This window comes from Bufo bufo, chromosome 3 (genome assembly GCF_905171765.1).
Source record: "Bufo bufo chromosome 3, aBufBuf1.1, whole genome shotgun sequence".
In the NCBI taxonomy this organism is placed as follows: domain Eukaryota; kingdom Metazoa; phylum Chordata; class Amphibia; order Anura; family Bufonidae; genus Bufo; species Bufo bufo.
Genome location: NC_053391.1, coordinates 109,252,058 through 109,383,945, shown reverse-complemented (window position 1 = coordinate 109,383,945; position 131,888 = coordinate 109,252,058). Strand labels below are relative to the sequence as shown.

Below are 131,888 nucleotides of genomic sequence, written 5' to 3'. Positions count from 1 at the left end.
CAGGTTATTAGTCACTTCAGAGGAGACATTTCATATAGAATAACCCCATACATGTACATAACGAGCTGTATCCGGGCTATCAGTCCATGCCGTGGACTTTGGGAAGTCTAGCCCATGCAAAAAAATATATAATGTTTTTTAAACAGGAAACCTGCAATAAAATAAGGGGGTCAGTCAGCACATCCCAATGCACAGGTGCACGCTGCCATGGCTAGAAACATAGAGAAAAAAGACAATGCAACAGCAATCTGCAAACCAAATAAAGTAGAATAATGCCATAGTTATAAAAATAGGTAGTATTTAGTGTTAGGTTCCCGTCTTACAGAGATCGCCTTGACGTTTGGCAGACGGGCCCAAATGGTTTTGTACAAAATGCATTTGCCAAGCATCTCACTTTATAAAATAAATGTAGCATTAGCACCTGAATATTTTTTTTATAACTATGGCATTATTGTACTTTATTTGGTTTGCAGAGTGTTGTTGCATTGTCTTTCTTCTCTATTTTAAACAGGAAAGGCAGAAAGCAAAATCTCTTTCTGCATATTAAGGGCTCATTTAGATGGCCGTATGCTGTCTGCAAAAATGCAGATAATGTTTTTTGCGGATTAGATGCCAAACCTATTCACTTCTATGGGACTCTCTATGTTATCTACAAGGTAATCTTCATTATATAATATAATCTTCATATACTATAATAGTAGGTGTAGAATTGGGATAACAAACAGTATGTCAGCTGTATTGTTCTCTTGATAGGCTTAGAAAAAGAGGCCTCCAGAAGAGCCTTTCACTTATCGGTGTAATGGCTGATTAGGTTACACGCTTTCACCCCACTCTGATCACTGCGATGGCCTGACTGAGGGAAGAATGTTTACCGTTCTAAAACATCAAACAAAGAGGAAGTTAAAGAGCCAGGACAGGACGTAGAAAACATGGATTGAGAGCAAAAAATTATATATAAAAAACAATCCACCCTTTTTTTATTAAAAAACAAACAAACAAACCCTAGACCCAATTGATTGGGTCTTGAATTTAATTTAAAAGGACACTTCTATGAAAATTATTTATTGCATTAACAATCTATATGTTAATATAGATTGTTAATGCAATAAATAATTTTCATAGAAGTGTCCTTTTAAATTAAATTCAAGACCCAATCAATTTGACAGCCCACACATGAGGTATAACATAAAAAGCTGCTGTACACTTACAGTGTAGGGATGAGGATTTGTCTATTAATCACCAGCCTGTGTGTCTGGTCACATAGTACAAGATGTCTCTAATTGTTGTGGGGATTCGCTCTGGTAGACAGGACAAGCGGACGCAGTATAGAGGCAAAGACAAGTTTGTAACTCAAAATCTTCAGTGTTTTTATTCACACTTATGGCAACAAAACAGTACGACAGTCCATTTGCATTTTTGGTGTTCGTTCACACCTAGACAGTTCATTCAGCAAAACAGTCACCTGTTATCCTAGGTGTTAGTTCACACCTGATCAGCATTGCTCAGGACATAGCAGACCTCCCAAACTCAGTCTTCCAGCCTAGCACACGGCTCAGATCCCAGTCCAGCGATTTCCAGAGCTCCTCTGTCAGAAAGAGAGGTAATCAATTCATCACCAACAGCTGATACTGCTGGCTGGGTTTTATCTAGGCCAGTCAAGACCTGGCCTGGAATGTGAGGAGTAGTCACCCACCCAGCACTTTGACTACTCCCAGTAAGAGCCGTCCCGGATCAGCTATTACAGCTATACTAAATAGCAAGGTGTCAAACAGCAATAGCTGCTGCTGACACATCAACTACCGGCTCTTACTTCACCGAGGCCAGAAACCTCGGTGACACATACCTTCCGTCAATGACGGTCCTTTGCGCCTTCCTACACTGTGTATGATGTGACGATGTATTAATTCTGGTGTAATGTACAAACAGTACCTCCGTCTCTCCGCCAGTGCAGCACATTCATCACCCTGGCCACGCTTCACCTTCTTCCCACAGATTCTACAAATGGCAATGTTCACCTCCTCCGACAGCTTAACAAAAAAACTGCCACACCGCCGAGTAAATGATTTTAACCCCAACACTCCGCACTGACTGACTGCTACCTCCGCTGCTTCTGTGAACCCCTACACCACTACTTTCCGTGCAGGTAGACTCCTGCGAAGCGGGTGGTCTACCCCGGGCATGTTTGGCTCCCGATCTCCCACTGCTGCCACCCTGCTGACTCCCGGCTACGCTAGAAACTTGCTGGCTCCGCTGCTGCCTCACGGGCAAGCTACCACCCTCTTCTCCCGATGATGATGAAGCCCCTAATTCACCCCAGCTCCCAAGTATGATCAGCTACATCATCATCATCAAGTACTGTCTGCACGTCACTGATGTGCTCCTCAACAGTCTCTGGTCTCTGACCGCTCGCAACACCAGCTCCCACGCCACTCTCCTCATCACTACTTGCCTGCCTACCGAAGGAAGCGGCAGATGTCTCTTCCACATCTTGGCTGGCAAGTAGCTGCTGACTGTCCTCTAGTAGCTTGTCCTCGCTGTATAGTGGAGCTGAGCCCACAGGGAGGAATCGAGCAACTATAGACCAGTGAGTCTGACATCAATAGTAGGCAAATTAATGGAAACCCTATTAAAGGATAGGATTGTGGAACATCTAAAATCCCATGGATTGCAAGATGAAAAACAACATGGGTTTACTTCAGGGAGATCATGTCAAACAAATCTTTTAGATTTTTTTGACTGGGTGAATAAAATAATAGACGGTGGAGGTGCAGTAGACATCGCATATCTAGATTTTAGTAAGGCTTTTGACACTGTCCCTCATAGAAGACTTATCAATAAACTGCAGTCATTGAGCATGGACTCCCATATTGTTGAGTGGATTAGGCAGTGGCTGAGTGACAGACAACAGAGGGTTGTAGTCAATGGAGAACATTCAAAACAAGGTCATGTTACCAGTGGGGTTCCACAGGGATCTGTACTGGGACCGATTTTGTTTAATATCTTCATAAGTGATATTGCAAAAGGCCTCGCTGGTAAGGTTTGTCTTTTTGCTGATGACACAAAGATAGGTAACAGGGTTGATGTTCCTGGAGGGAAACGCCAAATGGAAAAGGATTTAGGAAAACTAGAAGAATGGTCAGAACTCTGGCAACTGAAATTTAATGTGGATAAGTGCAAGATAATGCACCTGGGGCATAAAAACCCAAGGGCAGAATATAGAATATTTGACACAGTCCTGACCTCAGTATCTGAGGAAAGGGATTTAGGAGTAATTATTTCAGAAGACTTAAAGGTGGGAAGACAATGTAATAGAGCAGCACGAAATGCCAGCAGAATGCTTGGATGTATAGGGAGAGGTATAAGCAGTAGAAAGAGTGAAGTGCTTATGCCGCTGTACAGAACACTGGTGAGACCTCACTTGGAGTATTGTGCGCAGTACTGGAGGCCATATCTCCAGAAGGATATAGATACTCTAGAGAGAGTTCAGAGAAGAGCTACTAAACTAGTACATGGATTGCAGGATAAAACTTACCAGGAAAGGTTAAAGGACCTTAATATGTATAGCTTGGAAGAAAGAAGAGACAGAGGGGATATGATAGAAACTTTTAAATACATAAAGGGAATCAACTCGGTAAAGGAAGAGAGCATATTTAAAAGAAGAAAAACTACCACAAGAGGACACAGTTTTAAATTAGAGGGGCAAAGGTTTAAAAGTAATATAAGGAAGTATTACTTTACTGAGAGAGTAGTGGATGCATGGAATAGCCTTCCTGCAGAAGTGGTAGCTGCAAATACAGTGAAGAGGTTTAAGCATGCATGGGATAGGCATAAGGCCATCTTTCATATAAGATAGGGCCGGGGGCTATCCATAGTATTCAGTATATTGGGCAGACTAGATGGGCCAAATGGTTCTTATCTGCCGACACATTCTATGTTTCTATGTTTCTATTTAATACTTGTCTAGCTGAGAGAACAGAAAAGGACAGAGGCAGGTTGAGGACAGGTGAGGGCACAGGGCCTGCTCCCGGTCCATGCCAACTAAGGGTTGTGTCTGACAAACCCACCAACTCTTGGCTGGGGGTGTCTGATGTCAGTTGGGATGAAGTGGATGACCGAGGCAACCATTCAAGAACCGCTGGTTTGCTGGTCAAGACACGACCGCTAGATGACACCGGGAGCTCAGGCCACTCTCTGCGGCTCCTGCTGCCACGCCCCCTTACTCTGCTGCAACCTCTGCTTGCGCCAGAAACATTTAGGCCTCTGCCATTTCCCTGTGCAGGGCCTGGCTCTTCTCAGTCTGACATACTGTTAGATCAAATAAATAAATAAATAAATAAAAAACACCTGAAAAAAGTCAGTAATTTTCTAATAAGCCCTTTTCCCCCCACTAATACACGCAAAAGAAGTCTTCAGAACATATAACTGCACTGCTGAGCGGCAAATAGGCCCTTACTTTTTCCCTACTTATACACGCCGCAAAAGGCTTTAGAACATATAACTTCACCACTGAAAGGCAAATGATATATATTTTTTTGCCACTAATTCACGCAAAAAAGGGCTGAAATTTTCTCACTTTACCACACAACGGCAAATACATTTTTTTTTGTGCCACTAATACACACCCGAACTTTGACTAGACGTTCCCTCAAACCTGGAGAACCTGCACTTCCATGGGTTCGCTCATCCCTAGCAGCAAGCAGTGGCGTAACTACCGGGGAAGATTTCGACAAAGTTGAAATCCAATTATCGGAGTGTTGGGGTCTCGTAGATATTCATCAGCTGATGTCCGAGGTTTACAGTAACCAAACGCGTTTCGGGGTCCTTTCCTGGCCCCTTCCTCAGTGGTGATCTGTAATGGGGTTTTATCCCCTTTTTATACCCAACATCCTTTAGGATAAGGTGGAGTGAAAGTATGGTTTTGGATCCAGTCACATGTAAACTCTGGTATGGAGCAATCTAGATGATTATTCTTGTTGTGAAAAAAGTGCTTTCAAAGATTATACTGATTTAATCGATTTTGACGATAATATTATCTAGCGTCTCTCATTTGAATCCCATTCTCGTTATACAACAAATTTCATGTGCGTTATTGATGCACAGAGTTTACATGTGACTGGATCCAAACCATACTTTCACTCCACCTTATCCTAAAGGATGTTGGGTATAAAAAGGGGATAAAACCCCATTACAGATCACCACTGAGGAAGGGGCCAGGAAAGGACCCCGAAACGCGTTTGGTTACTGTAAACCTCGGACATCAGCTGATGAATATCTACGAGACCCCAACACTCCGATAATTGGATTTCAACTTTGTCGAAATTACGACTTTGCCAATGTGGAGGGAACACCTTATTAACTGCATACCAGGTCCAGACTTGTAACATTGGTGAATATCATCAGGAGACCGCTTACATTGGGGGCCACACGATTGCCCGAACCACTCCAAACAAGCGACTGGAACCAGGTACCGCCAGTTCTGATATTCTGAGCCACGTGGGACGCCACGGTGTACTCACATCAGACAGCAAATTAACAGGTGTAATACACTAACTGACTTTATGCCGATCCGGTCTATATGATCGAACTGAACTTTGATCAATTGAACTGATTCTATCAAATACGAACATAAATTATCTGCTTAACCCTTTCATGACCAAGGGTCATTGATGCCCCAGTGTCCAGGTCAAAATTAACAAATCTGACATGTGTCACTTTATGTGGTAATAGCTTTGGAACACTTTTACTTATCCACGCCATTCTGAGATTGTTTTCTCGTGACACATTGTACTTCATGATAGTCATATATTTGAGTCAATATATTTCACCTTTATTTATGAAAAAATCCCAAATTTACCCAAAATTTTGAAAAATTCACAATTTTCCAAATTTCAATTTCTCAGCTTCTAAAACAGAAAGTGATACCTAATAAAAAATTTATTAGTTAACATTCCCTATATGTCTACTTTATGTTGGCATCATTTTGGAAATGTCATTTTATTTTTTTAGGACGTTAGAAGGCTTAGAAGTTTAGAAGCAATTCTTACAATTTTTAAGAAAATTTCCAAAACCCGCTTTTTAAGGACCAGTTCAGGTCTGAAGTCCCTTTGTGGGGCTTACATAGTGGAAACCCCCATAAATGACCCCATTATAGAAACTACACCCCTCAAGTTACTCAAAACTGATTTTACTAACTTTGTTAACCCTTTAGGCGTTCCACAAGAATTAAAGGAAAATGGAGATGAAATTAAAAAATTTCACTTTTTTGGCAGATTTTCCATTTTATATATATTTTTTCTTTAACACATTGAGGGTTAACAGCCAAACAAAACTCAATATTTATTACCCTGATTCCGCGGTTTACAGAAACGCCCCACATGTGGTCGTAAACTGCTGTACGGGCACACGGCAGGGCGCAAAAGGAAAGGAATGCCGTACGGTTTTTGGAAGGTAGATTGTGCTGGATTGGTTTTCTGAACGCCATTTGTTTTTTATTTTTGTGCCGATCGTCTTGTGCAGGGGCTCGTTTTTTGCAGAAAGTGTTGAGGTTTTTATTGGTACCATTTTTGGGTACATAGGATTTTTTGATCATTCATTATTACACTTTATGGGGCAAGGTGACCCAAAAATTGGCTGTTTTGGAACAGTTTTCATTTATTTATTTTTACAGCGTTCATCTGAGGAGTTAGGTCATGTGATAGTTTTATAGAGAAGATCGTTACGGATGTGGCAATACCTAATATGTATACTTTTTCTTATTTATTTAAGTTTTACACAATAATGGCATTTCTGAAACCCAAAAAATGATGTTTTAGTGTCTCTATAGTCTGAGAGCCATAGCTTTTTTATTTTTTGGGCGATTGTCTTAAATAGGGTCTCATTTTTTGCGGGACGAGGTGACGGTTTGATTGGTACTATTTTAGGGGTCATAAGCCTTTTTGATCGCTTGCTGTTGCATTTTTTGTGATGTAAGGTGACAAAAATAGCTTTTTTGGCACTGTTTTTTATTTTTTATTTTTATGGTGTTTATCGGACGGGGTCCATCATGTGATATATTTATAGAGACGGTCGTTACGGACGCGGTGACACCTAATATGTGTATTTTATTTTATTTTTTTATTTTTTTATAGGAAAAGGCAATGTCTTTTTTTATTTACATTTTTATTTATTTATTTATTTATTTTTACTTTTATTATTTTCACTTATTTATCAGTTCCCTCTTGGATCTTGAAGATCCAGTGGGGTTGATAGTTGTAGTATACTTTGCAATGCTCTTGCATTGCAAAGTATAATACTTCCAGATTGCCTGTAGGTGGCAGCACTGGACGCCTTTGCCATGGCAACCGGACGCTTTTGCAAAGCGTCCGGTTGCCATGGCAACCATCGGGTGCTGCAATCACAGCGCTGCAGCCCCGATGGTGGAGAGAGGGAGCTCCCTCCCTCTGTTAACCCCATGGATGCCGCAACCGCAGCATCTATAGGGTTACAGGAGAGTGTCAGCATAGAGCTGACACTCTCTGCTGATGGCGGCGGCTCAGGAATGGAGCCGCCGCCATCACACACAGAATGGGGAATCGGGGGCAGCGCTGGAAGGGATGGGGGGGTCGGGGGGTACAGACTACAATGGGGCAGCCGCAGGAGGGGCGGCTAGAAAATCCTTCCAGGGGGCGGATCGCATGCCAGGAAGGAGATAGAGGAGCAGGAAGGAGCAGGAAGGAGATCGGCACAGATCGGCGGGGCACAGATCGGGGGGGGGGGGGCGCACACAGAGGGGCACCATGTACTTAGAGCGGCACAGATGGGGGGGGGCATGAGGAACACTATCGACTTTCAGGCTCTGATCTGCAGAGCGCAGATCAGAGCCTGAAACGGGCATTTTAACACTGCCGCGATCCGATTGTTTAGTCTGCACAGACTAACTAATCGGATCGATTGCCGGCAAGGGGCCACTCTGATTGGCCCCTTGCTGGCATTACTAGACTGTATGCTGTCTGTGACAGCAGCAGGACAGGGGCAGAAGCTTTAATCCAAGCGTTTTGCAGCGCTTGGATTAAAGAGCTGGCTTGACATCTATACACGTGATAGCTGCACGGGGTATGTGCAGCTATCACGTATATATACAGATTGCAGTCGTGAAAGGGTTAAATTATTGAATATTTTTTCTGGTGAATTTCTCATTGAATCTATTACCGATCTATTTATAGACTACTTTTATTAATTTTTATCTTTTATGACCGATAATATTTGTCCTTGCAACATTTAGGTTTTTACTACTATTTATATATTAGACGTATTGATATATTTTGTGTCCTTTTATATTTCAACATACATGATTGTCTCATTATTTATTTAGTTATTTTATTATATTGTTTTATTATAGATTTTAACTTGTTTAGATAAAATATAGGGCTATTAAATAATATTATTGCTATATATCATCTGTTTCCAGTCTCTATTTGGTCCAGCTGGTGAGTGCTCAGTCTTCCTATATTTTCCATATTTGTTTCTATTTATGACTGGGTGAGTCATTTTAGGCTTAGCAGCACCCATTCCACAACTATACACAGAGTGAGCCACCATACCTCTACTTAAAAAACCATGACAGACAGTGTGTGTATATGTGTATATATATATATATATATATATATATATATATATATATATATATATATATTATATAGGAAAAGGATGGCGTGGCAGCCTGGTCTGGTCTAGATCGTGACTAGCCAAGGGAGTGGGGTTTACACAGGAGTAGGGAGTTGCGAACCACGGGGGAAAGGGAGCCCATACAAAAGTTTGCTGTGGGGCCCAGTCACTTCTAGCTACGCCCCTGGCAGCAAGGTTTTAATCACCTTGACAATCCAACACCTTCACCTCAATTTACCCATCAATGAAGTAACCAAAAGTAAAAGAAAAAACTGATAATGTTGATAATAACAATGTATCTCAACAGGAAGTGTAGGTGGTATCGCACAGGGAAAAGATAACATTGTAGCATTTAAGGGTAAGTAAATATATCCACCTGTACCCTCCTGTGAACTGTAATATCAGTATAATATTAGTAAAAGAAATCTGAGTAGAGATAAATGATTCACTTGTTATCTTGCATCTTCTTGTTCAACCAACTAGTATATAGGTATTATTTGTAATTTATTAGTGATTGATCACTATTAGAGATGAGCGAACTTCTCAAAAATTAGATTCGGTCGGTTCGCCGAATTTTCCGAAAAGATTTGATTTGATCCGAATTTATTTGTTGCGAATCGAGTTAAAAAACAGCTATTTCCTGGCTGCAGAAAGCCTGTATAGTGGTGTAGAACACTGTGCCTTGCAGTAACACGCATAGGGAGTCTGCTGTGGTAGTGAAACAATACTGAGTCAGTATGACACGCAGATGACAGGCGTCACTATAAGGCCCCTTACACATGAGCGTGACGGATTGGCTCCGGATGCGTTCAGGGTGCGTTCAGTGAAGCGTGCACCATTTTGCAAGCAAGTTCAGTTAGTTTTGTCTGCGATTGCGTTCAGATGTTCAGTTTTTTTCGCGCGGGTGCAATGCGTTTTGATGCGTTTTTCATGCGCGTGATAAAAAACTGAAGGTTTACAAACAACATCTCTTAGCAATCATCAGTGAAAAATGCATTGCATCCGCACCTGCTTGCTGATGCAATCCGTTTTTTATTGACAACCCATTCACTTCTATGGGGTCAGGGCTGTGTGAAAAACACAGAATATAGAACATGCTGCGTTTTTCACTCAATGCAGAACTGATGCGTGAAAAAAAAAACGCTCATGTACACAAACCCATTGAAATGAATGGGTCAGGATTCAGTGCGGATGCTATGTGTTCATGTCACGCATTGCACCCGCGCTGAAAACTCGCTCATGTGAAAGGGGCCTAAGAATCACTGAACACTTCACTTATTTGGGCAGTTATGGGGCCAAAACTGACCCAATAACTAAAGTGTGAACTCAGCCTTAGGCCCCTTTCACACGAGCGAGTATTCCGCGCGGATGCGATGCGGGAGGTGAACGCATTGCACCCGCACTGAATACCGACCCATTCATTTCTATGGGGCTGTTCACATGAGCGGAGATTTTCACGCATCACTTGTGCGTTGAGTGAAAATCGCAGCATGCTCCTCTTTGTGCGTTTTTCACGTAACGCAGGCCCCATAGAAATGAATGGGGTTGCGTGAAAATCGCAAGCATCCGCAAGCAAGTGCGGATGCGGTGCGAATTTCACACACGGTTGCTAGGAGACGATCGGGATGGAGTCCCGATCATTATTATTTTCCCTTATAACATGGTTATAAGGGAAAATAATAGCATTCTGAATACAGAATGCATAGTAAAACAGTGCTGGAGGGGTTAAAAAGAAATAAAAAATAATTTAACTCACCTTAGTCCACTTGATCGCGGCCCGGCATCTCTGTCTGTCTCCTTTGCTGAACAGGACCTGTGGTGAGCATTTTACAGGTAAAGGACCTTTGGTGACATCACTCCGATCATCACATGATCCATCACATGATCTTTTACCATGGTGATAGATCATGTGATGACCGGAATGACGTCACCAAAGGTCCTGTTGCTGCACAGAGATCAGATGAAGACAGAAGGAGATGCCGGGCTACGCGATCAAGTGGACTAAGGTGAGTTAAATTATTATTTATTTATTTTTAACCCCTCCAGCGATGTTTTACTATGCATTCTGTATTCAGAATGCTATTATTTTCCCTTATAACCATGTTATAAGGGAAAATAATACAAACTACAGAACACCGATCCCAAGGGTACCAAACACGCGCCATTTTTTACTCACGTGAGTGCAAAACGTGCACATTTTCCCGCAACGCCCGTGTGAAAGAGGCCCTACAGGTCAATGTTAGCGCCAGCTATATAGAACCGTGCAGAGGCCCAGGATCCTACTATAGCGTGAAAGAGCACACTCCTTTTACACTGTCGCCAGCTGATTTCACATAGATTTCTACAGAACCTGTTTTATTTAACGCTTATACATGGTGAGCCCCCCTGACAGAGTGGAGAGGGTGTCAGCAGTAAGTTTGTGTTGACGTCACTGATTATTTTGCCCTTCCTCTGATCCGTCAGAACAATGACCCTCAAAAAACGGATCCTGTCTGTTAGGCATTCGTCTTCACTCGGTCAGCATTTGGTCAGTAATCCATCAGTATTGCTAAAGACAAAAAAGAGATGACACGTGAATAGAATATTTGCATGTCTTCTGTGTTTTGTACCCACTCCTGCTTTTGGCTACATAGACAGGATCCATTGTGCGTCTCATTCTTCTGACAGATCAGAAGAAGGGTCAAATAAATGATGATGTCAACCAGGCCAAAAAGGCAAAATAGTGGCTCAGTCATGGAGTGGGGAGGGTGGGAACAGAATGAGAAGTCCACAGAGTGGCCCAGTGACAGAGTGGGGAGGTGGCAGTAGCATGAGGAGACCACAGAGTGGCACGGTGACATAGTGGTGAAATGGCAGCGGCATAAGGAAACCACAGAAAGGCACAGTCACAGTGGTGTGGTGGCAGCAGCATGACGAGACCACAGAGTGGCCCAGTGACAGAGTGGTGAGCTGGATGCAGCATGAGGAGGCCACAGAGTGGCTCAGTGACATATTGGAGAGGTGGCAGCAACATGAGGAGACAACAGAGTGGCTCAGTGACATAGTGGAGAGGTGGCAGCAGAATGAGGAGACCACAGAGTGGCCCACTGACAGAGTGGTGATGTGGCAGCAGCATGATGAGACCGCAGAGTGGTGATGTGGCCGCAGCATGAGGAAACCACAGAGTGGTGATCAGTGTTCCCTCTAAGCTGCACGGGAGTGCGGCCGCGCAGCAATTATGGTGCCCCCGCTCACAAGTTTTTAATGTCCGCTCACAGGCTGCTGGCAAAATGTCTACAATTATTTGAATTTCTCCTACCTCCTACAGGATGTTCTGTGTGCTGCTCAGAGGGGCGCCGCCTACCCCATACTGCCGCGCTGCTGCTGCACCCTCCTCCTTTTTCCGACCAGAAGAGGAGGACTGAGCAGAGCACGCAGCAGCAGTGCGAGGTAACATGGAAAAGGCGGTGCCGCCATCTTAGAGGCTAGAGTGAGTCTCTAATGACTTGTGGTGTTTTTTTTCTCCCTTCAGCTCAGGGTAAATGCATGAGGAAATGTCAGCCAGGCTGACGCAGTGCCGACACCATATTCTTCCCGTTGTCGGTCACCATGTTTCCGATTTTAAGTTGTCGAGGAGAAAGCCAGGATTCGATTTCTTGATGAAGGATGAGGAGCAGTTCCTCCCCTGTGTGACTCCGTTCGCCCAGGCAAACTAAGTGCAGAAAAGTGTGACACCGCCGTGCACATGTGGTATGCTGTAGGAGCACTGTAAATTGTCCCTGCAGTGGACACGGTGGAGGATGAGGAGGCAGAGGCGGACATTGTCGCAGGACGAATGTTGTGAGAACGTGGAGGCGGAAGCGGTGTCACGTGGCCAAGTTGCTGCTGTGGCTAGGCAGGAACCACAGTCACCCAGTGGGCCGTAAAGGACATACACTCACCTAAAGAATTATTAGGAACACCATACTAATACAGTGTTGGACCCCTTTTGCCTTCAGAACTGCCTTAATTCTACGTGGCATTGATTCAACAAGGTGCTGATAGCATTCTTTAGAAATGTTGGCCCATATTGATAGGATAGCATCTTGCAGTTGATGGAGATTTGAGGGATGCACATCCAGGGCACGAAGCTCCTGTTCCACCACATCCCAAAGATGCTCTATTGGGTTGAGATCTGGTGACTGTGGGGGCCATTTTAGTACAGTGAACTCATTGTCATGTTCAAGAAACCATTTTTCCAGTCTTCAACAGTCCAATTTTGGTGAGCTCGTGCAAATTGTAGCCTCTTTTTCCTATTTGTAGTGGAGATGAGTGGTACCCGGTGGGGTCTTCTGCTGTTGTAGCCCATCCGCCTCAAGGTTGTGCGTGTTGTGGCTTCACAAATGCTTTGCTGCATACCTCGGTTGTAACGAGTGGTTATTTCAGTCACCGTTGCTCTTCTATCAGCTTGAATCAGTCGGCCCATTCTCCTCTGACCTCTAGCACCAACAAGGCATTTTCGCCCACAGGACTGCCGCATACTGGATGTTTTTCCCTTTTCACACCATTCTTTGTAAACCCTAGAAATGGTTGTGCGTGAAAATCCCAGTAACTGAGCAGATTGTGAAATACTCAGACCGGCCCGTCTGGCACCAACAACCATGCCACGCTCAAAATTGCTTAAATCCCCTTTCTTTCCCATTCTGACATTCAGTTTGGAGTTCAGGAGATTGTCTTGACCAGGACCATAACCCTACATGCATTCAAGCAACTGCCATGTGATTGGTTGACTAGATAATCGCATTAATGAGAAATAGAACAGGTGTTCCTAATAATTCTTTAGGTGAGTGTATATTGTCCTTGACCATAGTTACAGCTCCACGCGTCGGCGCTGCCGTGCACTTTGGCAGGCACCAGCAGGCTCAAGGACTGGCCCACCTTCTGTTCTACATATGTGTGCAGGGGTGGTACTGCATTTTTCACAAAGAAATGACAGCTTGGGACTTTCCAGCTCGGCTTGGCACAAGCCATCAGTTCTCTGAAAGGTGCAAAGTGCACCACTTGGAAAGGGAGGGACTGCAGCACCAGCAACTTGGCCAGGAGCACTTTTAGCTTCGGTGATCGATTGCTGATGGAATGACTGACGAGGAGTAGGAGGAGGAGGAGCAGGAGTATCAGGACCAGCAGATGATGGGAAGGACAGACAGCTCCCTTCGGTTGAAGTGGTGGAGCTTTGACTGCATGAAATTGGGTGCATACCACTGGGTGATGCAGAGGTTGCTGCGGCAGGCTGGACCACCACATTGGAGCCACGGTTCTCCCAGGCCACTTGATAGTGACGCTGCATGTGTTGACGTAGGGCAGGGGTGGCAACATTGGCACCCTGGCCACACTTCATCTTCTGCCCCTAAATTTGGCAAATAGCCATGTTCACCTCCTTCGGCAGCCTATCATAAAATTGTCACACCACTGAGTATGGCATTTTCCCCCCAATACTCCGCGCTGACTGCCTGCTGCCGCTGCCTCTGTGAACCCCTGGACCGCTACTTTCCAGGCAGGTAGGCTCCTGAGATGCGGATGTTCTACCCCGGGCCCGTTTGGCTCCTGACCTCCCACTGCTGCCACCCTGCTGACTCACGGCCACGCTACCACTCTGTTGGCTCAGCTTCTGCCTCAAGCTGCCATCCTCTTCTCCTGATGATGATAAAGCCTCTTCTTCACCCAGCTCCCAAGTGCGATTGGCTACATCATCATCATCATCCGCTACTGTCTGCACGTCACTGATGTCCCCCTCAACGGTCTCAGGGCCAGGAGTCTGAACGCTCGCAACACCTGCTCCCACGTGACTCTCATCATCACTACTTGCCAGCCTACCAGAGGAAGCGGCGGATGTCTCCTCCAGATCTTGGCAGTTGCTGCTGACTGTCCTCTAGTAGCTTGTCCTTGCTGAAAAGTGGAGCTGAGCCTACGGCATATAATACTTCTCACGCTGTGGGAACAGAAAATGACAGATGCAGGTTGAGGACAGTTGGGGGCACATGGCCTACTCCCGGGCCATGCCAACAGAGGAACCCACTGACTCTTGGCTGGGGGTGTCTGATGTCACTTGCGAGGAAGTCGAAGACAGAGTTAACCATTCAAGCACTGTTGGGTTGCTGGTCATGAGATGACCTCTCGGTGCGACTCCTGTTGCCATCCCCTTCTTCTGCTGCCTGCGACAGAAACATTTTGCCCACTGCCCGTTCCCTTTTGTCATCTGTCTGTCTGACATACTATATAATAAAATAATTAAATAAAAATTTAAATAATACACCAGAAAAAAGGCTGTAGTGCAATGTAACTGCACCGCAGAATGGCAATTAAGACATATATTTTTTTCCGATTAATAAACCTCCCCCCAAAAAATAACAATCACAATTCACCGCACAAAATGGCTAATAGGACGTTTGTTTATTTCCTTTCAATACACCCCATAAATGGCTGTAGTACAATGTAACTTTACCGCAGAACGACAATTAAGATATATATCTTTTCCGATTAATAAACCCCCCCAAAAGAAATAACAATCAAAATTCACCGCAGAACAGCTAATAGGACGTACCGTATGTTTATTTAATTTCAATACACCCCAAAATATTATTTTTCCTTTTAATACACCCCACAAAAAGAAATATAACAATCACAATTCACAGCAGCTACTAGGACGGAGGTATATTTCCTATTAATACACCCCATAAATAACTGTAGTACAATGTAACTTCACAGCAGAACGGCAATTAAGATGTATTCTTTTTACTATTAATACAGTAAACCCCCCCAAAAAAGTATAACAATCAAAATTCACCGCAGAACGGCTAATAGTACACACCAAATAATAAATATGGGCATTCATGTGTACATAAAGAAAAGGAGATAATTGTCTCAAGTATACCCCACCAAAAAGTGTAATTAAATCTCCAACTGTTATATTTAATAAAGTACAATTTTTCTATAATGCACATACCGTGTTTCCCCGAAAATAAGACATCCCCCGAAAATAAGACCTACCTCTAGTTTTGCCTATCGCTGTAATATAAGGCATCCCCCTGAAAATAAGGCCTCCCTGATAATAAAGCATCCCCCGAAAATAAGGCCTCCCCGATTATAAAGCATCGGCCAAACATACCGTAATGCCTCCCCGATTATAAAGCATCCGCCGAACATAATGACTCCCCGATTCTAAAGCATCTGCCGGACATAATGCCTCCCCGATTATAAAGCAAGCCACCCCAGAATGTAAGGAGCTCACTGATTGGCCGCAGCCGCCGCCAGGACAAGCTGCCGCCTTCTTCCGCCCGCTGCTCGCTCTGCCCTGATGGAGTCTCACAACTTGGCTGGCACGGACACACAGGGGACGGGGTGACAGGTAGGGGGGGGGAATATCTGATGGAAGGTGGGGGATGTCTGGTGAAGATGGGGGAGGGAGACTAAAAACGGTAATTAAAATGACACAGGGTGATCAGAGGGGGGAATCAAAATGACACAGGGTGATCAGGGTGGGGAAGGGGATCATTTAAAATGACACAGGGTGTTCAGAGGGGGGAATCAAAATGACACAGGGTGATCAGAGAAGGGAATCAAAATGACACAGGGGTATCAGGGTGGGGAGGGGGATCATTTAAAATGACAAAGGGGGATCAGAGGGGGGAATCAAAATGACACGGGAGGATCAGAAGGGGGTACTAAAATGCTATAGTAATCCCCCCCCCTCTGATTCTCCTGTACCATTTTGATTCCCCCTTCTGATCCCCCTGTGTCATTTTAAGTGATCCCCCTCCCCACCCTGATACCCCTGTGTCATTTTGATTCCCTTCTCTGATCACCCTGTGCCATTTTAAGTGATCCCCCTCCCCACCCTGATTTCCTTTTTTTTTGTTCAACAATAAATGTGTACCGTATTTTTCTTCATGGAAAAATAAGACATCCCCTGAAAATAAGACCTAGCGAATCTTTGGGAGCAAATATTAATATAAGACACTGTCTTATTTTCGGGGAAACAGTGTAGACATAAAAGCACATATATAAGAAAGCAGCAGATTCTGGCCCTGAAGGGAGGACAAGGAGGGGGTGGCAGAGTCTATCAGCCACAGTGTATAGTCAGAAATCACTGTTATACTGTGCCCAGTCAATATAAACAATGATGCTCCAGGCACTAAGGCTACAACCGGAGCATATCAGTTATACAATATAGCATACAAGAGCACATAGGAAAAGAGAGCGGTTAATAGAACATACATATATTTCCTATTAATATACCCTGGAAATGGCTGTAGTATAGTGTAACTTTACCGCTAAACGGCAATTATGACATATATTTTTTCCTTTTTTTAACCCTGTTAATACACCCCCAAATTTTTTTAAAACAATGTAAAATCAGCGCAGAACGGCTTATAGGACGTACGTATATTTCCTATTAATACACCCTGTAAATGGCTGTATCACACAGAACTTACACCCCAATAACAAGCAAGGTTTGCTGGAATTACTGATGTATAGGGCAAACAACCTAAAAGCAGCAGTATAACTGCAATTTGGATCCTCAATTAGTGCAGCAAGGTGTAATAGAATTGCTCCTGTTACCCAGGCAGGAAGGTGTCAACTCCCTGTTCCACCATTCACCCTGCCTAGCTGCCTGACAGACCGGATCACTGAGAGATCTGCTTTGTTTGTTGTGGGAATATGGGCTAGGTAAGTATTCATTTTGGAGACACTAAAGGGGCACCAAACTGTGTTAGCAGTATATAAGGGGGTAACATATTGTGCTAGTGGCACATAAGGGGGCATCGTATTGTGCTGGGAGCATATAAGGGGGGACCATATTGTGTTGGGTGCACATAAGAGGCCACCCTTTTGATTTAGTAGCACATATAGTGTTGGGGACACATAAGGGCATATCAAACAGTTTTTCGCGCATAAAAGAGGATAGCATTCTGTGTTGAGGGCACATAAGGGGGCAACATATTGTGTTGGAGGCACAAATGAAGAGGAAGAGGAAAAGAAAAAAAAAATGTCTACAACAATGGTCACAGATGACCATAAAACTATTACCCATATTTGCCTATGCAACATTCTTCCTAGATGAGCACTCACAGTACAAGGCTTTTACAGTAAGGTCATTGAGTCATGCTAACTAAACAAATATATCATTCGTTGTTAGTTCATACGTTACATCTCAGGTTTTTCTAAACCTTATTTCCTGGTTAACCATATAATTAAATGAAAATAATAATATTACAGCATTTAAACTTGTGAAGACAGTGATGTCATTAGTTCTCTAAAATACATTAAAAAAATATATATCAATCTTGAACCAAGTGGAGTAGGAGGTTGAGATGGCTGTGGACATTGTGGTGTAGATGGAAGAGACGAAGGAGGTGGCGGAAGAAGCAAACACTCTTTCTGCTTTTTTTTATCTTTAAATGTGTCTGTCAATTCTGTGTGTGACCTTTAGCAATTTTTGGGGGTTTGACCGCTATATTTCTCTATTCTGCCAATATAACACATAATAATCTTGAGCCAGGAGGTGGAGGTCCGAGTGGAGGAGGTGGACATGAGGCAGCGAAGGGCGGGGGAGGAAGCCAACACTGTTTCTTTTTGGGGTTTTTTCATGTGTCCGTCAATTCTGTGTCAGGTTGCTAAGGGCCACGGTGTGACAGTTTGGTGCTTGAATGTCCTGGGTTAAAACTGGGTAAAAAAAATGTATCTCAGTTTAAGATCTCATACGATCCCTATCTGGGGAATATATATTAAAATAATTTTTCTCCTACTACAGTAAGACGGATGCCAAAGGGGTGTTCTAAATTTTTAAAAATTGCCAGTGTCACAGAAACACTCCGCAGAAAAATTTCCTCTACCACAATAGTTAGACGGATGAAGGGGTGTTCCTAATTATTTTTTTTTTTATTCATGACTTTCACAGACACACTCCACAGAAGAAATTCCACTCCTACAACAGTTAGATGGATGAAGGGGGTGTTCCTAATTTATTTATTTTTTATTCATGACATTCACAGACACACTCCACAGAAGAATTTCCTCTCCTACATTAGTTGGATGGATGCAAAATGGGTAATCTTATTAGGATTCTTAATTATTATATATATTTTTTTTTTTTGGGGGGGAGCAGGTTGTCAACTGTCTACCACCAAACATTGAGAGATGGCAAAGAGAACGCATAAAGTGTGCTGCAGTATAACAATGGCTGAATGTGGCCAGTATACTTCTCTAATCTGCCAATATAGATATAATAATCTTGAGCCTAGAGAGGGAGGTCCCAGTGGAGGAGGAGGCGGATGTGGTGGTGCAGGCGGAGGAGGTTACCACCTTTTTTTTTCTTATTCTTTGTTTTTTGGAGGCCCCAAAACAAAGAGAATGCACAACAATGGAGTACTGGAGTACAACAATGGCTGGGTGCACCCGGTATACTTCTCTACTCTGCCAATATAAGACATAATAATTATTATAAAAAAATTTCAAGAGCTGCAAGAGCTGTTTTGGTTATTCCACGTAATCTTTATGTTTTTTGGTGCGCTGAATACGAAAATTACCTCCATTTTGTCATAGGACATCACATTTCCTGACAATTTAGGTAACTATGTTAAATAAGGCAATACCTCAAAATAAATGGAAATAGACTTATACAATGAAAGTTTTATTACAATTTTTTTATGAAAATCCGTTTTTGAACTGAAATGAGCTCACCTACACACACTAAACTCGATTCTTCTTCCCTGTGAGGCTCCTCTTGGTGCATTTGCGCTTGTGAGTAGCATCTGGAATGTCTCTCTGAAGCATCCAACAGTAGTCTGCCATCATTGTAATGCTCCATTTTCCCTGGTATCTCCTTTCCATATCTTGAGAAGTTGCCCTGTAATGAACAGGGACTAATGATAAACAATGATAGTGACGACCTGCCTGCCAGTGGGTAGGGGCTGCATGACTTAGCGCCTAAGTCATGCAGCCCCTACCCACTGGCAGGCAGGTCGTCACTATCATTGTTTATCATTTAGTCCCTGTTCATTACAGGGCAACTCCTTTGGGGGTCTTGTTGCGTCTTTTGTGATTCCACTGAATCATGGGATGAGTCTAGTATAATTACCCCCTTAGTTCTGTTTTTTTATTTCTTTGTTTTCCCTACTTTTGGGCCCTCTTGTTTATGTTTGATGTACTCAGTATAACCTATGTACTCAGCATACTTTTGTATTCAGCATAACTGATCTACTCAGAAGATTTTTGTACTCAGCAGTATTTTGTACTCAGTATCTTGTTGTACCCAGTAATTTTGCCTACCCAACGTTCTTTTTCGTGTATTTAGCTTACCATATACTCAGCATACCCTTAGATTGCCTGTTTCCCCTGATGAGTTATTCCAACGAAACGTGGCACGTCGGGAACATCTTTCTAGGGTACATTAGGGATTCTGCCCGGGTCTAGGGACAGGTATCCGGACGGGGTTGCCCCTTTCGGGGCAGGTGCTCTGTATAGATAGGTAAGGCATTTCTAGCCCCCTCTCCATCTTTACAGGGTAATATAGGGCCAGTTGTTCCTGCTACTGCTTTGTTGCAAGTCACCAGGAATCACCCGTCTATCTACCTGTGTTACAATGAAGAACCTCTAATTCGCCCAGCTGTATACAGACTACGTATCCAAGAGAGCACACCGGGGTACCAGATTCCGTTTGGGGTCAGTGAACGATCCACATCCTTCCAACTATCCATCACGTCTGGATTGGTGAGATTGTTCCTTTCCTTTTTTCCCCTTACATTGTTTTCTTTGGTCTCATTCACTTTGGGTAGTGTGCTACACGTTGTCTCAGCCAGGCGTACATTAAATTGTTTGTGTATTGTATGTCTTTTTGGTGTGAAGATAGTTTTATGAGATTAATAGTAAAGTTTTAATTCCCTATACCCCGTTCCTGAGATCTGGTGACTGTGGGGGCCATTTTAGTACAGTGAACTCATTGTCATGTTAAAGAAACCAATTTGAAATAATTCGAGCTTTGTGACATGGTGCATTATCCTGCTGGAAGTAGCCATCAGAGGATGGGTACATGGTGGTCATGAAGGGATGGACATGGTCAGAAACAATGCTCAGGTAGCCCGTGGCATTTTAACGATGCCCAATTGGCACTAAGGGGCCTAAAGTGTGCCCAGAAAACATCCCCCACACCATTACACCACCACCAGCCTGCACAGTGGTAACAAGGCATGATGGATACATGTTCTCATTCTGTTTACGCCAAATTCGGACTCTACCATTTGAATGTCTCAACAGAAATCGAGACTCATCAGACCAGGCAACATTTTTCCAGTCTTCAACAGTCCAATTTTGGTGAGCTTGTGCAAATTGTAGCCTCTTTTTCCTATTTGTAGTGGAGATGAGTGGTACCCGGTGGGGTCTTCTGCTGTTGTAGCCCATCCGCCTCAAGGTTGTGCGTGTTGTGGCTTCACAAATGCTTTGCTGCATACCTCGGTTGTAACGAGTGGTTATTTCAGTCAACGTTGCTCTTCTATCAGCTTGAATCAGTCGGCCCATTCTCCTCTGACCTCTAGCATCCACAAGGCATTTTTGCGCACAGGACTGCCGCATACTGGATGTTTTTCCCTTTTCACACCATTCTTTGTATACCCTAGAAATGGTTGTACGTGAAAATCCCAGTAACTGAGCAGATTGTGAAATACTCAGACCGGTCCGTCTGGCACCAACAACCATGCCACGCTCAAAATTGCTTAAATCACCTTTCTTTCCCATTCTGACATTCAGTTTGGAGTTCAGGAGATTGTCTTGACCAGGACCACCCCCCTAAATGCATTGAAGCAACTGCCATGTGATTGGTTGACTAGATAATTGCATTAATGAGAAATAGAACAGGTGTTCCTAATAATTCTTTAGGTGAGTGTATGTTATACAGTATAATCTTGTAGCTAGGGATGAGCGAATCGACTTCGGATGAAACATCTAAAGTCGATTCGCATAAAACTTCAGTCCAATACTGTACGGAGCGAGCACTCCATACAGTATTAGAATGTATTGGCTCAGATGAGCAGAAGTTATTACTTCGCGAAGTCTCGCGTGACGGCTAATAACTTCATAGATTAATTTTTACTGTAAAAAAACATTTCCCGAACTCGGGTTCGGTCCCAAGGTACCACTTAATTTATGAAGTTATTACGCGAAGTCAAGTGAGACTTCGTGAAGTAATAACTTCGGCTGATCTGAGCCAATACATTCTAATAGAGCGCTCTGTACATTATTGGACCGAAGTTTTATGCGAATCGACTTCGGATGTTTCAACCGAAGTCGATTCGCTCATCCCTAATTGTAGCATTCATGAAACAGCTGTCATGTTAAGAACATGTCCTATTATTGTCCGCATTATGGACAAGGATAGAACTTTTCTATTAGGGGACGGCCATTCTGTTCCGCAAAATGCAGAATGCATGTGGTTGTTATATGTGTTTTGTGAGTCTGCAAATTGCGGACCGCAAAACATCCATTGGTCGTGTGAATGAGTGCTAACACTGGTAGCATTTATCAAAGGTGTAACAAGCTTTGTGTTTTAATAAGTAAGTATACCAGCCCTGATTGACATCTTAAATTTCAAGTATGGAAATGTAAAAATCAAAGTGAAATGTTGTAGAGGGGACATCATTACAGCTGCAGAATCAACAACAGTAAAATAATCTATATTTGTACAGAAGATCAGCAAAGGGACTTCAATTTTGCATCTTGGAGGTTTCCATGGGATTATTGTATCTGTAATGAAGACAAATACAGATAAATATGAAATACAGTTATAGAAACTGATTGTGATTAAAGATGAGTAAATCAATTCTATCGAATCAAATTTCAATCCAAATTTTTTAGAATCTTAGCCGACTGGATTTGGGAGCATTTTTGGAGAGAAACGGAGAGAAACATTACAACTGAAGCACTTTCAATACTGGTCGCATTGATTCTGGTCCAAATTGAAAGCCCAATTTGGTTGAATTGGACAGAAATTGCTGTAAGTTTGCTCATCACTTATTATGATACATATACAGTGAAATATACCAGCTCTCCAAGAACGGCAAATCATTGCAGATTTTTTTTTCCCCCTCTGTGATCTACAGTATCCTGAATAAAGCAATTAAATGTATCTTTCTGGCCACTGTAAGGCCTCTTTCACACGGGCGTTCTGGATTTGCTCCGGATGCGTCGCGTGTGCATTGCGGGAAACCCGTGCGAGTAGGCACGCAATTGCAGTCAGTTTTGACTGCGATTGCGTTCCGATGTTCAGTTTTTTTCCACGCAAGTGCAATGCGTTTTGCACGTGCGTGAGAAAAAACTGAATGTGGTACCCAAACCCGAACCCAGACTTCTTCACTGAAGTTCGGGTTTGGGTTAGGTGTTCTATTCATTTAATTATTTTCCCTGCTGTCTAATACAAACAGTTTTGGGGCGTTTTTATTTTCTATATCAGTGCATCCATTCCTCCTTGATTTGCGGTGTATTTAGTCGATATAGTTTTGGCCCTGTAACTGTCCAAATAGGTAAAGTGTGAAGTGAGCCCTAGCACAGTGGACTCCCTATGCATGTTTCTGCAACGCACAGGGTTCTTCACTACTATGCAGGCTCTCAGCAGCCAGAAAATAGCTGTTTTTTAACATGATTCTTCACAAATAAATTTTAATCAAATAAAATCTTTTTGGTAAATTCAGTGAACTGTCCGAATTGAATTTTTTTAAAATTTGCTCATCTCTATCCATAACATTATATCATTCTTAACATGTACTATGTACTATTCTGACATGATTTGGACCCACACCTATTGAATCAGCACAGTATCTGTATCTATAATCTATACGTTGGATCATTAATAGAATCAATTAGGAGTCATCCTAAATAAATGGCCGTCTCCTGCTCATATAATTTATTTTATTATTATTTTTTTAGTTTTATTGTTGTATTAGCGTGTACTTACCATCAGTGATCTAAGCTTTCCAAGGACTCAGGTCCATTGCTGGGAATTTGGAACAGTCAATGAAATCTGCTGGGAACTCATTGGCCAAAAAGACATTTTGAGGAACTTGTTTAATTTTGGTATTAGCACATATGATATGTGCCAGTGTCACTTCCGATATTGATTTTCTTTGTTTCAGGCTGAATACCGAAGGATTTTCATAAAAAAAACTAGAAAGGTATAGAAAGATTCAGTGGCTGAGATATTTGACCAAGAGCTAAAGTCTCCATTATTGTTTGCATGGCTTAGTTTACAGGCACACAGTGGATACAATCATTCATGTCAATGGGATGAAGTCGCAATATCCTTGCAGGGTGGCAGACCCATGTAAACAATTAACAGCTTGTGGCACAATCACTGCAGCCCCTTTATACTGCTGACTAGTGGGGGTGCAGAGAGTCAAAGAAATCACTGAATAGCAAAGTAATGTGTTGGTAATGTATCTAAAATATTATCAAACTTCACTGCCTGTATAGATACTAAAAATGAAAATAAGGGTACTTTCACACTTGCGGCAGGACGGATCTGACAGGCTGTTCACCCTGTCGGATCCGTCCTTCCGCTATTTCGCCGTGCCGCCGGACCGCCGCTCCGTCCCCATTGACTATAATGGGGACGGGGGCGGAGCTCCGGCGCAGCACGGCAGTGCACGGCGAGAGCCGCCGGACATGCAGGACTTTTAGTCCGGCGGCCTTTCGCCGTGCACTGCCGTGCTGCGCCGGAGCTCCGCCCCGTCCCCATTATAGTCAATGGGGACGGAGCGGCGGCACGGCGAAATAGCGGAAGGACGGATCCAACAGGGTGAACAGCCTGTCGGATCCGTCCTGCCGCAAGTGTGAAAGTAGCCTAATAAATCTTTATTCTAAATCACTGATTAAAATCTTTAAATGGGCAGCTGCCCTTGTATCACAGGCTCTAACCTCAGACTATAAAGTCCCTCTGTGTCTATAAAGGGGACTATAAGCTAGTACAACAAAAAAATTTCTGCGTTTGTTGTAAATGTGGAGGTATAGAACGAAAAGTGACCAGGGCTGAGTATAAATTCTGATGTAATGTACTGTGTATGCACCAGAATGCATGGGATGATCAGTCCCCATTGATGATTGAAACTTATGCCCCCGGAATCCATATGACCAGGCTCCATATATAGATCTGTTCTATATATGTGTGATAACTGCCTGAGAAAACCCAGGCTACCACAGTGTCAATCTGATGCAATTATTTGTTTGGATGCATCACCCAAAGCAGTATGTATCGTGAAGGTCGCTTAAATATTAATAACTAACGCGCGTTTCAAGGTCTGATCCCTGCTTCAATCCTTTTTTCAATACATTACATACATTAGTATTGTACTGCATCGACTATCAGTGTATTACACAGTGTAAGGCCTCATGCACACGACCGTTGTTGTGCTCCGTTCCGCAAAATGGGGTTCTGTTGTTCCGTTTTTGTTTCCGTGTGTCTTCCTTTATTTTTGGAGGATCACCAGACATGAAGAAAAGTAAAAAAAAATCCAAGACAGGTTTGCCATGCAAATGATAGGAAAAAAACGGACGCGGATGACAATCTTGTGTGCCTCCGTGTTTTTTAGCGGTCTCATTGACTTGAATGGGTCCGTGAACCATTTTCCGCGAAAATAATAGGACAGGTTATATTTTTTTGACGGACTGGAACCACTGATCACGGACGCGGATGACAAACGGTGCATTAGCCGAGTTTTCAACGGACCCATTGAAAGTCAATGGGTCCGCAGAAAATCACGAAAAACGGCACAACGGACACGGAATAAAACAACGGTCGTGTGCCTGAGGCCTAATACAATGATAGTTTGCCTATGAGACCTAGCCTGGGGGCTGGGCCTCAGAGGCCTCTGTAGCTGCCGGGCCCCAAGGCCTTTGAAAGGCGTGGGGCTGCCATGGCAACCATCAGGTCCCTGTCACCACAGCACGGGGACCTGATGGTTCAGGAGCGCCATCCTCCCATATGCCACGGTCAGCGCTGACCGAGGCATTTGAGGGGTTAATCCACTGGCATCAGTGTTATCACTAGTGATGGCCAGTTCGCCAAGTCCGGCGATGCACAGGTAAGTCCTTACCTGTGCCTGCGCCGCGAGCCGGTCTGAAACAAATGCGGTCACCGGGAGCAGGCAGTTCCGAGAACAGCCCGATGAGAGCCCCCGGCGGCTGTTCTTGGAATTGCATGCTCCCGGTGACCGCATTTGTTTTAGACCGACTCGCGGCACAGGTAAGGACTTACCTGTGCATCGCCGGACTTGTGATTTTAAGATGGCAGCCCGCATGTGTTCGCAGGAGAACACGGCGAACTGGCCATCACTGGTTATCACCAATGCTGGTAGATGCAGCCTGGGTCTGGCAGTCAGTAACAGCCGGGCCCCTGCCGCTGATCAAGGGGAAGGACCACAGGACAAGAATACTCATCCTGGGGCACAAAGTACCAGCAATTTAGGACGAGCATTCTCATCCTGGGTCCTTAAAGGGAGTCTGTCATCAGCATTTCACTTTTTTAACCCTTCCCACAGCTCCCTAGCATGCTTACAGTTAATAAAAACTTTACCTCTGGCATCAATCCTGGACTTACAGAACCCTCAAAAACGATCTTTATAAGATATGCAAATGAGGGCTCGCAAGTGCCCAGGGGCAGGGTTACTCTCTTAGGTGCCCTGCTTGCTCATCCTTCTCATTGCGTCCCCCCGCCCCTTTCTACCCTCTGCCCGCCCATCCTTTCCCTCTGACCGCCTTTCTACTAACTTGTTATTCTGCCGATATCCCACGCCTGCGCACTCATTCCTTTGGCCGGCGCATGCGCACTGCGATGCCCATTCCTTGTACGGCATCACAGTAACTATTGCGCATGCTCCGGCTAACGACGCCGATGGACCGCCTCCTTTGTTGTGTTTTTGCGTCGTTAGCTGGCGCATGCGCAATAGTTACTGTGATGCCGTACAAGGAATGGGCATCGCAGTGCGCATGCGCCGGCCAAAGGAATGAGTGCGCAGGCGCGGGATATCGGCAGAATAACAAGTTAGTACAAAGGCGGTCAGAGGGAAAGGATGGGCGGGCAGAGGGTAGGAAGGGGCGGGGGGACGCAATGAGAAGGCTGAGCAAGCAGGGCACCTAAGAGAGTAACGCCGCCCCTGGGCACTTGCGAGCCCTCATTTGCATATCTTTTAAAGATCGTTTTTGAGGGTTCTGTAAGTCCAGGATTGATGCCAGAGGTAATGTTTTTATTAACTGTAAGCATGCTAGGGAGCTGTGGGAGGGGTTAAAAAAGTGAAATGCTGGTGACAGACTCCCTTTAAGGTGTTAAAAGCTATCCAAACAACAGAAACGTATAATATATATTTTCATGTTGCATTGATAATTGGCACATACCTATCTCCATTTCTACCCCTACGAAACTGGTTTCCAATCAAACAAGATAGCAACTGCCCAGTTCTTCCATTGGGAACTAATGGCTCAGAGACTCCACCAACCCAGAAGTCAATATTTTCCGGAGTTCCATACAAATCAATGAGCTTTTTGGCAACTTCCTGATTATTCAGCACAGCAGCTAATTCATCGACATCACGTGGTGCAGAAAGATTACAGAACCTTCTCCAAGCATTGTATCCTAGGAGGTAAAGAAATGTAGAATTACTTCACTACCATCAGAGAAATATTATGGGATTGTGTGTCCAGTTTATTTATTGACCGTTTTTAAATAGTAATTGAAAAATATCAATTTAATCAAAAAGACTGCATTTTTTCTCTGTGTGAACATATGGGGTGAGGGGATATCATGCTATAAGTTGTATTTAAGCTGTTTGATATATATGGGGGGAAAAAGAAGAGAAAAAAAACTATGGGGGTCACTTACTAATCTGAAATACACCTAAATTAGGCATATTTCCGGCGCAGATGACAGCGCAACGGTTAGTTGCACCGCTATCTGCAATTTTTCCCCACTCACGCTAGGTCTAAAATAGTAGGAGTGGCCTGGGCAGGGAAGGGGACAGGCCCGTCTCATTTATCATTTTCTATGCCTGTTTTAGGCGTGGAAAATTGTCTAAATGTAAGACAGCTCGGGAGCTGGGTGCGCCGAAGCTATGCAGAGGCCGCCACCTCTTCATAACTTTGGCCGATGCACCGACAGCAATGGGCCCTTATTAAGACCGGCGTCTAAAATGCCGGTCTTAATAAAGGTGCCCCTATATGCTTTTCATATTTTTTACTGCTTTGATACAAATTGTACATATACAGCCTGTAAATATCATCGGTTGTTTGTCATAATCGCATTTGGATTCTGGGACTGGTTTTATATACTTTATATACTTCCTGATTTTGGCTGGTTATCTCTCTCTGCTCATTCAACCGCCAGTTATCATTCCCGATCCTCTCATACACATGCATGGTAAGCTCAACCGAGCCACTCACTAAAATTCCCTCACCGTGGCCCCTAAACTAAACCCACCTCCACTTCCTCTATGGTCATCGAATCATCCTATGCATGTTCTGTGACCCACGAGAGAGCCAGGCATGAATGCATGGTGCACTGACTGCCCTCTTCCCCTCCCCCGCCACTGTAAGGAACACGGTTTATATTAAACTATGTGCTGCTTTCTATACCACTATCATTTTCTGCATAGCTTAATGATCATATAATAATTTAAAATTATAAATTATTTAAAGCATCCATTTATTACCAATATTGCAAATGTGTTCCCACCTACCTGGTAAGCCATGGTCTCTACCCCGTTGTATGTTAAAAGATGCTAGATCACGGCCAAAGTGATCAACCACTGGAAAAAGACGTTCCCTCAATTCATCAACCATTATCTGGTCTTGGTGGTTCAGTTTCGCTTTATTGACCATCGTACCCCTGAGTAAAGGATCAATTCCATCTGCGGGCGTAATATAGGGTTATCAGAAAAGTAAGGCACACTAACGTTTGTTTTTTTCCGTTTACGTTCCATTTTCTGTGTTCCGTATACGTATACCTTCCGTTTTACTTGCGGACCCATTGAAATGTATGGTTCCGTATACGGAACGCAAAAAACGGAACGGAAACGGAAGAAAAAATGTTCGTGCGCAAGAGGCCTAAAAGGATTAGGCCTTATGCACACGAACGTATTTTCATTCCGTGTCCGTTCATTTTTTTTTGCGCTGTATAGGGAACCATACATTTCAATGGGTCCGCAAATAAAACGGAAGGTACTCCGTGTGCATTCTGTTTCCTTATTTCCGTTCCGCAAAAAAATAGAACATATCCTATAATTATCCGCATTACGGACAAGGATAGGACTGTTCTATTAGGGGCCAGCTGTTCCGTTCCGCAAAATACAGAATGAACACGGATGTCATCCGTATTTTTTGCGGATCCGTTTTTTGCAGACCGCAAAATGCATACGGTCGTGTGCATGAGGTCTTACTAAAAGGATCTATTGAACTATGCTGCACTATACTAATACTATAAATTCTACATAGTATGCAAAATGACAGAAATAGGTTATGATAGAAAAATAATTAATAGAGAAGTAGAAGTTACCGTTTCTCACTATTCTCCACGAAGCGAAAAATGTTTCATGAAGTGGGACAACTGGCTCGGGGCTGTATGGAGAGAAATCATTTGCCAATCTGTAAATGAATGGCTGTATCATTGTGTAACCCATTCTGAAGGCAATAGTGAAGACATTTGATACTGTTGGGTCCTCATCTTCGTCATAGGATGTATAAGGAGGTAGAGCCTTCGACATCTCATTGCCCAATAGTAGAGGAAGCCAGTCTTTATATGTTTTTTTCTTTTAACAAAAAATAAAAATAAAACATGCTTTAGTAAAAGCAAAATTCTCTGGCAATGTACAATTATGGTATAATACTCAAAAATGATACTGCACCTGCAGCATTGCTCCTATTATCTTGCGGGTTTCTTGGTATAGCGTCTCTCCTGACCACTGTGGGTTTAACTTACTCAACTGAGTAGCAATGCGGTTGTGCTCTCTCAAGAAAAGTGTATGGAATGTCGTCAGCATGGGTTGCTCGTTAGAACGGCTATCCCCTGAAAAGGGAAGATGAAGATGAAGAAATGTCACCAGATATATGGGGAGGACATTGATGACCTGTTCTCAGGATAGTGGGAGTCTGACTCTTAGGACTATTGCTTCAGACACAGTGGCACATCTGTACACATGGTGTGGCTCTGGTACTGCAGCTTATCCTGAGCTCATCTCTATTCACTTTAATGTTCAGGGGCAGAGCCGGGCACAGTCACTAGTTGTAGAACTGCAGCGATGGGACCACAATGTTCCAACAGGACCAAACCCTCAAAACAACAACCTAACACCCATAAATAGAAAATTAACAGAATAAAATGGAGACAGGGCGGAATGAAGAGGAGAATTGTGCTGCAGCATCTCTCTCTCTTTGTGGTGTGAGACTGCATACTGTGAGAGGAGAGGGGGCACTGAAGTGAGCGACATCTTACTGACTCAGAGTTTGCATATTTACAAGTATCTCACAAAAGTGAGTACACCCCTCCCATTTTTGTAAGTATTTTATTCTATCTTTTCATGGGACAACAGTGACAAAAAGGTCTAAACCGCTGGCAACAAAAGTGAGTATAACCCTAAGTAAAAACGGTCATATTGTACCCAAAGTGTCAATATTTTGTCTGGCCACCATTATTTTCCAGCACTGCCTTAACTCTCTTGGGCATAGAGTTCACTAGAGATTCGCAGGTTTCCATTGGAATCCTCTTCTACTCCTCCGTGATGACATCATGGAGCTGGTGGATGTTGGAGACCTTGCGTTCCTCCACCTTCCATTTGAGGACAGATGTTCAATAGGGCTTAAGTCTGGAGACATGCTTGGCCAGTTCAGCACCTTAACCGTCAGTTTCTTTAGCAAGGCAGTGGTAGTCTTGGAGGTGTGTTTGGGGTCTTTATCATGTTGGAATACTGCCCTGCGGCCCAGTTTCTAAAAGGAGGGGGATCATGCTCTGCTTCAGTATGTCACAGTGCATGTTGGCATTCATGGTTCCCTCAATGAACTTGTCACGGATCAGCGGATATGAACCCACTGTGCTACTGACTGGCTGTATCCTGGAGGGGCGTGACTAAGCAACTACTTGGTCTTTGCTAGTGCCTCTGATGGTGAGGATAGGCTTGGGCCATTAGGGTAGTTGCCAGGTACCACTCCAGGACAGTCCCAGAGTCAGTAGCAGCTGGTCCAGGCACACCAGGAGGTACCTGCTAAGGTACCGACAGTACAGGTGTAGTTAGACAGGCAGGGTAGTTACCAGGAGCAACAAGACAGGAACCAGAGGATGAGGCAGAGCCGTAGTCAGGACAAGCAAAGGGTCAAGGCAGGCGGCACAGGAACAAGGTCAGACAATCCGGATCGGCAACAGGAGAGGCGATGCAAGCAGGCTGGGATTAGACGATAAACGAAGTCCAGGAACGAAGCACGAAGTCAGAAACACGAGTGGTAAGCAAGCTCTTTAGAACAAGACTAGGACCTTGACTCTAAGGCGTCTCGGTAGAGGGCTGAGCTACTTAACCTCTTACGGACACAGGGCGTACAGGTATGCCCTGATGTCCGAGTCCTTAAGGACATGTACGCCGTGTGTATTTCCGATCACCGCTGCGCGGCGGGCGGTGATCGGAACAGAGTGCCTGCTGAAATCATTCAGCAGGCACTCTGTGACAATGCCGAGGGGGGTCCTGTGACCCCCCCACCTTTGGCGGTCAATTCAGAACTGCGGTTTGCTGCGTTTCCGGGTAATTCGGGTCTCCGGTGACCTAATAACCGGAATAGGATGGTGATCGGTGGTGTGATAATACAACACCAATCACCATCCTTAGATTCTGAGAGGTGGCGGTGACATCACCTCTCAGGTTAGCATCCTATTGGCTGGACAGGCGGGCGGGGGTTAACTAATCCCAGCTCTGCTCTCCTTCTCCACACTGCTTCCGTGGAGCCAGGAGAGAGAAGCCCGTCCGTCCACCTCTGAGCACAGCACCCCCACGTGAGCCATCATAGTGCCATCTGGGACATCAGGGACAGGTTTAGGTTTAGGATTAAGCAGGGAGACTGAGGGATAGTTTATGGAAAAAAAGTTGTTGTTTTTTGTGCTTCACCCTGATCGGGTGAACCCTAAACCCTCCAGGGGTGCTGCAGCTTGCCCCACTGCCCCCTCACACACACACACATTTTATTTTTTTTTTGTGTGCGTGCACTGACTGTGGCCCCAGCACTTTTAGCGTCCAGCCACTGTTAGCGCATCGCCCACCCCACCGCTGATCAGCTTCGGACCGCTGATCAGCGAGTTTGAATAGTTTTTTTTTTTTTTTTTTGGTGATTTTTATTTATTTAGTTTTATTTATTTTTTCAGTTAGGGTTAGGGTGGTGTATAAGTGAACGTGAACATCTGTCCCCCCACACACACGCACACTAAATAAAGTTTTACACACACGCACACACACACTCCCCTATGGCCCACCGGACGTTCTCGGCCGAGGAGGCATACGTCCTGCTTGTCTCCGACTCCGAGAGCCCCAGTGAGGATGAGGATGACCCCACTTTCCTCTTGTCATCCGCGTCCTCCTCATCATCTAGTGATGATGATGAGCCCCCAAGGCGGCGGAGATGCCGCAAGGCGGAGCCAGGGGACCCCCATCCTGCGGCCCACACTAGTATGAGCAGCCCTAGGGCTCGTACTAGTTTTCCGGCCCACCAGATAAGTCCACCTGAGCCCCCTACCGGTGAACTTGTCTGGTGTACTCCAGAGGATTTTGAGCCCATGATTCCTGACTTTGTTGCCCAACCAGGAATCCAGATTCCCACAGTGGGCTTCACTGAATATGACTTTTTTAGTTTTTTTCTCAGTGACCACTTTGTGAATCTGATGGTGGAGTCCGGTGGCTTGACTCCGGTCAGTGCATCCCACAAAAAATTAGCCCCTACCTAAGACAATCGGCTAAAAACTAAAAATAAACTGACTCTCAGACTATGGAGATACTAAAATGTTTTTTGTTGTTTTTAAAAAAAAGGATATTATAGTGTAAAACCTATTTATTTATTTTTTAAAGTAGACATATTAGGTATTGCCGCGTCCATAAGAATCTATGCTATAAAAATAACACATGACCTAACCTCAAAAAAATTAAATTGAACGGTGTAAAAATAGGCATTTTTTGCCAAATTTTTCATTTTAATCAATTTTTTCCGTTAACAAAGCAAGGGTTACAATCAAACAAAACTCTAGATTTATTGCCCTGATTCTGTAGTTTACAGAAACACCCCATATGTGGTCATAAAATGCTGTATGGCCAAATGGCAGGGCGAACAAGGAAAGGAGAGCCATATGCTTTTTGGAAGGCAGATTTTGCTGGACTGTTTTTTTGACACCATGTCCCATTTGAAGCCCCCCTGATGCACCCCTAGAGTATAAACTCCATAAAAGTGACCCCATCTAAGAAATAGTGATGAGCGGCCGGTGCCATATTTGATTTCGACGAAATTCGCGAATATTCGATAGAATATTCGTTTCATATTCGTCGAAATCGAATATTCGTCATTATTCTAGTTATCGCGATTAATATGCGATTTAAATAATCGCGTATTTCGATTTTAACTTAAGGCTACTTTACTAATGGTTTGATATCTAGAATTAGCGAAGATGACGAATATGACGAATGTATTCGTCATATTCCTCAAAACGAAGATAACGAAGTATTCTCCATCTTAGTTTTTAGCTACCTATTCGTCAACTTCGCTAATTCTAGCAATCAAATAGGAAAGTTGACTATAGAGACAGCTAAGTTTAATTCGCTATGCGATTATATTACTTAGCTTATTCTTTTTTTTTTTATTGAATAGTTAAATACTTGATTATTATAATGATTCTATTTATAAAAAAAAAAAAAGCAAAGTAATATATTCGCATAGCGAATTAAACACAGCTGTCTCTATAGTCAACCTTCCTATTTGATTGCTAGAATTAGCGAAGTTGACGAATAGGTAGCTAAAACGAAGATGAAGAATACTTCGTTATCTTCGTTTGGAGGAATAGGACGAATGCATTCGTCATATTCGCTAATTCTACCAAGCCAACCATAGTAAACCAGGTCCAAGTTGAAATAGCAATGCGATTAATTCAAGTTATAATAATCGAATTTCGATTTCAACTTAGCACTGCTATATTCCATATTCGTTAATTCTAGCCTAATATGGAATATAGTAGCGCTAAGTTGAAATCGAAATTCGATTATTATAACTTGAATTAATCAAATGGCTATTTCAACTTGGACCTGGTTTACTATGGTTGGCTTGGTAGAATTAGCGAATATGACGAATGTATTCGTCATATTCCTCAAAACGAAGATAACGGAGTATTCTCCATCTTCGTTTTAGCTACCTATTCGTCAACTTCGCTAATTCTAGCAATCAAATAGGAAGGATGACTTAAGAGACAGCTGTGTTTAATTCGCTATGCGATTATATTACTTATATTACTTTCCATATTCGTTAATTCTAGCCTAATATGGAATATAGCAGTGCTAAATTGAAATCGCAATTCGATTATTATAACATGAATTAATCGAATTGCGATTTCAACATAATTCTCAAATCCGACAGTACATTCTAGTATGGAGACGTTCCCATGGTGATGGGACGCTACATGAGCACGGAAGTCGTCAGAAGTGGCAACGGGCACTGACTGGAGCAGCCAAGGAATCCAGGAATCCTAAGGACAGGTAAGAACTACTTTTGGGAAGTGGGAAAGAAGAAAATATAAAAATAAAAAAATAAAAATAAAAAAAAGAATATTCGAAATATCGAATTTATAGCACTATATTCGAAATATTCGCGAATTAGCGAAGTGCCGATATTCGCTAAAAAAATTTGATATTCGAATATTCGCGCTCAACACTACTAAGAAACTACACCCCTCAAGGTATTCAAAACTGATTTTACAAACTTTGTTAACCCTTTAGGTGTTCCATGAGCGTTATTGGCAAATGGAGATGAATTTTCAGAATTTCAATTTTTTTGCAAATGATCCATTTTAATCCATTTTTTCCAGTAACAAAGCAAGGGTTAACAGCCAAACAAAACTCAATATTTATTGCCCTGATTCTGTAGTTTATATAAACACCCCATATGTGGTTGTAAACTACTGTACGGGCACACGACAGGGCGCAGAAGGAAAGGAACACCATATGGTTTCTGGAAGGAAGATTTTGCTGGACTGGTTTATTTACACCATGTCCCATTTGAAGCCCCCCTGATGCACCTCTAGAGTAGAAACTCCATAAAAGTGACCCCATTTTGGAAACTACGGCCCTCGAGGTATTCAAAACTGATTTTACAAACTTTGTTAACGCTTTAGGTGTTCCACAACAGTTATTGGCAAATGGAGATGAAATTTCAGAATTAAATTTTTTTGTAACCTTGCCTCACAAAAATGTAATATAGAGCAACTAAAAATTATATGTACCCTAAAAATAGTCCCAACAAAACTGCCACCTTATCCCGTAGTTTCCAAAATGGCTGAATGTGCCTGAATGCTCCTAAACAAGTTTTAACGTTGGGATGCACCCTAAGTATAGCGCAATACTATTTGTAATCCAAAGAAGGTGAAGTCTGTATCCTGCAGCTTTCATATACTGTATGTCCAAAAGTGTCAACTGGAACAGTGCAATGTGATGTGATGTGATGTGATGCGGCACTTACAGTTCCTTGGATACTTAGGCGGACTCTTGGCGTTCTCCCCCTGATACACTGGTCCACTCCCGAACTGAACCATACAGTCATGTGATTCCCGAAATCTTCGCTGCAAATATTCCTTAGGCGCTGTAGCCAGACTCCACTGTGAGCCGTAAATCCTCTTCCAGGCTCCAGAGAAGTTCTCTCCTGACGTCCTCAGCATTCACCAAGCAGCCGCCGCCTGGTCACTTTCTGCTCTGCCAGTAAACTCCTCCCCTTCCCAGGGAGACTGTGATGCAGCAAGTGATATTCTAAGTGCAGCCTCAAACCTGCATTTACAGTTCACTATCATCCTTCTGAGGGTCGTACTAAGCCCCTAAATTAGCATTACTTGAACTTTGAAAGGTAAAACATATATAAACTTTTCTATACTGAACAACTCCATTGTAACTTTATATGTACTTTGCAGACATTGCAGGCATAATATACTTTACATTCAAAGGCATTTGTGATTCATGATTACACCCTTACATGCCACCCCACTAAAATATTGGCGTTCCGACAGCCCTACCAAATAAATTCATCTGCGGCATAGTGCTGAGGGGGAATACTTGCCGTGGAGCGCTCCGACCTGCGAAGGCCTGAGTTTTCTGTAGTTGGTATAGTAACATGACCGACCCCTCCCGGGGTGGTAGCGCATCTTCAGGAACAGTGTCTGGTACTGTACAATTGGGTGCGGACGACGCAGTCTGTAAAGGCAGCGTAGGGGTCAGCCACTACTCTACGTCTCTTGGATTCCCAGGCTTCGATTTTGTCTTCTGAGCATCTCCAGAATTATCTGTCGTGGGGCAACTCTCTGAGAGACAAGGTCTGAGCATGTTACGGTGTAATCTTCGGGTTGTCCTATCAGAGTTTTCCCTTTGGACATCGTAGACTGGGCCTTTCGGAAAGACCTGCTGTTCACAATATATGGCTGTGGTTCCCAGCGATCATCTAGTTTACCTGCGGGGAACTTAGCACGCACCAACACTCTGTCACCCGGCAACAAGGGTGTAACCTGCACCGGTTGGTGATCCCTAGGGATTTGCTGTTGCAACTTCTCGTTGACCAGCCGATGAACAGTCCTCAGTTTGTCTTGGTGCTCCTGCACCCATGAGTCAGCTGTCCTGGGGAACTCTTCTTAAAGAGGTCCAAGGTTCATTTTGGCAACTTCTTGCCCTGGACGACTGAACAGCAGCATGTTTTGAGTATAGCCGGTAGTGTTATGAACACTATTATTATATGCCCAGAGAAGTTCAGGCAAATATTCGGACCAGCACAGCTTACGTTCTTTCTCCAGAGTATGGAGCATCTGTAAAAGCATCCTGTTGAATCTTTCACAGGCCCCATTGACCTGTGGGTGGTACGATGTCGTCCTTGACTTCTCAATCCCATACAACCGACACAGCTCTCCCATCAACTTTCCTTGGAAGCAAGCTCCTTGATTGGAATGAATCCGCTTTGGGCATCCTTACACCTGGATGAAGTGTTGGAACACTGCACGGGCAGCTGACTCCGCCATCTGGCCACGGGTAGGTACTGCCACAGAGAACTTTGTAAAGTGATCAGTCATCACAAGGCAATATTGGTGGCCACTCACTGACTGGCCGATCAAGATGTAATCGATCATTAGGATTTCCAGTGGCGCAGATGTTTTAATCACTTGAATTGGAGCTCTCTGTTCAGGAGGCTTTGCCAGCTCACATGCTCGACATTTCTGGCACACTTCATGGACAATCTGCTCCAACTGCGGACAGTATACAAATCTCTCTATCCACTTGTATGTCTTCTCTGCTCCAAAGTGGGCACCCTTTTCATGTCCCTCGAGGGCCACTCTACGGGCCAGGCTACTAGGTATCACTATTTGCCACCTTTCTTCAAGATCAGTAGGGAGAAACACCCTCCGTTGCATAATTCTATTTCGTCCACCTCACCTGCTGGGACTTCCCAGGTGACTCTGTACAGTGCATCCGCATTTGCGTTGCCCTTACCGGCACGGTATTTGATGGTATAATCAAACTTCGCCAGCTTTGCCATCCATCTGTTTCAAGGTGCCCAGCTTCACATTCTGCAAGTGAGCCAATGGGTTATTGTCTGTCCTTACTAGGACCTGTGCTCTGGTGAGATATCCTGAGAACTTTTCAGTCATTGCCCGGACCAACGGCAACAACTAGAGTTTGAAGGAGCTATAATTTTCCGGATTGCGCTGAGTCCCGTAGGGATCGACTAGCATACGCAATGACTCGTTCCTGCCTGTCTTGTTCTTGGGCTATCACTGCTCCAAATCCATGCAGACTTTCATTCGCGTAGAGTGTGAATGGTCTGTCATACTGAGCATATGCCAGGATGGGGGCACTAATCAGGGCTTTCTTCAACTCTTTAAACGCTTGCTACTGAAGCAGTCCCCATGATATGGGTCGTATCTTTGGACCCTGGGCGGTCCCTCTCAAGAGTTTGTGTAGTGGTCCAGCGATCTTCGCAAAGCCTTTTATAAATCTTCGATAATACCTAGCCAATCCTAGGAATGCTTTCACTTATCGAAGCGTCTTAGGTTGCGGCCACTTACTCACTGCCTCTATCTTACTCTCCGCAGGACAAACTCCCTCAGCTGACACGACGTGTCCCAGATGCTCTAGGCTTGTTTGGAAGAGAGGACACTTCCTCGGTTTGATCTTAAGATCATGAGCACGGAGCCTACTTAACACTTGCCGTAATTTTCTCAAATGTTCTTCAAACGTAGGGGCATTGACTACTACGTGATCCAGGTAGATCAGAATAGACTCAAAGTTCAGTTCACCCAGGCAGTGTTCCATTAGGCGCTGGAATGTACCCGGAGCATTCGTCAGCCTGAAGGGCATTCTGTTGAACTCGTACAGCCCCATGAGTAGGATAAAGGCTGTCTTCTATCTATCTTTCTCGGCCACAGGTACTTGCCAGTAACTGCTCGCCAAGTCCAGAGTGGAGAAGTACTTGGCCCGCTGTAATGTCGTCAATGACTCTTCAATCCTGGGCAGGGGGAAAGCGTCCTTTACTGTCTAACGTCTAACTTCCGATAATCCACACAGAATCGCAAGGACCCATCCTTTGTCCGCACCAAGACCACTGGGGCGGCCCACGGGCTTTGGCTCTCTTTTACCACTCCACTGTCTAACATCTGTGACAGCATCATTTTCACTTCTTGGTAGAGAGTAGGCGGAATCTGCCGGTACCTTTCTCGAATTGGGGGAGTATCCCCAGTCAGTATTTCATGTTCTATAGCAGTTGTGCACCCAAAGTCCTCTTCACACCGGGAAAAGGTAGATTGAAACTCCCATAGTACTGCTTCAATCTTCTCCATCTGATCAGCGGTGAATTGGTTCGCATCAATCTCCATTTGCTCCAAGATCCGCTGGACATTCCTCCACCGTGTTCTGGACCACTGCCAAGGTTCAGGCGTAATTTTCAACAGCCCATAGGGCGAATTGGGTACCTGCGAGTGGTTCTCCTTGCAGCACATGCACCACTTTAACCGACCAGGATTACACTGCTGGGGCTCCGATCAGAAGCTGCCACTGCCATCAATGAAGAGGAGGGGAGGTGGGGTTGGGGGGGCGCACTGCGCCACCAATGATTTTAATACTGGGGGGTGGGGGTGAGGGTGCACTGCGCAACCAATGTTTTTAATACTGGGGAGCGCGCACTGCACCACCAATAATAATTAATGTTTAATACAAGAGGCGGGTGTGTCGGCGGCAGAATCACACAGCCGACACCTTGCCTCTGACAGGAAGATACGATCAGCGGCACCTGAGGGGTTAACTGCCGCTGATCGCAGCTTCCTTCCATAGAGCAAAAACAGAAGAAAATGGAGCTCATGGTACCAAAAAGTAAAAATATATTTTATTTGAACATAATTTACAAATACATCGGTAAAGAAGCCAATAAATATATATAATGCCTATTACAAAGTGAATCGAGGCAGAGAAAGAGCGCCACCCTGGGATGGCACACAGGTCAGTGGTATAACATATACAGTGGGGGAAATAATTATTTGACCCCTCACTGATTTTGTAAGTTTGTCCAATGACAAAGAAATGAAAAGTCTCAGAACAGTATCATTTCAATGGTAGGTTTATTGTAACAGTGGCAGATAGCACATCAAAAGGAAAATCGAAAAAATAACTTTAAATAAAAGATAGCAACTGATTTGCATTTCATTGAGTGAAATAAGTATTTGAACCCCTACCAACCATTAAGAGTTCTGGCTCCCACAGAGTGGTTAGACACTTCTACTCAATTAGTCACCCTCATTAAGGACACCTGTCTTAACTAGTCACCTGTATAAAAGACACCTGTCCACAGAATCAATCAATCAAGCAGACTCCAAACTCTCCAACATGGGAAAGACCAAAGAGCTGTCCAAGGATGTCAGAGACAAAATTGTAGACCTGCACAAGGCTGGAATGGGCTACAAAACCATTAGCAAGAAGCTGGGAGAGAAGGTGACAACTGTTGGTGCGATTGTTCGAAAATGGAAGGAGCACAAAATGACCATCAATCGACCTCGCTCTGGGGCTCCACGCAAGATCTCACCTCGTGGGGTGTCAATGGTTCTGAGAAAGGTGAAAAAGCATCCTAGAACTACACGGGAGGAGTTAGTTAATGACCTCAAATTAGCAGGGACCACAGTCACCAAGAAAACCATTGGAAACACATTACACCGCAATGGATTAAAATCCTGCAGGGCTCGCAAGGTCCCCCTGCTCAGGAAGGCACATGTGCAGGCCCGTCTGAAGTTTGCCAATGAACACCTGAATGATTCAGAGAGTGACTGGGAGAAGGTGCTGTGGTCTGATGAGACCAAAATAGAGCTCTTTGGCATTAACTCAACTCGCTGTGTTTGGAGGAAGAAAAATGCTGCCTATGACCCCCAAAACACCGTCCCCACCGTCAAGCATGGGGGTGGAAACATTTTGCTTTGGGGGTGTTTTTCTGCTAAGGGCACAGGACAACTTATTCGCATAAACGGGAAAATGGACGGAGCCATGTATCGTGAAATCCTGAGCGACAACCTCCTTCCCTCTGCCAGGAAACTGAAAATGGGTCGTGGATGGGTGTTCCAGCACGACAATGACCCAAAACATACAGCAAAGGCAACAAAGGAGTGGCTCAAGAAGAAGCACGTTAAGGTCATGGAGTGGCCTAGTCAGTCTCCGGACCTTAATCCAATCGAAAACCTATGGAGGGAGCTCAAGCTCAGAGTTGCACAGAGACAGCCTCGAAACCTTAGGGATTTAGAGATGATCTGCAAAGAGGAGTGGACCAACATTCCTCCTAAAATGTGCGCAAACTTGGTCATCAATTACAAGAAACGTTTGACCTCTGTGCTTGCAAACAAGGGTTTTTCCACCAAGTATTAAGTCTTTTTTTGTTAGAGGGTTCAAATACTTATTTCACTCAATGAAATGCAAATCAGTTGCTATCTTTTATTTAAAGTTATTTTTTCGATTTTCCTTTTCATGTGCTATCTGCCACTGTTACAATAAACCTACCATTGAAATGATACTGTTCTGAGACTTTTCATTTCTTTGTCATTGGACAAACTTACAAAATCAGTGAGGGGTCAAATAATTATTTCCCCCACTGTATATATGGATCAAGGGAAAATGATAGGCACAATGGCCAACCTCTGAACCAAAAGCAGTATATAAAGGCTAAAGTACACAGGTGAGTCAATGGTCAGCAAACAAACCCACACGGCAGTAAACAAGGTGTGTTTGGCAAATGCAGTATAATGGACAACAGACCAAGAAGTAGAGACCAGGTGTGGTAAGACACCGGAGTGAAAATGCCGTGGAGGTAATAGCAAGAGCAGTGACTCAATAGACTCGAGTATCGAGAATATAGCATCCAGTGTCTTCCTTTCCTCCTCCAGACGTTGTTTTAGTGTGCGTCTAGCATTCCCTTCCAGGGTGTTCAGTGCCACTTCCGATTGTAGATCCGCAGTCAAATTGTACAACCTGAGGGTGCTTTTAAGACGTGCAGCCCAGTCTTCTAACAACATATTTTGGCCGTCAAACCGCACTAGCTGGTTTAATATTGCTCCTGCGGGCAAACACATGGTCGGAGCTACTCCCACGACAGGAGGGGTGATGGGGGCCACGGCCGGAGCCGCCTCAGAACCAGTTGCGTTTTGCATGGCGATCAATGTACCCTGCTTGAAGCACCAAATAGAAGAGGACTGAGGGCTGAGCCCATAGATTCAGAGGGTACACGATGCCACACAGACACAAACAGGGGTTCTTTTACAACACTTGCGTTTACTAAACAGTTATAGTGAAAAAGTAGCTGAGCATACAAACAGATTGGTAACAGAGCATAAACACACAGTAAGGATAATGCTGCCTAACACCAACCCAGTACTTGCGTAATTTTCTCCAATGTCCATAAAGCAGCCTGGATGCGCCTGAATGTTCCTGAGCAAGCTTTAACGTTGGGATGCACCTTAAGTATTGCACAATACTATTTGTAATCCAAAGAAGGTGAAGTCTGTATCCTGCAGCTTTCATATATGTCCAAAAGTGTCACTGGAACAGTGCAATGTGATGTGACGCGGCGAAGCCGCACTTACAGTTCTTTGGATACTTAGGCGGACTCTAGGCGTTCTCTCCCTGATCCACTGGTCCACTCCCGAACTGGACAGTACAGTCACGTGATTCTCAGAGTCGCCGCTGCGAATATTCCTTAGGTGCTGTTGCCAGACTCTACTGTGAGCCGTAAATCCTCTTCCAGGCTCCACAAAAGTTCTCTCCTGATGTCCTCAGCATTCACCAGGCAACCGCCGTCTGGTCACTTCCTCCCCTTCCCAGGGAGACTGTGATGCAGCAAGTGATATTCTAAATGCAGCCTCAAACCTGCATTTACAGTTCACTATCACCCTTCTGAGAGTCCCACTAAGCCCCTAAATTAGCATTATTTGAACTTTGAAAGGTAAAACAGATATAAACTTTTCTATACTGAACAACTCCATTGTAACTTTATATGTACTTTGTCGCCTTCTAATGGCAGAAGAGAGACATTGCAGTCATAATACACTTTACATTCAATAGCATTGGTGAATCATGATTACACCCTTACACACACTTGACACCAAATTAAACAAATACGTTTATCTTGGTCTCATCAGACAGAGGACTTGGTTCCAGTAATCCATGTATTTAGTCTGCTTGTCTTCGGCAAACTGTTTATAGGCTTTTTTGTGCATCATCTTTAAAAGAGACTTCCTTCTGGGACAACAGCCAGGCAGACCAATATGATTCAGTGTACGTCTGAGAACTGACATGCTGACCCCCCACCCATTTAACCTCTGCAGCAACCTCTGAATATGACGCTGAGCACATGCACTGAACTTCTTTGTTCGACCATAGCGAGGCCTGTTCTGAGTGGAACCTGTCTTGTTAAACCGCTGTATGGCCACCGCGCTGCAGCTCAGTTTCAGGGTGCTGGCAATCATCTTATAGCCTAGGCCATCTTTATGTAGAGCAACAATTCTTTTTTTCAGATCCTCAGAGAGTTCTGTCCCATGAGGTGCCATGTTGAACTTCCAGTGACTAGTATAAGACAGTGTAAGAGCGATAACAGGAAATTTAACACACCTGCCCCCAATTCACACCTGAGACCTTGTAACACTAACAAGTCACATGACACTGGGAAGGGGAAATGGCTACTTGGGCACAATTGGGCCATTGTCACTTAGGGATGTACTCACTTTTGTTGCCAGAGGTTTAAATATTAATGGCTGTATGTTGAGTTATTTTGAGGGCACACCAAATTTACACTGTACAAGCTGTACACTGACTACTTTATATTGTATCAAAGTGTCAGATCTTCAGTGTTGTCCCATGAAAACATATAATAAAATATTTACAAAACTGTGGGGGGTGTGCTCAGTTTTTGAGATACTGTAAAAGGCATAAAGGGTAGTTTTACACAACCCAAAAACTCTGGTTAGACACATTACAGTTCTGGATGCACTACATAGAATATACATCTACACCTGCCTAAGCAACAACTGCCATCTATTATGTAGGTACACTTAAAAATTCCACAAGCACCACAAAAAACCTTTTATAAACTCACCTGCTTGGAAACACGGTACTCCCAATGTTGGGTTGGTCCTAGAACATTGGTCAGGTCCATTCCCACTAAAAGGCAGGTAGGGAAATCCATTGTCGGTGAAGTTCTGATTAACAGCCAAAAGACCCAGTTGGTTTGTGTTATTTCGAAGCAAGGTGGCGAGATTCTGGTCACTTCCATACACCTGGCTTCCATCAATGAATGAAGTCAGGCCATTCATCTGCTCACGCACAGGACTTGTCGGACTGCACACTGATGCAGTACGAATCATAGATATACATTCACTGCCATTGACATACCGAGGGTCAGTTGGTGGAATCTGGAAATATAAGAAACCAATGAAAAATAGTCAATGTAGAAATACTTTTTTAACAAATTGATGGACATTTTTGATTATTGATTTTATTATATTGACTAGCAGAAGGAACCGGATTTGCACGGGTATATTTAATCTATTTCATTTAATGTTTGTGCGTGTTGTTAAAAGATATTGACAGTATCCCCCATAACAGTAACCTCTACAGTACTCTGCCCCCTTAACAGTGAACTCCACAGCCACTCACCCCTTAACAGTGACCCCCACAGTGCCCTGCCTCCTTAAAATGGGAAATCCACAGCAGCCCATCCCCTTGACTTTGACCTTCACAGCAGTTTGCCCCTTTAACAGTGAGTTTCACAGCACCCCACTCCCTTGACATTGATCTCATGAGGGGCCCACCCCCTTAACAGTGCCATATACAGCACCCCGCCCCTTAACACTGATCTCCATAGGGGACGTCCCCTTATCTGTGACCTCCACTGTTTCCTGCCCACTTAACAGAGACCTCCACAGCACCCATCCCTTTAACAGTGACCTTCACAGTACCGCACTCCCTTAACAGTGACCTCACAGTACCCTGCTGACTTGACAGTGACCTCCACAGTAGCTGCCCTTTTAATAGTGGCCCCTGCCCCCTTAACAGTGACCACCACTTTAACAGTGAGCTGAGCTCCACAGCATCCCCCCCTTTAACAATCACCTCCACAGTGCCCGCCCCTTTAACAGTGACCTCCACAGTGCCTGCCCCTTTAACAGTGAACTCCACAGTGCCTGCCCCTTTAACAGTGACCTCCACAGTGCCTGCCCCTTTAACAATCACCTCCACAGTGCCCGCTCCTTTAACAATCACCTCCACAGTGCCCGCCCCTTTAACAGTAACATCCACAGTAAACACCCCTTTAACAGTGACCTCCACAGTGCCTGCCCCTTTAACAGTGACCTCCACAGTGCCTGCCCCTTTAACAGTGACCTCCACAGTGCTCGCCCCTTTAACAGTGACCTCCACAGTGCACACCCATTTAACAGTGAACTCCACAGCACCCACCCCTTTAACAGTGACCTCCACAATGCCCGCCCCTTTAACAGTGACCTCCACAGCAGCTGTCTGTTTAATAGTGGACCCTGCCTTTTTAACGGTGACCTCCACAGCAGCTGCCCCTTTAATAGTGGCCCCTGCCCCCATAACAATGACCTTCATAGCTCCCTGTCCCTTTAAGTCCAGGGCTACATGACGACATGTGTCGCCCGACATTTTGTCGTACCAATGTCGCGCAACAATTTTTATAATGATAGGCTATGACATGCTGCGACTGCAATACAACAGTTGCAAAAAATCCATCCAAGATGGTTGCATGTAGCAGTGTAGTTGTGCCCTATGTCATGCGACTTATTGTCATGCGACTTATTGTCGTCGTGTAGCCATAGCCTAAAGCTGACTTACAGCAGTGAAGAAAAATGGCTGGGTTGTTATGGAAACCTGGAGTAAAACTGTATGTATGTGGAGACTAAGGGCCTGCGAACTTCTATTGGCCGATAAGGGACATGTGACCGTGTGTATGTGCAGTTGCGATATGAAGAGAAAGACTTGCAGGCTTGTATTGGCTAATGCAGGTCATTTTTTGGGAATATCTCAGGAACGGTACTTCCTAGCGAGCTGTGACCCCCACAATATTTCTTTCCAGGTAGCAAGGGATGTGTATACCAAGTTTCGTTGAAATCGATAGTTGCGTTCTTGAGTGCTCGCGGAACATACATACATATATACGTCCTTCTTTATATATATATTGATTAAACATGCTGACAAATTACATCTTAGAAGCTAAGGCTTTATGCATAGGATTCCTATTCAAACTGCATGTGGCCTTTACTGTACCCGCAGAAACGTATGGAGGCAAACAGAGGATTCATTCTGTCAGATTCCATACAAATCTGATGACACATTATGGAGCTATTACCTGTAGATGCATTGCTGTCTATATGGCAGTACACAGACTCCATGTGGCTCAGTACTAGGAGCAGTATGGCCTCCATGCACATCTGTACCGGCTCCGTGCACATGGCTCTGATGAGATTGTATGGGGTCCGTGTCAAACATGAAAAACTTGTCACTTTTTGAAAAATGTCCAGCACAAAAAGACAGATACATGTCAAATTCTGAAATATGCTTATATTATAATCTTACAATTTCCTCAGTAAAATAACCTGAGCATTGATATGTGAATACGTCAATGAAAAAACAGTCTTACCATTAAAGGGAAACAAGGGTATGTGTTGACGCAGCTCTTAGCACATTCCTCATTCTGAAAAAACGATGAGGTGAATGGTGTATCAGCAGAGAGGGAGATGTCATGATCCAAATACTGACCAAATTGCACGAACATACGAGATAGACGGTCATCCAGTCTCAATGTAACCATTTCATTTGATACTTCACGTGTCTGTTGCAAAAAAAGTCATTATGTTATAAGCATGCCAAATAGTGATGAGCGAATCGAAGTATCCAAAGTGGACTTCGATCCGAATTTCAGGGAACACGGTAACAATTCAATTTTCCCTGAAATGGTGGTAAAAAAACAAAAAAAAAACATACTCTTTTCATCCATTTGAGAGCAAAGATCCCGCCTAAAATCTTGTGTGCAATGATGTAGACGTCAACCTGCCGGCCAGCGTGGTAAGGTAATCAAGATGGCTGTGGCTGCCTTTTCACGCTCAAATGGATGAGGTGAGTAGGATTTTTTTTTCCCCCTAATTAGCCCTAATTATTTATCTAAGAAATGAGCTTCATGACCAGGAATTAGTCATGAACCGAATTTATTTGTGAAATTTGGCGACGCAGCTGAATCAAAGTTTTCTAAACTTCGCTCATCTCTAATGTCATGGAAGAATTCTTACCTAAATAACATCAACCCATATGTTGCCCAGTGTCATCAGGATAGGTCATCATATGTGGGGGACTAACAGCTGTTCAGGAGTAGCTCCGTCACTTGAAATTGGCATGAGAACTAGACAGCTCCATCCGCTGTATAGTGTATGGAGCTGGTTACTGCCATTGAAGTGACTTGGAGCAGCGCTGCAGTAACCAGCAATATCTACTAGTTATAATGCTGTAGCCACTACAGAACAGCTGATATCTCAGGGATAGTCCATGAATGTAAAAATGCTAGACAGCCCCTTTAATAGACAAATCTGATGTGTCTGCAAATCATGGCTGCATCTGGCGAGCGGAGGGGGGGGGGGGGGGGGGCACAGTACGTCCTCCTACATAATGCCATTACATTCACTTCACTGTGACAAGTCTGCTGTTTCCAGCAAACTACATAAGCTTTAAAGGCATATTATGGGTTCAAATAGAAATGATGGGCCTCTCAAACTGTGTATATAATGGCTAACCAGAAACAAAGTAGTTGTAGAAGTAGTAACCCCCCAAATTACCATGCAAGTTACTGAAAACACCCCAAGCCCTAATTCCATTCTTTCACCCCTGCATGAAAGATTGTTAGAAAAGAACAGATTCATAAGGGATTGGTTCTGTCAAGGTAATCTTATCTCCATGAGGAGATACGTTCTGGACTGTACCAGGGTAATGCTGTGGAAGGTTGGTACATAAAATAAGAATGCTGGGACTAGGTGAGACTATGTGTACATGGGTTAACAACTGTCTCAGAGGGATTAATGGTCCATCTTCAGACTGGGTCACAGTCACCAGTGGGGTGCCACAGGGGTCAATATTGAACCCTGTTCTTTTTTATATGTTTACTAATGGCCTTGCTGGGGGTTTTTGCAGCAGAATTTCAGTATTTGCAGATAATACTATGTTAATGCAAAGTGATCCACAAAGAGGATGATAATATAGTATTGCAGAATATTTTGCGGAAGCTGGAGGCTTGGGAAGAGGGATGGCAATGGTCATACATTTTGGGCAGAGAAACAGAAAGTACATTTATGTTACAAATAGTAGAGCGCTGGCTAAAACTCCCACTGAGACAGACAGTGATGTTGGTAGACATTGCCACCGGTCACTAAAATAAACCTAACTTTAGTTACAAATGCCAAGTCATGGGATGCACCAAAAGAGGCATAGATAGATACTCATGAGAAGAACATAGTTTTGCCTCTATATAAATCATAGAACACACATGGAATATTGTGTACGATTTACCACACTTGTATATAACAAGAACGTGAATGAAGTAGAGCGGGTGCAAAGGATGGTGACCAAGGTAATAAAGAAGGTCATCTGTAGTACCGACACAGTTTACTTAGTCTTAAAAAAGAAGGAGAGATCTAATTACAGTGTAAAATATATGAATGAACAGTACAGAGATCTGTATAATGACCTTTTTACCTACAGGATATTGAGATGTTGATTCATTTCACAAGCCTGGATGCCTTTCTTGAATTTATGGTACTAGCTTTCTGCAGATGGGACGTTAATTCAGAGATTTATTCTGATTGCTATATTTGGAGTCAGGAATGAAATGTTCCTCCAATACTGGGCTATTGGAAACCATCTCATAGGAGTTTTGCCTTTCACTGGATCAACACAGTAGGATTATAGGTTGCTTTAGATGGATGTTTGTTCTCAACCTTATGAACTATGTAACTACAGTGTGTAAGATATTCTTACCAATGGTAGAGTAAACCCATTGATGGGACGGCTTTGAGTCCAGCCTTGTGGCAGTGATATACCATCCTCGTATTCTGGCTTGAGAAGGCGTTTGTATGCAGTGTTGGATGCACCGAGAATAGCTGTCTTTCTGTAAAAAAAAATATATATGCATATATTTCTATGTATTAATTAGTGAACAGTAAGGAATACATTCTTAAAGAGGTTGTTCACAATTAATTAATTTTTATTTTTATAGAAGCAGCTGTTCATGGATTGTATCTGGGATTGCAGCATAGGTGCAATATATTAAGGTCAAGAGGGCTATACAGTGCAATACACTAACTGTGGATAGGCTCTGTTTTTGCTTAAAAGCAGTTTTTTCTAATTCTGGGCAGCTCATTTAAAGGCTATGTACAACTTAGGGTCATTTGTTTTTATTATTGCATTGTACTCATTTTTTCAATTGGTCTTTATTAAAAATATGGAGCCCTTTTGTCTGTACAGAGTTGACATGCTCTAGAAGCAGCCTGTAGATTTTCTGTCTTTTCCGTAAGTTGGGGAGCTGACGAACTCCTTATCTCTGCTCTCTGACTTTTCAAACACTCATTATAGCTCAGCTCTTATCTTACTGATAATAATGCGGCTTAAATAAGTGTTTATGGCCTCTTAGGCTACTTTCACATTAGCGCCAGCCTTCTCCGGCAGGCTATTCCGGTGGGTGAACAGCCTGCTGTTTTTATTTTATTTTTTATAGTAATTACCGCATTTTTCGCCCTATAGGACACACCGGGCCAAAAGACGCACCTAGGTTTTAGAGGAGGACAATAAGAAAAAAATTTTTTGAACCAAAAGGTGTGCTTTTGGTGGGTTTTGAACTAATGGTAGTCTGTGGATGACACTATTATGGTGGATCTGTGGATGACACTATTATGGTGGATCTGTGGATGACACTGTTATGGAGGATGTGTGGATGACACTGTTATGGTGGATCTGTGGATGGCACTGTTATGCGGGATCTGTGGATGGCACTGTTATGGAGGATGTGTGGATGACACTGTTATGGGGGATCTGTGGATGGCACTGTTATGGGGATCTGTGGATGGCACTGTTATGGGGATCTGTGGATGGCACTGTTATGGGGATCTGTGGATGGCACTGTTATGGGGGATCTGTGGATGGCACTGTTATGGGGGATCTGTGGATGGCACTGTTATGGGGGGATCTGTGGATGACACCATTATGGGGGATCTGTGGATGACACCGTTATGGGGGGAGATCTGTGGATGACGACGTTATGGGGGGGATCTGTGGATGACAACATTATGGGGGGGATCTGTGGATGACACTGCTATGGGGGGGATCTGTGGATGACACATATATAGCATCTTATGCTATATATGTGTCATCCACAGATTACCCCCCAAAACAGTGTCATCCACAGATTCCCCCCCCCCCCCCATAACAGTGTCCCTGTGTAAAATAGTGAATGACCCCCAATGCAGGGGGTGGGGGACGGCGTCTGGTGTTGTAATGGCAGCGGGGCCCGATGCAGTCACTGTATTCTATTACACAGGGCCCCGCTCACTGTAGTATTAATAGTTAACGTGTAGGCATGGGCGCTGTTTTAAATTACAGTAACCCTCTACAGCAGCGTAACGTCATTCACTACGTCACACGCCTGTTCCTCCCACTTTATGAATGAAGCAGGCAGAGCAGGCGCGTGATGTAGTGAATGACGTTATGCTGCTGCCGCCCAGCCTGCCTACAGGAGTTTCAAGTGAGTACCGTAATACATGGATTTCTTTATGCTGCAGAGAATTACTATAGTTTAAAACAGCTCCCATGCCTACACGTTAACTATTAATACTACAGTGAGCGGGGCCCGATGTAATAGAATACAATGACTGCATAGGGCTGTACATACTGCTACGGCTGGCACTGACTGGTGGTGCTGAGACTGCTGGCACTGACTGGTGGTTGAGACTGCTGGCACTGTGACTGGTGGCTGTGGCTGGTGGCACTGACTGATGGCTGAGACGGTTGGCACTGACTGGTGGTGAGGAGGATGCTGGCAGCGACTGGTAGGTGAGACTGCTGGCAGGGGCTGCTCTCTGTGGCTGATAGTGCTGGGACTGTGCAGCTCTGTGATGCACGGACAGTAATGGCGGCGCTCACACCGTAAACTGCGAGCGGCGGCGGTGATTGGCTAGTGCGCAGGTGTGGGCGGCAGTAGTGTGCCTAGGGTGTTTGGCACCTGGGGCGGGTCCTTTCTGTGGCACCCCTCCCCCCAATACTTTTAAAAAGTTGTACCCCCTCACAGTAGTGTTGTACAGATGTGTGCCCCCTCACAGTAGTTATACCCACATTGCGCCCTCTCACAGTAGTTATGCCCTCTATGTGAACCTTTCACAGTTGTAATGCCCTCTTTGTGCCCCCTTTACAATAATAATCCCCATTGTGCCCCCTTAATAGTAGTAATGCCCACTGTGCTAGTAATGCCCTCTGTGCCCCCTATATAGTAGAAATCGCCATTTTGCCCCGTTCACAGTAATAATACCCACTGTGCCTCCTTCACAGTAATAATGACCACTGTGCCCCCTTCATTGGATTAATGCCGTCTGGCTCTGTGCCTTCTCCATACTAGAAATGCCCATTGTGCCCCCTTGACATTAGTAATGTCCTCTCTGGCCCCTCCATAGTGATAAAGTCCTCTCTGCCCCTTCTGCATAAAAAAAAAAAAAACACACACTAACTACTCACCTTGTCCCGTTCCTGAAGCTCACAGTCCTCTCTCCCCTGCAGGCACAGATCGCTCTGCAGCACTGTGTGGGCAGAGCTGATGCAGATCTCTGGTTTGGAGGCTCCGCCCACACAGGCTGGCAGCGTGATCTGTGTCTGCAGGCTGAATGGTGGAGCAGAGAGAAGTCTCCCTGCTTCACCATTCAGAGCGCCACCGGCCTGAAGGAGGGGAAGAGCGAGGAAGCTGAGCGGTGAGTGACAGGACCCAGCTCCCAGCAATGAGCGCTTCCATCTGTATTGATGGAAGCACTCATTGTTTCTGGCCTCTGGCAGCCCCTGAGAGCCAGCACCCGAGGCGGGCCGCCCCCCACGCCCCCCCCCTCTTAGTACGCCACTGGTGGGCAGTGCAGGCAGCGTGTGGAGCGCCGTGTCGCTGCTCATACTGAGTGTAAAATTGTCACACACGCACGGACACAGCGCACGCACACAGGGCTTTTATTATGTAGAATGTATATCAGAGATCAGCAAAGTTTTGAAATATTTGATTTGGCAACTTTGCCAAAGTTAGCCAAGAAATTGAATTCACTACAAATTATTTTCCTAAACTTCAGACCAAATTCGAATACTTCGCTCAACACTAATATATATATATATATATATATATATACAGTACAGACCAAAAGTTTGGACATCCCTTCTCATTCAAAGAGTTTTCTTTATTTTCATGACTATGAAGGCATCAAAACTATGAATTAACACATGTGGAATTATATACATAACAAACAAGTGTGAAACAACTAAAAATATGTCATATTCTAGGTTCTTCAAAGTAGCCACCTTTAGCTTTGATTACTGCTTTGCACACTTTTGGCATTCTCTTGATGAGCTTCAAGAGGTAGTCCCCTGAAATGGTTTTCACTTCACAGGTGTGCGCTGTCAGGTTTAATAAGTGGGATTTCTTGCCTTATAAATGGGGTTGGGACCATCAGTGGCGTTGAGGAGAAGTCAGGTGGATACACAGCTGATAGTCCTACTGAATAGACTGTTAGAATTTGTATTATGGCAAGAAAAAAGCAGCTAAGTAAAGAAAAACGAGTGGCCATCATTACTTTAAGAAATGAAGGTCAATCAGTCAGCCGAAAAATTGGGAAAACTTTAAAAGTAAGGGCTATTTGACCATGAAGGAGAGTGATGGGGTGCTGCACCAGATGACCTGGCCTCCACAGTCACCGGACCTGAACCCAATCGAGATGGTTTGGGCTGAGCTGGACCGCAGAGTGAAGGCAAAAGGGCCAACAAGTGCTAAGCATCTCTGGGAACTCCTTCAAGACTGTTGGAAGACCATTTCAGGGGACTACCTCTTGAAGCTCTTCAAGAGAATGCCAAGAGTGTGCAAAGCAGTAATCAAAGCAAAAGGTGGCTACTTTGAAGAACCTAGAATATGACAAATTTTCAGTTGTTTCACACTTGTTTGTTATGTATATAATTCCACATGTGTTAATTCATAGTTTTGATGCCATCATAGTCATGAAAATAAAGAAAACTCTTTGAATGAGAAGGTGTGTCCAAACTTTTGGTCTGTACTGTATATATATATATATATATATATATATATACACACACACACACAGTACATACAGTTTATTCTTAGCTTTATCTCAAATAGTATGATTATTTAATACTATGACTGATGTTTTCAGCTTGTTCATATAAGGCAGGTCATTACTCCTCTGCTGAGATTTTCCTTACCTATTATTACACTCTCCAGTGATGCTGCGGTACGGTGAAGGGTCACACACTTTTGGTAAGAACTGATCGGCGCATCCAGTTAGTTGAGAAATCATTTCATTTTGTTCCTCTGTTAAAACATCTACCAAGAAACGTGCACATTAATAACAGCATGATATTGTATTGTATTACTAGCATCCAAATGTACATTGCAGATGTGTGAAAACAGTGCGGGAACATAGTATTTTCTGTGCTTTCCAGTAAGGGTCACCTATACAGAGGAGGTGAATGAAGAATGCTGCACACTAGGGATAAGCAAAGCCAGACCGTACCGCACATTGCGGTGTCCGGGTGCCCGAACCTGGACATTGGCTTGGAAGTCCGTTTTCTTGTTCGGTGTACAGATTTTAAATAAAGCCTGTTGAAAGGCTGCAGAGCAGCCAATAAACAAGCTTTTAAGTTGTGAGCACTTCGAAGCCATCACAGTCATGCCTAGTATTGGCATGGCTGTGATTGGACGGCACAGCACGTGACCCTACATGCATAATCCTGGATCACGTGTTGCGTTGCCATTCTGCTCTAACTAGTGTAGGGACAGGACGCTGCTGCAGTGAGGGACAGTGTTAGGCTGTCTGTTAAGTCTGTAAGTCTGTGGGTGACCTGTAGGTATTTTTGATCCGTGCAATACACCTCCTTTGCGGCAGTGAAAAAGAAATACAATACTTACTCGGGCTGTTAATTCTGTGTGTGACCTATAGCCATTTTTTGGGGTTCAAAACACCGGCTCTTACTGTAATAGAATAGTTAATCAGTCTGTTAATTGTGTCAGGGACATAAAACTATTTTTGGGTTCCAAACACCGCCTTTGCGTCCGTCTTACTGTAATAGGAGAGTTAATCAGTGTGTTAATTGTGTTAGTAACATAAAGACAATTTTTGGGGTTCGAAACACCGCCTTTGCATCTGTCTTACTGTAATAGGAGAGCTAATCAGGGTGTTAATTCTGTCAGTGTCATGAAGCCATTTCGGGGGGTTCGAAACATCGTCTTTGCGTCCGTCTTACTGTAATAGGAGAGTTAATCAATCTGTTTATTGTGTCGGTCACATAAAGCAATTTTTTAGGGTTCCAAACTTAATTAATTTAATTTATGTCTGGGACATAAAACCACTTTTGGGGGTTCAAAACACCACCTTTGCATACGCCTTACTGTAATAGGAGAGTTAATCAATCTGTTAATCAGTCTGTTAATTGTGGAGCTCCTGATGCAGGGAGAGGACATTGTTGATTTGTGCCAGCTATGCGCCCAAATGAAACACCTTCCTCTGGTGCATGCAGACGACAGGACGTTCTGCGTCATCTTGTAGCCCCGAATACCGCTCTACTAATGGTGAGGTCAGAACTCTTAGCGGAACATTTTAGCAGGAGGCAGCATTTCAGCAACATGGTGGAAGAGTACCGTGCACACGTCTGCACGTACTGACTGATGGGTCTGCCCCATTTAAAGGGGTATTCCGGTTACCATAAATATAACATGTTTTAGACTAATTCATTGTCAATAATAACCTAATATAATGTAAATTTCACATATTTACCATTTAGTAGTTATAAAAGTAGTTTTCTTCCTCTGCTACCCACTGTTTTCCTCATAAATTACCATGGCATCGACCTGTAGTTCTGGGCCTTTGTTAGGTCGAGCATGCTCAGTGTGTTGCTATCAGCTAAATGTCTTGTGAAACAAAGGGAGTGTCAGTGTGATGGTGATTACTGAGTAGAGGGGGCGTGACTGGACTGTGATATCAGGCAACCAATCGATATACATCTACACTCACAGCAAGAAAGCTAGGGATTGTAGTTTTGTGAGGGAAGATCAGGTGCCATGATACTCTCAGTGAGTTGCAGGCTCACACAGGAGCTAGACAAATGGATTGCATCAGGGGAAGGCTGTAAACAAAAACAGTGCCATTTTTTGGTCATCTTCCCTCACAAAAAGTGTAATATCAAGTGATCAAAAAGTTGTATGTACTGTACCCCAAAATGGTACCAATCAAACCGTCATCTCATCCCACAAAAAATGACTCTACCTGAGACAAGTGCTAAAAAAATAATAATATTGCCCTCAGAAAATGGCAACACAAAAACAAGATTTTATTCTTTTCAAAAATGCTTTTGCCATGTAAAACTTAACAATAATAAAAAAAATAATAGACACATTAGGTATTGCTGCGTCCGTAACAACCTGTTCTATAAAAGTATCACATGATATGCCCCCTCAGGAGAATACTGTTAAAAAACTGTGCCAAAACAGACTCTACCTAAGACCATCGCTAAAAATAAATAAATGAAATCTATCTCTCAGAAAATGGCAACACAAAAAAAAGATCTTTTTCTAGTCAAAAATGCTTTTACTGTGTAAAATTTAACGGAAAAAAAAATAGACATATTAGATATCGCTGCGTCCGTATGATACACCCTGTCAGGTGAATGCTGTGAAAATAAATAAATAAAAACTGTGCCAGTTTTTATCACTTCACCTTACAAAATGCGAAATATCGAGTGATTAAAAAGTCATATGTAACCCAAAATAGTACCAATGAGAACATCATCACATTCCACAAAAAATGGACCCCCACATGACAATCGCGCAAAAAAGAAACCAATGGCGACCATAAACCAATCTATCAAAATCTACACTGCAAAAGCCATTTGGCTCTCCTTCCATTCTGAGTCCTGCCATGTGCCCCTACAGCAGTTTGCCACCACATATGGAGTGTTGCCATATTCAGGAGAAAATGGGTAACAAATTATAGGATGCTTTTTCTCCTGTTACCCCTTGTGCAAATGAAAAATTTGGGGCTAATGCAACATTTTGTTGGAAGAAATTAAACTGTTCATTTTCACAACCAAGTGTTTCTAAATTTCGTAAAAACCCTTTTGGGGTCAAAGTGCCCAGTGCACCCCTTAATATATTCTTTGAGTGGTGTAGTTTCCAAAATGGGGTCACTTTTTGAGGGTTTCCACTGTAGGGGTACGTCAGGGTCTCTTCAAATACAAAATGTTGCCCAAAAACCATTCTAGCAAAATCTGCCTCCAAAAACCATATGGCGCTACTTCCCTTCTGACCACTGCCATGTGCCCCTACAGAAGTTTACCACCACATATGGGGTATTTCTGTAACCTGCAGAATCAGACTAATGCATATTGAGGTTTATTTTGCTGTTAACCCTTGCTGTGTGGCAAGAAAAAAATAATTAACATGAAGAATCAGCACTAAAAAATAATGAAATTTTAAATTTCACTTCCATTTTCCTTTAGTTCTTGTGGAACACCTAAAGGGTTAACACAGTTTGTAACAACAGTTTTGAATAATTTGAGGTGTGTATTTTCTAAAATGACATTATTTATGGATGAGTTCCATTATGTAAGCTCTTCAAAATCCCGTTATAACTGAATTGGTGCTTAAAAAAATGGTTTGGGAAATCTTCTTGAAAGTTTGAAAAATGTATAACATTTTTTTTTTCAGAAATAAAGGTGAAATATATTGACTTAAATCTACCACAGTCATGAAATACAATGTGTCACGAGAAAACAAAACAATAATGTTTTGGATAAGTAAAAGTGTTCCAAAGTTATTACCACATAAAGTGACATGTGAGATTTGCAAAAAATAGCCTGGGCAGGAAGGTGAAAACTGGCCCGTAGACAGACAAAAAAATAAAAAATAAAAATAAAAAACAACAAAAACAGTGTTGCTTCCTCTTCCGCCTTCTCTGCCTCTTTACACTACACCGCCAGGTCCACCACCTCTTTAACTTCCTACTCCACTTGGAGATCCGCCTCCTGGTTCAAGATTATTATTTTTTATTTTTATGTATTCTATGTTGTGTATTCTATGTAATTTCCCTATCCACATTTGTTTGCCAGGCAATTGTCCAGCTCTTACCCCCATTTTGCTTCCTTTTGCAGCCCTCTATCCCTCTCTATGACTATTTTACAGCCATTTTACAGCCCCAAAGTTCAGGTCCCCATTGACTTCAATTAGGTTCGGGTCAGGGGTCAAGTTCGGTTACCAAACTGAACTTTGGAACACGAGTCTTTTCATCCCTACTGAACACATGTAATTGCAAATGCAACTGTCCTTTTCAGATCTGTGTTGTATGGAGGGAGGGGGGGCAGGCCACACTGGCCACCAATGTGTTAACTACAGGGGAGGGACGGGGGGGCGGCCGCACTGGCCACCAATGTGTTAACTACAGGGGAGGGAGGGGGGGCCGGCCGCACTGGCCACCAATGTGTTAACTACAGGGGAGGGAGGGGGGGTCGGCCGCACTGGCCACCAATGTGTTAAATACAAGGGAGGGAGGGGGGCCCACTGGCCACCAATGAATTTAAAACTGGGGAGGGAGGGGGGTGTGCCCCCTCCTGCCTGACAGCACATGATCTCTTACAGGGGGCTATGATACGCACAATTAACCCCTCAGGTGCAGCACCTGAGGGCAGTGGCGTACCGCCAATATAGGCAGACCACGCATCTGCTACGGGGCCCGTGCTGAGGGGGGCCCGGAGTGGATAGAAGACCCCGCCCCTACAATCTCTCCAGTTGTGTATTATGCTATTGCCACAGCCCTATCTGCGGTTCAGACGAGCCCTGCTTCCCTCTCTGCTCGGGCCCCCCCTCCTCCCTTACATACATTGTGTGCACAACACAGTGCACAGACAGCGATGTCCCTGACAGCCAGCCCTGCAGCCAGGTGAGCGCTCACTTTCCTCTGTCTGCTGGGGACTGCACTGGCCAATCAGCATTTAGCAGTGCTAAGCTCCTGCTGCTGATTGGCCGGTGTATCGCAGCAGCAGACAGAACTGAGCACGGCACTGCCTTGCTCAGTGAAGCCACTGCACTCCAGCCCCCAGTGTCGCCGGCAAGTTTCACTGCGTGCCACAAAGTGAGTTGTGAGAAGTGAGTGCCTCTATGTTTAAAACAAAAGTTAGTGGGTGGATGGTTAGTGTAGGGAAGTGGTGGCTCTGCTGGGGCAGAAGCAAGCAGAGTTCCTGAGCGGGGGTAGGGGGGGTTGGTCACTCTGTTCTGTATAAAAGACTTATCATATAGAGAACAGTGTGTTCCTCCCTCCAAGAACTCTGCTTGCTGTTCATACTCATATGGAGGACAGTGTGCCATAGGGCAGTCTCCCCTCACCTTGAACTGTGTGGGGGTGGGGGGGCTGGTGCACACTAGTATCAGCAGCAAAAATCTTCAGATGTGGGGGGATGGTCTATGTCAAGCTTTAGCACAGTGGGCACAGGCAGGAGGAGCGATGTGTATGTGGGCCCCTGCCCTGCACTCGCTCAGCTGTGCTCACATACATATGGCTCCCTGTGCCCACTCTGCTAAAACCTGACATAGCCCACCTGCCAGATTTCTATACCTTGCCAAAACGCTATACCGGAAGTGACGCGGCCGCACAGGAATCAGCTGGAGGAGGGTGTGTGCGGCGCTGCGCAAGCGCACATCGACTGGATTAGCAAAGAATCATTGCAGCGCCACAGGAGAAGGACTTCATGCGCATGCGCGAAACCGTACACTGCGCGTGCGCACTTAGGGGTAGGTAGATTTCCCAGAGCAAAATGTTCCATCAGATCTCCCTACCCCTGAGTGCGCACATGCGCGCACAAATCATAAGGAGCAGTTCATCCTTACCGCAGAGCTGAGTGCAGAATATCGAGGTCACCACATTGCAGAGCTGAGTGTGGGATATTGGGGCAATCCAGTGGATGTGCGCTTGCGCAGCGCCGTACACACCCTCCTCCAGCTGATTCCTGTGCGGTCGCGTCACTTCCGGTATAGCATTTTGGCAAGGTATAGAAATCTGGCAGAACACTGTCTCTACCAAAGCAGACAGGCAGGAGCAGTGATGTGTGCAGTACATGGCTCACTGCACCCCAGTGAGATCCTTACTCCCATACACCAGTGTAATATCAGTGGTTTATGAGAGTACGGATTATAAAGCGTTATACGCACCTGAATTCAGCGCCTATTTCACATAGAGAAAAAAATTGTTAGAAAATGTCTTACAACAAAAGGCACTATATTTCAGCCTTCTCATTGGCCCACAAGCTAGAAGCAGGGAGGGATCATGTGTACTGATTAAAAAAAAATCTCGAATATTCAAAATTACGAATATATATCACTATATTCTAAATATTCGCGAATTCTCGATTCGCAATTCGAATATTCGTGATCAACACTACTGGGGAGGGGTGGGATTGCAGCAGCAGTACCAGCTTCATCAGCAGCTGCAGCCTGAGTCTACAGTCACTGATAAGCAGCTGTCTTCAACCGCATAGTGAAGAAATTACTCACCAGTAGAGTTGAGCGGACACCTGGATGTTCGGGTTCGGCAGGTTCGGCCGAACTTGAAAAAAAAGTTCGGGTTCGGGACCCGAACTTGACCCCGAACCCCATTGAAGTCAATGGGGACCCGAACTTTTGGGCACTAAAATGGCTCTAAAATAGTCCTGGAAAGGGCTAGAGGGCTGCAAAAGGCATCAAAATGTGCTTAAGAGCATGGCAACTGTTCTGCAAACAAATGTGGATAGGGAAATGACTTAAAATAACATAAAATACAGAACATTTTTAAATAACAATCTGGATCTAGGAGAAGGAGGTTGAGGAGGCGGTGGATGTGGCGGTGTAGGTGGAAGCGGCGGTGAAGGAGGAATAGGTAGCCAACACTGATTTGTGTTATTTTTTATTTTTAAATTGGGGTATCCCCCAAAATATTGGGACATATAACAAAATAAAACAAAGAATAAGTGCACTTTAGTACAAGAATGGATGGTTGAGGCTGGTATAAATGTCTATTCTGCACAAGGTATGGACAAGTCCTGTGGGATCCATGCCTGGTTCATTTTAATAAACATAAGCTTGTCCACATTGGCTGCGGCCTGTGATAATGCTCTCTGCCGTGCTAAACACACGTTCACACTATACACTGGCTGCAGGGCAGGTCAGCACCTCCAAGGCTGACAAAGCTTTTCCACATTTGGGCCATGCTAACCCTGCCTTCTCAGGTGATGGCGGTGCTCCAGCTGCGTTGGCGACCTCTTCCTCCTCCTCTGCCTTCGCCTTGTGCTTCCACTGTGCCCCCGCTGTCAGGTGGGAATGCCATCAGCAGCGTGCACTTGTAGTCGCGCATCTTCCGATCAGTAACAGATGTTTTCACTAAATTTAGTTCCCTGTCAGCAATGCAGAGCATTATTGGGGTAGGTAGCCCCCAAAATATTGGGACAAATTAAAAAAAAAGAAAACAAAGAATCATTGCACTTGCCTTGAGTACAAGAATGCATGTTTGATGGTGGTATAAATGTCTATTCTGCACAAGGTACAGACAAGTCTTGTGGGATCCAAGCCTGGTTCATTTTAATGGACGTGAGCTTGTCTACGTTGGTGTCACGACCATGGTCATGGTCGTGACTCAGGATCCGCATGCAGTTGCCTGCGGTTTGGTTTTATTGTCAACCACATGGTGAGGGCTGCTGGTATGTTGCCTCACGTGTGGTTGCCGCTGGCAACATGATTTGGTACTTGGCAGTATAGCAGCCTGGGCTGTTGCTAGGCAGCTTGCTGTCAAGTGCATGCGGTTACACCTGGTTGGGTGTGTGTGTATGTATGCACTTTGTATGTAGGTGTGCACGAGGTTTATGTAGGTGTGCACTGTGACACTTCCTTCACTGTGGCTGCCCGTGGCAACATTTGGTATTGTGTACATGTGGTGGCAGTGTCTCGGCCTTCTGGCTGACTCCCAGGACATAATTGCAATGCATGTCGTTGCCTGCGGTAACAGCTGCAGTGTGATGTTTATTTGGACACTTCCCCTTTAAGTGGCTTTTTCCCTTACCTTCCGTGTCCGTGTTGGTGATCCCTCGTCCCTCTCTATGTTCCTATCTCTGGTCGTCTGCTGGCAGCATTGGTGTTCCGGCTGTGTGCTGGGTAGGAGTGTCTGTTGGCAGCGACTGGAGTTGGGGACGCTAATAGAGAGTGGACGCAGTGTCAGTGCGGTCGCCCCGGGCTGTTTCTTTGCTGGTCTCCGGTTCCTGTGTGTTGCTCCGAAGCCTGGCAGTCGGCTCCTGGTTCCTGTGTGTTGCTCCAGGGGCCGGCAGCAGTCCTGGGGAGACTCGCATGTTCTGATGCTGTTTCCCCTTCTCCTATCCCCTTGTTTGGTCCCTCACTAGTTTTCCTTTTTTTTTTGGTAGGGGGGCTTTGAGGGGTGGGAGTGTCACGACCATGGTATGGCCGTGACTCCTGAACCGCATGCAGTTGCCTGTGGTCTGGGGTTGTTGTCAATCACAGGTGAGGGCTGAAGTATGTTGCCTCACCTGTGGTTGCCGCTGGCAACATTAGGTATGTGGCAGTCGAGCAGCTGGAGCTGGTTGCTAGGCTGCTCGCTGTCATTGCATGCGGTTGCACCTGGCAACCTGTCTATTAGGTGTGCCTTGTGTTTGTTTGTTGTGCACAAGGTTTTTGTATGTGTGCACGTCCCCTTTAAGTGGCTGTCTTCCCTTCCCTGGTGTGGGAAGGGTTAATTCCCTTCCTAGTGTGTGTGCACTGGGTGTGTCTGTGTGGATGTGGCTACATGGGCTATTTAGCCTCAGTTGAGAGCAGATGTCTGAGGGGTACTTCAGCCATGGTTAGCTGGAGTCTTCCTCCTGGTTTATATCCCATCTGCCAGTGAGGGCCACCCTTGTGGTCATAAGTTATGTTACATGGTGTTATTGAAGGTGTGTGTTTGGTCTCCTTATTATTGCAGCTTATGGTCCTGAGTTCCTGTGTGAGGTGTGGTGTGTGCTGTGTTCGTTTGAGTTCTTGTGGACAGCAGCACTTACACATGGGTTCCAGGCTCTGTGTCTGTGGCAGGTAGGTGTTGTGTTGTTGCATTTACCTGCCATTGCCATAAGCTGTTCATGTTCCCCTTTCTTTGTAGCTTGACCAGTGAGACTCCTGTTCCTCCGTATCTAGGAGGAACAGGTCGTCTTACCCTGCTCCTAGTCCAGGGCCACCCTGAGGGCTAGAAGGGACTTCAAGGTTCCGGAGTATGAGCCCTCCCACCATCAGGGTCGGTTCATACGGCTAGGAGACAGGGTCAGAATTAGGGATTGATAGGAGGTGACCCGATTCCTGTCCTGGCTTTGCATCGACCATCCATCTTCTGGCATCGCACGGCTGAGGGTTTCCCCCATCCTCAGCCGTGACAGTTGGCTGTGGACAGGCGACTGCGTCTGTCTGTAATGACGCCTCCTGCCATGCTAAATACACGTTCAGAGAGTACACTGGCTGCAGGGCAGGCCAGCACCTCCAAGGCATACAGGGCAAGCTCTGGCCATGCTGACAATTTGGAGACCCAGAAGTTGAATGGGGCAGAACCATCAGTCAGTACGTGAAGTCGTGTGCACAGGTACTGTTCCACCATGTTGTTCAAATGCTGCCTCCTGCTAACACGCTCCATATCAGCGGTTGTTGCGGCGAGGTGACAAAGCTTTTCCACATGTCGGTCATGCTAACCCTGCCTTCTGAGGTGCTGGCGCTGACACAGCTGCGTTGGCGACCTCTTCCTCCTCCCCTGCCTTCACCTTGTGCTTCCACTTGTCCCCCGGCGTCAGTCGGGAATGCTCTCAGGAGCGCGTCTACCAGCGTGCGCCTGTAGTCGCGCATCTTCTGATCACGCTCCAGTGAGGGAATTAAGGACGGCACATTGTCTTTGTAACGGGGATCCAGCAGGGTGGCCATCCAGTAGTCAGCACACGTTAAAATGTGGGCAACTCTGCTGTCGTTGCACAGGCACTGCAGCATGTAGTCGCTCATGTGTGCCAGGCTGCTCAGAGGTAAGGACAAGCTGTACTCTGTGGGAGGCGTATCGTCTGCGTCCTCCGTATCCCCCCAGCCACGCACCAGTGATGGGCCCGAGCTGCGTTGGATGCCACCCCGCTGTGATCATGCTTCATCCCCATCCTCATCCTCCTAGTACTCCAGTAGTGTGCCCTGGCTGGCCAAATTTGTACCTGGCCTCTGCTGTTGCAAAAATCCTCTTTCTGAGCCACTTCTAAAAGACTAGCCTGAAAGTGTTAGAGATGACACTTCTTCCTCCTCCTGGGCCACATCCACTTCCATCATCGCCCTAAGTGTTTTCTCAAGGAGACATAGAAGTGGTATTGTAACGCTGATAACGGCGTCATCGCCACTGGCCATGTTGGTGGAGTACTCGAAACAGGGCACACAGGTCTCGCATGGAGGCCCAGTCATTGGTGGTGAAGTGGTGCTGTTCTGCAGTGCGACTCACCCGTGCGTGCTGCAGCTGAAACTCCACTATGGCCTGCTGCTGCTCGCACAGTCTCTCCAGCATGTGCAAGGTGGAGTTCGACCTGGTGGACACGTCGCATATGAGGCGGTGGGCGGGAAGGCCAAAGTTATGCACGTGTAATCCCAGATGTGCAGTATATTAGAGGGTTTTTTCACCATAACCAAAAAGCTGTATTTCTGTCCTAAATGTGACAGTCACTTATGCACGTGTAATCCCAGATGTGCAGTATGAGAGGCTTTTTTCACCCCAGTATGCCAAAGCCGTATTTATGGCCTAAATGTGACAATCACTTATGCACGTGTAATCCCAGATGTGCAGTATATTAGAGGGTTTTTATTACCCTAACCAAAAAGCTGTATTTCTGCCCTAAATGTGACAGTCACTTATGCACGTCTAATCCCAGATGTGCAGTATATTAGAGGGTTTTTTCACCCTAACCAAAAAGCCGCATTTATGGCCTAAATGTGACAGTCACTTATGCACGTCTAATCCCAGATGTGCAGTATATTAGAGGGTTTTTTCACCCCAGTATGCCAAAGCTGTATTTCTGGACTTGCAGATAGCCTATGCTGGTGCACTATCGTTGCATAAAATGGCTGCCGATCAGGTATTGATATTTATGAAATGAAGAAAAAAAAAGTTTGTTTTCAGCAGTAGTTGGCTCAGGGCAGGCTTAAAAAAATTGTGCACTGCACCCACAAAACACTTTTTCTGTAGATCGCTGAGTACATAAACCAGTTCTTGATAAGATCGCTCCCTGATCTCTCCCTCACAGCAGCTGCAGCCTCTCCCTACACTAATCTGAGCAGAGTGACGGGCGGCGCTAAGTGACTCCAGCCTAAATAGAGGCTGGGTCACATGTTGCAGTTGGCCAATCACAGCCATGTTAATAGTAGGCATGGCTATGATGGCCTTTTGGGGCAAGTAGTATGACGCTTGTTGATTGGCTGCTTTGCAGCCTTTCAAAAAGTGCCATAAAATCGCCGAACACCGAACTTTTACGTAAATGTTCGGGTGCCGAAAAACCTAAAGTTCGGTACGAACCCGAACTTTACAGTTCGGGTTCGCTCAACTCTACTCACCAGCAGCAGCAGGTAGACCTGGAGCAGGACCTGAACCAGCAGGTGGTGGCATTCTGCCAGCCGTTATTGAAGATCCGCTAGACTACTGGGCAGCCAAACTGGATTTGTGGCCGCAACTGTCCGAGTTTGAATGTAGCATCAGAGCGGGTGTTTAGTGCAGCGGGGGCCATAGTTACCCCAAGAAGAAATCGCCTGTCTACCCTAAATGTGGAGAGACTGACCTTTGTCAAGATGAATCAGGCCTGGATCAGCCAGGATTTCCACCCACCAATGCATGATGCATCTGATTAGATTATCCATGCCGCCTCACCAAAACCTTGACAAAAGAGACCGGTTTCTTCTGGGTACCTTGCTCAGCTACTACTCTGATGCTGCCACCCGCCTGATGCCACACATCTGATGCCAAGTGCTCCTTCTTTCAACCACCTTCGTCAGCACGTACTGATATTGCCACCCACCGCCCCACTCTGTCACCAGGTCAATTTTTGGTATCCTGATGCTGCTGCCATCTCCACACTATCTCACCTTGCCACTCTGTGCTCCTGATGCTGCCATCTGCACACTATGTCACCTTGCCACTCTGTGGTATCCTCCTGATGCTGCTGCTGCCGCCACCTCCGGTCTCTGTCACCTTGCCACTCTGTAGCCTCTTGGTGGTGTCGCCAAGTCCAGAGTCTGTCATTGTGCCACTAAGTGGCCTCCTGATGCTGTCGCCAACTCCAGACTCTGTCATTGTGCCACTCTGTGGCTTCCTCTTGCTGCTGCCATCTCCACACTCGGTCATTGTGCCATTCGGTGGCCTCCTCACACTGCTGCCACCTCCAGACTGTCATTGTGCCACTCTGTAGCCTCCTGATGATGTTGCGAACTCCACACTCTGTCATTGTGCAACTCTGTGGGTTCCTCATGCTGCTGTCATCTCCACACTCGGTCATTGTGCCACTCTGTGGCCTACTCATGCTGCTGCCAACTCGACACTGTCATTGTGCCACTCTGTGGCCTTCTCCTGATGCCACCTCCAGACTCTGTCATTAGGCCACACTGTGGTCTCCTCATGCTGTTCCCTCCCTCCCCACTTCATGACTAGGCCACTATTTTGTCTTTGTGACCTGGATGACATCACTATTTATTTGACCTTTCTTCTGATCTGTCAGAAGGAAGGAAAAATGAGACGCACAATGGATCCTGTCTGTGTAGCAGTTGTAAGGCCTGTATGGTCCCATCAGAATTGGCTTGTGATTTGTTGGACAAAAGCAGGAGTGGGTACAAAACACAGAAGACATGCAAATATTCCATTCACATGTCATCTCTGTTTTGGATCCACTCCTGTTTTTTTTTGGCTTTAGCAATACGGATGGATTACTGACCAAATGCTGACCGAGTGACGACAGATGCTCCACAGACAGGATCAGTTTTTTGGGGGTTATTGTTCTGACGGATCAGAGGAATGGCAAAATAATCTGTGATGTCAATACAAACTTACTGCTGACACCCTCTCCACTCTGTTGGGGGGGGGGGCTCTACTTGTATAAGCGTTTAATAGAACAGGTTCTGTAGACAAGTACGGTATGTGGAATCAGCTGACAAGGTTGTTCTTGAGGCTAACATGGACCAGTAAGGCTGAGTTCCTATTTTAGTTATTTGGTCAGTTTTGGCCATGTAACTGCCCAAATAAGTGAAGTGTGCAGTGATTCTAACAGCGACGCCTGTCATCTGCATGTCATACGGACTCACAGTATTATTTCACTACCACAGCACACTCCCTATGCATGTTACTGCAAGGCACAGTGTTGTACACCACTATCAAGGCTCAATCGGATCGAACCAAATCTTTTCAAAAAATTTGTCGAACCGGCCGAATCGAATTTTTTAAATATTCGCTCATCTCTAATTGTAATGAAAAAAAGACTATGCCGCTTTATAATTAATATAAGCCAGTAGAATTCCAGCTGTCATGTTTTCATGGCAGCTCAATAAGCAATCAGACTGATCTGAATGGTTACTGAGACAACACCACTTACTGTATTTGGTAGTATTTTCAAAAATAGCCCTTTATTGCCTTCTCAACAGCATTTACAGTCACAAAACTCAAACACAGCAATACGGTCAATGATATTATAATGCACATAAGAGCGCTATTCATTTTAATACCTGAAACACTTAAGGAATTGGGGTAGATGATTTTCAGCTTTTCATTTATGACCTGACGAGTGATTTCCAAGTAATCTGCTGATCTGCTGATATTTCTAGTTGCTCCTTCTGCTTGTTTGAAGAATGCCATAACATCTGAAAGTCTTGCATCTTCCCTTTCAGAACGTTCTTTTAAACTAAAAACATTGAAATTGAAACAATATTAAATAAAAATAATCTAATTATCTAAGACAATTTAGAAAAGAGGTATATAAGGACAAATTAATATTCCTGGACCTTTACATGGGGGCATCACAAATACTTGCCTACACTCTGGACTGAATAAACCTGTCCAGGATGATCTACTGATCAACATTGTGATCTCTGTGGGGATATGACATTAGTGATTAGCGAGTCCAGAAGTTCAGGGAAAATGGATAGATGGATGGATGGATCGGGCTGTAATGTTTTAGGCCCACTGGAGAAATTTAATTGTGGACTCGCCACCACCCCCAACCTTAGACTAAATGCACACTACAGTGCCCTGTTTTACTGTCCACAAATTGCAGATCCGCAAAACACTGATGCTGCACGTGTGCGTTCCACAATTTGCGGAACAGAATGGGCCGCCCATTATAGAAATGCCTATTGTTGTCCGCAATAGAAAGGAGCAATGAATGCGGACAACATATGGAGTGCTGTCTGCATCTTTTGCGGCCCTATTAAAGTGAATGGGTCGCATCCGAGCCACAAAAAATGCGGTTTGGATGCAGACCCAAACAACAGTCGTGTGCATGAGGCCTTGTTTTCATTATTTCACATAATGTCCATGCCATCAATAGGATTATTAATGTGAAATAACCCAAAAATGTGAAAATCCAGCAGAAAGTGATTCACTGTTTGCCCTATGTTGAACCTCCTGGGATATATTGCTTTTTACAATCTTAGGTCATCTGGTGGGCAAATTCAAACCTGAGAAAGTTGTCTGAAAAAAAACAAGGCAATATCTTCTCCAATGCACTTATGATGGCAAACTACCATCATGAGTGGAACAACTACCAGCATCCAGCATACAAGGTCTTGACTCTGGCCATTGTCGTTGGATGACCTGTGCAGTGACACCTGAAAGTAAGGAACCCCTGAGTGTTTGTTTGGTTTTTTTTTGGGGGGGGGGGGGGGTTCAGTGTGGTATAAGGGACCAAATTAATTTTATGGATGTGGTCATTGGTTTGATTAATTTGAGGAATCTTAAAGCTTCACTACCTTTAAAAAAAAACAATTTTTAATTTTGGGTTCTGGTTTCCCATAAACAAATAATAAATTGGGAAGAAGATAGTTTAAAACTAGTTTAGTATACTTGCTACATAAGAACCAGTATACAGTCAGGTCCATAAACAAGTGGGAGGCACATATGCAAACTGTTGTAATTCCTACACCGTTCACCTGATTTGGATGTAAATACCCTCAAATTAAAGCGGACAGTCTGCAGTTAACCACTTCCCGTCACACTAACGCCGTCAGGACGGCGGCGCTCTGAGGTCTCAGCGATGCCTATTGGCGTCATCTCGTGAGACCCGAGATTTCCTGTGAACACGCGCTCACAGGATCGCACAGTAAACAAGTTGAACTACAGCCAGGGCCGATCCTAGGGTCACAGGCGCCTGGGTGCAGAAATATTTCTGGCGCCCCCACATGGGCGTGGTTATCTTACTAACTCCTCCCCTTTACAATGTAGTGGTAATAGAGTCTCAAGGGTCTATAAAAGCAGCTACACTATTTTTACAAAGCATTGAAGCTCTATTAACACTACTATCAACATAAGGTCATCTAGAGAAACCGTAGGTTTTTATTTATTTTTTCTTTCTCTTTAGGTGTTAAAACATAACTTTAATTAGATTGCTCTAACACCTAAATGGGAAAAATAAGAATTTTAAAAACCTGCTTTTTCTAGTCTAGATGACCTTATGTTAATAGTTAATAGTAGTGTTAATAGAGTCTCAAAGGTCTGTAAAAATAGTGTAGCTGCTTTTATAGACCATTGAGACTCTATTACCACTACCATAAACATAAGGTCATCTAGAGAAACAGCAGGTTTTTAAAATAATTTGGGGGATCTGTGGATGACACATTGTTATGGGAGATCTGTGGATAACACACACTGTTATGGGGGACATTATACAGGGGTAATATAACTGAGGGGTATCAGGTAAATTATACAGGGGGGAATATAACTAAGGGGTATCAGGGTACACTATACAGGGGTAATATAAGTTATATTACCCCTGTATAATAATGTCCCCTGATACCCCTTAGTTAGGCCCCAGAATTCAGAACACAGTGTTACCTGAAGTCTGGGGCCGGATGCGGCAGTGTGGGTCAAATTCTATATACCCCTTACCCTACCGAGAAACAGATATGTGCATGGGTAATATTATTACAGGAGAATGCCGCACCATACCTGTTACATCCAGTGACGTCTCCTGTGATGTACACTTTTCTCAACGTCTTCATCCAGAGATAAGACCGCCATGACACCTTCTTTCAGCCGCTTCTCGTCTCTGCAGAGTTTCACAGATTATTTTTTAGGTTCCTCACTTTACTCTCATCCTCTCCTTCCTGGGGTCTCAACAACTCATCCTGCTGCCCCCCAATACTGTGCTAGAGCCAGACAGGTAGTCCCCCATTCCTCATAATATTATTCCCCCTGTATATTATAATGGCCCCCTCTTCATCATTAATGTAATGGCCCCCACTTTATTATTAATATAATGGCCCCTCTTTAATAACAAAGAGGGGGCCATTACATTAATAATAAAGAGGGGGCATTACATTAATAATAAAGAGGGGGCCATTATATTAATAATAAAGAGGGGGACATTATATTAATAATAAATAGGGGGCCATTATATTAATAATAATGTATTGGCCCCCTCTTTGTTATTAATATAATGGCCCCCTCTTTATTAATATAATGACCCCCTCTTTGTTATTAATGTAGTGGCCCCCTCTTTATTAATATAATGGCCCCCTCTTTGTTATTAATGTAGTGGCCCCCTCTTTATTATTAATGTAATGACCCCCTCTTTATTAATAATATAATGTCCCCCTCGTTGTTAATATAATAGCCCCCTCTTTATTATTAATATAATGGTAGTCTCTCCAGTCTCCACTCTTATTAATACTATGATGTCCACTGACTGAGTACTGTCAGTGGTCCTCCTCTCGTGCCCCCAGTGCCTCTGCAATAAGGGTAGAACGTAGGGTACATAAAAAAAAAAAAATAATTAATACTTACCTCTCTCTCCTTCACAGCTTGTGGCATCCTGGTACAGGCGGTCATCATGCCTCACTCACTGTGCCTTCCCGCGCCGCGTCATCTCGCGAGATCCGACGCAGGAGGTCACAGTGAGGTACGTGACTAAGTCCTGCGTCGCACCTCAATTGAAGCCGCTCCCCCGGCCCCTCCTCCTCACTTCGCCTGCCCAGCTGCCCTGCACAGTGCGCGTCACACAGGGCCTCTCCTCTCGGCCTCCGCTCCGCCCCCTGTAAATCGTATCTTAGTTATTCAGCTGCGGCTGCGTTCTCCTGGCTTGAGGGGGCCCTGTGGGCCCCCCTGACTCAGGGGCCCGGTCGCAATTGCGACCGCTGCGACCCCTATAGCTACGCCACTGCGGGCATTATAAAATAAAATAAAAAAAAAGTCAAAAAAAAAAAAGTCCCGGCGGCTCGCTCGGCGCCTTTCGGGTGACAGCGCTGGGGTGCGGGGCACCCACTGCACCCCGTGTAGGATCGGCCCTGACTACAGCCTGCCAGCGCTGATCATTGGCTGGCAGGCTGTAGATTTTTAAAATAACCAATCAAATAGGTATGTCAGACGCTATTTTGTAAATAGCGTCTGATATACCTGCTACCTGCTCCTCTGGTGGTCCCTTTTGCTTGGATCGACCATCAGAGAACACAGGCAGCTCTGTAAGTAGCACCAAGCACCACACACACATTACACCCCCCCCCCCTGTCACTTATTAACCCCGGATCACCCCATATAGACTCCTTTATCACCCCCCTGTCATTGATCACCCCCCTGTAAGGGTCCCTTATTACCGCCAGTTACTTAGCTACTTGTTAGGTAGTTAGCGCCCAGCCCACCGCACCGCAGTCACTAATTAGTCGCTGATTAGCATCATCGCTGTCGCTAATCAGCATTTGTACTATATAGTATCTGTAAGTGATCAAGACTGATCTATATCAGTACATTAGGGTCACCTTAGGCTCTACAAAAAACGCAGTGTTCGCCCGATCTTGTGCGCACACTTGCGTTCAGTCCGCCCCACCGCAGTGACAGAATTAATTTTTTTCTGATCACTGCAAAAACACCGTAAAATCGCTGCGGCGCTATAAAGATCACTTTTGAGCTTTTTGGATCTTTATTAGTGATCGCAGCTTTACTTCGCAAGCACTCCTTTTTACTAGGCAGGTTTGCTCTTTTTTCTGGGTAGTCTCTGAGGAATACCCCCTAAATTTAGTGAGCCCAAAATGTCAAAGGGGTATTCCGCTGAAGAGGCCTACAGGATTCTGGCCCTGATGGATGAAAGCGATGGGGACGCCTCACCCGCTGAATCCAGTGGTTCAGAATATGAACCTGTAGACAGCAGTGGCACTCTAACCGCTAGTGAAGATGACGAGGTTGAGGTCCCTGCTATGGTCAGGCGTACTCGACCCCATGTCAGTGTTCTGCATACCCCGCGTGATGAGCCTTATTTGCAGCAGAGTGGTGCTAGCGCTGATCTTGTTTATGGTGCGGCATACACCAGCAGCGCAGCACACCCTGGACCTTCTACCAGCACTGCCGTATTCCCTGGTGAAGTGGCGAGCACCAGAAGGGCAGTTCAAGCTGGTACGGTGGCACATGCAGTAACTCCCCCGTTGCAGCCACCACATTAACAGTAGAGATGGCCCGAACTATCCGACGGCGAACAGTTCCCGGCGAACATAGCTTGTTCGCGTTCGCCTCTGCCGGGCGAACACATGCGATGTTCGGTCCGCCCCCTATACATCATCATTGAGCAAACTTTGACCCTGTACCTCACAGTCAGCAGACACATTCCAGCCAATCAGCAGCATACCCTCCCTCCCAGACCCTCCCACCTCCTGCACAGCATCCATTTTAGATTCATTCTGAAGCTGCAGTCTTAGTGAGAGGAGGGAGACTGTAACTGCTGCTGATTTAATTGGGAAATCGATAGCTAGGCTAGTGAATTCAGTGTCCACTCCAGTCCTGAAAGACTCATCTGATCTCTGCTGTAAGGACAGCGTCCTGACAGCACCCCAAAAAGCCCTTTTTAGGGCTGCAACATTAGTCTGCTTTTTTTTTTTCCTTTATATACATATTGCAGTTGCCTGGCCTGCCTGTGTGTGAGGAGCTGCAGGCCCACAGACTGTAGTGTGCCCACTGCCAGTGCTCACCCCTGTCATTCCGTGTGGCACAGGACTTTGCTTAAAAAAAGGCACTTAATTTTTACACTTTAATCTAAGGTTAGTTGCCTGCCAGTGTGTGTCAGGCTGACTTCCACTGACTGTAGTGTGCCCACTGCCAGTGCCCACCACTCATACCGGCTGGCACAGGACTTTGCATAAAAAAGGCATTAAATTTTTACACTTTAGTGTAATTTCAGCTGCTTGCCTGCTGCTAGTGTGTGTCAGGCCGACTTCAACTGACTGTAGTGTGCCCACTGCCAGTGCCCACCCCTGTCATCCCGTGTGGCACAGGACTTTGCTTAAAAAAAAGGCACTTCATTTTTACACTTTAATCTAAGGTTAGTTGCCTGCCAGTGTGTGTCAGGCCGACTTCAACTGACTGTAGTGTGCCCACTGCCAGTGCCCACCCCTGTCATCCCGAGTGGCACAGGACTTTGCTTAAAAAATAGGCACTTAATTTTTACACTTTAATCTATGGTTAGTTGCCTGCCAGTGTGTGTCAGGCTGACTTCCACTGACTGTAGTGTGCCCACTGCCAGTGCCCACCACTCATACCGGCTGGCACAGGACTTTGCTTAAAAAAGGCATTTAATTTTTACACTTTAATGTAATTTCAGCTGCTTGCCTGCTGCTAGTGTGTGTCAGGCCGACTTCAACTGACTGTAGTGTGCCCACTGCCAGTGCCCACCCCTGTCATACCGAGTGGCACAGGACTTTGCTTAAAAAATAGGCACTTAATTTTTACACTTTAATCTAAGGTTAGTTGCCTGCCAGTGTGTGTCAGGCTGACTTACACTGACTGTAGTGTGCCCACTGCCAGTGCCCACCACTCATACCGGCTGGCACAGGACTTTGCTTAAAAAAGGCATTTAATTTTTACACTTTAATGTAATTTCAGCTGCTTGCCTGCTGCTAGTGTGTGTCAGGCCGACTTCAACTGACTGTAGTGTGCCCACTGCCAGTGCCCACCCCTGTCATACCGAGTGGCACAGGACTTTGCTTAAAAAATAGGCACTTAATTTTTACACTTTAATCTAAGGTTAGTTGCCTGCCAGTGTGTGTCAGGCTGACTTCCACTGACTGTAGTGTGCCCACTGCCAGTGCCCACCACTCATACCGGCTGGCACAGGACTTTGCATAAAAAAGGCATTTAATTTTTACACTTTAGTGTAATTTCAGCTGCTTGCCTGCTGCTAGTGTGTGTCAGGCCGACTTCAACTGACTGTAGTGTGCCCACTGCCAGTGCCAACCACTGATACCGGGTGGCACAGTAGCTTGCCGATAAATAAGGCATTTAATTTTTAGACAGTAGTCTAAATTCAGTTGCTTGCCTGCTGCCAGTGTGTGTCAGGCCCGCTTCCACTGACTGTAGTGTGCCCACTGCCAGTGCCAACCACTGATACCGGGTGGCACAGTAGCTTGCCGATAAATAAGGCATTTAATTTTTAGACAGTAGTCTAAATTCAGTTGCTTGCCTGCTGCCAGTGTGTGTCAGGCCCTCTTCCACTGACTGTAGTGTGCCCACTGCCAGTGCCAACCACTCATACCGGGTGGCACAGTAGCTTGCCGATAAATAAGGCATTTAATTTTTACACTTTAGTGTAATTTCAGTTGCTTGCCTGCTGCCAGTGTGTGTCAGGCCCGCTTCCACTGACTGTAGTGTGCCCACTGCCAGTGCCAACCACTGATACCGGGTGGCACAGTAGCTTGCCGATAAATAAGGCATTTAATTTTTAGACAGTAGTCTAAATTCAGTTGCTTGCCTGCTGCCAGTGTGTGTCAGGCCCTCTTCCACTGACTGTAGTGTGCCCACTGCCAGTGCCAACCACTCATACCGGGTGGCACAGTAGCTTGCCGATAAATAAGGCATTTAATTTTTACACTTTAGTGTAATTTCAGTTGCTTGCCTGCTGCCAGTGTGTGTCAGGCCCGCTTCCACTGACTGTAGTGTGCCCACTGCCAGTGCCAACCACTGATACCGGGTGGCACAGTAGCTTGCCGATAAATAAGGCATTTAATTTTTACACTTTAGTGTAATTTCAGTTGCTTGCCTGCTGCCAGTGTGTGTCAGGCCCGCTTCCACTGACTGTAGTGTGCCCACTGCCAGTGCCAACCACTGATACCGGGTGGCACAGTAGCTTGCCGATAAATAAGGCATTTAATTTTTAGACAGTAGTCTAAATTCAGTTGCTTGCCTGCTGCCAGTCAGTGTGTCAGGCCCTCTTCCACTGACTGTAGTGTGCCCACTGCCAGTGCCAACATCATACCTGATCGTATACACACACTGGATGTTTTAAAGCACGTTATTCCAAACAATTTAGGAATGTTAGTTGATTTATGCCCTTTATGGATTAAAACCCGACTCTGAGTCCACTACGTAATTTTCCATGGGAGTTTTGCCATAGATCCCCCTCCGGCATGCCACAGTCCAGGTGTTAGACCCCTTGAAACAACTTTCTCATCACTATTGTGGCCAGAAAGAGTCCCTGTGGGTTTTAAAATTCGCCTGTCTATTGAAGTCTATGGCGGTTCGCCCGGTTCGCCAGTTCGCGAACATTTGCGGAAGTTCGCGTTCGCTGTTCGCGAACTGAAAATTTTATGTTCGCGACATCACTAATTAACAGGCCCGTAGAGCCCTTAGTCTCCCAGAGGTGCTGGCAAACCCAAATTGGCAATCCCCTGCTTCCGCCGCACCCGTATTGCCCCCTTTCCCCGCCCAGTCTGGAGTTCGCGTGGAGACAGCTCATTTAGGATCAGCCCTCAAGTTTTTTGAGCTGTTCTTCACCGCGGATCTCTATGACTTAGTTGTGTCAGAAACCAACCGCTACGCCACACAGTATATAACCGCCAATCCGGAAAGCTTCTATGCCCAGCCTTACCGGTGGAAACCAGTCACAGTTTCAGAATTTAAAATATTTTTGGGCCTTATCCTCAGCATGGGTCTAACTAAAAAAATGTATTGCGGTCATATTGGTCTAAAGACCCAATACATTACATGCCCATGTTCTCTGCTGCTATGTCCAGGGCACGTTTTGAGGTCATCATTCGCTTTATGCATTTCACTGACAATAAAACCTGTCATCCAAGAGGCCACCCTGCTTATGACCGGCTCCACAAAATCCGGCCCCTCATAGACCGTTTGTCAGCCAGGTTTGCAGATGTGTATACCCCCAATCAGAACATCTGCATAGAGGAGTCGCTTGTACATTTTACCGGGCGCCTTGGCATCAAACAGTACATCCCCAGCAAGCGCGCCCGGTATGGGGTCAAACTGTATAAGCTCTGTGAAAGGGCCACAGGCTATACATATCGTTTTAGGGTCTATGAGGGAAAAGACTCAAAACTGGAGTCGGTCGGATGTCCTGACTACCTGGGGAGCAGTGGCAAGATTGTCTGGGACTTGGTGTCACCCTTACTCCACAAGGGGTGCCACTTATACGTGGACAATTTTTACACAAGCGTGGCCCTCTTTCGGCACTTACATATAGTCGGAATTCAATGCTGTGGCACCGCGCGACCTAGTCGCCGGGGCTTCCCCCAACAGCTCGTTAATACCCGACTTGTGTGACCAAGAACTGCTCGCGGTGAAGTGGAGGGACAAGAGGGACATTTACCTTCTGTCCACCATTCTCGCAGACACGACTGTACAAATTGAAAGGGCAACTGGAGTCATTGAGAAACCCCTCTCTGTCCACGACTATAACCTTCACATGGGAGGGGTGGACTTCAATGACCAGATGTGGTCATAATAGTTTTGTATAATAGTTTTGTTCTCTACAGTAAGGCTGAGAGAACGGGATCCTTCCTAAAATTCCAGGAAGAGATCATTTCGGAACTCCTGTATCCAGAAGGGTCCGTGCCCCAAGTCCCTGATGTAGTTAGCCGGCTACATGACAGACACTTCCCGAGTGTCTATCCTGGTACCCCAACTCAGCGTTCCCCAAGAAAAAGATGTTGTGTCTGTAGCAGGGCTGGAATAAGGTGTGACACCACCGTTTTTTGTCCTGACCAGCCTGCCCTATGCATACGGGAGTGTTTCCGCAAGTACCACACACAGGTACACTTTTTCATCCACATTGATCGATGCGAATGAAGAAATCTGTGCCGTTCATTTTTTCTTTCAGCCCAGAGGCTGAATGGGAAAAAAAATCTCATTACCCGTATGCTCAATATAAGGAGAATAGCAAAAACTCCTAATGCTATCCATACATGTAATGATTGTGGAGACCCTCAAATGCCAGGGCAGTACAAACACCCCACAAATGACCCCATTTTGGAAAGAAGACACCCCAAGGTATTCGCTGAGGGGTAAATTGAGTCCATGAAAGATTTTTGTCACAAGTTAACGGAAAGGGAGACTTTGTGAGAAAAAACAATAAAAAATCTATTTCCGCTAACTTGTGCCAAAAAAAAAATCTTCTATGAACTCGCCATGCCCCTCACGGAATACTTTGGGGTGTCTTCTTTCCAAAATGGGGTCACATGTGGGGTATTTATACTGCCCTGGCATTTTAGGGGCCCTAAAGCGTAAGAAGAAGTCTGGAATCCAAATGTCTAAAAATGCCCTCCTAAAAGGTACTCATTGGAATTTGGGCACCTTTGCGCACCTAGGCTGCAAAAAAGTGTCACACATGTGGTATCGCCGTACTCAGCAGAAGTAGGGCAATGTGTTTTGGGGTGTCTTTTCACACATACCCATCCTGTGTGTTAGAAATATCTCTGTAAATGACAACTTTTTAATTTTTTTTTATACAAAGTTGTCAATTTACAGAGATATTTCTCTCACCCAGCATGGGTATATGTAAAAATACACCCAAAAACACATTGCCCTACTTCTTCTGAGTACAACGATACCACATGTGTGACACTTTTTTGCCCAAAAAAAAATGAACTCGCCATGCCCCTCACTGAATACCTTGGGGTGTCTTCTTTCCAAAATAGGGGTCACTTGTGGGGTATTTATACTGCCCTGGCATTTTAGGGGCCTTAAAGCGTGAGAAGTAGTTTGGAATCCAAATGCGTAAAAAATGCCCTGTGAAATCCTAAAGGTACTCATTGGAATTTGAGCCCCTTTGTGCACCTAGGCTGCAGAAAAAGCGTCACACATGTGGTATCGCCATACTCAGAAGAAGTAGGGCAATGTGTTTTGGGGTGTATTTTTACATATACCCATACTGTGTGTGAGAAATATCTCTGTAAATGACAACTTTTTCAATTTTTTTATACAAAGTTGTCAATTTACAGAGATATTTCTCTCACCCAGCATGGGTATATGTAAAAATACACCCCAAAACACATTGCCCTACTTCTCCTGAGTACGGCAATACCACATGTGTGACACTTTTTTGCAGGCTAGCACCTAATGTGTTTTGGGGTGTATTTTTACATATACCCATGCTGGGTGAGAGAAATATCTCTGTAAATTGACAACTTTGTATAAAAAAATGGAAAAAGTTGTAAAGGGGCCGAAAGTCCAACGAGTACCTTTAGGCTTTACAGGGTTGCTCACAATTTAGCCCCGCCCAAAATGCCAGAACAGTAAACACACCCCACAAATGACCCCATTTCGGAAAGTAGACACCCCAAGGTATTCACTGAGGGGCATAGTGAGTCCGTGGGACATTTTTTTTTTTTTGCCAGAAGTTAGCAGAAATGGAAACTTAATTTTTTATTTTTTTCTCAGAAAGTGTCATTTTCCGCTAACTTGTGAAAAAAAAATTAATCATACATAAACTCACCATGCCCCTCCGCGAATACTTTGAGGTGTCTTCTTTCTAAAATTGGGTCATTTGGGGGGTATTTATACTATCCTGGCATTCTAGCACCTCAAGAAACATGACCGGTGCTCAGAAAGTCAGAGCTGCTTCAAAATGCGGAAATTCACATTTTTGTACCATAGTTTGTAAACGCTATAACTTTTGCGCAAACCAATAAATATAAACTTATTGGATTTTTTTTATCAAAGACATGTAGCACAATAAATTCTGACACAAACTTGTATAGAAATGTAATTATATTTGAACAATTTAACCAGAGAAATTTAAAAATACACTTTTTTTGCGAAAATTGCGGTTTATTTGGATTAATATCAGAAAAAAAAAAATCTCAGCCCCAATCAAATACCACCAAAAGAAAGCTGTATTTGTGAGAAGAAAAGGAGGTAAAATTCATTTGGGTGCCAAATTGCATGACCGAGCAATAAACCGTTAAAGTTGTGAAGTGCTGATTTGTAAAAAAAGGGCCTGGTCACTAGGGGGGTATAAACCTGTGGTCCTTAAGTGGTTAAAGCCAGTGCAGTTTCTAGGTAAAATTTCTCTCAGGGCGAGTGTCAAAAAAACTCCACCCCCCCCCCCTCAAAACTGCTCGATGAAATAAGTGTCTCCCCATTGTAAAAAATGTGTAACCACATTGCACGGACGGTCACAGTGACGCACCCAGTGATCCACTGTCCCATAGACTCAGGCTCTCACTCACAGCAGGCTTCTTTCTCAGCACTGCTCCGGGCGGGCGGTAACAGGCAGGCAGTGCGGGCAGCGGTGCTCACCTCACTCACTGTACGTCACGCGGCGCGTGACGTACAGTGAGTGAGCGCCGCCGCCCGCAGAGCCTGCCTGTGGGGGGACATTATTTTTAATAAGGATCACTATGGACATTATTTAGAATGGAGGCTGCTGTGGGTGTCATTATAAATGTATAATGTCTGATAGGCCTAGTCCTGAGTTATATTACCCTGCCCTGTATAATAATGTATCCTGATACCCCTTAGTTATATTACCCCAGCGGGGTAATATAACTAAGGGGTATCAGGGATGGGTACATTATTATACAGGGCATGGGCAGGGTGATATAACTCAGCTCAGGACTAGGCCTATCAGACATTATAGTTATAATGAGTAATGACACCCACAGCAGCCTCCATTCTAAATAATGTCCATAGTGATCCTTATTAAACTTAATGTCCCCCACAGTGGCCCCCGCCCCCCATTGTAATTAATGCCCCCCCCCCCCCCTCCCCCACAGACCATCACTCGCCTTACAGCAGGCTTCTTTTCAGCATCATCACTGCTTAGGGGCTCAGCGCAGGCGGTAACAGGCAGGCAGTGCGGCGCTTACTCACTCACTGTACGTCACGCGCCTGCGCCGCCTAGTGGGAGGAGCAGGCGCGTGACGTCAGTAAGTGCCGCCCGCACGTACCGGAGTTGAGTGACTGGACTCGGTAGTACGTAAAGGCAGTGTCTGAAAAGTGAGAGGACTCGGCACTTGGGCGCAGGTCGCAGGGCAGGCGAGATCTCAGAGGGAGGGAGCCAGGGCGCACGGCAGAGAAACGACAAGAGGGCGCCCCTGCCGGCGCCCCCCTTCTGACAGCGCCCGGCCCGCCCGCCCCTAGAAATGGCCCTGGTTAAAGCACATCTTGTTTGGTTTATTTCAAATCCATTGTGGTGGTGTATAGAGCCAAAAATGTTAGAATTGTGTCGCTGTCCCAATATTTATGGACCTGACTGTATCTTGGCCAAGATTACATTACACTAGGGTAATAACATGGTACCACATAGGGGTGCTCTTTAAGCACTCATATACCAATAGTTGTCTTATGGTACATTTTATTAATCCAGTCTGCAGTTATCTTACTCTTTCCTAGTCTCGACATATGCCGAATCCACCCACTTCTTTGCTTCTTCAACAGATTCTCGAATAACACTGTCATCAAGTTGGATCTTTTCCCAATCTTAAAAAAAAGATCAATTTATTAATACTATACACAATGACAAAACCATATCTTTATGCCTTCTAATACTTGGAAATGCATTAATATAATTTGAACAAATAAGTACAATGTACACAATGTACATATCCAACTATTACTTTTGTCTGGCAAGTTGGCATGACAAGTCCTTGCCAATATACAGCATATTGCTATTGGCACGTGCAACGACTGATCAGCTATTGGAAATCTATTAAGCATCAATCTGCCATAAGAATGGATAAAGAGAGGATTTTTATTTACCGTGCTGTAAAATGCGCAGTGACTCAGTGGTTCATGGCTAAAATGACCAAAACTACTGAGATTGCTTATGTATGCTAGCTATGCACTTTCAATAGTAGACATTGTTATTGTGGCTTATTATGCACTTACATATTGAAAGGCTACACATGGGTAGGGAATAGTTAACTGGCAGACATTAGAGACCGTTTCCAGGTGGTGGGCTGGCCCCAAATGTCTGGTTAGTGAGTTGCTGCCAAGTAAGTGAGACAGAAGATGTGGATGGTTGTTGTTTTAGGCCCACATCCTGGGTATGTGTAACTTTAAAGGGAACCTGTCACCTTCAAAAACCATCCCAAGCCGCCAGCAGTACCGGAGAGTAGCCAGCAGTGTGTTTCTGACGATCAATTTCTTTCTGAAGGCAGATGAAGCAAAAGCTCTGAAAACGCTATTTTATCCCCAGCCCGCGTGATTTTCTAGTCATGCTTGAAGTCAAGCGGGCAGCGGCCTCCTTGCTTCAAGTTACGGTAACAGCGCCCCCTTCCCTGCCCCTTCGCCTATGACTGACAGCCGGCTGTTCAGCAAAGGCAGTCGAACTCTCGTGCATAAGCGCTGTCAGTCAGTGGCGAAGGGGCAGGGGCAGGGAAGGAGGTCGCTGCCCGCTTGACTTCAAGCATGACTAGAAAATCATGCGGGCAGGGGATAAAAGAACGTTTTCAGAGCTTTTGCTTCATCTGCCTTCAGAAAGAAAATGATCGACGGTAACACGCTGCTGGCTACTCTCAGGTACTGCTGGCGGCTTCAGATGGTTTTTGGAAGTGACAGGTTCCCTTTTAACCCCTTAAGGACCCATGACGTACCGGTACGGCATGGATCTCGAGTCCTTAAGGACCCATGACGTACCGGTACGTCATGTATAGTTACGATCACCACCGCCCGGCGGGCAAAGATCGGAACCTGGTGCCTGCTCAAATCATTGAGCAGGCACCTAGGCTAAATGCCCGGGGGGGTCCCGTGACGGCGATCGCCGCAAACCGCAGGTCAACTCAGACCTGCAGCTTTTTATTGTGCTGCGGCGGCTGGCGGAGGTGCCATCGGGTCCCCAAAGGGCTGTGGGGGGGACCCGATGGCATGGAAGGCAGCGCGATGTCTAAGGAAGGCATCGGGCTGCCTTCCGTGAAGAGCCTGTGAGATCCAGCCCCCTGGATCTCACAGGCCGGAAGCTGTATGAGTAATACACACAGTATTACTCATACAGCCAATGCATTCCAATACAGAAGTATTGGAATGCATTGTAAAGGTATAGACCCCCAAAAGTTCAAGTCCCAAAGTGGGACAAAAAATAAAGTGAAAAAAAGTTGAAAAAATAAAGTTTTCCCCCAAAAAAATTTAAAGTTTCAAGTAAAAATAAACAAAAACTTCATTTTCCCCAAATAAAGTTAAAAAAAATTGGTAAAAAATAGGAAGTATACATATTAGGTATCGCCGCGTCCGTATCGACTGGCTCTATAAACATATCACATATCAGATGAACACCGTAAAAAAAAATTAAAATAAAAACTGTGCTAAATAAACAATTTTTTTTGTCACCTTACATCACAAAAAGTGTAATAGCAGGCGATCAAAAAGTCACATGCACCCCAAAATAGTGCCAATAAAACAGTCATCTCATCCCGCAAAAATCATACCCTACCCAAGGTAATCACCCAAAAACTGAAAAAATTATGGTTCTCAGACTTTGGAAACACTACAAAAAAAGTATACATATTAGGTATCGCCGCATCCGTGACAACCTGGTCTATAAAAATATCACATGATCTAACCTGTCAGATGAATGTTGTAAATAACAAAAAATAAAAACGGTGCCAAAACAGCTATTTCTTGTTATCTTACCTCACAAAAAGTGTAATATAGAGCAACCAAAAATCATATGTACCCTAAACTAGTACCAACAATACTGCCACCCTATCCCGTAGTTTCTAAAATGGGGCCATTTTTTTGGAGTTTCTACTTTAGGGGTGCATCAGGGGGCTTCAAATGGGACATGGTGTAAAAGAAAACAGTCCAGCAAAATCTGCCTTCCAAAAACCGTATGCCATTCCTTTCCTTCTGCACCCTGCCGTGTGCCCGTACAGCTGTTTACGACCACATATGGGGTGTTTCTGTAAACTACAGAATCAGGGCCATAAATATTGAGTTTGGTTTGGCTGTTAACCCTTGCTTTGTAACTGGAATAAATATATTAAAATGGAAAATCTGCCAAAAAAGTGAAATTTTGAAATTGTATCTCTATTTTCCATTAATTCTTGTGGAACACCTAAACGGTTAACGACGTTTGTAAAATCAGTTTTGAATACCTTGAGAGGTGTAGTTTCTTAGATGGGGTCACTTTTATGGAGTTTCTACTCAAGGGGTGCATCAGGGGGGCTTCAAATGGGACATGGTGTAAAAAAAAACAGTCCAGCAAAACCTGCCTTCCAAAAACCGTATGGCATTCCTTTCCTTCTGCGCCCTGTCGTGTGCCCGTACAGTTGTTTACGACCACATATGGGGTGTTTCTGTAAACTACATAATCAGGGCCATAAATATTGAGTTTGGTTTGGCTGTTAACCCTTGCTTTGTAACTGATAAAAAAATATTAAAATGGAACATCTGCCAAAAAAGTAAAATTTTGAAATTGTATCTCTATTTTCCATTAATTCTTGTGGAACACCTAAAGAGTTAACGACGTTTGTAAAATCAGTTTTAAATACCTTGAGGGGTGTATTTTCTAGAATGGGGTCATTTTTGGGTGGTTTCTATTATGTAAGCCTCGCAAAGTGACTTCAGACCTGAACTGGTCCCTAAAAATTTCAAGATTTTCTTCTAAACTTCTAAGCTTTGTAACATCCCCAAAAAATGTAATATCATTCCCAAAATGATCCAAACATGAACTAGACATATGGGGAATGTAAAGTAATAACTATTTTTGGAGGTATTACTATGTATTATAGAAGTGGAGAAATTGAAACTTGGAAATTTGCAAATTTTTTCACATTTTTGATACATTTGTTATTTTTTTATGCAAAAAAATTTACTTTTTTGACCCAATTTAATTTAAAAGGCATTCTGTTTTGCTTTCCATCATAATAGAAGTCTATGGGAATAATAACGGATCCATCTGGTCTCTATTATGCTGAAAGGAAAATAAAGTCCTGTCGACAGGACTTTGTTTTCCGTCTTGCATAACGGGAACCAGACGGATCCATTATGATTCCCATAGACTTCTATTATAAAGGATCAAAACGGAATGGCCCTTAAAGGTTTCCGTTTTGACTACCGTCTTATGGATTCCGTTATTTTCCGTTATAACCATGTTATAACTGAAAACAAAAGCGGAATCCATAAAGGTTGATGTGAACCAATCCTAACACAAAGGGGAATCCCAGCCACCAGACAGGAGCTCCCAAATCCAGGGTGTGCCTTGAAGGGAAGATAGTGTGTGCCCCTTTAAACACTTCATTCCCAGCCTGGAGAAATGCTAAAGCAGGGCGTCACAGACGTTCCCGCGACAGGTGGCAGGAGATCGGTGAGACTGGCAACACGTGGTTTGATCTGACAGGTTTTAACCTTGTGGATCAATAGGCCTCTGTGTTGTTTCTGGTAATGGTCACACTCCTTGCCTCAGGTGTTTTTAATGTGGTAATTTAACCTTCCTTATTTATAGTTGCTTCTCCCACAATGCTGTGCCGTTTATATTTTCTTTTGGACCTGTGGAAAGCTGGTGGTTGGATCTGGGCTGAGTTCCTGGTGCTTCCATAGCCCCTTTGAAGTTAAGTCTTTCTTTTCCCTTTTGTATTTTGTTTGAGTTCTGTGTGTTGCATTTCTCTATTGTCTATATTTGGCCTGAGGCAGACTCCTGTTCATCCTTCCTTTTGGAGGAACAGGTAGTCTCGTCCCTGCCATTAGTACCAGGGTCCTATAGGGCTGGATAGTACTCTAGGTATTCCTGCGTATAAACACATCTCTGGGGTCTGTTCATACTGTTAGTCAGTCAGGATTTTGGTTAGGGTTTTGACTAGGTGGTGTCCATCTTCCTTCCCTAGTTCTTAGGCCTGATTCCCTGTCTCCCCTTTCGCTCTTATGCTCGGTGTGGTGTTTCCCTCCCACACTAAAGCGTGACACAGGGTTAGCCACATTGCGGACTACAACCTTCCTTATTACCACCACTACCACTGCCATTCTCTTGAGCCGAAACCTCCCCTGTGGGTCGGCGTGCTGCACATAAAAAACTGCTGCCACACAGCATATGATTTTACTGTGAGTTACAATTCAGTTTTGGGCCATGTATAGTGAAGCTCGTAATTTCAATGTGCTTCACCCGTACACTGAGTGATCAGAAACCTGCATCACAAAATTGTGACAATTCACTGTAAAAACAAGTGAAATTTTGTCACGGTTTCTATGTTGTTTTTATTGTACAATCAAAAAACTTCAGGTGTACTGTACTTATGCCCTAATGAAGCATTCATGATAGCAGTGAGAGGTTGACTAGCACCATAAACTAACATCTACCATTACACTGTGTGCAGAATTATTAGGCAAATGAGTATTTTGACCACATCATCCTCTTTATGCATGTTGTCTTACTCCAAGCTGTATAGGCTCGAAAGCCTACTACCAATTAAGCATATTAGGTGATGTGCATCTCTGTAATGAGAAGGGGTGTGGTCTAATGACATCAACACCCTATATTAGGTGTGCATAATTATTAGGCAACTTCCTTTCCTTTGGCAAAATGGGTCAAAAGAAGGACTTGACAGGCTCAGAAAAGTCAAAAATAGTGAGATATCTTGCAGAGGGATGCAGCACTCTTAAAATTGCAAAGCTTCTGAAGCGTGATCATCGAATAATCAAGCGTTTCATTCAAAATAGTCAACAGGGTCGCAAGAAGCGTGTGGAAAAACCAAGGCGCAAAATAACTGCCCATGAACTGAGAAAAGTCAAGCGTGCAGCTGCCAAGATGCCACTTGCCACCAGTTTGGCCATATTTCAGAGCTGCAACATCACTGGAGTGCCCAAATGCACAAGGTGAGCAATACTCAGAGACATGGCCAAGGTAAGAAAGGCTGAAAGACGACCACCACTGAACAAGACACACAAGCTGAAACGTCAAGACTGGGCCAAGAAATATCTCAAGACTGATTTTTCTAAGGTTTTATGGACTGATGAAATGAGAGTGAGTCTTGATGGGCCAGATGGATGGGCCCGTGGCTGGATTGGTAAAGGGCAGAGAGCTCCAGTCCGACTCAGACGCCAGCAAGGTGGAGGTGGAGTACTGGTTTGGGCTGGTATCATCAAAGATGAGCTTGTGGGGCCTTTTTGGGTTGAGGATGGAGTCAAGCTCAACTCCCAGTCCTACTGCCAGTTTCTGGAAGACACCTTCTTCAAGCAGTGGTACAGGAAGAAGTCTGCATCCTTCAAGAAAAACATGATTTTCATGCAGGACAATGCTCCATCACACGTGTCCAAGTACTCCACAGCGTGGCTGGCAAGAAAGGGTATAAAAGAAGAAAATCTAATGACATGGCCTCCTTGTTCACCTGATCTGAACCCCATTGAGAACCTGTGGTCCATCATCAAATGTGAGATTTACAAGGAGGGAAAACAGTACACCTCTCTGAACAGTGTCTGGGAGGCTGTGGTTGCTGCTGCACGCAATGTTGATGGTAAACAGATCAAAACACTGACAGAATCCAAGGATGGCAGGCTTTTGAGTGTCCTTGCAAAGAAAGGTGGCTATATTGGTCACTGATATGTTTTTGTTTTGTTTTTGAATGTCAGAAATGTATATTTGTGAATGTTGAGATGTTATATTGGTTTCACTGGTAAAAATAAATAATTGAAATGGGTATATATTTGTTTTTTGTTAAGTTGCCTAATAATTATGCACAGTAATAGTCACCTGCACACACAGATATCCCCCTAAAATAGCTAAAACTAAAAACAAACTAAAAACTACTTCCAAAAATATTCAGCTTTGATATTAATGAGTTTTTTGGGTTCATTGAGAACATGGTTGTTGTTCAATAATAAAATGAATCCTCAAAAATACAACTTGCCTAATAATTCTGCACTCCCTGTATATCTGTGTATTATTAGTACATATTTATTCTATGTACTATCAATGTAGGTCATCAATAGAGATTGATACATTTCTTAAAATTAATTTCAGGTCCTATTCTAATGAATTGGTCAGAAGGTTTGATTTGGGTACGAATAAATTCAGTCAGGTTTAAAAGTGCTCATATTGCCCTGAAAAGTTGTGTATGGCATTCTTTGGTCTTGTAGGACTGTATGCAACTATTTTCAAGATCTTTAATACCTAGACACAATTGGTAACCTGAAAGTGATGGCAAAAGTATCTGGCTGTAAGTAAACACATGGTTGTATATTTATTAAAGGGGTTGTCTCACTTCAGGAAATGGTATTTATAATGGGGACAAAGTTACTTCAAGACACTAATGTATTGTAATTGTTCATATTGCCTCCTTTGCTGGCTTGAATCAGTTTTCCATCACATTATGCACTGCTCATATCCAGGGGTTATGACCACGCTGGAATCCAGCAGCAGTGGTCGTACTTGTACACTATAGGAAAAAGAACCCGCCTCTCTATGGCAGCGCGCATAGGCACATATGAGCAGAAGCTCTCGTCCTGGCCACCTCGTATCTGCGCTAGAACAGTTGTCCTGAATATGAGCAGTGTATGATGTGATGGAAAAATGAATCCAGCCAGCAAAGGAGGCAATATGGACAATCACAATACATTAGTAAGTGCCTTGTATTAACTTTCTCTACATGATACATGCCATTTGCTGAAGTGACACAACCTCTTTAATATTGATTAAAGATTGCAACAGGTTTTTGGGAAAAGATGCGCAGGAGCCACTGTAATAAATCTACACAGTCTGTCTAAGCTTACGCCATATTTAACCACTTGCCATCCGGGCCATTTGCCCCCTTCCTGACCAGGCCAAATTTTGCAAAACTGACATATCTCACTTTATGTGGTAATAACTTTGGAACGCCTTTATTTATCCAAGTCATTCAGAGATTGTTTTCTCGTGACACATTGTACTTCATGATAGTCATAAATTTGAGTCAAAATATTTCACCTTTATTTATGGAAAAATCCCAAATTTACCCAAAAATTTGAAAAATTCGCAATTTTCTAAATTTCAATTTCTCTGCTTTTAAAACAGAAAGTGATACCTCATAAAATATTTATTATTTAACATTCCCCATATGTCTACTTTATGTTGGCATCATTTTGGAAATGTCATTTTATTTTTTTAGGACGTTAGAAGGCTTAGAAGTTTAGAAGCAATTCTTCAAATTTTTAAGAAAATTGCCAAAACCCACTTTTTAAGGACCAGTTCAGGTATGAAGTCACTTTGTGGGGCCTACATAGTGGATACCCCCATAAATGACCCCATTGTAGAAACTACACCCCTCAAGGTATTCAAAACCGATTTTTACAAACTTTGTTAACCCTTTAGGCGTTCCACAAGAATTAAAGGAAAATGGAGATCAAATTTTTAAATTTCACTTTTTTAGCAGATTTTCCATTTTAATCAATTTTTTTCTTTAACACATCGATGGTTAACAGCCAAACAAAACTCAATATTTATTACCCAGATTCTGCGGTTTACAGAAACACCCCACATGTGGTCATAAACTGCTGTATGGGCACACGGCAGAGCGCAGAAGAAAAGGAACTCCACATGGTTTTTAGATGCCATGTCCCATTTGAAGCCCCCTGATGCACCCTTACAGTAGAAACTCCCAAGAAGTGACCCCATTTTGGAAACTAGGGGATAAGGTGCCAGTTTTATTAGTACTATTTTTGGGTACATATGATTTTTTGATCATTCATTATAACACTTTATGGGGCAAGGTGACCAAAAAATTGGTTGTTTTAGCACAGTTTCTATTTATTTATTTTTACAGCGTTCACCTGAGGGGTTCAGTCAAGTGACATTTTTATAGAGCAGATTGTTACGGACGTGGCGATACCTAATATGTATACTTTTTCTCATTTATTAAAGTTTTACACAATAATATCATTTTTGAAACAAAAAAATTATGTTTTAATGTGTCCATGTTCTGAGAGCTATATTTTTTTTATTTTTTAAGAGATTTTCTTATGTAGGGGCTCATTTTTTGCGGGATGAGGTGACGGTTTCATTGGTACTATTTTGTGGGACATACGCATTTTTGATCACTTGGTGTTGCACCTTTTGTGATGCAAGGTGACAAAAATTGCTTGTTTTAACACAGTTTTTTTTTTTTTTTTTTACGGTGTTCACCCGAGGGGTTAGGTCATGTGATATTTTTATAGAGCTGGTTTTTACGGACGCGGCAATACCTAATATGTATACTTTTTTTTATTTGTTTCACTTTAACACAATAATAGCATTTTTGAAACCAAAAAAATGATGTTTTAGTGTCTCCATGTTCTAAGAGTTATAGTTTTTTTATTTTTTAAGAGATTTTCTTATGTAGGGGCTCATTTTTTGCGGGATGAGGTGACGGTTTTATTGGTACTATTTTGTGGGACATACGCATTTTTGATCACTTGGTGTTGCACCTTTTGTGATGCAAGGTGACAAAAATTGCTTGTTTTGACACAGTTTTTTTTTTTTTTTTTTACGGTGTTCACCCGAGGGGTTAGGTCATGTTATATTTTTATAGAGCTGGTTTTTACGGACGCGGCAATACCTAATATGTATACTTTTTTTTATTTGTTTCACTTTAACACAATAATAGCATTTTTGAAACCAAAAAAATGATGTTTTAGTGTCTCCATGTTCTAAGAGCTATAGTTTTTTTATTTTTTAAGAGATTTTCTTATGTAGGGGCTCATTTTTTGCGGGATGAGGTGACGGTTTTATTGGTACTATTTTGTGGGACATACGCATTTTTGATCACTTGGTGTTGCACCTTTTGTGATGCAAGGTGACAAAAATTGCTTGTTTTGACAGTTTTTTTTTTTTTTTCGGTGTTCACCCGAGGGGTTAGGTCATGTGATACTTTTATAGAGCTGGTTTTTACGGACGCGGCGATACCTAATATGTCTATTTTCTTTTATTTTTTCTATTTTTAATTTTTTTTTTTTATTCCTTACTTGGGAACTTTTTTTTTTTTACATGTGAAACTTTATTTTATTTTATTTTTTCAACCCTTTATTTTTTTTATTTTTTTTTACACTTTTCGTCCCCCATAAGGTCATACAAGACCTCTGGGGGACATTTACTTCACTTTTTCTTTTTTTTTTACACTGTTGATTTCTCCTGTAACTGGGGCTGACATAGTAGCCCCAGTTACAGTGGAAATGCACCCCTATAGAGGCTGTACAGCAGCAATCTAGCGCTGTACAGCCTCAGTGCAGGGCTGATCGAGGTCTCTGAGAGACCTCACACAGCCCCTGCACTCTCCGGTCCCGGCGGTCACATGACCGCCGGGCTGGAACAGGAAGCGCACAGCGCTTCCTTCTCTGCAGATACAGCGCTCGGTGAGCGCTGTGTCTGCAGCGATCATGAAGGCAGGGACACCTGGGCACTGTCCCTGCCTTGTCTTAGGGTTGCCCTGCTGTCACTGACAGCAGGCAACCCGATCAGCAGCTGCACGATTAGCGTGCAGCTGCTATTTCTGACAGGACGTTCTAAAACGTGCTGTCAGAAATAGACGTCCACCCATAGGACGTTTATATCCTATGGGCGGACGGGAAGTGGTTAAGATGAGTAAATCTGGCCAAAGTGTAATAAGTTAGATTTAAGGGGATGCGACATGCAGCGTGCCTTCAGACAGGACTGACAGCTCTTAAAGACATTAAGACAAATATTTTACATTCACCTGAATGCCCACAGAACAACATTATATACAGTCAGGTCCATAAATATTGGAACATCGACACAATTCTAACATTTTTGGCTCATTACACCACCACAATGGATTTGAAATGAAACGAACAAGATGTTCTTTAACTGCAGACTGTCAGCTTTAATTTGAGGTGAACGGTGCAGGAATTACAACAGTTTGCAGATGTGCCTCTCACTTGTAATGGGACAGAATAATAGTAATGGGACAGAATAATAATCATAAATCAAACTTTCACTTTTTAATACTTGGTTGCAAATCTTTTGCAGTCAATTACAGCCTGAAGTCTGGAACGCATAGACATCACCAGACGCTGGGTTTCATCCCTGGTGATGCTCTGCCAGGCCTCTACTGCAACTGTCTTCAGTTCCCGCTTGTTCTTGGGGCATTTTCCCTTGAGTTTGTCTTCAGCAAGTGAAATGCATGCTCAATCGGATTCAGGTCAGGTGATTGACTTGGCCATTGCATAACATTCCACTTCTTTCCCTTAAAAAACTCTTTGGTTGCTTTTGCAGTATGCTTCGGGTCATTGTCCATCTGCACTGTGAAGCGCCGTCCAATGAGTTCTGAAGCATTTGGCTGAATATGAGCAGATAATAATGCCTGAAACACTTCGGAATTCATCCTGCTGCTTTTGTCAGCAGTCACATCATCAATAAATACAAGAGTACCAGTTCCATTGGCAGCCATACATGCCCACGCCATGACACTACCACCACCATGCTTCACTGATGAGGTGGTATGCTTAGGATCATGAGCAGTTCCTTTCCTTCTCCATACTCTTCTCTTCCCATCACTCTGGTACAAGTTAATATTGGTCTCATCTGTCCATAGGATGTTGTTCCAGAACTGTGAAGGTTTTTTTAGATGTCGTTTGGCAAACTCTAATCTGGCCTTCCTGTTTTTGAGGCTCACCAATGGTTTACATCTTGTGGTGAACCCTCTGTATTCACTCTGGTGAAGTCTTCTCTTGATTGTTGACTGACACACATACACCTACCTCCTGGAGAGTGTTCTTGATCTGGTCAACTGTTGTGAAGGGTGTTTTCTTCACCAGGGAAAGAATTCTTCGGTCATCCACCACAGTTGTTTTCCGTGGTCTTTAGGGTCTTTTGGTGTTGCTGAGCTCACCAATGCGTTCCTTCTTTTTAAGAATGTTCCAAACAGTTTTTTTGGCCATGCCTAATGTTTTTGCTATCTTTCTGATGGGTTTGTTTTGTTTTTTCAGCCTAAGTATGGCTTGCTTCACTGATAGTGACAGCTCTTTGGATCTCATCTTGAGAGTTGACCGCAACAGATTCCAAATGCAAATAGCACACTGGAAAAGAACTCTGGACCTTTTATCTGCTCATTGTAATTGGGATAATGAGGGAATAACACACACCTGGCCATGGAACAGCTGAGAAGCCAATTGTCCCATTACTTTTGGTCCCTTAACAAGTGGGAGGCACGTATGCAAACTGTTGTAATTCCTACACCGTTCACCTGATTTGGATGTAAATACCCTGAAATTAAAGCTGACAGTCTGTAGTTAAATCACATCTTGTTCATTTCATTTTAAATCCATTGTGGGGGTGTATAGAGCCAAAAATGTTAGAATTGTGTTGATGTCCCAATATTTATGGACCTGGCTGTAGATGTAAATGATGAGAGGGTGCTTTAGCTAATATTAGAAATAATAGTAATGCTCATGCACACAAATGTATTTTCTTTCTGTGTCTGTTATATTTTTTTTGCAAACCATATGCGGAATTATTCATTTCAATGGGTCGACAAAAAAGCGGAAGTTACTCTGTGTGCATTATGTTTCCATATATCTGTATGTCCGTTCCGCAAAAAAACAGAACATGTCCTATTATTGTCCGCATTACGGACAAGGATAGTACTGTTCTTTAAGGGGCCAGCTGTTCCGTTCCGCAAAATACGGAATGCACACGGACGTCATCTGTATTTTTTGCGGATCCGTTTTTTACAGACCGCAAACTACATACGGTCGTGTGCATAAGGCCTAAAAAAGGGAACCTGTCAGCTTGAACATGGTGTCTGAGCTGCGGGCAGCATGTTATAGAGCAGGAGGAGCTGAGCAGATTGATGTGTAGTTTCATAGAAAGAAGGCGGCCAAACAAAAAAACGCAATGTGTGTGGGGTCGAAGCGGACTTCTGGCGGCACTCGTGGGCTAGTGTTAGTACGGATCCGGCAGGGGAACAGCCAACACTAGTATGAAAGTAGCCTAACATATATTGTCTGTGAAGACTGAGGCAAGCCTTGATCTAAGCGTTGATGTATATATAATGCTAGTTTCCTTATATTTCTTCCATATGGCAGAGATTTGTCGACATATGCAAAGGGAAATAGGAACAATAGTTTATAACCAATCACATTGCTTCTTTAAGGACGCTTTCACACTTGCGGCAATCTGCATGCAAACGGACAGCATTTGTAGATGGATCCGGATGTGGATCCGTCTCACAAATGCATTTCAAGAACGGATCCGTCTGTCCGTTTGTCTGTGTGATCCGTTTCTATTTTTTTTCCACATTTTTAAAGGTCTGCGCATGCGCAGACCGGAAGGACGGATCCGGCATTGCGGTATTTTTAATGCCGGATCCGGAACTAATGCATTTCTATGGAAAAAAATGCCGACATTCAGGCAAGTGTTCCGTTTTTTCGGCCGGAGATAAAACCGTAGCATGCTGCGGTATTATCTCCATCCTGAACAGTCAAAAAGACTGAACTGAAGACATCCTAAAGCAAACTAAACGGATTTCTCTCCATTCAGAATGCATTAGGATAAAACTGATCAGTTCTTTTCCGGTATAGAGCCCCTAGGACGGAACTCTATGCCGGAAAAGAAAAACTCTAGTGTGTAACTTAAAGGGGTTGTGTCATCTCATACATGGGGGAGGGGGGACGACGACGACGACATATCACTATAATGTGCCTCCTACTGTATGTATGATTCTATCTTTAGAATGGAGTCTGCAAAGTGAAGGAGGACGCACCCATATTTCCATCAGCTCGGCTATTTTCGGCACTGTCATAGTAACGAATAGAGGGTGGTTGCGCACGCGCGGTGCGTCCTCCTTCACTTTGCAGGCTCAGTTCTAAAGATATCAGATATTTGGAGCATATCCTAGCAATATGCCTCCAAATATGAGATGGCACAACCCCTTTAGATATGATAGGTTGCTATGGAAAGCTGCTCCATATTTTCTATGCACAAATTTTGCTACATTTCCACCAAAAGTTCAGACATCCCTGTTGTTATGATCCAAGTCTATCCCCATAAATAGTGCTCCCTCTCTTTATTTCAGTCATGGTCACTAAGATCAGTAGATAACTGTGATTGAGACCGTTATACAATTGCAAGAAAAAGTATGTGAACCCTTTGGAATGATATGGATTTCTGCAAAAATTGGTCATAAAATGTGATCTGATCTTCATCTAAGTCACAACAATAGACAAGCACAGTCTGCTTAATCTAATAACACACAAAGAATTAAATGTTACCATGTTTTTATTGAACACACCATGTAAACATTCACAGTGCAGGTGGAAAAAGTATGTGAACCCTTGGATTTAATAACTGGTTGAACCTCCTTTGGCAGCAATAACTTCAACCAAACGTTTCCTGTAGTTGCAGATCAGATGTGCACAACAGTCAGGAGTAATTCTTGACCATTCCTCTTTACAGTTTCAGTTCAGCAATATTCTTGGGATGTCTGGTGTGAATCGCTTTCTTGAGGTCATGCCACAGCATCTCAATCGGGTTTAGGTCAGGACTCTGAATGGGCCACTCCAGAAGGCGTATTTTCTTCTGTTTAAGCCATTCTGTTGTTGATTTACTTCTATGCTTTAGGTCGTTGTCCTGTTGTAACACCCATCTTCTGTTGAGCTTCAGCTGGTGGACAGATGGCCTTAAGTTCTCCTGCAAAACGTCTTGATAAACTTGGGAATTCATTTTTCCTTCGATGATAGCAATCCGTCCAGGCCCTGACGCAGCAAAGCAGTCCCAAACCATGATGCCCCCACCACCATACTTCACAGTTGGGATGAGGTTTTGATGTTGGTGTGCTGTGCCTCTTTTTCTTCACACATAGTGTTGTGTGTTTCTTCCAAACAACTCAACTTTGGTTTCATCTTTCCACAGAATATTTTGCCAGTACTGCTGTGGAACTGTCATGGCTGTGTCATGGTCTGGTGTAGTGGACCATGACACTTTTGCCGTGCATGCTTGTTGCTGGTGCCAACATGTTGTTTTGCATGTTTTGACACTTCCCCTTTAAGTTGTGTGTCCCTTCCCATCCTGGTGTGTTCGGGGTTAAGATGTGTGCTTTGTGGAGCTGGGTGTGGCCTCTGGCTTTTCCTATAGTATGTTGTGAGCCTGAAGGTCAGATTGTTGTTTGCCTGCATATGTGTAGGAGCTCTGCTCCTTTCTGGATGTTTGATATTTTCCCCAGAAAAAAGAAAAGAAAAAAAAAGCCAGAGGCCACACCCAGCTCCACCAAGCACACATCTTAACCCCGAACACACCAGGATGGAAAGAGACACACAACTTAAAGGGGAAGTGTCAAAACATGCAAAACAACATGTTGCCACCAGCAACAAGCATGCACGGCAAAAGTGTCATGGTCCACTACACCAGACCATGAAACAGGAACATCCAGGTGCTCTTGTGCAAACTGTAAACGTGCAGCAATGTTTTTTTTGGACAGCAGTGGCTTCCTCTGTGGTATCCTCCCATGAAATCCATTCTTGTTTAGTGTTTTACCTATTGTAGATTCGCTAACAGTGATGTTAGCATATGCCAGAGACTTTTGTAAGTCTTTAGCTGACACTCTAGGATTCTTCTTCACCTCATTGAGCAGTCTGCACTGTGCTCTTGCAGTCATCTTTACAGGACAGCAACTCCTAGGGAGAGTAGCAGCAGTGCTGAACTTTCTCCATTTATAGACAATTTGTCTTACTGTGGACTGATGAACAGCAAGGCTTTTGGAGATACTTTTATAACCCTTTCCAGCTTTATGCAAGTCAACAATTCTTAATCGTAGGTCTTCTGAGAGCTCTTTTGTGCAAGGCATCATTCACATCAGGCAATGCTTCTTGTGAAAAGCAAACCCAGAACTGGTGTGTGTTTTTTTATAGGGCAGGGCAGTTGTAACCAACACCTCCAATCTCATCTCATTGATTGGACTCCAGTTGGCTGACACTTCACTCCAATTAGCTGTTGGAGTTGTATTAGTCTAGGGGTTCACATACTTTTTCCACCTACACTGTGAATGTTTACATGGTGTGTTCAATAAAAACATTTAATTCTTTGTGTGTTATTAGTTTAAGCAGACTGTGCTTGTCTATTGTTGTGACTTAGATGAAGATCAGATCACATTTTATGACCAATTTGTGCAGAAATCCATATCATTCCAAAGGGTTCACATACTTTTTCTTGCAACTGTATAAGATAAGAGCACTATGGAGCAGAGTTATCATTAGGGGTAATTTTAAAGTCAGTTTTGCTTCAGCCGTTCAGTCCAGTATTGCACTTTGATAAACTTAGTGCATTTTTAAATGTGTACAGATTACTCCAGTGTTTATACTACTCCAGCTACAGGAGTGAAACTGCGAAATCCTTTGTGACGCTTTAAAAAGTCGCAGTTGATAAATCTGGCCTGCACGTAATTAGCATAGCTAACATGCCCATTCTCCACACACTTTTAAAAATAGGGCAAAATTTTAAATAATGCTGTACAAAAAGTGATTGTATTTGGAGGCTCACCCGCTAGTGGAGGTGGATCTGGGTGCTCTTGACGTGTCTGTTTCACCCAATCAGAAGAAGAAAGTATATAGTGTAAAATATTAGTCAGGCACTCGCATCATTCGTGCACCATAGAGCGAAAGAGCAGGGGTAACTGATATAATTAATTGTATTTTATTAACACTATATTTAATAAAAACGAAAACGCATGCAAAAATCAGAGTAAATAAACCTCTAGTTAAGATTTTTTTTAAAATAAAAAAGATATGTAAAAGAAATATATAAAATAAATGATGCAGTCTCTTTGTTGACCACTAGATGGCCTGATAATTTACAGACCTTATTGTTGACAATATAACCAAAGACGCATCAAAAACGCAATGTATCTTTGGGAACAAACTACAAGGACGTTTTTGAGATTATTGTCTACTCAGTAATATTTTTTGTGAATATTTTTTTATCCTTTATATCATTACCTTTCTTGTTTTAGCAGATGCTTTTTTTTTAAACAAAATTAACAAGAAACCACAGGTGGCTTTAAATGTTTGTTAACCAGGTGGGAAAACCTGGAATGGACTTTTGATCCATTACATTTTTTAGCCCATTACCGGATATAAAAAGGTGAGAGGAAATGAAAGCAGGCAACCACTGAGGAAGAAGTGTGACACTTTGAAATGCGTCTGGGGATAAGACCTGCTCCCCAATCTGAACATATACCCAAGATTAACCCCTGCCAACAACTGGATAAATCCTGGAATCTCCACACCCTCCCCCCACATCAGCAATACACAAAGGCGTGAGAAAACCATCGGCTAACGAAGGGTCTAAACAATCAGTGACCTCGTGACAAGCTGTACAACGCTACTACGGTGGGAAGCGGTGAACAAGACGGAAAAGAAGGCGCCATTGGGACCTAACGACTATGGTGAAAATAAGGTACCTTATGAGTTACATCTGTTAGGCACGTGGGACGCCACGCTAGCCGACTGGTAAATACCAAACTGATACACAGAATTTAAACATACTGGATTGAGCCATTGAACTTTACCACACTCATTTTTATATTAATGAGCAAATAATATGTGGACTGAGAGCCTGTTTCCTGCGATATTACATACCGACTCGTACTTATAATTGCAAATACTGCGTAACAACTAACAGACACTGACCAACAAACACTTACCAGCAGCACGTGTACTGTACAATAAGGAATAACACCATCTGGTGGTGAATAGATGCAATAGCTTTCATACTTATCAGTAACACTTGCTTATTGAAGAACAGCACCATCTGGTGGAGAACAGGTGCAATTACATGTGCCACATAGAAAGTATTGGAATTTGAAAGCTGCTAAAGACTGCCATCTAGTGGTCAACAAAGAGACTGCATCATTTCTTTTATATATATTTTTTCAATTTTTTTAAATTCTAACCTAGAGGTTTACTTATTCTGAATTTTCACATGCGTTTTTATTAAATATAGTGTTAATAAAATGCAATTAATTAAATCATATTCACAGATTGAACATAGTCCTGTTCAGGGGATTCTATAGTAGAATGTGGTCGTTTGACGAGAATTCACAGAAATACCACCATTCTAAAACATAACCTTTAATGCTTATATATTAAGAAAAGTCGATACACCCTTATAATTATAAATAATTGATAATTAGAAAAAGAAAATCAAAACCTAGGGTCAGGTTGTTGTACCCTTGTAAGGTTATTGCAAAAGGGTTAGAAGATGTTAGTGGGGGCAATGTCCCTATTTCTGGCCCTAATCTAGCGGCCCTGCCTAGATACAGAATAGCTGCCCCGATAGGGGCGATCCCGTTTCTCGTACCTCCTAGTGTCCCTAGATGGGCCCTAGCAAGGGGAGGATAACCTGAGGAATAGGTTGCCCTATCATGAGACCTAGGCTATTTTATGTACAAAAAATAATAAACAAATAATTATCAATACCCAGAAGTAGTGACAGAAAACACCCAAATTGATGAAGTAAATAGTATTAAGTAAATAGAAAATGAGTTAATAAAGATGTCCAATACCGTCCCTACGCGTTTCGCCTGGTTGGTGTCAGGCTCATCAGGGGACATATTTGACCATAGAGTATCTATCACCATAAGTAGTCACCTGAGCACTTCAAATAACACTATATACACATTAATTTATTTATTTATTTTTCTATTTTTCTCTCTTTTATGATAGTGAGAAAATCATTGGAACATATGATAAAAATTGATAAAAATTAACTGCCAGCAGCCTGATTGGCTAATCGATTTAGAAAATTATCAAGTTAGCTTGTAGGGCAGGAGACATTGGTCAAATATATATAGTCTAGGCACTGATATTTAGAAATGACCCAGACTAACCCTAATGTCTCGTGCTCTGAGCTAGAGCCAAACTGGGGTATACCACATTATATATAAAAGTATATAGCCCGCATTCGAGTTAGAATGAAACAGTGTCTGTTTATTTCCACTAATCCATAAATGAATATGCCCAAATTTCATCAGGAATAATGAGGTACAAATATACCCGATGCCTGTGGCATAATAGTGATAATCATTGGCCAGTTCTGCGGAGGTTACCGACTCACATAAATGATACACAGTAGGTTATCAATATGTAGTGCGGACTGGTATCAAACAGATAATACTGATATGGTTAGCAGTACTTGCGTTCCTTTTATGACTAGACAGATGGGCCAAGAGTTAGGAGGCCAGTATCGGTGGAGGCATCATGATGACACTGAGGCACAGTGGCGTCCGGCAGATAGAGCAGCATGGTACTGCAGGCGTATTACCTTTTAAAGGTTACTTCCGGGTATCGGGTGACGTAGGGTATCCACGTGATGTTGGTGCCGTACAACGTCAGACGTCAGATGCCGGCATGTGACCGAGTAAGGTCAGACGCCGGCACGTGACCTAGGTTTTGATTTTCTTTTTCTAATTATCAATTATTTATAATTATAAGGGTGTATCGACTTTTCTTAATATAGAAGCATTAAAGGTTATGTTTTAGAATTGTGGTATTTCTGTGAATTAATTATATCAGTTACCCGTGCTCTTTTGCTCTCTGGTGCACGAATGATGCGAGTGCCTGACTAATATTTTACAAAATTTTTAAAAAGTCACAAATAAGTGTGCAAAAATGACGTGTGTCAAAATTTGAAGCTTTTTAATGCCACTCATTTAACCCCTTCAACCCCGGGCCTGTTTTCACCTTCCTGCCCAGGCCATTTTTTGCAAATCTGACATGTGTCACTTTATGTGGTGATAACTTTAAAATGCTTTTACTTATACAGGCCATTCTGAGATAGTTTTCTCGTCACATATTGTACTTCATGACAGTGGTAAAAATAAGTTAAAAAAAAGCATTTTTATTCATAAAAAAATACCAAAAATGTAGAAAAATGTGCAAATTTGCAAATTTCTATTTCTCTACTTTTATAATAGATAGTAATACCTTTAAAAATAGTAATTACTTTACATTCCTCATGTCTACTTCATGTTTGGATCATTTTGAAAATTACATTTTATTTTTTGGGGACGTTAGAAGGCTTAGAAGTATGAAAGCAAATCTTGAAATTTTTTGGAAAATTTCCTAAACCCACTTTTTAAGGACCAGTTCAGGTCTGAAGTCACTTTGTGAGGCTTACATAATAGAAACCACCCAAAAATGACCCCATTTTAGAAACTACACCCCTCAAGGTATACAAAACTGATTTTACTAACTTTGTTAACCCTTTAGGTGTTCCACAAGAATTGATGGAAAATGGAGATGAAATTTCAGAATTTCACTTTTTGGGCAGATTTTACATTTTAATTTTTTTTTTCAGTAGCAAAGCAAGGGTTAACAGCCAAATAAAACTCAATATTTATTACCCTGATTCTGCGGTTTACAGAAACACCCCACATGTGATCTTAAACTGCTGTACGGGCACACGGCAGGGCGCAGAAGGAAAGGAACGCCATATGGTTTTTGGAAGGCAAATTTAGCTGAACTGGTTTTTAGATGCCATGTCCCATTTGAAGCCCTCTGATGCACCCCTACAATAGAAACTCAAAAAAGTGACCATATTTTGGAAACTATGGGATAAGGTGCCAGTTTTATTGGTACTATTTTGGGGTACATATGATTTTTTTTATTGCTCTATATTACGTTTTTTGTGAGGCAAGGTAACAAAAAATTGATGTTTTGGCACCGTTTTTATTTTTTATTTTTACAGAGTTTACCTGAGGGATTAGGTCATGTGACTTTTTTTATAGAGCAGATCGTTACGCATGTAGCAATACCTAATATGTCTACTTTTGATTATTTATTTAAGTTTTACACAATAATAGCATTTTTGAAACCGAAATAATGATATTTTAGTGTCTCATAGTCTGAGAGCCATAGCTTTTTGATATTTTGACCGATTCTCTCAGGTAGGGTCTCATTTTTTGCGGGATGAGGTGACGGTCTGATTAGTACTATTTTGGGGGGCATATGCCTTTTTTATCACTTGCTGTTGCAATTTTTGTGATGTCATGTGACAAAAATTGCTTTTTTTTTTACACTTTTTATTTTTAATTTTTTTACGGTGTTCACCTGAGTGGTTAGGTCATGTGATATTTTTATAGAGCTGTTTGTTACGGACGTGGCGATACCTAATATGTATACTTTTTTATTTTTGTCACTTTAGCACAATAATAGCAGTTTTGAAGCAAAAAATAATCATATTTTAGTGTCTCCATAGTCTGAGAGCCATAGCTTTTTTATTTTTTAACCGATTCTATTAGGTAGAGTCTAATTCTTTGCGGGATGAGGTGACGGTCTGATTGGTACTATTTTGGGGGGCATATGCCTTTTTGATCACTTGCTGTTGCAATTCTTGTGATGTAATGGGATAAAAATGTTTTTTTTTACATTTTTTTTTATTTTATTTTTTACGGTGTTCACCTGAGTGGTTAGGTCATGTAATATTTTTATAGAGCTGTTTGTTACGGACGTGGCAATACCTAATATGTATATTTTTTTATGTATTTCACTTTAGCACAATAATATCAGTTTTGAAACAAAAAATAATTATGTTTTAGTGTCTCCATGTTCTGGGAGCTATAGTTTTTTTTTTTTTTGGGCGACTGTCTTAGGTAGGGGCTCGTTTTTTTGCGGGATGAGGTGACGGTTTTATTTATACCATTTTGGGGGGCATACGCCTTTTTGATCGCTTGGTGTTGCACTTTTTGTGATGTAAGGTGACAAAAATTCCTTTTTTTTACACTGTTTTTATTTTTTATGGTGTTTATCGGACGGGGTGGATCATGTGATATATTTAATTAATTAATTTTATTAAAAACACTTTTTTTAAACTTTTTTTTACTTTATTTATGACATTCGCTTTTGGGGGTCTGATCCCCTCTGCAATGCATTACAATACATCTGTATTGTAATGCATTGCCTGTTAGTGTATGACACTAAATCATACACTAACAGGTTTCCTAGGAGACCCAGCCTGAGGCTGGATCTCCTCGGCTCCCGTAGAAGGCAGTTCCCGATGCTGTGCAAGGCAAGGCATTGGGCAGCCTCTGCACGGCATCGGGCTGCCTTGTGTCGCATTGGGTCCCCGCCACAGCAGTGCGGGGACTTGATGCAATCGTTCACCTGACACAAACCTCTTCTATGTTGCGGTCAGCGCGGACCGCAGCATAGAAGGGGTTAATCCGCCGGCATCAGCTTTTACAGCGATGCCGGCGAATACAGCAGGGGTCCGGCTACCACGGACTGCCGGGCCCCTGCAGTGATCACGCGCGCACCGCTCCGGTGCCGTGCGATCACTGTGACGTACTATTACGTCAAATTGCGGGAACTCAGTGGTTCCCATAACGTAACAGTACGTCAAAGGTCGGCAAGGGGTTAATAAATTTTCCCCCCGGTGAGCAATTTATTAGCATTATTTTGATAGAATACAGTACAAATAAGTCACGGAGCAATACGAATGCTTGTACAAATTACATTGTACAGAAAAGTAATAACATTTCTTTAAAAAAACTGATCTTATTGTTCGATTAGATTGCATTATAATGTAACACAATGACATGGAAAAAAATTACCTTGAATGGAAGTTGGATTTGACTGTGCCAGGAAACATGCTAGCAGAAATATAGCACAAATATGTCGATGATTCATTTTAAGACTCCTGGGAAAAAAATACTATAAATTAAAACACATTCATTTATGAGTGATATATGTAGAAGATAGTGTGTGAGCTATATATATACATAATTATAGAAGATATTGTAAGTATGTAGAAGCATCTCTTACCTCCCACCTAAAAGGTAAAAGCTGTTACTGAACAGCTGCAATTTATAGTAATGTCCCTGGACACAGATACACCCCATGGGCAGGCCTAGTAATGCCCAGCAACTATTGATGAGATCCTGTCAATCACAAAATTATTGTTAAAAAAAAGGAGAAGAAATACCTAAGAAACCTTACAATGCTTTTTGTACCTAGATAACAATCCAGAGGGTCGTGTGCCAGTGAGCTCTAAAAATGTAAAAAAAAAATGTTTTGTGTTGCAGTATTTGATTTACAGAAGGAAGTATTTGCATAAATAGAAAAATATACATCTCAGCCCACACACACACACTAGGGCTGGGATAGCTGTTATACGTACCTTTAATGAACCCTGGGAAAATTTGCACCATGCTTTCCAAGACATTGATGGGGCAGTAGATAATGTCCCTAGGACTTCTAAAAGTGACAGCCATCAGAAAATGTGGCTGTCCCTGGAAGGAATAACGCAATGACAATTATACTGTTATTGAGTAATAAGCTCGTCCATTTGATGACAGAACATAAAGACATGCACTGGTTTTCTGCCATGAAAAAGTAAGACATTTTGGTGCACGTTGTTTGTGCCCAAAACTTTGCAACTTTTTGTGAGTTTGCAACACTCTTGCCACTTTTGAAGAGTGGATAGGAAAGTGACCATTGTTATTTAAGTTAATTAGGTGTACGCCAGGTTTATCAACTGTGAATTTGTAAAAAAAAAAAAAAGCCTACTGCCTACTCGTCAGTGGAGGCAAAAGCTGTATTTATATGCAGCAATCCCCTTTACTGTATGGAGACGAGTGATCGCTAGTGTTATCAGTCATCCCCATACAGATTCATTGTTTCTGGGCAGCAGAGTGCTGTTTAGACAGCTTGATCTGCTGCCCGAAAACAATGATTTAGCCACATGAAAGATTGTTTCGCTCTTTCATCAGGTGATTGGCGGCACCTTTCACATAGGCAGATTGTCGGGAACGAGCCTTAGTACATACAGTCGGGTGGTGTAAAAAGGTTTTTACGCCAGTACAGTGTAGAGGGGTGGCATAAAGAACCTTTAAACAAAAGTGGTCTTTGTAAAGATGAGCTAAATTGATCAAACTGCACAATGTTCGATACATTTGGCACATATTATATCAATGCAGACTCAAGCAAAACGGACTTCAAAATTCCCCTCATGATAAATTCCTTGCAAAATGTTTCTGTGTGAAGCCATTCTTACATAAGTCAACAAGGTGTAATGTAAATAAATAAGAAAAAGTTCATTATCAGACAATTTTTAGGCCTCATTCACACAGTCAGTATTTGGTCAGTATTTTTCAGCAATGTTTGTAAGCCAAATTCAGCAGTAGCGCCACAACATGGAAGAGCCACAAATCTTTCCATTAAGCCCTGCTCACGTGGAGTTTTTTTTTTTCTGATTTCTCTCCTATCCACAGGTTGAAGTCCAACCACTGGGGATTCCCACCAACCATGATAATTAGGATCCTGTCCCTCTGAATGAATGGAGCGGGATGTTGAGGTGACATGCTGCCACTCTATTTACCATGGGGCTATTGGAGATTTCCAAATACAGCAGTCAGACCCCCAGCAATGAGACTATTCAACCAGTATGGTAGTAAATGTGCCATGAATATGTCACAGTAACCCTACACACAAGTAATCCATATAATAAGTAAAGTAAATATGTAAAATGCATCGAAAAGTTACTGTAATCATATGCAAACAACATGTATTGTAATAAAAACTGGTATTTTCCCAGTACAAACACAGGGAAGGGGGTAAAATCGACACTCTCTAGCTCAGGTCAACCATTTGATTTAGCCTCCAGTCAGGTATCAGTTTTATAATTATTAATTTCATCCTCCTCAGACACTATATTTAAAAAAAAAAAACACCCTTAGTGTCCATTGGAACTATGACAATTATGTGTCTTTCCATTGCATGGTCACTTAAACATAGATATATTTTGATTCCCCTAAAAAATGTGCTCACCTGTTATTCATTGATATGGTAATCATTACAGCCCCCTTTTGGTATCATTTTGGCTACAGATGAGCAGATCAATTCTATATGAAGTTTGTTACAAATTTATCAAAAAATTCAAATCCAAAACTTCATTTAGAAAGAATTACTCAAAATCACCACCCAAAAGGGAACATTTTTGGATTGTTTTTCTTTAAACAAACAGGCTTTTTTTTTACATTTAAATTAAGTCCTCTTAGGGGACTTGAAGATGCGATCTTTAGATTGCTTGTCCCATCGATTGCTGTGTATTACCGTTGCAGCCTATGCCTGTGGCTTCTCGGATCCTTTAGAGAGATCAGGGCTACCAGAGAGAATGAATGGCTTCCCAAATCTCAGTGCACGGAAGCCATTCAGGCATCAGTAGTGTCGCACTCCCAGGGAATGCTCTTTCAGACACAGTGGTCACAACTGACACAGTATCTGTGTAACGGTCGTGTACACACACACACACACACACAGGGGGGAGGGAAGTGACCACTGCGCTCCACCCTCACGCCTAGCCCTGCCTACTTGCCTCGCAAGTCCTAATGACAGGGGACAACTGGACGGCAATCCCTAGCTTGGAATAAGTGCAGGGACGACAGACAGACAAACAACAGAACGTGAACGGACCGAGTCAATACCAGGAAAGCTATGAAGTACAAATGGAGCAAGCAGAGAATAGTCAGGAGAAGCCGGGGTCATAAATACCAGGAGAGCCGTGAAGTACCAAAGGAGTCAGGAGAGGATCGTCAGGAGGAGGCCGGGGTCAGAATACCAGGAGAGCAGCAAAGTACACAAGGAGCAGGCAGAGGATCGTCGGGTATTCAGCAGGAGGTAAGTACGCCAGGAAAGACAAAATCGCAGATGGAACCTAAATAGCAGGCAATCTGTGGCCAGCAGACTGCCTGTTTAAATAGGGAGTCAGAGGGGTCATGTGACGTGGCCAGCGTCACATGACTCCACACAGACTACAAAGCCGAGCGCCGAGTGATCAGCTCGGTGCTCAGCCCTAAAACCATTCGCATGAATGCACATAAATGCACGAGGGGCGCGCATAGTATTATCAGGAGCGCGGGGGCGACGCTGGACGCGCTGATGGCGCCGTGACAATCTGATAGATGTGACCACCTCTGTATTGGCAAGTTGCTGGTCTGGAGCATTCAGGCATGTGTTAACACAATGCCAAGGAGGAAAGACTTCATCAATGAACTTAGGGAAGTAATTGTTGCTGCCCATCAATTTGGGAAGGGTTATAAGTAGTTAAATGGCGTGGACTTCTATCTGAATTTCAGGAAAATTTTGACTTGTCACGAAGCCGAATTTCCTCGTGCTTTGTGGTAACTAATCAATTTTTCCTGAAATGAGTATGTATTTTTATTTGTTTTAACCCCTGAAAGACGTGAATGTCAGATACCGCGATCAGTGTTGAACACAGCATCTAATGGTTTCAATGATCGGGGCGGCGCGATCGCCGTTCCTCGTCATTGTGTCCGCTACATACAATGGAATGCGATTTGTGACAAAGTAATTCTAAATGAATCAGATTTCTTTGTGAACTTCGGCGAAGCAGCCAAATCTAATTTTTTGATAACTTCACTTATCTCTAATTATAAGGCAATTTCCAAACTTTTTAAAGTCTTTAATCATTCTATAGTGAGAAAGATAATTCACAAGTGGAAAACATTCAAGACAGCTGCCAATTTTCCCAGAAGTCAACGTCCTAGCAAATTCACCCAGTGGCGTATCTCCAATGGAGGCAGACCACACAGCTGCTATGGGAACCGTGGGAAGTTGGACCCACACCAAACCAAAGGCCCTGCCCCCTAATTACATTCAATACAGATTTTCGTTCAGCTCTTGTCCAGAGTCCCTGTCATCAGTGCAGAAAGCTAAAAGACCTGTGATGACGTCATCATAGGTCCTGTACTATCTAATAAAGGAACTGCACAGAGAATGGTGTAGTTCCCAGGTTAGAAAGGCACATCTGCCACAACCTATGATGATATCATCACAGATCCTCCAACCCCCAACAGCATGGAGAAGCATTGAGACTAGAATAGAGTGATAAAATGAGGTTCTTTCCTTTTCTCTTTATTTGCTTCACCACATTCCTTTTTTTTCTTCTCAGAAGTAGTACCTAATGCATCATTAGTTCTCATACCTCAAAAGTGCCACATTATACATTATAACGGAGTACCTTATATATTGTACTGCAGATAGCTACACTGCATTTATTATACCTCTTATTATCTGACCATCAGCAACATGTGACCTGTGATGTCTCACCTACTTTTATCCACTCTTATACTTTTACCCATAATTTTACTCCATTCTACATTCTACCAGAAGTCTTTCTCCCTCCATCTCAAGCATCACTGCTCCTGTCCTGCTAATCCCAAATCGTGTTCAGCGCGAATATTCTAATCGTGAATTTTTATCGCGAATATCGGCACTTCGAGAATTCGCAAAGTTTTAGAATATAGTGCTATATCTTTGTAATCGCAAATATTCTAGATTTTTTTTATCACTAGATAAACCTATAATCTTTTTTCACTTATTGTATATAGCTTCTCTTTATCCTTATTATGCTATCTATCATCCATACCTTCTTTTTTATAGTTATTATTTTACCTATCATTAATAATTTTTATTATAAATATTTTCCTACCTATCAATAATTTCTTTTTATAGATGCTATATTATTTTATGTAAAATAAATCATTACCTATAACATACAATAGACAACATATAACAGACAATCACACAAAGACTGTATTCTAAAAGCCGGGTATGTGCAAGCTAGCGACCTATCCATGAAACAGGTACAGTCAGCATACCTTACAATGGTATGCTGACTGTGCAATGAGACATTCAAGACCAGCTCTCATCTGACTTAGAGCTAGTAAGCCTGATTTTTTTATTTTTTTTTGTTGTATGGCTTGAGGGACCTGCACACCTAGATCATTATCATTAGGGTGACAAAAATTGAATCTTTTTATTTTGGATGCCAGCTAACTCTTGTCTCGCTGCTTAGGAGGGCTGCATAAAATGTTCCGTTTTCTAATTATACTAACATTTATATTCAATAACCTTTCTATACTGTTTTGTCATGTATACTCATTTGCATAAACATGGGCATATGGGAAAAACATGCAAATAGGGTTTCAGCTGAAAAACAAGGCAGATTCTGCTAATTGTCATGTCTTTTGATATGCCCATGTTTATGCAAATAAGTCTTCATGACAAAACAGTATAGAAAGGTTATTGAAAATAAATGTTAGGACAATTAGAAAACTGAATTTTTTTATGCAGCCCTCCTAAACAGTGAGAGAAGAGTTAGCTGGCATACAAATAAAAAATAAATACATTTTGTCACCCTAGTGATAATGATCTAGGTGCACAGGTCCCCCAATCCATCCAACAAAAGTCAAGCAACTTTGAGGCTCACTGGCTCTTTAGTCCTTAGAGAGCTAGTCTGGCCTGGCTTTTCGGCTTGCAGCTGCGACATCTGCCCTGCCTGGACACAGTCAAAAAGCTGTTTAAGCTTACAGCAAAGACGTGGAGAGCGATTCCAGAAGTACCGGATGGCGATCTACATGCAAAATGTCTGATTTTCAGACCAGGTCAAATTGAGGATCCGGAATTCTGTTTCCATTGAAGTAGTGTTGGAAGAAAGAAAAAAGGTCAAATTGCTTTGTCTTGTGGACGAAATCCTTACCAAAACATCTTTGTGTTAAATGACTCAGAAAAGGGTACCTACATCATCCTTACATTTGATAATATTTCTGACTACCATAATTTTTATGAACAATTGAAAATTCATCATGCTGACCCAATTCTAAAAGGACTTAAATTAATTTTACTTTATTCAACAGGGGAAATACCATTAGTAGTACACATGTATAACCCTTTTGTTGCCTTGGGAGACATTGAATTTTTCTTATCAATGTATTGTCTGACCTTGAAGTCCTGTCGCAAGCTAATGAATGAGGCAGATTTGTGGACAGGGAAATATCAAATTTCATGTGACCTTTAGAGAGGATTCGGGAGGGATTGGGGGATTGAGTCGGCCCCCATCTAACTTTGTCATTGGGAGAGATAGGGGATATCTGTATTATCCAGGGATGCCACAGTATTGTCGAACGTGCAAAAGCTTCGGGCATATATAAACAGAATGCAGAGCAGAAGGTCATGCCTACAAAGAGTGCCCTACGCAGTCAAATAGAGTGTATGCGGAGGCTGCCGCGGGTCCTGCAAGGAAGCTGGAGGGACCAAAGAAACCAGATGAAAAGGGGACTTCAGCGGATTCTGCTTCGGGAGTGTCTGCTGTGGGTGAATCTAGTTTGGGGAAGCCTGGAGGCAATGAACCTGTGACCGTAAGCCTACCTGCAATTGTATCTGAGGCTGGTACATCCAGAAGACCGAAAGAGGTGGACCCTGGGAAGATTCCTCCTAGAAAAGTGGCCCCTGCAAAAGTGGTAGGGAAACCTATCACCGGAGCAGGGGTGAAGGAGAAGTCTGCGTGGGAAGAAGCCATGGACCTGGAAGCAAAAGATACAAAAGGGAAAGTGGACAAACAGAAAGAAAAGACCCTCAGAGTTAAAATACCTTCTCACATAAGTACGGATAAGAGCGATAGTGGGCTGAGACCTAGCGTCTCTTTGTCGAATCCAGCCCAGATTCAACAGTTCGAGAGTCCTACTATTCCGGTAGGATTTATGTCATCAAGTGGATCCAGTGATGAAATGACCTGAATCAGAATTTCACCTCTAAAGAGAAAATATGCAAAGAGCTGTTGGAGAGAGCTGCGTTTTCAGTTTTTTCTTAAATAAATAAATGATCTCAGGAGCATTAAGGGAGAAACTAGAGGAGCAGCCCTGTTTTCATATTTATAGACATTTGACAGTGACATTATTTTCTTACAAGAATGTGGCATAGAATACTCTTTGAATTATGCAGAATTAAGAAGAGATTGGACGCAAGGTCCCTCACTGTGGTCCAGCGACAACAGCAATAATGCCTCTGGAGTTGGGATATTATTTAAAGGAAACAATTGCCAAATTTTGGCTTACATGCAACTAATTCCGGGAAGGGCCTTGCTGGCTCATATAAAATATAACAACAAAGAAATAAAGTTACTGAATGCATTGCATACGCCTCACCTGAGATCCATAAGAGAGCATAATTGCTGGAGGATGAGCAACCCTTCTTAACAGGTCAGACACCTATCATCATAGGCGGAAACTTCAATTGTGCACTGAAAAAGAAAGATAGAACCGGTGAACAACCAAGACGGTTTGATAAAACAGTACAGCAGTTGAATAATCTAAATATGGACTTGAACCTAATAGATGTCTGGTCAAAAACCAATGACAAAGACCCAGGATATACATGGAGCAATTCTGTTGTACAATCCAGGCTAGGTTATTTTTTTTATTTCTAAAGTCTTCAAGCCAAGGAATATGCATTTGGAGGAAAACATATTTTCTGATCATAAGATGATTCAAGCTCAAATAGAAGTGTCCGGTGGCGAAAAAGGCAAAGCACATGGAGATTAAATGTGGACTTGCTGGAAGACAAAAACATAAAGGATGATTTTGTTTACAATTATAAAAAGTGGGTCAGCTACAATTTTTTTTTTTGCAACAACATTAAAATGGTGGGAGTAGGTGAAAACAAAAATCAAAGATTTCTTCTTTAAAGCTGGAATAAAAAAGGCTTAGGAAAGGAAGCAATGGTTTAAGGACTTAAACACAAAATTGCAGACTTACCTGAAGTTGGATGAAGCCGGCGTGGATGTATCGGTATTAATAAGACAAAAACAAAAGAAAACATCAAAAAGGCAATTTATAATAAAGGGAAAGAGATCATTTTTAACAGCAAAGTCAAACATTTAGAGGAGAATGAAAAGTGTTAGCGCGTCTTCTTTAAAAAGTCATGAAACAGAAAAGTGTGATCTCAAAAATAGCTGACAAAACTGGAAAAGAAGATATGCTTAAGGAGGCTAAAATGTTCTACCAAAGACTGTTCGATAAGAAAAAAATGTATAATTCCTTTATAATGGATGCGTTAAAGGCCCAGGAAGGCAAATTCGGACAAAAAAACAATTAAGAGTTTTGGCAAGGCACCAGGTTCGGATGGCCTACAGTATTTTCTGGAATATCATGAAAGAAGATCTATTGCAAGTGTCTAAGGAAGCTCTACTCTGTGATACCTTACCTGAATCTTGGAGGAGAGGCATAGTCACTTTACTGTATAAAAAAGGAGACAGAGAAAATCTAGAAAACTGGAGACCTATAACTTTGCTAAATGTTGACTATTAAATCTTATCCAAAATCATGGTTAACAGAATCAAGAAAGTTATCTGGAAGGTAATTCATAAGATCAAACATGTGGAATTCCAGAAAGGAGTTTAAGTGAAAATCTCAATATTATTAAAGGTATCAGAATGAAATAAATCAAGAGCTGGTGATCTTATCACTGGATTTCCTTAAAGCATATGACCATATATCTCATAAGTTCTTGTGGAAAGTCTTAGAACATATAAATTTACCGACAAATATGATCAGGCAGATTTCAGCACTGTACAATAAGGGCATACAGTCAAGTATCTATTAATGGGTTTCTGTCAGAAAAAGTGTGCCTTAAATCCGGAGTGAAACAGGGTTGCCCCCTGTCGCCAATACTGTTTATCTGCATACACTGATGCACTCAAATCGTTGAGCAGGCACCTTAGCTAAATGTGCGGGGGGGGGGGGGGCTCCTGTGACTGTCTGTCCTGTCAATTCAGACCTGCGGTTTGCGGCTTTTTATGTCCCCGTGGGGCTGTAGGGGGGACCCAATGGCATGGAAGGCAGCGCGATGCCTAAGGAAGGCATCGCGCTGCCTTCCGGTGACGAGCCTGTGAGATCCAGCCCCCTGGATCTTACAGGCCGGAAGCTGTATGAGTAATACACACAGTATTACTCATACAGCCAATGCATTCCAATACAGAAGTATTGGAATGCATTGTAAAGGATTAGTTAACGTTTGTCCTGTTAACAGCTTGTTTGTGATACTGTTCCGCATATGATGTGATTCAATAGAGGAAGATTTTATGGGAAGAATTATAAGTGCCGGAATCGTCCTTTCTCATTTTACTAAAAGATTAGACCCCCAAAAGTTAAAGTCCCAAAGTGGGACAAAAAATAAAGTGAAAAAAAAAGTTACGAAAAATGAAGTTTTCCCCCCCAGAAAATTTCAAGTAAAAATAAACAGAAACATCATTTTCCCCAAATAAAGTAAAAAAAAAATTGGTAAAAAAAGTAGACATATCCGTATCGACCGGCTCTATAAACATATCACATGACGTAACCCCTCAGATGAACACGTAAAAAATAAAAACTGTGCTAAATAAACCATTTTTTTGTCACCTTACATCACAAAAAGTAAACAAGCGATCAAAAAGGCGTATGCCCATCAAAATAGTACCAATCTAACCATCACCTTATCCCACAAAAAATTAGCCCCTACCTGAGACAATCGCCCAAAAAATAAAAAGACTATGGCTCAGAATATGGAGACACTAAAATATCATATTTTTTGTTTAAAAAAAGCTGTTATTGTGTAAAACTTACATAAATAAAACAAAAGTATACATATTAGGTATCGCCGCGTCCGTATCGACCGGCTATATAGAAATATCACATGACCTAACCCCTCAGATGAACACCGTAAAAAATAAAAAATAAAAACTGTGCTAAATAAACAATTTTTTGTCACCTTACATCACAAAAAGTGTAATAGCAAGCGATCAAAAAGTCACACGTAGCCCAAAATAGTGCCAATCAAACCATCATCTCATCCCGCAAAAATCATACCCTACCCAAGATAATCGCCCAAAAACTGAAAAAACTATGGCTCTCAGACTATGGAAACACTAAAACATGATTTTGTTTGTTTTAAAAATAAAATCATTGTGTAAAACTTACATAAATAAAAAAAAAGTATACATATTAGGTATTGCGCGTCCGTAACAACCTGGTCTATAAAAATACCACATGATCTAATCTAAATTTTGAAATTGTATCTCTATTTTCCATTAATTCTTGTGGAACACCTAAAGGGTCAACAAAGTTTGTAAAATCATTTTGAATACCTTGAGGGGTGTAGTTTCTATAATAGGGTCACTTTTTTGGAGTTTCTACTCTAGGGGTGCATCAGGGGGGCTTCAAATGGGACATGGTGTCAAAAAAACAGTCCAGAAAAATCTGCCTTCCAAAAATCGTATGGCATTCCTTTCCTTCTGCGCCCTGCCGTGTGCCTGTACAGCGGTTTACGACCACATATGGGGTGTTTCTGTAAGCTACAGAATCAGAGCCATAAATATTGAGTTTGGTTTGGCTGTTAACCCTTGCTTTGTAACTGGAAAAAAATTATTACAATGGAAAATCTGCCAAAAAAGTGAAATTTTGAAATTGTATCTCTATTTTCCATTAATTATTGTGAAACACCTAAAGTGTTAACAAAATTTGTAAAATCAGTTTTGAATACCTTGAGGGGTGTAGTTTCTAGAATGGGGTCATTTTTGGGTGGTTTCTATTATGTAAGCCTCACAAAGTGACTTCAGACCTGAACTGGTCCTTGAAAAGTGGGTTTTTGAAAATTTCTGAAAAATTTCAAGATTTGCTTCTTAACTTCTAAGCCTTGTAACATCCCCAAAAAATAAAATGTCATTCCCAAAATGATCCAAACATAAAGTAGACATATGGGGAATGTAAAGTAATAACTATTTTTGTAGGTATTACTATGTATTATAGAAGTAGAGAAATTGAAACTTGGAAATTTGCAATTTTTTTAAAAAAATTGGTAAATTTGGTATTTTTTTTATAAAAAAAAATAAAAAATTTTGACTTCATTTTACCAGTGTCATGAAGTACAATATGTGATGAAAAAACTCAGAATGGCCTGAATAAGTCAAAGCGTTTTCAAGTTATCACCACTTAAAGTGACAATGGTCATATTTGCAAAAAATGGACTAGTCCGAAATAAGGCTGTGTCCTAAAGGGGTTAAGAGATGAAACCATGATGCATGTTTTTTGGAACTGTACTTTCGCTCAAAATGTATGGAGAAGAGTTGGGGTAATCCTGAAACATACATTTGACCTTCAGAGACTAGATCATGAACTAGTACTGTATGGCTTAGAAAATACAGTACGGCCAGAAAAAAAGAGAATATTGTGGATTATGCTTAATTGTATTAAAATGCAATCTGGAAGGTGCGCAACATCTTGCTCTTCAGAACAGATCTTATTGAGGAAAAGGACGGTGTAAATCTGGCCTTGAGCAAAATGTACATATATTATTTGCAAGACCGGAAGAAGATGGGAAGAACAGCTGCCACACTATGGAACATACAGTACAGACCAAAAGTTTGGACACACCTTCTCATTCAACGAGTTTTCTTTATTTTCATGACTATGAAAATTGTAGATTCACACTGAAGGCATCAAAACTATGAATTAACACATGTGGAATTATATACATAACAAACAAGTGTGAAACAACTGAAAATATGTCATATTCTAGGTTCTTCAAAGTAGCCACCTTTTGCTTTGATTACTGCTTTGCACACTCTTGGCATTCTCTTGATGAGCTTCAAGAGATAGTCCCCTGAAATGGTTTTCACTTCATAGGTGTGCGCTGTCAGGTTTAATAAGTGGGATTTCTTGCCTTATAAATGGGGTTGGGACCATCAGTTGCGTTGAGGAGAAGTCAGGTGGATACACAGCTGATAGTCCTACTGAATAGACTGTTAGAATTGGTATTATGGCAAGAAAAAAGCAGCTAAGAAAAGAAAAACGAGTGGCCATCATTACTTTAAGAAATGAAGGTCAGTCAGTCAGCAGAAAAATTGGGAAAACTTTGAAAGTAAGGGCTATTTGACCATGAAGGAGAGTGATGGGGTGCTGCGCCAGATGACCTGGCCTTCACAGTCACCGGACCTGAACCCAATCGAGATGGTTTGGGGTGAGCTGGACCGCAGAGTGAAGGCAAAAGGGCCAACAAGTGCTAAGCATCTCTGGGAACTCCTTCAAGACTGTTGGAAGACCTTTTCAGGGGACTACCTCTTGAAGCTCATCAAGAGAATGCCAAGAGTGTGCAAAGCAGTAATCAAAGCAAAAGGGGGCTACTTTGAAGAACCTAGAATATGACATATTTTCAGTTGTTTCACACTTGTTTGTTATGTATATAATTCCACATGTGTTAATTCATAGTTTTGATGCCTTCATAGTCATGAAAATAAAGAAAACTCTTTGAATGAGAAGGTGTGTCCAAACTTTTGGTCTGTACTGTATATATGTGGCACAGTTTAGTTTAGTTATAGTATAGAAAGTTTTGATAAGATAGTGTATTGTTTGTGATTATTACTGTACTGCGGCGGCGGCAGCAGGAAGCGCACGGCGTCATAGCAACCAATGACGCCGTGCGCTCCTGCACTCAGAAGAAATCCAGGCCAGTATCACACGGTCCGTGTTTCACGGACGTGTGCATGAGGCTTAACAGGGAGCAATTAGATAACTCAAACAATCCTGTCATTACCTCTGCCATGTTTGTTACGCAAGTGTGCTGGACATTAGGACGGAGTGGATGGAGATAATATGAAGTTGCTAGAATGCATGTCCTAAAAGATATTTAAATACAAAGATTTTGAGTCATACCTGATAGGCAGCAAATGTGGTACAAACTGTCATAAAAGGTCAATACCATATTCACTGGCCTTTTCTTACAGGCCGGGGAGTTTGTGGGGGAACCTACAGACTAGAGATGAGCGAATCGAATCCCACGAAGTGGAATTTGATTTGAATTTCAGGATTAATTCGATTCGCCTCAAAGCCGAATTTCCTTGTGCTTCGTGTTAGCGAATCGATTTTACCTGAAATAATGTAAAAAACTAAAAAAATCATACTTACCTCCTCCATTTCCTAGCGATGGCCCGCCAGCCACTATCTTGATTGAAGATGTCGGCCGGCGTGATGACGTCATCTAGCGCCACGCGAGATTTCGCGCCAGATCTTCAAGCAAGATGGCGTTGGCCGGCCCGTCGTGAGCAAATGGAGGTGGTAAGTTTGACATAATTTTTTTTCATGTTAATTTTACACTGTTTTTACACTCAGCTGTTGCGAACATGTATGAATGTGGCATTTGAGGGGTACAATGACGGGGGGCGGCGCTATTGCAGCTCCCTGTCCATGCAATCAAAAAAGATAGGGGCACATCCAAAGATAAAAAGGAAGAGTGCCGGCCCACGGTATATAATGCACAATGTAACAAGGAAGAAAAAGAATACCGAAACAGGAGTCGCACATCTACAAAATTACAAATTTATTGAGGCAACAGACACAACATAAAAAGAATTAAAATCGTTGTATACAACAGGTCTGGGCCATGTAAGCCGTGTATCGGCGCATGCCCATCTGAATCACCACAAATTCATGTATGAACCCCCACATCCATCAGCATGTAATAATATAAAGTGCATGAAATCCATCAACAATAGATAAGAGTCAATAAATACTTATCATAAAAATGGCATGATGGGGGGTGTCTGTGGCGGTCAGAAGAAAAGCCCAACGCGTATCGCCAGACTTGCTGGCTTCCTCAGGAGTGCCTGATTTCTAATGGCCAATCATCAAATATATATATACTAAGTAATCACATAATAATGTCTTATACCTGTACACTGATTCCAGATGGAGAGAGGGGGCGGTGACCACCTCGCTATCGTAGAGCGACAGAGGGGCGCATAGGGAAATCTCCCACGATGCAAGTGTAGGTCAATTGTGGGAAGCGAACGGCGTCCGGATGTGCCGTGCATGCGCCCATCCAAGCCGGCCCGTGCTGCGTTCCAAAGACCGGATATAGCAGCACGCGCCGGCTCACAGGGCTCCCACTGCGTGTCAGCAGTCGGAAATGACATAGGTCCCGGCATGTGACGCGACGGGGGGAGCTGCAGATGCACACAAAGCAAAAGGTGAAAAAAGAATAGACTTACTGAAATAGACGTAACATATACATTTCAGTAGACAGTAGATCGGGAGATCAGTATCGGGGAATATAACCAAAGGTTGAAATAAGGGAGAAGAGACAAATGTCAATCCAGAGAAAGAAACATGATAAAAGCGCCAAAGAAGAAATGAAATAAATTTAAAAGCACACAAGAAGAGTGACAAGTAATAATGGTTATTATACCTAAAAATCCAAAATAAATCAATTTTTTGTGTGTTATTATTTTTAATTATTTAATATTGGTGGTTTTTTACTATTATATTTATTTATTTTTTATTTTTATTTTTTATATATATTATTTTTTATATATTTTTTATTTTTTGTTTATTATTTTTTTGTATTTTATATATTTTTTAGTTTATTTTTTGAATTTTATTATATTGATAGTGCACTAAGGGGCAGTATAGGTGCCCAGAAATAGAGTCCATAATGAATGTCTATGATTAGATCATGTGCAGAATTAACTACCTGTCAAGGGAATGACTTGGTCTGTTAATTCGGCTGCATGATGTCACACCCAAAAGTGTCTAGATAAGCATTTTGTCCCTTGATTTTTGTTCTTGATCACCCCAAATTTTTGTCTAGTTTAGAGATTTTGTGGTATATACTCATTAATATCCCCGATATTGGTTTCAGATATACCTATTGAAATATTTAGTTATTAGTTAATTATTTATGCTCTTATACTTTTATATGTACAAAGAAAAAAAAAAAAAAAAAAGGTAAGAAAAAGGAGAGAAAATATATACATATAGTAACATAGTAACATAGTACATAAGGCCGAAAAAAGACATTTGTCCATCCAGTTCGGCCTGTCATCCTACAAGTTGATCCAGAGGAAGGCAAAAAAACCCTGTGAGGTAGAAGCCAATTTTCCTCACTTTAGGGGAATAAAAAATTCCTTCCCGACTCCAATCAGGCAATCAGAATAACTCCCTGGATCAACGACCCCTCTCTAGTAGCTATAGCCTGTAATATTATTACACTCCAGAAATACATCCAGGCCCCTCTTGAATTCCTTTATTGTACTCACCATCACCACCTCCTCAGGCAGAGAGTTCCATAGTCTCACTGCTCTTACCGTAAAGAACCCTTTTCTATGTTTGTGTACAAACCTTCTTTCCTCCAAACGCAGAGGATGTCCCCTCGTCACAGTCACAGTCCTGGGGATAAATAGATGATGGGATAGATCTCTGTACTGCCCCCTGATATATTTATACATAGTAATTAGATCTCCCCTCAGTCGTCTTTTTTCTAACGTGAATAACCCTAATTTTGATAATCTTTCAGGGTACTGTAGTTGCCCCATTCCAGTTATTACTTTAGTTGCCCTCCTCTGGACCCTCTCCAGCTCTGCTATGTCTGCCTTGTTTACAGGAGCCCAGAACTGTACACAGTACTCCATGTGTGGTCTGACCAGTGATTTGTAAAGTAGTAGGAATATGTTCTCATCACGGGCATCTATGCCCCTTTTGATGCAACCCATTATCTTATTGGCCTTGGCAGCCGCTGCCTGACACTGTTTTTTGCAGCTTAGTTTGCTGTTTATTAAAATTCCTAGATCCTTTTCCATGTCAGTGTTACCGAGTGTTTTACCATTTAGTATGTACGGGTGACTTGCATTATTCCTTCCCATGTGCATAACTTTACATTTCTCAGTGTTAAACCTCATCTGCCACTTATCTGCCCAAGCCTCCAATCTATCCAGATCCCTCTGTAGTAGTATACTGTCCTCTTCAGTGTTAATTACTTTACACAGTTTAGTGTCATCTGCGAAAATTGATATTTTACTATGCAAGCCTTCTACAAGATCATTAATAAATATATTGAAGAGAATAGGGCCCAATACTGACCCCTGAGGTACTCCACTAGTGACAGTGACCCAATCTGAGTATGTACCGTTAATAACCACCCTTTGTTTTCTATCATTGAGCCAGTTACTTACCCACTTACAGACGTTTTCTCCGAGTCCGAGCATTCTCATTTTATATACTAACCTTTTATGAGGTACAGTGTCAAATGCTTTGGAGAAGTCCAGATACACGACATCCATTGATTTGCCGCTGTCAAGTCTAGTACTTACCTCCTCATAGAAACTGATTAAATTAGTTTGACATGACCGATCCCTCACGAAGCCATGCTGATATGGCGTTATTTGCTTATTTCCCATAAGATGCTCTAACATAGCATCTCTCAGAAAACCTTCAAACAGTTTACCCACAACAGATGTTAAACTTACCGGCCTATAGTTTCCAGGCTCTGTTTTTGGACCCTTTTTGAATATTGGCACCACATTTGCCATGCGCCAATCCTGTGGGACATTCCCTGTCAGTACAGAGTCCGCAAATATCAGAAATAAGGGTCTGGCTATGACATTACTTAATTCCCTTAGGATACGGGGGTGTATGCCATCCGGTCCTGGCGATTTGTCTATTTTGATTTTTTTAAGTCGCTGTTGTACTTCTTCCTGGGTCAGACAGGACACTTTTAATGGCGAATTTATTTCAGCATTCAGCATTTCATCTGACAGTTTATTTTCCTCAGTGAATACATTGGAGAAAAAAATATTTAACAGCTTTGCTTTCTCCTCGTCGCTCTCTGCGACTCCCCCCTCATTACTCTTTAAAGGGCCGACACCTTCAGATTTATACTTTTTAACATTTATATAATTGAAGAACATTTTAGGGTTAGTTTTACTCTGTTTGGCAATTAATCTCTCGGTCTCTAGTTTGGCCGCTTTTATTTGTTTTTTACATGTTCTGTTTTTTTCCTTATAGTTTTTCAGTGCTTCCGTGCTACCCTCCTGTTTTAGGGTTTTATATGCTTTCTTTTTGTCATTTATTGCTTTCTTTACAGTTCTGTTTATCCACATTGGTTTCTTTTTGTTCCTTAACCTTTTATTCCCATACGGTATGTACCTCTCACAATGAGATTTTAGGATGTTTTTAAAGATATCCCATTTTTTGGCTGTATTTTTATTTTTGAGGACTTTGTCCCAGTTAGTTAGGCCTATGGCCTCTCTTAGTTGGCTAAATTTAGCTTTTTTGAAGTTTGGTATTTTTGTTTCTCCCTGTAGAAACGCTCTTTTGAATGATAATTGGAAGGTTATTACTTTATGGTCACTATTTCCCAGGTGTCCCCCAACCTGCACGTCTGTTGTTCTGTCAGGTCTATTGGTTAATATTAAGTCCAGTATGGCCGTCCCTCTAGTCGGGTCCTGAACCAGTTGGGAGAGATAATGGTCTTTGGTTATTGCCAAGAATCTGTTTCCTTTATGAGATATACAAGTTTCAGTTTCCCAGTCTATATCTGGGTAGTTGAAGTCCCCCATAATAACCACCTCATTATGATTTGCCGCCTTGTCTATCTCGTTTAGTAGTAGATTTTCTGTGGACTCTGGTATATTAGGTGGTTTATAGTAGACTCCTATTAGTAATTTATTGTTGTTTTTAGCTCCATGTATCTCTACCCACAGTGACTCCACATGTTCATGTCCCTCACTTATATCTTCACGGAGTGTGGGCTTTAGACAAGATTTTACATAAAGGCAGACCCCTCCACCTCTCCGGTTTTGACGATCCTTTCTGAACAGACTGTAACCTTGTACATTAACTGCCCAGTCATAGCTATCATCCAGCCATGTCTCAGTTATTCCCACTATGTCATAGTCCTCCTCACACATCACTAATTCCAGTTCACCAGTTTTATTAGTCAGACTTCTGGCATTAGTATACATACATATGAGAGGTTTATGTATATTTTTTACCCTACACCTTTCCTTCTGAACTGTTCTTGTCCCTCCTTCCATTTCTCCCCCAGTCCCACTACCTTGCCCCCGGTCTCTATCTGCACTATCTTCCCCTTCTATAGTGTAATTACCCTCCCCCCCATATAGAAAGAAAAAGAATTTTAAACTCTGTGCCAAGATCTGCAGCACCCCACGTCGAGGTCCCAGAGTCAAAAAGGTCATTCTACAAATAATGACCATACCAGGGGTTGCAGCATCCAAAGGTTATCAAACTCAGATAATATGGGGACATACATAAATTGGAATAGACTGGTCATCACAAGTCCAAACAAACAAAAGAGTCCTCAGTTTGGTGAACGATAATCAGGTGATTCCCCAACCGAAGTGCAGAAGAAGATAACCCGATCCCGGAATAGAAGACCAAGTGATCACATGTAATGTGAACAGCATGTATATCCCCATGGTGATCCAAAAAGTGTGAAGCCACAGAAGTAAGAGTCTTCTCCTCGTCAGCCCGGTCCCGAGCGGCCAGGTTAATATTGGACATATGCTGCTGGATCCGTTTTCGCAGTTCCTGTGAGGTCTGTCCCACATATATTTGCCTGCATGGACAAATGATCCCATATACCACGTTTCTCGTGCGACAGTTGATGTAATGCTTTAGACGTATGTGTTCCTCACCATTCATGAAATTATCTTTCCCCAGCATATACGGACAAACATTGCACTGGCCACAGGGATGTGTGCCTTTGAGCTTGATGCCTCTGTTCAGTCCCCGTGTAGGGCGCTGAAAGTGACTACAGACAAGCTTGTCCTTGAGTGAGGGTGCTTTACGGGCAATAATTTTCGGTTTTTCATCCATGTGTGGTATCAATCTGTGATCAGAGGTAAGCAAAAACCAGTGGCTCTCCAGGATCTTGTATAATGCTGACCATTGATTATTGTAACGCGTAATCAAATGCACCTTACCATCCCTGGTTTTTGGTTTTGGGGTGAATAATTGCATCCGGTCAGCATTCTTAGCTTCTTCATAGGATCGGGTGATGAGTCTCCTAGGGTACCCCCTTTTTCGGAACCGCGTTGTTAGGTCTGCTGATGCTGTCTTGAAGTCCGTTACATTGGTACAATTGTGCCGCAACCTAAGAAACTGCCCTTTTGGGATCCCTCTCTTCATATGAGTTGGGTGAAAGCTTTGATAGTGTAGTAAGTTATTGGTAGCCGTGCTTTTTCGGAAAAGAGATGTAGTGATCCGCTCATGCTCTTTGCGCAACTTCAAATCCAGAAAATCCACCATATCATCCGATATAGTGTACGTCAAATCGATGTTCAAATCATTGATATTCAATGTATCTATGAACTGGATACAGGTCTCCCTGGAGCCCAGGAAGGCGCGGTGGGCCGGCTCCTCCGAGGTTGATTTTTCCAGAAAATAGGTTGTGGCCCTGATGCCGTCCTTGTGTGCAATATTTGTATAAAGAGACTCGACGTCGCAGGTTACCAATAATACATCGGAAGTGATTGGTAAATGTTCCAGCATTTCTATCAAATGGAGAGAATCCCGTACGTAGGAGGGTAGTCCTCTAAAAACAAATGCTCCTTCTTAGTGATGATGAACATGTCTCGTGCTGTTTTCAATAATTGATCAAACTTCTTCTTAAACACCATTGTAGGATCAGATGGTAAAGGAACATAAAAGGTTCTGTTCTGTAGCTGTCGGTTCGCCTCTTTTGTATACAGGTCCATATCCCATAGGACCACAGTGCCGCCTTTATCCGCCTCCTTGATGACAAAGGTGTTGTTTGCCTGCAGTTTCCGTATGGTGTCCGACTCCAAATTGTTCAGATTTCTACCACGTAGGGAATCAGGTTTGAGGTTCTGTATTCCATGTAATACAGCTTGAAAAAAGAGCTGATTCTGATTCACTTTCTCGCAGGAGGTCCATAAGATCCATGAATACTCCACGTTCATCGTCGGCCAGGGTTTGTAGAATCGAAGGTTGATTGTATAGGAGTTTGAAGCAAAGTTGTCATTTAATACTGCTGTAGTCGTCTCTTTTGGAAGAGTGGGTAATTGCTGCCCCTGCGATGTTGGGGTCCCCTTTTTCTTGGATTTGCGTAATCCCCTCCTTGACCTCCGTCGTCGCTGGCCTCTGATAAAAAATCACCCTCACTCAGACTCTGATCGCTAGGGTCAGTATGACCCCCAGCCATTCTTGTTGATGGATTCATGGTATTATTCCTGCCCTGGCCACGCAGATTTCCTGTGTGTTTCCACTTGAACGCTTGTTTGTTGTCAAAATCGACCCTATCCCGCTGGAACTTAGATTTCTTCCCCATCATTATTTCCTTGTCATATTTATCCAAGATGTCCCTCAACTTAGTATAATAGCTCTCAACCTTGGTTTTCTCGAGCAGGGCCAAACGCGCCTCCAGGCCCACCAATCTCTGCTTGGTTGTACGGAGCAATTCCCTGTCGTGCTCAATTAGCATGCCCATAAGGATTTTAGAGCATTGGGATAAGCCCTGTTCCCAGGTAGTTTTAAATTCAGGGGTGACCTCCCAGGCAGGAAATTTCTGCACCCGGAGACCCCTAGGTATAATACCACATTTGACATATTCTTCTAGGCTTTTGACATTCCACCATACCCTTGAGAACAATTTATGTGCCTCAGTGAGTTCATTGACAAGCACCCTGAAATCACCACCGTCCTCTGGATCCCCACAATGTACAATGACGGGGGGCGGCGCTATTGCAGCTCCCTGTCATTGCACTCGCTACTTACAAAAAAACGCGCTTCATGATGAAGTAATTTGTCATAAAGAAAAAAAAATGTGTAAAATTCGGCAAAGCAGCCAAATCTAACTTTTCAATAATTCACTCATCTCTACTACAGACCCTTTTTAACCACTTCCCATCTGGGCCATTTGCCCCCTTCCTGACCAGGCCTAATTTTGCAAAACTGACATATCTCACTTTATGTGGTAATAACTTTGGAACGCCTTTTCTTATCCAAGTCATTCAGAGATTGTTTTCTCGTGACACATTGTACTTCATGATAGTCATAAATTTGAGTCAATATATTTCACCTTTATTTATGAAAAAATCCCAAATTTACCAAAAATTTAGAAATATTCGCAATTTTCTAAATTTAAATTTCTCTGCTTTTAAAACAGAAAGTGATACCTCATAAAATATTTATTACTTAACATTCCCCATATGTCTACTTTATGTTGGCATCATTTTGGAAATGTCATTTTATTTTTTTAGGACGTTAGAAGGCTTAGAAGTTTAGAAGCAATTCTTTAAATTTTTAAGAAAATTGCCAAAACCCACTTTTTAAGGACTAGTTCAGGTCTGAAGTCACTTTGTGGGGCTTACATAGTGGATACCCCCATAAATGACCCCATTGTAGAAACTACACCCCTCAAGTTACTTAAAACCGATTTTACAAACTTTGTTAACCCTTTAGGCGTTCCACAAGAATTAAAGGAAAATGGAGATCAAATTTTTAAATTTCACTCTATTGGCAGATTTTCCATTTTAATCCAATTTTTTCTTTAACACATCGATGGTTAACAGCCAAACAAAACTCAATATTTATTACCCAGATTTTGCGGTTTACAGAAACACCCCACATGTGGTCATAAACTGCTGTATGGGCACACAGCAGGGCGCAGAAGAAAAGGAACTCCACATGGTTTTTAGATGCCATGTCCCATTTGAAGCCCCCCTGATGCACCCTTACAGTAGAAACTCCCAAGAAGTGACCCCATTTTGGAAACTAGGGGATAAGGTTCCAGTTTTATTGGTACTATTTTTGGGTACATATGATTTTTTGATCATTCATTATAACACTTTATGGGGCAAGGTGACCAAAAAATTGGTTGTTTTAGCACAGTTTTTATTTATTTATTTTTACAGCGTTCACCTGAGGGGTTCGGTCAAGTGACATTTTTATAGAGCAAATTGTTACGGACGAGGCGATACCTAATATGTATACTTTTTCTTATTTATTAAAGTTTTACACAATAATAGCATTTTTGAAACAAAAAAATTATGTTTTAATGTGTCCATGTTCTGAAAGCTATATTTTTTTTTTTCTTTTGAGAGATTTTCTTATGTAGGGGCTCATTTTTTGCGGGATGAGGTGACGGTTTTATTGGTACCATTTTGTGGGACATACGTCTTTTTGATTACTTGGTGTTGCACTTTTTGTGATGTAAGGTGACAAAAATGGCTTTTTTGACAGTTATTTTTTTTTTTTTTATGGTGTTTATTGGACTGGGTCGATTATGTGATATATTTATAGAGCCGACCGTGACGGACGCGGCAATACCAAATATGTCTATTTTATTTTATTTTTTCTATTTTTAACATTTTTTTTATTCCTTTTACTTTTTTTTACATGTGAAACCTTTTTTTTATTTTATTTTTTTAACACTTTTTATTTTTTTATTTTACACTTTTCGTCCCCCATAAGATTATACAAGACCTCTGGGGGACATTTACTTCACTTTTTTTCTTTTTTTTTTTACTGTTGATTTCTCCTGTAACTGGGGCTGACATAGTAGCCCCAGTTACAGGAGAAATGCACCCCCTAGAGAGGCTGTACAGCGCAATACAGCACTGTACAGCCTCAGTGCAGGGCTGATCGAGGTCTGTGAAAGTCCTCACACAGCTCCTGCACTCTCCGGTCCCGGCGGTCACATGACATAGCGCTTCCTGCTCTGCATGCACAGCGCTGTGTATGCAGCGATCCAGAAGGCAGGGAAGCCTGGGCACTGTCCCTGCCTTCTCTCTGGGTTGCCTTGCTGTCACTGACAGTGGGCATCCCGATCAGCAGCTGCACGATTAGCGTGCAGATGCAGTTTCTGAACGGACGTTCTGGAACATCCATTCAGAAATAGAGAACCACCTCCCGGACGTTTATAGTCTATGGGCGGACGGGAGGTCAACATGTATGGAAGATAGCAAATTGTGATTTCTTTGGGGATCACTAATTTGATAGACTGACTGATATTTCTACTTCCTCAGGACTTAACTGTATTAAGTTCTGTTTTTATTCATTTTATCTTCCAAACTGTTATTTCGCACTATATGTAAATGTCTGTATATTTTATGTTGTATTTTCTATGATAACCCCATTGTTTGTGCTCTTTGTCCTTTTTTTTTATATAAAAACTTCACTTTAATAAGAGCCTTCTTGTGTTCTAACTATTGTATGACCCTAGAAGAAACATTACCTATATTGTTTATTAACCTGTTAATGCTAGCTGTTGTAGATTATACTTGGGCGTTATTTAAGGCAAGATGTCTCGTCAGCCGGATATGACGAGTGGTGGCAGCTAAAATTGATTAGTTTCGGATGACGGAGAGCTGACAGAGGGAGGTCCCGCATGACCTTGCAGGCTCCTGACAAATATTATATGTAGGCTGTTGGGGTTTGTGTGCCAGGGCTGTTTTGTAATCCCAGTCCAGCCCTGATGGCACACTATATAACATGCAGCAGCAAGCACAGTTCATGGAGTGAGGGGAGGGACCAAAAAAATGGATAGTTGGAGGAGCTATGGATGGGGCATGGGCCAATAATTTTTTTTGCTATGGGGCCCAATGATTTCTATGTACGTCCCTGCCCTAACTTTTGTTGCGTATATCTGGCGCAAATTCTGCGGCTTTTCCCCGCTTATGGCAGGTCTGAAAAAGGGGAGTGGTGTGGGCGGGGGAGGAGACAGGCCCGGCAGGCGCGTCTTATTCATCATTTTCTATGCCTGGTTGAGGTGTAGAAAATGGTCTAAATGTAAGACACCAAGGGAGCTATCTTACATTTAGAAGCGGCGCTGGATACACCAAAGTTATGTAGAGTCCGGCGGCTCTACATAACTTTGGCGATCCAGAGCAGGGGCTTATTAAGACCGCCGTCTAAAACACCTGTATTAATAAATGTGTCCCAATGTTCTTTGGGCAGATAAGATCAAAGTAGAAAAGTTTGGCGGAAACATCTTATACCAACTCTCACAGTGGTGGAGGGGTAATTATTTGGGCTTGTTTTGCAGCCACAGGACCTGAGTCAACCAAGAACTCCTCTGAATACCAAAGTATCAAATGTGAGTGTATCCAATGCACAAGGGGAGGAACATGAGAGCGGCAACGTCACATGCTGTGACTAGTGTTGAGCGAATCAAAGCATCAGAATTCGATCTGAAGTTTAAGAAAAATTTTGGTGGGTGTTGTTTGATCAAGACGGGAGCGGACGGCCTCTCTGCTATCAAGAGGATGAGGTGAGTATAATGTTTTTTTTAACCCTGTATTAATCCCCTGAGCTACAGAATGTGAGTCTCAGATGCCGCAATCAGCGTTGAACGTGGAATCTCAGGGGTTAAATAACGGGGGCGGCGTTATCGCCATTCCCTGTCATTGCGCCTGCTCCATATAATAAAAAGCGATTCGTGACAAAGTATTTCATCACAAATCTAATTTCTTGACCGAGTTTGGCGAAGCTGTCGAATATAATTTTTTCAACCTTCGCTCATCTGTAGCAGTGACGTCAGGCCGTTTGGCTGATACCCGGAGCAAGTTGCTGCACCCCACACTGGATGCTAGATTATTGGCCCTTATGTCTGAGATGAACTGTCTTTAAGTTTGATTGTGAATTTCTAAGACTTTTTAAGAAGTTATTGGCAGTAATTATTTTGCAACTTAGGGCTGAGAGCTGTGTGGAAACACATGCCCTGAAAGCCTTATCCGACGCACAAAGTTGATAAATAACGCTTCTGGGACATCGGAAGGATGAGACACGGCGTTGACCTATTGAAGCTGTGCAGACAGGATTGTTTGTATGTTTAAATGTAGGTTAAAACTGGTGGTCTATACTGAAACACTTGCTGTGGATAATATAGCCATCTGCTCTGCATGTTCTTAGTCAAAAGGGCCAGATCTGTGAAATAGGAGCCTTCTACAAGTGTCTGGAGGAAAGTAAGGGAGAAGGGAGAGGAAGAAAAAGAGGGAGAAAAAAAAAAGAAGAGAAGTACCGTATTAATTTATCTTATAATATACTATTGATTGATCTGCTGGGACTTAAAGGCTATGTACACCTTTGGGTAAATTTTTTTCATTATTGCATTGTACTCATTTAGATTTTTTTTTAAATTGGTCTGTATTAAAAATATGGAGCCCTTTTTTCTGTACATAGCTGATATGCTCTAGTAGCAGCCACTGAATTTTCCCTCTCTTCCGTCAGCCAGCTAATCTGATAGCTCCTTATCTCTCCTCTCTGACATGATATATTACTCCTCATAGGTCAGTTCTTATCTTACTGATAAGAATGTGGCTAAAATTAAAGGCCGAGAATTGAAAAGATCATTGCTAACACGTGCTCATAGTAACGCTCATTAGCGATGATCTGGCAGTGTAAATGTACCGCCAATTACCCAAAAAATGTGTGAAATGCTTGTACTTCGGATAATTGGATCGTTAGTGCAGCACAAAAATCCTGACAGCCAGTGGCGATTACAATAGGGACATTCAGGTCGGCAGCCCCGGGCCCAGCACCGCTGGGGGGCCCAACGCCGACCCGAACGCCCACATACTGTGGCGGGGCACGGGTGCGCATAGCTCCCTGTCCCATCACCGATCACCACCATAGGCTTCAGGCCTAGTAGGCCTGAGGCCTATGCGGTAGTAAAATCCCGGCGCAGGCGTGCTTGATGACGTCATCGGGCGCCTGTGTCGGGACGCAGCACTGTGACGTGTACATGCCTGCCTCATCCCGCCTTCCTCTGCGAGCAAGCGCCTGGCCCTGGACATAGGTGAGTATTTAGCTTTTAATTTTTTTATTTTTTATTTCATGTGCCTACTTTGGGGGACATGTGGGGGATGGGGACACACAGGAGGACATATTAGGGAAGAGACATCGAGTACATGGGGGGGAATGTGGGGGCTGTGTGGGGCCAATTTTTATGGGAGGGAATACTATGTGGGGACAAATTACTAGGTGGGGGCAAATTATTATGGGAGGGACTACTATGTGGGGGCAAATTACTATATGGGGCAGTGTGGGGGCAAATTAGTATGTGGGGGCAGTGTGGGGCAAATTATTATGGGAGGGACTACTATGTGGGGCAAATTATTATGGGAGGGACTACTATGTGGGGGAAAATTGCTATATGGGGCAGTGTGGGGGCAAATTATTATGGGAGGGACTACTATGTGGGGGCAAATTACTATATGGGGCAGTATGGTGGGAAATTACTATGTGGGGGAAACTATTGTGTGGAGGCAGTGTGGGGGAAATTGCTATGTGGGGAAAGTGTGGGGTAATTTCTATGGGGGGCAGTGTGGGATAATTTCTATGTGGGGAAATTGCTAAGTGGGGACAAATTACTATGTGGGGGAAACTATTGTGTGGGGGCAGTGTGGGAGAAATTGCTATGTGGGGACAGTGTGGGGTAATTTATATGTGGGGAAATTGCTATGTGGGGACAAATTACTATGTGGGGGAAACTTTTGTATGGGGGCAGTGTGGGGGAAATTGCTATCTGGGGACAGTGTGGGGGAATTGCTATGTGGGGACAGTGTGGGGAAATTACTATGTGGGGCAGTGTGGCGCAAATTACTATGTGGGGGCAGTGTGAAAGAGATTACTATGTGGGGGCAGTGTGGTGGAAATTACTATGTGGGGGCAGTGTGGTGGAAATTACTATGTGGGTGCAGTGTGGTGGAAATTACTATGTGGGGGCAGTGTGGGGGAAATTACTGTGTGGGGGCAAATGACTATGGGGGATTACTATGTGGGGGCAGTGTGGTGGAAATTACTATATGGGGGTGTTGCTATTGGGAGGCACTGTAGGGGCAATTCTATTATTTTTGGGGACACTATACAGGGATTATTGCCTGGAGCACAATAGAGGGTGGTATTATTACTCGGGGCACTCTAAGGGACATTATAGCTGCTGTGGACACTATGGGAACATTTGGGGTAATTTATCAAACTGGTATAAAGTAGAACTGGCTTAGTTGCCCATAGCAGCCAATCAGATTCCACCTTTCATATTTGACAGCTCTTTTGAAAATCCAGTTCTACTTTACAACAGTTTGATAAAGGACTCCAATTTTGTCTATTAGGGTCACAATTTTTTTAGTAGTATAGTACCTGGGGCATTGGGGGGCACCACGGGCACAGTATTGGGGGTGGAAGCAGGATGACACTGTGGGGACACCAGGATGAGGAGGTTGATGGAAAAATTGAGAAATCTAACGTGTCTGTGTTACAAACTGTAGAGACGAGATGTGGCTGAAAGAACTTGCCATGGTGGTCTGGGTCAAATGGAGGATAAGAGGAAAGAGAAGGTCTACATGACAGGAGATGTCACTGGATGTAAGAGGTATGTGGTGCTGTATTCTCCTCCATGTCTTTTTTATTATAATTATATGTATTTTAAATTTGGTGACAACATTTTTTAGTTTAGGACCCAATTTGGGGTATTTTTTTTAGTCTGAAGATGTCATATGGCCTAGGAAGAGACTGTGGCACTCATGAAGCACCGCAGCCTCTTCATACAAAAAAAAAAACTAAACTAAAATGGAGGGAGGGAGGGGCCCAAATTGGCTAGACAGCCCCGGGCCTATCATGCACTTAATCCGCCCCACAAAATGAAGGACAGATCAATTTTCTATTGTGTTTGTTGGGTTTTGGAGGTGGGAAGGGGAGGGGCAATTCCAAGAATTTAGAGATAGGGCAGTGTTGCAGTAAATTTGGTTTTTTTTTCTCTTCTCTTAAATGGCTAAAATAATCTCTTGGAATGTCAGAGGGTTGAGGGACCAGCTGAAAAGGTTGGCGGTATTTAATTTAGCTAATAAATTATACAGATATAATATGCCTGCAAGAGACCCATTTGGTAAAAGAAGAACTTAATTGTCTAAGTAAAAAATGGCTGGAATTGATGTTCAATATTTGTTATTCTACCTATTCCAGAGGAGTTAGCATAGTAGTCAAAAAGAAATGTAAATTCACTATTGGGGAGACAAGGAGGGACATTATATTATACTCTAGTGTAGAATATATGATTTGGAATGTATATTGGTAACAGTATATATCCCACCACCCTTTAAAGCAGAGGTCCTGAATAGATTGTTACTAATAAATAATACACGTTTTAGTAACGACTTGGAACATTTACTGCTCCTAATTGGTGACTTTAATGATGCTATGGACATAAGAAGAGACAAATTGAGGAAGGGGGGAAGAATGTTTGTTTGAATGCCAATACTAATATGAATAAATGGTGTACGGAATTAGGTTGGATTGATCTGGTGGACTAAGTATCCAAAAGGGTCTAAATACTCATGTTGCTCTAAATCGTATGGAACTTTCTCAAGAATAGATTTGGCATTGTCAAATTTAGTTATGTATAATTTAGTGGAAACAATTGATTGTGGATCAAGGGGAGTATCGGATCATGTTCATATAATAGTGAAACTACTGTAGTAGCTAAATTGGATAAACCAGGAACAAATTGGAAAATTAATTCTTATTAGATTAAGGCAATACAATCAGATAGAGAAATTATGGAAAAGATAACAGTTTTTTTTTTCAAATTAATGATAATTCAGCATTAAAAACCATGGTTTGGGATGCCTTTAAGCCCTTCCTGCATTTGGACGTAACCTAACGTCGAGATTGCATGTAATTTCACTGAGTCGTGCGTACAGTTACACCCAAACTGTTAACCAGAGCTGTGACACTTTAAAGTATAACAGCCCCAGAGTCTCTGCTCTCCTCAAGAGCAGAGACACGGGAGAAGCTGGCAAGGAACCAATCAGAGTGGTCCCTTGCCTGTGATCGCTATAATTGGTTAGTCTGTGCAGACTAACCAATCTGAGTATGGCAGTATAAAAATTCTAGTGTCAAGCTCTGATCTCCACTCTGGAGATCAGAGCCTGAAATTAGCCATGGCCTCCTTTGTGCCCCTGATGTCCCATGTGCCCCTGATGCAGCCTCAGCCATGGCCTCCTTTGGGTGGCCAATGTCCCCTTTGCCTATGATGACTCCCATGTGGTCCTCCTGTATGTGATGGCAGCGACTTAGGAAAAGAGCCGCCACCTTTAGCAGCGAGTGTCAGCTGTAACATACAGCTGACACTCTACTGAAATGGGCGATATTGGTGCTGGCACTTATTTTGGCCGTTTAACCCCTTAGATGATGCAGTCAGTAGCTCCCTGTAGCATCCATGGGGTTAACAGAGGGAGTTGGTCCCTCTTTCCCCCCCATCAGGCCGCTTCACTGTGATGTCAGCGGCCCAATAGTTACTATGGCAACTGGACTCCTTACAACGGCATCCAGGATTGCCATGTATTTAAGCCGGACCTGGGTCCTGGGGTCTGATAGAAAATAATTAGCACAAAAGTAAATTGTAAAAGTATTGGTGCAATTAGGGACAAAAATGGATGGATCGTGCAGAATGAGAAAGTCATATTAGAGCTTTTTCAAGGCTATTTTTCAGAGATGTGTCGATCTCAGTGTACTAGTATTTCAAGGGAATTCATTTTTAATTCCTTACTGTTGACCATTGTGACAGTTTGGGTGCTCCAATTAGATATGATGAGATTACTAAGGCAATTAATAGTCTCTCAAACAAATCACCCGAACCAGATGGGCTATCCTCCAAAACATATCAGTTGTATGAGTCAGGTTTAAAATCTGAATTACTTTCAATGTTTGAAGACGCCAATAAATTGGGTGAGTTACCAAAATCAATGTACACTGCTCAAAAAAATAAAGGGAACACTTAAACAACACAATGTAACTCCAAGTCAATCACACTTCTGTGAAATCAAACTGTCCACTTAGGAAGCAACACTGAGTGACAATCAATTTCACATGCTGTTGTGCAAATGGGATAGACAACAGGTGGAAATTATAGGCAATTAGCAAGACACCCCCAATAAAGGAGTGGTTCTGCAGGTGGTGACCACAGACCACTTCTCAGTTCCTATGCTTCCTGGCTGATGTTTTGGTCACTTTTGAATGCTGGCAGTGCTTTCACTCTAGTGGTAGCATGAGACGGAGTCTACAACCCACACAAGTGTCTCAGGTAGTGCAGCTTATCCAGGATGGCACATCAATGCGAGCTGTGGCAAGAAGGTTTGCTGTGTCTGTCAGCGTAGTGTCCAGAGCATGGAGGCGCTACC

At 43.0% G+C, this 131,888-nt stretch overlaps 1 protein-coding gene across 1 annotated transcript; it reads right to left on the bottom strand.

Moving 5' to 3' along the window:
* Nucleotides 1-23,612: 23,612 nt before the first annotated feature.
* On the bottom strand, nt 23,613-102,273 carry LOC120993647 (myeloperoxidase-like). Its single transcript, XM_040422125.1, has 12 exons — nt 102,243-102,273; nt 79,561-79,657; nt 66,478-66,653; nt 52,917-53,037; nt 48,447-48,576; nt 46,066-46,257; nt 43,504-43,819; nt 29,535-29,695; nt 29,186-29,438; nt 28,371-28,541; nt 27,034-27,271; nt 23,613-23,811 (listed from the first exon to the last, which is right to left on the bottom strand). The coding sequence occupies exons 1-12, from the start codon at nt 102,271-102,273 to the stop codon at nt 23,613-23,615; spliced, it is 2,085 nt and encodes a 694-aa protein (XP_040278059.1).
* Nucleotides 102,274-131,888: the final 29,615 nt, after the last annotated feature.

Bases quoted from the DNA above. Each gene is read 5' to 3' on its own strand.
- LOC120993647 (XM_040422125.1), bottom strand. From the start codon at position 102,273: ATGGTGCAAATTTTCCCAGGGTTCATTAAAG. The intron at 79,658-102,242 runs GTACGTATAACA...CTTTTTTTTAAG, and splicing joins TTTCCCAGGGTTCATTAAAG to ATTGGGAAAAGATCCAACTT. The intron at 29,439-29,534 runs GTGCAGTATCAT...TTTTGTTAAAAG, and splicing joins TAATAGGAGCAATGCTGCAG to AAAAAAACATATAAAGACTG.